We start from the raw sequence: 136,031 nt of genomic DNA on the forward strand, positions 1-136,031 counted from the left end.
GCACCATACAGTATACAGCTAGTAATCCAATACAATAGCATTTTGATAAAAAAAAACTTTGTTAGCTAGATATGTATATTTATATAAGAAATAAATTAGCAATACTTTGAAGATGCCAACAGCGCTATGGATAGCGAAGAAAGTTTATCCTACACTAAACAGAAATTTTAAGCTGAATAGGGTATCTGTGCATCAGAAATATTGTAGAAGGTGCAAAGTATTGCATTCACATATTAATTTAAAATGAATAAAAAATGTGCTGATGTCATGACAATGCTTCTAATTTTTGACAATTAGATACATAGTCCTGATGATAATAATGCAAATTTAATTTTTAAACTCAATTTTTAAATTTTGTATTTAATTTTTGACAATATCAATTATTATGTAATTCTTATTTTGACAGAACATTTGAAAATGAAACGGAAGTTCCTATAGTAGTTACATGTAAAAGTATCAATGTATTTTTAAGTAAATAAAACTCTATAAGTAATTCACTATTAGACAGTGTATAAGAAGTGGCTGGCAATGGCAATGAGGACATTTTTTAACTGTTTCTAAAATGTGTATATAATTGTTCATTTGTTTGTTTATCCTAAGAATAAAACCATAATATGAGAAGAACAAATTTCCATCAGTTATTGAAATATTTTATTTAATTTTTTGTATAAAACACAGTTTACATTAGAAAGGCAAACAGTGACAATTTGTTTCAACTAAAACCACATATCACAGTTGAGAAATCAGTTTCTAAGAAAGAGTTGAACAACTAAAATACTTTAGTAATATTACTTAGACGTGACAAAAAAAGGAGAGATGACTTGTAATAGTGATTAACATAATTCTAACTTACTTTTCGAAATATTAATGCATTTCCAGTAGAGTCTAAACAAAAAAAAAAGAAAACGTTTCAATGCCACAGACACACGTCTTAAACAAGGGCATGTTTAGTTTTACTTGTAATCTTGTTCATATAAAGAAAAAAAACTAATTTAACAGCTATACCTTTCAATGCTATTTTAAACAACAAATTCTAAAGCCTTACTAAAGCCTAACTTAACAGTTTTATGTCCAAGAAGTAAAAATTGGAATTTTAGTTTCAATAAAACCATAGTTGCAAGAAAAGAGCATAATATACACATTAATTTATCAGCTCTTTAGTCAAAAGATTTTAAAATTATGCAGCGATTGTTTTTAATTTTTATTTGAAATAAAAGTATAAATTTTTTATTAATTACTCCATAAGGAGGAAAAAAAACTTAAATACTGGAGATATAAAAAAATATATAAAAATTATTAAAATGTTTAAAAAGAAAAATTGTCATTTAAAAAGCTATGTAAATGATTAGAAAACTAAGAAATGTATTTTTCTTGATGTAATCTTCAATGAGATTATTAGCCTTCATTTCTGGCTCTGCCACTCAATCGCTTTGTATCCAAGTTGCACAGCAACTTTCCAATTTATTAAGCACATCATTACTTTATTTAGTAAATCTCACACATTCGATAATTCTCAAAGATTATTTTCAGAGTTTAACTGAACATCTTCCTTAGGAAACATGCACATTTCCTCTGACTGGCCCTTCTCGCAACTTCCCAAGTTTCCAAATTCAACATTTTGTGGAAACCGACTCTTTACAATGCTAAGACTTTTCTTGTAAGAAATTCTATTTTCTTCTAAAGCAGGACCCCAATCATAAGTTGGTTGTAAGCAGGATATCACTCTCTGAAAGAAAAAGACAGAGTGGTTAACAACTATTTTTCCCTAAATAAATGGCAGATTTTTCTATCAAACTATAACAAAAAATATTCTGATGATTTCCAATAACAAAATATTTCTTTAATGGTTCTTTAATTTCAAAAGTTACAGAAACTGCTAAAAAAAAGCAGTAATGTAGGTGTTACATCTATGATATAGCAAGTGGTGCACATGATTTATTTTAAAATCAAATTAGTTTAGTACCTCCCCCATTCTCATGCATTATATGGGGGAAATTGCTCGCTTTAATTTAGAGTTGCAAATGTTTGGTATCATCCCTTAATTTTTGCCCACGAGTTTCAAAGCACTCTGCATAAAGCATTTTTGCTTATTCAATAGCCACAATGAGAATTTTTCATTTTTTTCTTATTTATATTTGGTAGATAGTTTTATTGAAAGCATGAATAAGAGCAATTACTTATATTCACTATCTTTATTTTATCAAAAATAATTTTTTAAAATTTTCAGCATTTTGTAATACCAAAGAAGCTTATGAACACTGTATCCCTTTTAGCTATCCTATTGCACTGATTTAACACCCAGCAAACATTTATATAGGACATGTTAGAGTGTTTCAAAGAAAATCTGAGATAAGTGCTTAAAATAATTCAACTCTTTGTTGGAGATCACACAATATTAAACAAAGTAAACTCTTTCTATGAAACACATAGATAGGTCAATCATTGTGGGGTAGTGTATTTACAAGCAATCATATTATAGGTTATTGAACACATAAAAAAGTTTTCCCCTTCCTTGAAGAACAAACTCTTAAGTATTCAGGCAATTTGATTTTCGTAATTTGATTATTATAAGAGAAGAATGGTTGACTAGAAAAAATTTACACTAAAAACAAAAATTTTCGTGCAAGTTTGTGAGTGTAGTGAACCTCTATTATTCTTCATCAGGCTTTATTTAATAAAATGGGATGTCTTCATCACATAAATGCAATAGTTTCTAGTAAATATAACTTCTGATTAAAGGAAATAATGAATTTATTACAGTGTTTTTTAATATTACTTACTTGTTTAAAAGTTCCTTTTGCCTTTAATACTTGTACAACTGCAATAACTGGAATAGGAAGGATAGAGCACAATGCAATCATCCATCCTAAAGCAATTGACCATCCTGGATACTCATAGGTACCATAAGTAACTGGTTTATGATTTATGACAATGAACAATAGGAGACAAATAATAGTTCCAGGTGTTATATAACACCAGCATAATTTAAACCAAGTAGGTGGAGGTCTTTTAATCATTAAGGAAATGTCTTGCATAAATCGATCCACACCTAGAATCAAGATTATATATATAAACTTATACAATTAGCAATGATGTGTTTATATACTAGATAATTCAATTTTAATAAAAAGGGAAGGAAATTCGAAGTCACAATTGTAAGTAAACATTTTAAATTTATTATTATACCTTTAATTAATTATTTAATAAGCAGTTCTTGTTATTAATTTTATTTGATGGTTTTACTGGTTAGATAAACTATTTTAGTACCCCAAAACTTTAAAGTTTATTAACACATAACAATTATGCTATACTTAAAAAGCTCTTATCATGCTTAGAAATAAATTTTATGTTTATATTTATATTTAAGCTGGTTAAGACAACAAAGAGTAATTTTTTATAAAAATATATCAATTGGATCATTGAAGTTCGAACCCAGTTCAGTTGTATTTAATTATAAAAAGCAGAACAGTAATTTAAATAAATAAACTTTAAAGAATCTGGCAATTAAAAAAATTTTTTTGTTGCAAAAACTAACTATTTCATTCAACTAACAGCTATTTTCCTGACCATAGTTTATTTAAAGGAGGAAAAAACAAGAGTTTTTTTTAAAACTCATTTAAAAGCGAAGCATAATCAGGTTTGATGCTGAGAAAATAAGATGGCTTTAGACAAATCATTTTAAAGTTTTTTTTAAATATAAAATGTGTAATTTTTGTAAATTTGAGTAGATTTAAATTTTTTACAAACTTTTTGACTGGTTATAAAGATCACTGGTGTTTAAACTAGCTGAAACCAAATTCAAACATATCTCTTTACTATTAGTTTCCCTCAGATCATAATATACTATTCCAAAATAAATGAGCAAAACTTCAGTACTTGTATAGGTATCAAATATTGATATTCTACTATTAAGTGTAGCTAATTTTAAGTACAATGAGTATTTTTAAGAGAAAAAACATTAACTTGATTTCAGTTGGAAGAATAAAAAGTATTACTATTTACAAGTTTATTTTTACATTATGCAACAGTATAAACATAATAATCTGTTTAAACTTATGCAAAGCGTTTCTTAATGAATATTTAATTAATAAAAACATTTATGAATATTTGAAAAGTTCTTTAAAAAATGGAATAAAATAACTATGCACATTAGGGGTCAAAATTTAATAGTAAGTGAAAAATAATAGAAATAATAAATAATTTCAAACTGTGATCATTCACTATCGAGGTCAAGAGCAAATTAGGTACATAAATAATCAAAAACTATTTTATTTGAAATTGAAGCTACAGTTCTTCACTTGATAAATTGGTCTTAGATGAGAACTTATATAACTATTTCAAACATTAATAATAATTGATCTATGTTTGAATATTTTTTTCTTTGTATTTTATTAAAATACAAATTAGGAAATTCTAATGTGCATGGTTTACTTCATGTTTTGTAAGGATTCTAAAATTATAAATCACCCTGCTTATTTGCATTTTCCAGTTTTAATTTATTTTTCATGTGATAAGCAACTGATTCATTTCATATTACTTTCAATTGCTAGAGCCTCCTATTCTCTTAATCTTACGATCTGTTTGAACTGAATATTTGAATAATTTTTTAAAGCTATTATAAAGGTTTTGTAAGTGAAGTATGCTAAGAATTCAAGCTTTAATGTTAAAGAATAGGATACTCTTAACCAATAGTTTAAATTCTTAAGTTTAACTTTTCTGAAATATTTTATTCATAAATTATAAAAAATTTTCCCTTTATTATTTTGTTCCTTTTAAGCCTTAAAGTGGGGCTGCATTTCTTCGAACGAAAAATCTATTCTGTCATGTCAGTTTATCAGTAGAAGAAACTGAGAAGAATCAGGAAAAAAAAGAGGATATAATGTAGAATAAAAAATCTGTACAAAAGTAATAATATCCGCAATTTGAATGGTTTTAACTGAATTTTAAAATAAATTTTACTTTATAAAACTTGATTAAAAAAATGTTTTACATTTAATTTTATATTTTTCTGATATAATTTACTTTTGGTTTAGATTACATATCGAACTAATTTTGACACCACAAATTTTTTGTTCTTGAATGTTTTTTTAATATTTCCTCAATATTAGTTCTAAACTTTGTTTAAAGTATAACTTGTCCCCCTATCACTTAAAATAGATATATTATAGAAATAATCTATCAATTCATTAATTTTTTTTCAGTTTATGTGGATGAATTAGAAATAGATGATTTGAGACACATATTACCGTATTTTTCGGCGAAAGCGCCGCTTCGTCGCAAGCGCCGCACATCGATAAAATTGAAATTTTTAAAAAAAAAGTTATTGTAAGCGCCGCAATGGCGCTAAACCGGGCATATCAGCATCCTTTTAGAAGAGACCTTTAAAATACCATTTAGAATATCTGTATAATAAAAAATTAAATTTTTTTATGCATTTCATAAAGTAAAGTTTTAATTTCTAAATTATAATAAAAAATTTCTTTTTCAGCAAAAAAAAAAAAAAAAAAACGAAAACAACAAAACGATATAAAATAAAGTTGTTCTTACCAGTTGGCACCGCGCCAAAGAACAGAAGAACAGCAAAAAAATTATTTATATGTGCAGTAGCTACGCTGAACTGATTACAGAAATCAGTAAAACAATGTAATAAGAAAAGTAAAATAAAAATTCATTATATGAAAAATTTTAAAATAAAAAGATTTTAAAATTTATTACCGTTAACAATTCGAGGAAAAACTAATACATAATAACGAAACAGCTAATAATAACGAAATAACTAACAATAACAAGAATAATAAATAACTAAACAAGCCCCAAAAAAATTCTGAAGGAATGAGAGAAGAGGAAATAAGTTTCACTTTCACAATCTTAGGGGGTGGAATTTTAGTGGGTAGAATGCCCTCTCCTTCAATGGAAATAACCCAATGTGACTCAACTAGAAAGAGAAGAAAATGTTTAAAAGAGGGGTGTACCCCACCTCCTCCACGTGTCATTTCTACTGGAGCTGATTAGGAGAAATCAATCAGTTATATTTTAAAGGGGTTGGGGAAAAGAAAAGGGTATGGGACCCCTAATCCAGCATTCCAAAATTCAGCACTTAATCTGATCTAAATTTTTTTTCTTTTTTTTTTAAGAAATTTATATTGATAAGATAAAAAAAAAAATCAGCTATATTCTTTTTATTTGGAATTTTATTCTGTTGAAGTAACTTACTTTATTTTATCTTTTAAAAATAAAAAAGAAGCTTGAAAAAAAAAAAATCTGTGTCAAAGGAAACATCTGTTTCTTAAGCAGTTTAAAATAAATTGAGAAGTAAAAACATCTGCATTTCCAATGAACAAAATAAAGAAATGCAAGTTGGAAAAAACTGATCAATCAATCTTGACAGCTAGGCTTGCACTTTACTGATTCGCCCCCAATTCTCCCTCCTCTGTTTGACCATAAATTGGCCACACCCAGTTGACATTGAAACTACCATGTAGACAACAAAATGAATTCTATCCCTTTTGCGGTTTTTTATTCGATTTATTAATTTTTTATTTTGCCGCTTTTTATTAGTTATTAACTGCTAATTTGTTGTTTTTTTTTCTTTGTAAATAGTGAGCTTGTTTTTTTTCTTGCTAATAGTTGTTTGCTTGTTTCTTTTTTTTTAACGTTATTAGTTGTTTCGCTTGTTTTTTGTTGTTATTCATTGTTAGTTTCTTAGCAATAATTGTTAAATTTTTTTTCTTTTTTTGTAGTTCCTTGTTAGCTTTTTTTTATTTTTTTTTTCTTGCGAGGTAAGCGTCTTTTGTTAAAACAAAATGTTATCTAAAAGAAAAAACGAGAACTATGATCTCGCTCCAAAGAAGAAACGATTATTTCTTCTTCATAGGATTCGAAATATTTCTTCTTGATTATATTATATAGATTATTATTTTGATTAGTAAAATTTCTTTAGATGGGCCAGTTTTAAATTCACCCCATCATAATCTACGATCGAAACTTGACTAAATTTATCGGTTTTTCTGAAATTAACAATGGAATTGAATTATAGTAATATTAGGGGCCCATATTGGAATTTCCGAAAGAGATCCAAAAATCGGCATTTCGTCAGTCCCGTGAGTGTCGGATTTAGGGTCCTATTACTTCCTTTTCTGTTCGCTCAAATTACAATTGCCGATGTTCTGCAGCAGATCGCGATACGGGCGAATATTTCGTCGACTTCGTTATTAATTTTTTTTTTAATAGTCTTTCTCTCAGAAAATTATTTCATCTTAAATAACTTTCCTTGAAAAATTTTTTTGCTACTAAAAAATATTTCGTCGGAAGCGCCGCTGCATCGGAAGCGCCGCATGTAGGAAAAAAACAACTTTTTTTTCGAAAGCGCCGCGGCGCTTCCGCCGAAAAATACGGTAGGGGAAAAAAATTTTCATTTCTTCTAAAAATTTTTTCAATACAATGCAAAAATCAGAGATACTGCATTTTTTCTCCATTGTTAGCTAATTAAACAAACAATTTTAAATTATAAAAAAAAAATATTAATTGTTGAAAGTGGTATTTTAAAAGTATAAAACTATAAAATTTTTTAGTTTCTTTTAAAATACAAAAGTATATTTTTAATACTTAATTTCTTTGACAAGCTGTAAGCTGATTCCTGTAACATTAAAATCAGATTAAAAAAATTGCAGTTTTTAATTGTTTTACTCATTATGAAGTTCGGAATAGGGTGATTATTTTTATCAATATTGATTTTCTCTTAAAAGACAATATCAAACAAAGATGTGGACAAGCAATCAAAGAATAGTAAGTAATGAGGATGATCGGATATTAGTTGCAAAAAGAGTTTCAGTTTTTCTTATTCATCTCACTACCATATTATAATAAAATGTTGCACTGATAAATTGCCTTCTAGAACAAAAATAAATTCTATTTATTTCTCATTGGTCAAGGATGAATCGCTGAATTGCTGACTTCAGAACAAAATTTTACATTTAATCATTGTGCATTTACTTTGAAAAAAAAAATCAAGACTTAAAACTTTTTACTGACTGCAAACATTCTAAGAAAAGGACAGAAGTTAACAGTCATACCAAAATGGAAATGAAACTGTGCTAGTCTAATTTGAGTTTACGAACATGTTTTGATGAGAAAAAGGATATATGAATCACATAGTTTTTAAAATAGATTAAAAAAGATTTTAATTTTCTTTTTTGCTTTGATAATTTTATAAAAAAATAAATAAACTTAATAAAAGCCGACTGACTTAGTGCCAGCCACAACACACCACTGAACCTATTAAAAATTGGAATAATCTATTTTTCAACATGACCAATACCAAGATGTAGATTAATATGAAAGTAAATTAGTAATAATAATTCGTATTTATACCATAAATCCATGAAATGCATATTAATTCCAACAATGATATTATCATGAGAGAAAACGCAGCACTATACCAATCCATTAATTGAAGGACATACATTCCACCCTAAAAGAAAAATGTTGTTACAAATAATTATATTTTCAAAACTATAAATATAAATAACTCAAAAAATTTTAAGAAGTGACTCAGATTTTGCATATAAATCATATGCTTTATGATATTTTATAAAATTACATATTAAATAAAAACAAAATAGTAAAGTTTTTAGTTATAATCCTCAACATAAGTATATGGAAAATGATTAAATTGGAATAAATGTAAAATTTGAAAGCACAAGAGGAAAGAACTGCTAACAATTCTCAACTCAAACATCATTATACATTCAAGGCAATTAAATCTAATGATGCTGTAAATTTAATCTAAACACAAGAGCTGAAGAGGGAAAAGGAGCATTAAAAATCTTAAAAATGAGAAATATAGAGTAATGCAAAGATGTGTTCTAATACTAGGATAGCAGGACCATAAGAATTAATGCTTGCTATTTATAAAGGATGGAGTAGACAGCCTGATCTACAGAATGTGTAACCAACAAGTAAGTCTTGAGTGGTCTTGGAAAAGATATTACAGCTCATGACTTCTCTCCTAGCAGAGAAAAACTTCCTGGGCTAAAAGCTGATTTGTTCTAAAACATTTGCCAAATTCATAAACACAATTAGAATTTAATGAGAGATCTGCAATGCCCTCAGATGGATTTAAACCAAACAATATAACCTAGATCCGTCGTTTCTGTATTTTTCATATTTTATTTTAATGGTCCTATCCTTAAATGCTATTCTTTTAATGTTAATATCAGTTTAATATCATAATGTTAATAATTTTTGAAACTATCAGATTCCTGCAACTATTGTTCCAAAATTCTACAGGCATCGAAATTTCTTTAATTATTCCATGTAGAAAAGAATAACGGTTACACCGATATAATGATAATGGTGAAGAAAAAGTTAAGATTTTTTAAAATTATGGGAAAACGTCTCAAGCATCATGTTTTATGTTTAAGCATCAGTTGATGGAAATGTTAAAATTTGTCATGCTGTTGGTTAAAAAAATGCTTGCAAAAGCTAAAGAAGTGCAAAATGATTCCAATGAATACAAAAAAAAGGAATTTCAACCAGAGCAAACATTGGAAGGCCTCAAAGTTTTTGAAATGACAAGGAACTTTCTGTAATCACACCAATTTATAATTAATGTCCAAAGATACAATATTTTGAATTAATAAATGCTAATTCATCTTTCATTTGCATTGAAAATATTTTTGCATTAAGTACATAATTTTTTCAGTTAAACGTTTTTGATACTTGTTGTAAATTTATTACCAAATTTTTAAATCCATTACTTCTTTATTACTTTAATGCATTTTCAAACTAATTGATATTTTATGTTGACCTGCATTGATCATTTTTTAAAATCTATCCTTTGCAATGAATGGTTTTAAGAGGAACGATCCATCAAGGGTCTACTGTATTAAAACTTTTACAAGTTCCATTTTGCTACATCATTTTGGACTATCTTGCTGTGATACCAATTAACTCATGATCTTTAGCTCATGCCATGAACTTTTTAATCATTGTTTTTGACTTTGATGTATTTTCATGTAAAATTTTACTGGATTTGGTTCACCAATTTTTTAAGTTGTTCACAAAAATTTGTATCAGAACTTCTGCACATGAAACTAAAAATACAATTGAAGAATATTATCTCATATGATTATGTTGTTCATATTATCTCTTTCACTGTAAAACTATCTCTTGCAATGGATCTACAATTCAGTCAAAAATGTCCTGTATGGTTATCTTAAACATCACTTAAGATGAATCATTGACACATTTTTATTGAAAACATCCTTTACAAAATGACGTCCATAATTTTTCATGTTCTACACGTAAATAACTTTTTTCTTCTCTGGTTAAATCATTTATTAATTATTTTGCTCTATTCTAATATTAAGTTTAAAATTTGCTTTATAAATATGTTGGTTTAAAAAATTAGAAAATAAAACCTCAGAAAGCAAAACCTTCAATAACTTATGATGAACATTACCATTTTAGACCATTACATGTTTCCAGTAATTTAACACGTTAAATTTTTTATCATGCTCCTCGAACATGCAACTACAAATGCAAATTTGCACGTCAATGTCAGTTATACTATCAGGGCTACTATTATGCCATCATCTGCACGTAACTGCTAATTGTTTCATTAAATTTTGCAAAAAACTATTTTAAATGTTTTATGAAGTATTCTTACCTATTTGAAACTCTTATGATATTGTTTATTATTTTTTAAAATAAATAAAAATGTGTCATAAAATAGATAAAAAAATATTTTGAAAACATAATAAAGTCACCATTTAATCTTTTGCTTAATAATAAACAACTTTACCTGTGTAACACATGGCAAACCCAGCAGAAACATCACAAAACATAATGCAGCAGTAAAGAGGGCCTTCCGTTTTTGCAGAATAGGAAATTTATCCACAAATGCACTAACCATAGTTTCAAACATTCCAAACTGGAAAGATAATAGCATTGTATGTATTTTCATTTAAACAAATAATGGCTAAGACTACTAAGAAGATTTGAAACATGTCATATGCTGTGGTCCGCAGGCTAAAGCATTATTAAAATTTTATGTTAAAGCAATCTAGAGTTAAAAACGCTATAAAGTTTGCAATTAGAAAATTGAAAGCTACTATCAGCAAAAAGTAAATGGGTTTAAAATTTGTATCAAATGACTGCGAGAAGCTAAAAATTAATGCTGACCACAGATATGACTAACATGCAAGCACACATCAAGCCACAAGAACTATGAACGATATTGATTACTGAATTAATATCATTAAGTAAAAATACAAATAGTAATATGATAAAATGACTCATATTTAATATCAAAATAATTGAGTATTAAATGCATGAGTTCTATTTACTTAATTTAGACATTCAGTAATCATTTGCAGTTTTCTTGTTTATTTGATGATGCAAAAATTAACAGAATGCTCAGTGGTCAGTTAAAATATGATTGTTAAAAATTATACTTTGTTGCAAGCAGCAAATAAAAAAACTGTTGCTGTATATTCTTTCTTTATAAATAATGTATCTTAAGTATTTTCCAAAATAATAAATCACAAAAAAGTCATTAGCTCCAATTTGAGTTACAAGTTGAAAAGTTAAAAAACTAAATAAAATTTCAAAAATCCTTTTAACGTTGACGCTTAGGAGAAGAGTCTGTTGCTTCCCTCAGCAAAAGACCAGTTATCTATTTGGTTAAGAAGCGATGCTCATTTATAGGAAACAAGTAAAGAATCAAGGCTTAGGAGAAATAAATTTTTTTAAACAAAAATTGTCCAAAGAGCAGAAAATTTAAGTCTCAAAAAAAAAAAAAAAAAAAAAAAAAAAATTCAAAATTTTCTAACTATTAAGCTGTACAAGGTCAAAAAACAGCTGTGATTTATATTGTATAGAACTTGATATGTTACAAATTTTATGTTAAAGCCTTATTCTTTATTATTAAGCTAACTTTAAAACAGGTAATTTTGGCTAAACTTTTTGTGAGTATTCAAAGAGTAATTGTTATTGAAACAACAAAAAATGAAAACCTTGTTTATTTTACAAGAAACATAAAATTACTTTAAATACAACAAACAAGGTTTTTAAAAGAACTAAAAAGAGAATTGAAGTCACAAAAACTTAATTTTAGTTTTTTTGTTGATATTTGTTGGAATAAAAACAATAAATGAATACAAATTTGTACTTGGTGTTTATGAAAAATTTAATAAAATAAAGTTTTAAGAATTAAAATAGTGTTATGTATAATTTGAAATAAATTAAACAAATCAACTGACCACTCTTAAAAGTAAGCAATTCATGTACATAATAGCTTATACAAAAATAAAAAAAAAGTGATAAATAGTGCACAAAAAGTTACACTGTCACAATGATGTGATGACTTGCAGTTCATGATGACGTCCCCTCCAAAAGGCGCACAGAAACCTAATACTATTATTATAAAAATACACATATAAAGGCATTTAAAGAATCACCTAATGCACACTAATTTGTGCTGCTATACAATTAAATGTTTTCCACCAAAGTAATGCAGCAAATAAAACTATTTTCCTAATAACTTAATGACACTAATCAACAAAAGATAGAAGCTTCCAAATCTATGTTTCAGAAATTAAGAATTTATAGCTTCTGAAAAATCAAAAATTGGTAATTTTTTTTAGTTTATATTATCTATTGTAATGAGGAAAGGCAAAAATGTATGAAACTTTAATAATATTAACTGAGTATTTCAATAAAGTGTCCATTTGTACTAATATTTCAGATGAACAAATTTATTGCTTACAAAATAGTTTTTTTTGACAAATGTGTTGATTAATTACATGTATTACATGCAAGGTATTTATCATTAAAATGAAGTAGAACTTTTTAAAAGCTAAATTGGGAGGTTGGTTTAGATTGAGAAAGGAATCCACGAAAATAACCCTTAAAAGCCGAAATATAAATCAGTAATGATATATTATTATAATAATTTGTACTTAAAAATAACATAATAAAGTGAAATATTTCAGTTATTTCAGAAGAATGTTGTCTTTGATGTCAGAATCTGAGTGTTAAAATACATAATTCAAAAAATAAAATTTTTTGTTGTTTGCCTTAAAAAAACTCTGAACAAAAAGTAAGTCTTCTTCATGTCCTTTTCCATTATTTGAGGTTTAAACACAAACATTTCCCCCAGTGGTAGCAAACAAAAGCAAAAATTTTTACAAAAAATTTAATTTGTATAGATGTTTTTCATAACTTAACTTAATCAACACTATTCAATCCTTAACTCACTGACTCAAGTTATCTGGGCGTATTGGGGGACAAAGTACTTTAAACTCTAATAATTATAAATTATAACACATTATTTTAGCTACCACCTTGAACAATAATTTTTTAAACTATGGCAATTCAATAGTTGTTGGAGGGTATTTTTCTTGATATACAAATCTTACTCACTACCAAACATGCAGTTATTTTTCACTTCTACTTTCATACAAGTTTTAAATTAAGCAAAACTTTTACTCTCAGTCAAATAATTTAAAAGTTCTTTTCTGAGTTTCAATTAAAAACAATATACAGTACCATGATTAAGAAAATTTTGAAAAAGAAAAATTAAAACAACAATTAAATATATTTCCAATTGTTTAAAATTCTCAAACATTAAAATTAGTATTAAAAAAACGTAACAGTAGAAAAACAGTTGCATTTTTATTTTGAAATTCCTATACCTTAGACAGTTTCCCTATCTTCTATGCAGAACTTCTTTAGAACATAACACTAATTTAGTGGTTTTGGGGAAGTGGCTAGTTTTTTTGTAACTGATATAATACATTAAATGTTAGAAAAACTTAATTTATAATTAATAACCTTAAAGAAATAACTGAAAAATTTAAATTTATATTTTCACTTTTTGTCATTTAAAAAATTCTTTTTATAAAATATTAAAACACATTCTTGCCAACTTATCCACATTACAATATTTTGAATTGTGATAAATAATAACTGTACGAATTTATAACTATATAAATTTGTAATTTTAAAATAAAAGTTAAGCAAAATTAGAATTTTACATGCTGCATATATAATACATAAATAAAACAAAAATAACAGATACTATTATTTTCATAATACAAAAAATAAAACCATGATATTGAAATAAAAAATTTTATTATTTGTCCTCCAGTAATGAAAGCTAAATTTCAAGAATTAATAATAATTGCGATAAATCCTCTAAAACTATAATAGTTCTAGTATCTTGCTCAGGCTGTTTTTAACAGTTTTAAATGCTCAATATAAATATATGTTTAATAGAGAATTTTTTATATTCATGACATAAATAAGTTTTTATTTTTAATGTTTATACATATTCCTTAACATTATCAAGCTAATAAATTAAATACAGAAAAGTTATGAAATGAAATACTTAATGACATGCAATGAAGTTGCAGAGTAACAAAAAAAAATATGCTTAAATTTTTTGATATTTAGTTTTGAAAATATTTATGAAATAATTTTAAATTTTCTATCTGCCATAGCTACCAATAACTTTTTTTTGACGAAAAATGTAGTGAATTTTTTATGTGTTTGCAAATGTTTCTGTTAGAGGACAAATAAAATATTATACGAAGATAAATAGGTATTATAATTTTAAATTAAAATGTTATTGTATTTTAAACATGTTAACTTTTCATTTCAAAATATTAACAATAAATAAATCATGCATGTTGAAAAAAAAAGTTTAAATAAGTGAAAAAGTGAGCATAAATTATTTTATCAGCATAAAAATATCTTAAAATGAATATACTTTATTATAAATAAAACAAAACTTGAGACATCTTTACTGACTTTTACTAAAGACCTGTTTAAAAACTATCACAAAATCTCTGATAAAATAGCAATCAAATAAATTTTCTATCTAAAACTTTAAATTAAAAAGAAATAAATTAAATTTTGCAAACTTAATAAAATCAAGGTAAATGTGCAAATTAATGGCGGAAAGATAGATTTTTATTCACTAACAAATGTTTTATGTTGATATTAGTAGCAATCAAATGCCCTACATAATTTAACTGGCCAATTTAATTTAAGAAATATTATCAAGTAACTGACTTTTAGGTAAAGACAAAAAAAAATTCTCTCTTAGAAGTCTTATTTTATTAGGTAATAAGATTGGTTATAAAAATAAAACTTATTTCATATAAATCTTTTACTATTGTCTGATAGCTTAAAATAAACAAACAAAATATAAATAATAAGCTAAAAGCAAATAATAAAAACATCACATAAAGTAACATAAAAAAAAATTACTTCTTGTAGATATTGCTTATATGTTTCAATTAAGTTAGAGTTTAACACTTACGTTTCAAGTACAACATTAGTTTACTATAAAACACTAATTTATATTTTTTTTCTAATTCAGCAAAAACATTTGTTTATATTAGCAATATTTAAAATTTTTAATTAAGATAGAAAATAAATAGAAATCAAAATTTAAATGCTTTGAAAAAGAACAAAAACCATGGGAATAGAAAAGAACAATGTAGTTGTTATCAAAGCCAAAACTAAACTAGATTTTTACATGCTAACAAATATCATTACGGCCAGACAAGCCTGTTTAAATACATCAGGAACACTATGTCAAAAGTAATGTCTGGTAATGAGAGTATTCAACTTAACTGATGAATATAAAATTTAAAAAGAAAAAAATTTATAGAAATTATTTCCCTTATGAAAATTCAAACTACTTATAATTGATTTTATGATACCTTTTAAATATAGGGTATTTCATGAAGAATACAGATTTTTAAGGAGTAATAAATTAGCCAAAATTGAAGTAAAATTTAAAATGCATTTAATTTGATTCAACATATACTTTGAATTAATAATATTAAAATGTTATCAAGCCTGTATTATGATAACAGGAAAACTCAATCACAAGAAGCTCATTCCCATATCGTGACACATCAATATCATATTTTGGACCATCTGAACATAATGATATTAAATGAGCAATTTTTGTAACAAAGGCAAGATCACACCCACAGATTAAACAAAGTTTAGAAGCAATGTCTGTGTTGTATTCCTTATTTTTAAAAAAGAAATTTAGTAATAAGAACAGGCTCATAATTGAATTAATCCATGACAACAAAAGAGGTTGAAATGTAGACTTAAAGCAGCTTTACCTAGCCAAACAAAACAGTTATGTACGTAGAGCAAATAAGTAAAACATTTTGCTACAAACTGAGTCTGATGCAAAAATAAAATATGAGATCACTAGGGTTCCCTAAGGTAGTGAAATTTTGCTTAGTTGAAAAAAAGCAAAGAGTCAAAGGGGCTTCCTTGATTATAAGTTATCTTCTCCATGACTCTATATGATCTTCTAATCAGATGTTCTTTTAAGAGATAGTGAAAAAAATAAGTACAGTACACTTTTAAAACAAATAATTATGTGCAATTAAAATACTTTATGAAACACCCTATATAAAAATGAAAGAATTATTATATTTCTAATCCCAACATTGCAATAAAAAAGAAAAAAAATCAACACATTGAATATTTATATTGTAGAAATATATCTCTGTGTTTTGAAACTTCATAAGACCTACTTTCAAACACTTTATTTTTCTAAATGAAAACTATTGTGTAACAAAATTTAGAATTTACTAAAGAAATTGATTGAAATCAGTGTTCCTTCCTCAATAGTTTTAGTTTTTACCAAAATGTAAGGAAAATATATGAACAAATTTGATTAAAGCTTTAATATTCATGTTAAGAGTAAATTTAGATTAAAAAAAACTGATTTTTAATTTAAATATGTTACCCATTTAATACAGACTTCTAAGCTTCATTTTATTCCATTATTCAACTTAGTAAATTTTGAGCAATTAAACATAGAATTCCTGTTGTATGAAAGAATAGGCATACATTTATATAAAGCAGAAAAATGTATGCGATTCCAATATCCACAATTTCCTTTTAGTTATTAATTCATTATTAATCAAAAAGTTTCAAAAATTAGAACTGATACAACATCACATGAAATAAATGCTATAATGAATTATAAATGGTAAGAAAGAAAATAAAGAAAAGCTTCAATGCAATCAGGATAGAAACTTTTTTGGCTATTTAAAAATTAGCAATTTTTAAAGTTCACTGACTAATAAAATTTACAAAATTTCATATATTTAAAAAAATAATATTAGGTAGTATGTAAGAAATTTGCATCCAAACTGTGTGTGTTTTAATAAGTTAATGTTTCTTTAAATATAATTAGTTTAAATTTTTGATTAAACTAAGAATTGTTCTAGTTAATAATTTCAAAAGAAAAACATGTTTAATTGTGTTAGTTACTAATATTATGAGGTACTTTTGAATTTTTCTGTGATGTAGTTAAAATGAAACAGAAAGCTGAAAGCTTTAAATAAATGGATTGTGTTAAATAATGTCTTCTAGACAAGTTTGTCGATTTTAAAAGTAGATATTTAGTTTGATAATTTTTGTTCTGTTTTCCCTGATTTATATTTACCATAGCTAAAAAGTACCTCCTTAGCTGCTGCAGAAGAATCGGCAGTGAGACCGCTGGAACCTTTTTGGCCCCGTCAACAAAAACTGACTGTGTTCTCCAGTTAAGAAACAATAAAATAAAGCTATATTATGTTTCTTTACTTAAACAAAATTATATAATACAGTAACAAGATTGATGAACCCTGGAAATCACAGTCAGTTTCTCTCTCCAAAGGTAGGAAAAAATCTGCTGAAAAGCAAAAACCAAATCATTGATTTCAACAGAATGCTTTTGAACCATGGCATGGTAAATTTTTGTTTCGATATAAAAATAATTTCATGAGACAATGTATAAAAAGTACAGTAGAAGTCTCCATAAACCTATTTCATTAGTAAACTATATATTCACTGAAAATTAACTCTTAACAAAGAAAAGAAAATTAATAAATAAATGAAAAAATAATAAAAAAAGAAAATTGAAAATTACTTAAAATTTTTATAGAAACTAGACAACTGTAACAGCTCTCACAATCTCTTGATGATTCCGTAAACAACTTTAAATTTTTATAGAAAAAAATTAGACTGCTTGTAATAAGCAAAACAACTATTGACTATTTATCATAGTGAAAAAAAAACATTTTTTAGTTCAAAAGTTTAGAATGAATATTTATGCCCTCATTAGTACTCTACATATTTTCGATATAATTACTAACCTCTACTGTTTTAACTTAGTGATTAGAAATCAGCAGATAAAAAATTTTAACTGATTTATATTACAGATAAGGAAAATCTGGTTATGAAGTTATTCAATGACAACTTTCTTAAAATTATCATTTTGAAGTCGAAAAAGAAAATAGCTGTATTTCCGTAAAAACACATTTCTCAGACAGCCATATTATTTAAAAAGTTAAGTACTCACATAACAGCTGTCAACTAAGAGGGTAAAAGTTCAACAATTGCATGACATCACAGGGGTTCAATTTTTGAGGGGGATGAAATTAAATTTCAACTAACAGTCAATTAAATAACAGTCAACTAATTTCAATTATCAGTCATAATAGTTCCGTAATTCACTCAAACAGAAAAAAAAATCTTAAATAATTGCAAAAAGATTAATAACTTTTTCTCTCTTTCTTGTTCTTAACTTTAAGGAATTTAAATCCATGCTAATTCACGAAAATTTTCTTTATTGGTCTGAAATATTGAGATTTTTAGAGAACTCTAATTAGCGAGGGGAACATATACCCTACCTCCAACCAATGACAACAATGGATCTGAGTGAACTTCAAGGTGTTACCTGGGGTGGAACCCCAGCCTTTCACAATAACTTGTGACATAGTTTAAAGAGGAAAAAAAAATCAGAATTCTGATTATATACTTCCTAGTAGAATAAACAAGGTTTCTTCATCTCGTTTTATATATAAAAAAAGGTGATTAAAGAAGAAATTGTCTACTTGCACTAGTATCATAATGATAAGGTTGAACAATTAAAAAGCAGGAAAATAATCTTTTAAAACTTGAACTTTTGGTAAGAAAATATGTAAACAAAAAGATAGTTCAAAACTTTCAGAAAAAAAATTCTGAAGATACATCAATAATTTTAGTACTTTAATTTATTTATTAATTTTTTTAATTTTCAAACTGGATTCTAGAATGAACATAATAGCTAATTAATCATTAATAAATACTTATTTAAATTTAGATAAGTGATAAAATCGTTTTAATGAAATTTTATAATTTCTTTCACACTAAAAATTCATTTTTCAAAAATAATATTACTTATATAGGTACCCACAACTGACTGAAGAAATCTCATTTTAAAATTGGAGACATTAAAAGACACTGCTATTGTATCTATCAGCTTATCTCTTTAAAACTTTTTATATCAACTTTTTCATGTTAACAAAAGCGGCTCATTTTCTCACTTATCAGATTTTCTCAGAAATCAAAGGTATGTAAAATACCAAAATTAATATTTTCTTCAGTTAAGAAACACAGTTTTTTTTTTAGATATTACTCATTTTCAATGTATACAAAGAGTTTACTTAAAATCTGAATTTTAATATCAGATTGAATGTAATAAAGTATCTACTAGAGATGCAAATAATAAAGAACAGGACAAAAAATTTTCAGTGAATATATAGTAAGTAAATAAAGTAAATACTTTACCGCAATGACAAAATTAATATTTCAGAATTAATTTTTTTAAGTGTTCTTATATATTAGTTTAAAATTGTAAAATGATCCTTGAATGTTTCCTCATAAAAGTAAAAGGAAACAATAATCAGAAACAGTTAACTTGTATACAAGTAAATCAATTCATTTTTTCTCAAAAGAAAAAAAAATGAATTGAAATCACTTAATAAATAAAAATAATCAAACTCAAAGAACTATACATTTAAGCAAAAACATGTTGCAGCAAAAATAGGTCATCTGTCAGCTAGAAATAAATCAAAAAGATTAAAAAATTGTTAAATCAGAGACTGTTTTTATCATATTTAGTAAAAGATTTTGGAGAAATAGAAAACTGATACATAAAAAATGGAATTTTATAACAAATATTTTCCAAAAACTTTAATTAGAAAAATAAATACATTTTAAAAAAATTTATAAACATTTATTTATGCAGGTGTCTATTTTAAAAGCACAAGGCATGTTTTCAAAAAATTCTATTATGAAAATAATTCCAATTTTAAATTTTATTCTTTGTAGAATCATTGACTTTTAATCATACACCAAAATATGGCAAAAGAGGTGAATAAGGATTTATATCTGGCTTTTGTAACATAAGTGAATTACTAAGAAACAGATACTTCTCATTGTATTTTGAGAAATTCTTTCAACTTATATAGGATTTATTTCTATGAGACAGATAAGGACCTATACTGAAACAAATTAAAACTTGGATAGAAATATTTCTTTACCTGGCTATCCAAACCAATGGAAAAAAGCATAATGAAAAAAAGAAATGCCCACAAGGGCGAAAGAGGCAATCTGGATACAGCCTCTGGATATACAACAAATGCAAGACCTGGTCCTAAAAATAAAAGTCACTGCTGTTAAGTAGTAAAGATAAAATAGTATTTCATTTTCACTATTAAGATTTTAATATTCTTAAGCAATAAAAAGCTAACTTTTTAATACATTTTTCAGTCTAAAACAAAATTTATAATTTAAGTATTTTTAATTTCGGGCATATATATATATATATATATGTTTGAGATATAGCATATTCTATTTTTTTACTCTCATAAATATTTAACCACAAAGAAAAAAGCCTAACCTCAATATTTCCAGCTGATAAGTGATTCAGCTGATGAAGTCACAGTTAAAAATGCATGTGTCATTTAACGTTTACATCATTATTTTCTTTAAATACTTGAGCATATTTGTTTTCATAAAAGAAAAAGGCTTAACACATAAATGAAGCTAATATTACTAATATTAAATGATAAAAATCTTTTTTTTTATTTAAAAAAAAAAGATGCATAAGTTAATAAAAAAATGTTGGTAGTTACTTCTAGACAACTTTTTAATGACATATTTTTAGTTACCCATTATAAAGTTCAAAAACAAAATTTGTTAAAGAAAAGTATATTTATTCAAAGAAAAATATTTTTGCATCTTCTTGCACAGATAAAAAATCTGAACTAATTATATAACATATTTAATGTGTGCCCACTTAACTGTGAGGGTCAAACTTTATGTATTGCAATAATGGAAAAAAATTATCTCTATGAAAAAAAGAGAAAATAAACTTATCTCTGAATGTAATGAATATTTGCTACTAATAACTAACACTTTAATTAAGAATGTTACAGCTTCAGAATTTCAGATTTAAATCACGAGTTTTGTAAAACATAGCATATTTCAGTGAATAATTCAGTCTCTCTTCAAGAGAGTTGCTATTAACAAGTTATTCAAATTCAACATAAACACCTCAAGAGGATGGGGGTTTATGATTTGTTTACTTTTGCTAAGGGAAATGGGAAGTTAAAAATAGCAAAAAACATGCTTTTACTATATTTGAACAGCCATTTATAAAGATGATTAAGTTAATATTTTGGAAAAAAGACTTATACTTAAAAAGACAAGTAATGTAGGGCTTAAAACGTTAAAATTGCATCTTTTAGTACATAAAAATCAAATAATTAAAAAAAAATTATTCAAGGCAATTTTTGGCTCACTTCGTACTTAATACTGCTTTACAGAACTTAATAATAAAACGTCATTAAAAAAAGTTTTTTTTTAAAGCATTCTTATTCAATAAGTAGTTACACTAGAAACTTTTTAAATATAGTTTCTGAAATTTTTATTTAAAGAATACTTATGTCTCAACCAATACTGAGTAAACAGTTTTCTTTACTTTGTTAGAGAAGATAATAATTTAAAAATAAATTATTAAGTAGGAAATTTACATTCTGAAATAAAAAATTTGAAGTTTTGGCAGTTATTTAATACCTTGTGAAACAACTTCTTCAATTGATTTGCCAGTTTCATATGCCATGAATCCAATTATTGAAAATACAACAAATCCAGCAAAAATACTTGTACCACAGTTTATAATTGGAATAAGTATAGAATCTCTGGAAATTAAAAACAATAAAATATAAGAATATTTAAATTACATAAGATACAACTATTTTTCAAGTAGAAGTAAGTATCAATAAATACTCACCTATAAACATTATTTGAAAATTTATTGTAGCTTGACATAGTAATCACAGCACCCCATGCACCTCCAACAGAGTAGAATATTTGAGTTGCTGCATCACCCCATACCTGAAATAAAGTTTGAACTATCAATTAAAGGTCATCTAAATAGTATAAAAGGATTCATGCACAAAATTTTTTGGGCTAATATAGTGATAGTGTATATTATTTAAAATTTATCTATGAGAATCCTACACACATAAAATTACGCATTTTTAAGGTACACATTAATGTAAAATTTAGGTCCTATTAACACATGCATGCTATTTTTATAAATATTTTTTAAGCTTGGAATATCAGGGTCTATTATGTCTTAACTTCTGAAAAATCCATTAACATATCTTAAAAATGATGAAGTGTATTAGTGAACAATTTTAAAATTTAATATCAAACAATATAACACTTAAAAGGAAATTAAGGTACTGTAGCAAAATTAATTCATTCCAAAGAACTTCCAAGAACAGCACTCTCATAAATTTACTTTTACATGTGAATATCTTAAAATCATGTATTCAAAATTTGCCAAGACAAGATATAACATACTAGGGAAAAAGTTTATATGAAATTACACTAAGTTGTTGAATTTTAAAAACTATAACACTGGTAAATAAAACAAAAAATAATAAATAAGTAAAGCAATTTTTTCCCAACAGCACAATCTATAGTTGAAAATAATAAGCATATTCTAGCCCCTCCAATAAAAAATATTGCACTTTATACATAAAAATAAATTTATTAGATCAAGCAAAACTTAAGTTGTTTTGAGTTTTGCCAACTAACTTAAAAATGGATAAGTTATTTAAAAAAAAAATAAAGGCATTTAAATTGCACTTTAAGGTTTTGTATGCAAATTGCCTTACTTAATTTACTTTACTCAATGATAATTTCTGTTTGTAATTTGCCTCTTCATCCTAAGAATAGCTCATTGAAAGCACACATTTTTAAATAAACACAAAGGCTGTATTTACTTTCAGTGGACAGCACGTAGAATACTTATTTTTAGTTTGTAAGAATAAAAATGTATCAAATTTAATCAAAGTTATCAAATCAAGTAAAAATTATCAAAACTTGCTGAGACACTATTTTATAACATTATCATAAACTTACAAAGGAAGTCTAATTATTAAATTTTTAAACAATGAAAGTCATCTAAGATTCTTGATTTTATTTATCCACTTTGTGGCAATATACCAAGTGTATAAATGAAACATTAACTTAAGTTTTTTAATTACTATATTTATTTCACTTTCTCTTTCACTATATGAAAATATTTATGCTATAAAGTAACTATTCATGAAGTATAAAAATTTAAAATATTAACTTACAGATAGAAATTTGAATAATCAGCAACACAAAATTATTACTATAGTAAGGAGTTTAAGTAATTTTACAGAGTGATAAGCTTAATTTTTTGACTGGTGAAATTACACTAAATGTAAATAATTGAACAACTTGGCAAGTTGCAGTTCTGAAATTTTTTTTGTAGAAAAAATATGGAAGGATAATATTTTTATGGAACAAGGCCTCTTTTTTTGGTTCTCTAAAATTTCTTCCTAACAAAGTACAAACATTAAAATTTTTGAAATAGTATGAGTGTTGACCCATGTCTTTTTATCATTGCTCCCATACACATACAATAGTCGGGTAAAATTACAGGAAATGTTTAGAAGACAAATTTGGTATATTTATAAGGTATTCTCTCAAAACAAATCTTTCCCTCGTGAAATTCATATTTTTTTAAAATTATATCTATTAAAATTTTTAAATTAAAAAATTAATAATTAGAAATTGTGAATTCTGTGAATGAAAGATTTGTTTTGAAAGAAATTCACAATTTCTACAAATTTTCACCCAAACTATTTAGAAATTTTAAAACCATTGCATGTAATGTTAATTCAGTTTGCATTTAATTTAGGAGTTTTCTTTTTATCTGTAATTTTTATTAATTAAATGAAAAACTTTTAACTTTCAAGGCATTCTTTATTCAATACTAAACTAAACTCAGTGGCGCGACAGTCCATAGAGGGTCAAGGCCTACTGTGCCCATCTCAGTTTTCTTGACCTTGGGCTCTGGGGTGCAGAAGCAGATGTTCCGGTTAGGTGGTCAGTCGAATGCGAAACTCCCAGTGTTTAGTTCCCAAGCATGCTTGGTACTCATTTATTGACCCACTGAAGGGATGAAAGGCTGAGTCAACCTTGCCCCGGCCAGAGGATCAAACCAGGGACCTGTGGCATGACAGAGCGAAGCGCTACCGCTCAGCCACCGGGCGTCATTCTTTATTCAATATACCACTATTTTATATAATTTTAAAAAAAAACCGAATGTAATGCAGGTTGTAAAATGTTTAAGTAAATTGGATAAAGATTAAGAAGTTACAGAGTTATCGGACTGTTTTGTAATCAGTCTGTGTTATGCTAAGTGGTTAGTGATTACAGGAGTAAGGCTTGCTATGATCACTTTGTTTAGGGACACATTTTGCAAGCTTTATTAAAAAGACAAATACTTATTTTTCAATTTAATGTTTAATAATATTTAGGAACAATATTAAATAAGTCATATAATTTAATCATCACATTCTTGCTTTTTCCATGTATTCTAAATAAAAATAATTATTATTCATTATTTAAATCTTTTAAATAAAGCATAATCATATTAAATATTAGAGCAAAAATAAAATAAAAACTCAAATTGAAAAACAATTATAGTACAGGGGAAGTTTTTTGGCACAAATTTTTTAGATCAAAAGATATTTATATCATTTCATAGATATCTGACCATTACAAGTCTCTGTTTCAAAAAAAATTTCAATAGATGTTACAATTATGAATACATATAAAGTAGTCATACTTTAAATGATAATAAAAGCTCCCAACGTGGTGATAGATAAAAAAGAATTCCATTCATTGCTCCAGGTAATGTAATACCTCTGATTAGCAAACACACAAGAACTACATATGGAAAAGTTGCAGTAACATAAACGACCTAAATAAAAGAACGTTCTTCAGAAATGAATATTATACATGCATAAAAATAAATAATTGAGTAACTAAAATAGGAATAATAATACTAATAGAAGATTTAATAAAAGGTTTTAAATTTTGTCATTTCAGTCTCAATTAAAGCTAAAATTTTATTTTATAATAACTCTCTTACAGTAATTATTTTTATATTGTACAAAAGCTACAATAATGGACTACAGGATACAACCCCATTAAATGTTAGGAAGTTTCCTATGAGAACAAAGTGTTTTTAATGGGACAAACCAAATCAGGGTAACCATCACATCACGTTAAATATTTTTCTTCAGTTGACCTTCACATTTTATCTATTGTTTTCATCATTTTGTGAAGCAGATTATAGTCATAGAAGTTATACTTTAAAAGTCAGCATCATAGAATTTTAATAACGTAATTTTAATATAAATATTTTGTATTTATCATATGTAAGCTTAACCAAAATATTTGCTGATAGAATGCGGGAGTGATCTAAAAACATTTAAGTTCTAAATCCATCATTACAAAGGTGGCAGATAAACTGAAAATATAAACTAATTTTAATTAAAAAATGGTCTACTTATTTTTAGTAAGCAATCTATGTTAAAAGCATTTTAAAATGGTATTTTTTTAAAATTTTAATCAAATTCTTCCCCACAGACTTTCCAAATGATAGCAATTGATCTTTTAATTTATGATGATTAATCTCACATTTACAACTTGTTTAAAACTTTAACAATATTATACTCAGTGCATTAAAATCAGACAAGCAGATTGAAGATTACTTTTTTTTTGTTTTAGTCTAGAGACTATGCTTACAAAATATATAAATATTACAGAAAGTTAGTGATTTTTTTTTGATGCTCTCTACTGATTGTTTGAGCATTTTGAAGATCCATTGTCAAGAAAGTTTAGCCTCATGTGACCCAATAAAGAAAGAATTACACTATTTGTACTAACAATAATGACAATGCTTGTAAATAGTACATTCTAAGAGCTTAGATAAGGATCCTTCAAATTGTGCTAGAAGTTTTGACAGAAAGAGTTCAATGATATAAAAACAAGAATCAGCCAAACTATGAAAAAACTTAATGATATCAAATACTCTAGATAAACTGAGCAAACAGTTTTAAACTATACCTAACATAATGAAAAACTGAACACAAAGAAATATCACAAGCATCTCTTGATGCAGAGTGACTGAACTGACAAGGATTGAAATTTGTTAGACTGTACCAAACTTCAATAGTCAAAGAAGCAGGTTAAACATTTAATATCTGTAGGATAAAATGAAAGTTTTTACGCAGCCTTCAAAAGTTACAGAATTAACGTATTTAAATGAATGTATTTAACATGATTTTTTATTATTATAACCTTTGGAAACTAAGAAGAGAGTTCTAATTATTTATTTATAGGAATATAAATAATTATAGATTACCTTTCCAGACGACTTAACTCCTTTCAAAAGACACAAAAACACCACAAGCCATGCTATGAATAATGTCAAAACAAGAGGCCAAAGTATTCCTCCCAAGTCATCAATACCTGAACTTTGTTGAAGCACATTAAATCTGCAATGAAAAATAGTAATATCATTAGCTTTTTTTACTGCTAATAGAATAGTTCTGAGCAAAAAAGTAAGAAATAAATTAATGGATGTAATTTATAAGAATCAGTTAAGTTTCAGTTAATTAATGCTAGGAGTACGGTAAAGTCTCCCAATAATCTCCTTTTCCTGAATATAGTTGCTTTTTTAGCCTTTTCAACCAAAAAATTTGCCATCGCCTCAGGCTGAAAATAGTTGCCTTTTAGTTGCATGTGGCAACTAAAAGGCGACTATTTGCTGCAGACGTTTCCATACCCGTAAACTGAAACATACATTTTTAGTTATAAGGAAATTTGAAAAAAATAAAAAAATTAATAAAAACTAAATCTACTTACAACCAAAATTCTTCACTAGATGTAGTTTTTGTAGAATTTGTAGTTATTGAACTAAGTGTTATGGGTTCATAATTTAATGTTGAGTTGCTATCAATGACAGTATTATTTTTATAGCGTGCTGTGCCTTCCACACAGTTAGGAGTATTCCACCAATTACCACAAGTTGACCATTGTACACTATAGGAGTGATACATGTAATACAATGTCCAAGCAATTATGACATTATAGTAAATGCAAACAATTCCAGAAATAAGCACCATCCCATAACCTAGACCTTAAAAAAAAAAAAAAAAAGATTATTACACACATTTTTTTAACATAGAACTTATTACACATTAGTTTGTGTCATTATATTCCAACCTTGAAATAATGGTGAAATTTTCCATACAGCTAAAGGTCCAAGGCTGCAAAATTGGCCAAAACTCATTTCTAAGAAGAATAATGGCATACCACAGATAATCAGGAAAATAATGTAAGGGACTAGAAAAGCTCCTGTAAAAAAAGATAACATGAATTTATATGAACTGAATTACTTTCTGAATGGAAACCTTCATTACAAGAAAGAAACAAATATATCATAATCAAAAGTTATATTGTTAATTGAAGATGCTCTGACACTCTGTCAGCTATAAAGACAGTTTCTAAAAAAAAAAAAAAAAAACATTGACACTTTACTATAAAAAAAAACTAACTTTGAAAGTGGCATAGATAATGAATTTTTAGCCTCATTTAGATATGTTAAGGTCACTTAAAAAAATAGTCTACCTTCTTTAAAAAATAAAAAAATTAACAATTGACAACCATTAACATTAAATTATTGGTAGATAGTTATACACCATTATGCCATAGATAAAGAGAATTTTGGGGACTGGGAGCCACACAACCTTTCAATGAAAAACTTTTTTTTATTCCTATAAAGAAAAATTAAGGTAGTTTTTCAAATAAATATCAATTGAAATAAAATTGATTTGAAATGTTGTATGAGTTAAATTTACTTGGAAAATTTCAACAGCGAAGAAGGCACAATTGCCTGGGATGGGAAGGAAATTACAGTTACATCAAGGACACTTTTAAAGAGTTTACAATTTCGTAGAGAAGAAAAATTCAAAAAGGTGTTAATTTCAAAGAGGAAGCATTCATTTAAAAATAAGAAAAAATGCAGACAAATTCTAAAAAAAGAATGGGGTCAGAAAGAGCAGATATTGTTTTTTCAAAATTGACAATTGTTTTAAAACCCTAGTATGCATAGTTCTTTAATGATTTTAAAAATGTACACCAAGGGCAGTTGCATAATACCCAGGATATCTATTGGTTTGGGAATTACAAGAAATAAGTATTAAAGATAATTAGACATTAAGAATTGTGGTTGCAACCGTTTTCAGTGATCACAAGGCAGGTCATTAAAGAAAATACATATTTTCTACATAAAACTGAACAAAAAAGGACTATGTGTTTAGCAAAAAAGCAGAATAGTATATGCCAAAATCATATGTTTTAATGTTCTTTTCAATTTCTTAATTCCATTAAAAAGTATTGTGTTTATGAAAATACTTTACATATAGTGTTTTTTGGACTTTCCAAACTTTACGGTTTATGATTTGCTTATTTTTGCAAATTTGGTTAGCATAAATAAGCAAATTATAAACCTCTTCCCATGCTTAAGTAAGAAAGTTGCAACTTGGTTTTCGCCTTAACTTTGGCTCTCAATTAAGTGAAAAAATTCTCGGATTAAATTTAAATAAAAGATGTAACTTTGCATAAAACAAAATTTATTTTTAAATTCATTTTATAAAATTTTAAGTAGAATATTCTTTAAGTATATTTTGTGCTTCTATTCCTTGTTCAAAACTGTTGATCTTTAAAACTCTTTGAAGAAATTTTTTTTAAACTTTTTCTTCAAATTTAATTTTTAGTCTAACTTTGAATAAAAAAAATTCATGCAATTTTATTGTTAATTATGTTCAAATAAAATTTTGAAAATAAGGGGATTTTATAGTTTAACAAAAGCATTGCAACTATTTCCCCTTTGTTAGCAAACAAAAAAAGTAATGCCACCTCCCATTAGATGCTTAGGTAATATTTCAACACCGCCTATGGCACATTTTTATACACACATGTGAATTTTTTTTAGACATACTTCCCGTTTTTGATAATGAACTTTCCATGAGGTTGTATGATTTTCATTTTCTTTTACTCCAGAAAAATATTTAGAACTTACCACCACCACTTTGGTAGCACAAATACGGAAACCTCCATATATTTCCAAGTCCAACTGCATACCCAACACATGATAGGAAAAAGTCCAGCTGTCTTCCCCATGTTCCGCGGTTGTTTTCAAGATCACTTACGGTACTAACAGTAGATGAAGTATCTTCTGGTAAAGGTAAAGGTACACTAACACTTGGCAGTTGAGAAGTTTTTGAAGAAATACAACCTTTTAAAGAATTGGATAAAAGAGTTCTTTTGACATCTTTCTCTTCTGCCTCAGGAGTTTTCTGGAAGAAAAAAAATTATGGTTGAAAAGAAGCATGTCAGTTTAATGATGAAAAAAAAAATGATAATGATAATAAATAAAATAAAATAAAATGAAAGATTTTTAATTTTGACAGATTTGTGATTTTTGAACCATTTTTACAGCTCAACATAAATATAATGCATTAATTATGGTAACTAAGTAGTAAAACCTTTGATTTACATTCAAAAGTAAATTTAAAACAGTATGTATAAGATAAACTGTGCTGCATATTACATAAAACAAAATTTTCCCAACTTAATATGTTAGAAATATTTTCAATGAACATTTGGTTTAATTGCAGTTAAATAAGAAAAAAGAAGGTGGGCCCTAAGCAATGAAGCTGTACCTAACACATTAAAAATATATTGCAAAGGTATTATTTAAAAATACTAAATTCTATGTACACACATTTACTAAAGACAAATAGAAAATTAATTTGGATGCTTAAAAATATTATTTAGAATTTTATTTCAGAAATTAAAGTTACACAAAGAAATAAAAATTAAATAACGCATTTTTTTTTTAAATGATCCATGTATTATATTAAAAATATATAAATAATATTTTTTGAAATTTGGATTAATTTTAACTTGAATTTTTTAAATTTTTTTTTTACTGTCTTAAATAAAATGAACTATGGCACTATTGCTGAGAAGCATGGGTATTGCAGGCACAGGACTGGTGGGTATACGTTGGCTTCAATAATTAGAAATCTCAATTTCTTTTTTCTTCCAAATGTGAAATTTTAAGAACATTTAGAATTATGCATTTTAATCTTTTGCACTCAGTATATTAAAATGTTATTTAAACTAATGTAAGCACAAAAATGCATAACACAATATTTTTATATAATGACTAACAAATGATAATATAGTTAAGATATAAAAATTTTAAATGTCAGAGTGGAGATATTTGATGTCCTATAAGAAAGGACATTATAGTGCAAAGAGTAAATCTTGTATCCCTCAAAATTTAGGCATCTGAGAAAAGATCCATGCTGAATAGTATAACTGGACCAGAAATTTGTTCCAAAGATAAAACAGCAAAAAGGAATTTTATTTTGAAATCATGATTTTAAAGCTTTCAATTATTTTTAATTGTCCCTTACATAATTAAAAGAATATATGTAAGAATGAAGTTAATTTTTTCTAACATTTGAACATCAAGAAATATTAAAAAATCCTCATTGTTCAAAATATAGTAAAAATATCATAGACTAAATATTTTTAGTTCATTCCTCGAACTGTTACAAGAGATTTTAGAAATGTATCATTCATATTCTTACCTTTTTTCACTGAATTCTACAAATAGGCTTCATTAGAAAATTGTAGTTTTTTTTTTAAATTGAAAAATATTTCAAGAAAATCATGAACAGAAAAACTTTTATAGGTTCCCATTTATTTCTAACAATTATAATTCAATAGAAGTGTGTTTGCAGTGTTTATATTTTGCAGGAAAGTTTATTTAGTTTTTTCTGTATATTTTTTTTTATTTATTGAAACCTCAGTTTTTTGCTTCTTTTTATAAGTCTGTCTCAAAAATTTATCCTTCTTAATCAATTAAAATCCTAGAGTATGTTTATTTAGAATGCTTTTCTCTATAACTCTGTCAAATTTCAAAACTTAAAGATTATTATTTTTTCTAATTATGGTTTCTTGGCTGGACAATTAGCACAGTTTTGGCTTTTAAAACAGATAATCCAATATAAAAAAATCTCTTGCGAGACTTAATTAACGCATTATAAAGAGAAAAAAAAATTAAAATTCAAATTTTTAATAACAATAGTAGTTTAAATTAATAATTTCTTTGCAAATTCGTGTTTTATGCGTAAATAAAAATATTCAAAAAAAAAATATACTCACTAAGTTGTGTCTTGCGTATTTTTAATCAGATTATGATAAATAATTAAATATAACCTAAATATTTGTGAGTGAGCAAACATCTGTAACATTTGAAAGATACATGGCGCTAGGTATCTTTAAAATGTAAAATTAAAATACGGAGCATAATAGTTAAGAAAAAGTTCGATAGATGGCATTTCAATACTTGGCTCTATGGAAAAATTTTGGAAAAGAGGAGGAGATACGAGACTGCTTTTTATCTACGCTTTAAACCTTCCAAAAATGAACTGATTGTACTCATCTCGCCATCTAGTGACGCTTTAAAAAGTAAAATTTTTTCATCTCAATTTCCCCCATTCCTTGAAAGTCGTATAGAGCGGATTTACTAGGTAATTTGGAGAAAAAATATTGTTACTTTTATTTGGTCAGAGGCTTCCTTTTATTTATTATTATTATTACCTTTATGAATTATAAATGAAGAGAAAACTAATATGTAATAGTCAAATATAGAATTTTTAATTTTAAAGAATTAAAATAATTAAATGACAAAGGCTGGCTTTTTAACCGAAATTTTTCTCATGATTAATTGAAATTTATTATTTGTATTTTAATAAAAGCAACGGACAGTATAACAGTAAATTTTTAAATCTAAAATACTAAATTTATTAAAAATTTTCGGTCGTTTTTAATTTAATTTTGTACATTTACAAATTTAAAATAGATTAGGCTAAGAAAAGGACAGAAAGACTTTCTTCTTCTTAACAAAGTGGAAAAAAAATGCAAACAGATTATTTATTTAGAATTAGATCAAAATTAAATATATATATATATTCAAACAGGTATTAAAATCTACTACTGAATAAGTTTATATTAAAAAATAATTTGATTTTTTAAAAAAAAAAATATTTGTAACTTTGCAAAGATAAAAAAAATCGTGTTTCAATTCATTTTATAGAATATTGATTAGAATATTCTTTAAGAATTGTTTCTGTTTTTCTTCAGAGGTTGAAACTGTTAAACTCTGAAACTTCTCACAGAAATTTTTGTCCTTCTTAAATTGAAAGTTTTTCTACGTGATCCCCCCCCCCTAAATGTTTTAAAATACTTTTGCGTTTTAGGAAAAATTTTGAAAATAATGTTAAAAAAAATATCTTACTTAAAAATTGCTCATACCATTCAACCCCTTCCCTTGTCTGCAAAATGAAGCAAATCACAGACACCCTTCCCTACTGTTTGGTGCTTACGTATTATTTGATCGGTCCAATAAGTTAAATGTATATATATTCAAATACATAAATGTAGAATTCCAAATAAATGTTCGCGTGACACCAATTGGGAAACCTCCTGGCGAGTTGTTTTGAATTTAATTTACTTCGTTGAGTAGACACGTGTCGATCAATGGCACAATGGATTCTGGATCTATTTCGGTTACTAATTTATGTTTAATGTATTATTATCTCTTTCTCAATCCATCAATCATAAAATTTTCCAGTATTACGCCGAAATTTTATGTAATTCTGACTACATTCCATTTCAAACTGAAAGTTTTAAACATATAGTTTAATAATAATAGTTATTTCAATTTAAAATTATTTTAAATGTTACATATTATTGATTACACTTAAGAAAACCATGCATAACGAATACACTTTTCTTAATTATGAATATATTTTTTAATTCTGATTAAGAGTTGAACTTGAATGGCTTGGCAAAAACGATAATTTCGAAATAAAAACAGCAACAAATGCTGGATGAATTTCAGTTTTATCTTTTCTTCCGACCTTATTTGAAAAGTAAAATCATAGATATTTATGTAGAATAGAGGTAGATGTGTATAAATTAGGGGAAAAAAAAATCGCTTTGATAAGTTCCTTTTTTCAGAATCTAGATGGCAGCACTACAACATTTTAAGAGGTGAAAATAAAATTTAAGACGCCGCAAACATTAAAAATTGCATTTGGTCACTCTTATTTTTCCTTAAAATGTGGTACGTGGTCGTCTACACACATACAAAATACAGCGAGAAAGAGAGATAGAGAGAGTAAATTGTAATTTACATTAATATTTGATACATATCCAAAATGACATTTAACTAAGTTTGATAAAACAAATATATTAAATTTCATAGCACTACCCATAATAATTCCAAATCTCTCTGTGTGTGTGTGTGTATATATATATATATATATATATATATATATATATATATATATACAGGAATAATTCTAACTATAACGAGTTTTTATTAGATACTGATATATATAAAAACGATTTAATTAATAGCCATTTTCCTAGTTCATTTCTTAATTTCTATTTTAAATTTAATTTCTATTTTAATTTCTATTTTAATTCTAATTTCTATTCTTAATTTCTATTTTAATTTTAATTGTCCAGTATAATAAACAGTTTATTTATTTATTTATTTATTTAATTATTTTTTATTTTTGTATAAGTGGAATGGGCTCTGGTTCGTAAAGAACCACCCCAGATAAATGCAGGTGATACGTGTATACTTTAAAATTATGTAAGGTTGTATGAATGAAGAATAAAACCTATAAACGGTTTTCTATTCCTGTATGCAGGCTCTGATTTTTAAATAAGTCACCCTATGAAAGATGGATATGTGTATTCTGTAAAATTATGAATGAAGGATGGGTCTATAAACGGCTTTCTATCCTGACAGACTGACTTTTAAATTAATTTCCCTATTAATGATTTTTTTAATTTTTTTATTTTTATTTTTTTATTTATTTATTTATATTTTTTTTATTTATTTATTTTTTGTTTTTTTAAGACTGCTAATTTATTCAATCCGTTAAACATTTTTATTATTATTTCAATTTTATTACCTTTTTACTAATTGTTTCTCCTAGATGGCAGCACTAATATTTTACCTAAACATTTTTTTCTTCTTCTTCGATCAAATGTTTTTTTAAATTTTATTATATTCGATTCAAGCTATAAGCAATATTTTACATCTTCGCGATTTTTGTTAACTGTTTTATTATTGTACTTTTAAACCTAAACCGCGTTTTAATTCACGCCGGTAAGTTTGATTTCCTATTACATTTTTCTTTTATTTCATGATTTTTTTCAAAATAAGGTTTTTTGCGATATCGACACATATAAAGAATAATTTTTATCTTAGGATAATTATTCTTTATTCAGAAATATCGCATTATTTATGGCAATTAGATGTGTCTTGACAACGACTATTTGCTTATACCATTCTTGTTTCTCTACCATTTAGTTTTTTATTTTTATTTTATTCATGTTTTTCATGTTAATTTGTGTTTATATATATATATATATATATATATATATATATATATATATATATATATATATATATATATATATATACTTAAAACTAATAATTTGTAGTAATAATTCTTAATTTTAAATAATATTTACTGTATTACATAAAATTAAATTTGAGTAAACTTTCATCGAAATTTTATTTAAATTTAATTAATTATGCCTGAAAAAAAATATTTACAAACTATATTGTAAACAAAAGGTAAAACTTATCATTTAAGATAAATATGTGTTTTTCAAACATATTTATCATAAGGGAAATAAATCACGATTTATTATTTTCTAATGGTAAAAATATGCCGATTCACGACAAAATGTCGTTCTAGTGAAAGATTCGAGGCGGATTAACGTTTTAGTTTAAAATCCTCAGTTAAAAGAGAGTAGATAAAAATTTTAAATCCTTAGATCTGCTTAATATTGGTTAGATGTCTCTGACGTACTAGCATTATATAACTTATTCAAAAATATTATTACGCCTTTCAAAAGGAAGCTTTTTTCTGATTTTTTCCTTAAGCAACTATTTAAATAAATTCTTTGTTCACTGATTGAATTTAATTGTTCATAAAATAAAAATGTAATTTCGACTGTTTCTTTTCTTCCGGAGGAGGGGGGGGGGGAGAAAGCAATATTTTGGGACGAAATGTTTTCAACTTTAAATTCCGCCTATGTTTTAACATAGGTTCACACCACAATGTCCCTTTTTAAAATCAGCCAAAGTATTCCATGTGGTAAACTGTAAGTAAAAAAATACTAAAACAATATTCTAAAGAATATTATTTTAGTAAATAGTTAAATTTTTAATATTTTTACACATAAATAATGTACTTCAATAATTTTTTTTAGCACTTTATTTAAAAACGGGGAGAAAACTAAAAATTGCCGGAGGTATTTTTCCAACTACATACTACATAGACCTATTTTGTATAAACTTATAACTTCTTGGCTATAAATATTCATAATTAGTATCTATGAATGAAAATATGAAGCTAAAATAATTTAAACCTTCCTTTATGGAGTTATTCGTCTTAATGTGTACTTAAATTTACTGGACCCTATTTTCCACTACAGACGGGTTGCAAAATAAGGGAAGCACAGTATTTTTTTTAATCTCAGTACCAATTTTCATTTATATAAACACCACGGATGTAATTCATATCGAGTTGCGAGCTTTTTCTTTCTTTATTTCTTTATTTTATTTATTTATGTATTTTTTTTTTGTTAGTTAGCTTTAAAAGTTAGAAATAAGAGCACGCATTTCTTCTGATTGAAAGTTAAGAAGAAATGTGACGAAGACGCGATCACTATGCAGAGTATACAATTCTTATTTACGAACCAGATTAACGTTAAAAATATATATAGAGATGGAATCATTAATAAATCATGTTTGATGAAATTGTTATAGATCAAAATAAAGTTAGCTCTTTGCAAAAAATCTTTCCGTGTAATACATGGAAAAAAAAGTTTATTTATTTTTTGACTTATTGACGAAAAAATTTACTGTAAAAATCTGCCGACATCTTTCACTATTTATTTCTAATTGACGAATTTTCCATGAACAAAAAGCGCTATGACAAAAGTAGGTAAATTTTATTTCCATTAGTTTCTTTTCCATTTCAATAAATGTTCATTTTTTTCGTATTCATTTCTTAAATGTATAATTTGTGTTTTAACGTATGAAATCGTTGTTTCATTCGAAGAAAAGTAATAATTGGATTCATTCATCAAATTTTTGAATGCATATATATATACTAAAATATTCTGATAAAATAGACTTATTTTATTTCTTAAGATTTTTGATGAGAATAAAAATAGGAAACATTACATTTGTAGATCTTTTTTGGGTGAAATCTAAATTATGTAAAGGTACTTTACTTAGATTTAAATTTTTGTTTTTCAAATGAAAATACAAATTAAGTAAAAAATATATACGAAATAAAACATTTCAAGCAAAAAACTGAAAACACAGAGCGAAACATACTTTAAAAAAAAATATATATTTTAATAATTTCTCTTCTTCTACTTTCATTAATCTTTATTTTGCCAGATTTTCTCTATATTTTTAACTTATTTTATGAGTTCTATATACTTGTAGCTTATGCGCAATAAATAAAACTTAATAATTTTCTTCAATTTCTCCCGTTTGAACAGAAAAAACCATGTAAAGTGGTAACAAATTTTGAGAATTACAATTTTATATTTGATTTAATAAATTTGATTAACAATGATCTTGACCATCACTATGTGCAATCCATTTAAACTAATAGATGAGATTATCGAATCAGGCTCTGAAATTTTTAAATATTAGAAAAATTACCCTACTTAACACTATTTTAATTGTTATCTTGTTACATATTATTGTATTGTTGCCTTTCTACCTATATAAACAAAGTAGGAATGCGAGGACTTCCGTGGTGTCATCTATACGTATACGCTAACTGTGTATAATACATCTAATTATGTAATATGTATATGTAATATGTATATGTAATATGTATATGTAATATGTATATGTAATATGTATATGTAATATGTATATGTAATATGTATATGTAATATGTATATGTAATATGTATATGTAATATGTATATGTAATATGTATATGTAATATGTATATGTAATATGTATATGTAATATGTATATGTAATATGTATATGTAATATGTATATGTAATATGTATATGTAATATGTATATGTAATATGTATATGTAATATGTATATAAAGTTTAAAAAGTTCAATTAGTGCATAAGAAGTTATTTGTGTAGTTAGTAATATTTTTCGTTCGCTTTGTTTAAGCATATTTTAATAAAATTGGGATCTTGACGACATAAACAATAGTTCTCAATTGCAACTGAGAAACAAACATTTTTAGTTGCGTTTGAAAACAACTTAAGACTATGATAGTTTAAAGAAAGCGTCAAAATACAGTCATCGACAAAAGGCATTTTAATTTTTCTTAAAGGAATAAACTGGCGCAATACAAAAATAATATTTCATTAGACCTTTTAAGATACAGCATAATTAAAAACGCAAAAGATGAAAGACAATCAAGTACACGTGATCAGCTCTCCCTTCTTTGAAGTTATTTAATCTGGTTCTAGAAAACTAAGTCTTCAAAAGCTCTCAACTTTTCTCAATTAATTTTTACTTATTTTAGGCTGAGTGATATAATATCATCAGTTTAGTTTCATATGAATAAGAAGAAAATTTTAATAGCTTGGAACTGGGCTTCGTTACTTTGGAAGAAGAAACAAAAGGTACTGATTTGCAGTTGAATTGCATTTCGTCAGGAAAACACAAATAAGGAAATGTTTTTAATAAGTCAAATATTTTTAATTTTTGCGCTTGAAATAATATAAAAAAGGTTAAACGATGGATTTCTTAATGAGGGTAAAAAACGAGAAAACCGTTTTCGGAAATATCACATAATAAATATGTAGCTTAAAATAAAAAATGGCTCGTACTTCTTTTTATAAAAGAAGTTTTTGTGTTGATCCATACTTAAAACTCGTATAATCTGAAACATAACTACAAAGCTTGGTTTTATTTTCCATAATTAGGGGGCTACATCCCCTGCACGCTGACGCACCAAACCCGTCAATATAAGCTTGCATTTAATTATTGCAAATCTAATTCGAAATTAAAACTGAAACGTTTTCCGTCAATATAAGCTTGCTTTTAATTATTGCAAATCTAATTCGAAATTTAAACTGAAACGTTTTCCGTCAATATAAGCTTGCATTTAATTATTGCAAATCTAATTCGAAATTAAAACTGAAACGTTTTCCGTCAATATAAGCTTGCATTTAATTATTGCAAATCTAATTCGAAATTAAAACTGAAACGTTTTCCGTCAATATAAGCTTGCATTTAATTATTGCAAATCTATTTCGAAATTTAAACTAAAATGTTTTACACATTACAAACATATAAGAACAAATCTGTAAAAAAAATTAATAATATAAATAAAAATAAAAATTATGATTCTCTTGTTTTTTTTTTTTTTTTTTTCGTTTTTGTTTTCCCCCCCCCCCCTCGCTAAACTCAAATTACACACGCTGAATAATAATCTTTAAATTTGACTTAACACAATTCAAAAGCTAATGACCGTATGCATATAATTTCAACACCAGAATCACATAACTACTATATCAGACTGTATGCATAGAATTTTGTCTCTAGAAATGTGCTAACTATAATATTGTTTCGTGAAATAGTTTGAGTTATTACAGTGAGAAGCACGCTCCGCGAAAATTTTCTGAAACAGCGGTGATGGTAGCAGAAGCTTTTCTTAATTATTTAAAAATTAAAAAATAATATCACCATGTTTTAGAGACTCATAAGCTGAGTAAATATTTAAATATTTTCAAAAATTATTAATGTCTGTGAATTTTAGTTTTGACGAAGATACTCTTTTTACAATACATTTAATCAGCGTAATCATTAGAGTTCGAAGAATAAATTACTCTGGATGAATATTTCTTTGTTTCCAAATTACAAAATCATCTGAAAGAAGTATTTTTGATCAAATTACAGATTTAAATTTGTTTCTTTCTCTGGTAGACATCGAAGGTAGAAAAACAGAAGACAGAAAGGCTACGGCTCTATAAAAATCAATAAACCTGCGACCCTGGAAATACTTTTTAAGTCGGTCAAGAACAACTTACTAAATTTGATATTTATAAAATTGAGTACAAACATCAAATATCTTTAAATGATCAATAATTTGAATGAGATAATTTCTTAAATAATTATTTCCGAGATCTCGATTATTGATCGTATCTATATGCCGAATAGACGAAGAGATTGAAGGTGAAAGAGTCCATTCTAGGGAAGGGGGAGGGAGAGGAGTTTCAAAGATTGAAAAGAAAGGTATGCAATTAAAATGAATCAAAATTAAATTTAGAAAAAAATTGCTGAATCAATAAGCGAATTTCATAGAAATGCAAACAATTTGCTTGATTTCGAGCTTAATTCAGAGGGAAGTATTTTATAAATCAACGCACAAAATATATAAGAAGTAATTTTTAGAGAGAGAAATAAATCAGATAAATTATATTTAACAATTAATTATGTTAAAGTTAAATATTATCCATTTATTAGCACAGAATATCACGCAATTTAATCCTCAAATGCATTTTTTGAGATGGGAAAGACACTTTTAATTGCACCGTTTTGTTTAGGTTAATATAGCATGAAATACGTTTTATTTAGTTTTAAGATTTTTTTAAATTTTATTTATTCCTTTTGTTTCAGCAACCATTCGATTTGTTATTCAATTTTTTTTTCTCGATCCACTCCAGTTTTTATCTCATTTTACCCTATATCATTCAATGTTTTTACAAATAAACAAATTCTACAATCAGCTAAAGTTTTTCTTTATTTTTTTATTTTATTTTATTTTTTTTAAATTTCGCTTTACGAATGCGAACAAAAATTAAAAAGTCACAAATTACTAATGATAAATTTTTTTCTACGTCAATAACAAACAATTTATAAAAGAAGAGATAACAATTTAGTGCTAATACCACAATAAAAAAGGTAGTGAAGTTCATAGAATACCAGCGTTACTATGTAGGTTAAAAAAAATGAAGTAAACATAAATAAATTATGAAAATATGTCTATGAAAAATATGTTTATAAATAACATCGGAGATGTGAACTTTTTCTTTTATGTAATTTACTTTTGTAAGCGTTAAAAAATTATTTGATGAAATTTTTTTTACTCCTATTTGATTACTATAATAATTTAAGACATGGTAGGCATGAAATACGTTTTATTTAGTTTTGAGATTTTTTTTAAATTTTATTAACTTTTTTTGTTTTAACCACCATTCGATTTGTTATTCAATTCTTTTTCTTCTCGATCCACTCCAGTTTTTATCCCATTTTACTCTATGTCATTCAATGTTTTTACAAATAAACGAATTCTACACTCAGCTGAAGTTCCTTTTTTTAAAATTTTGTCTTACGAATAACAACAAAAATTAAAAAGTCACAAATTACTAACTACAATAACAAACAATTTATAAAAGAAGAGATAACAATTTAGTGCTAATACCACAATAAGAAAGGTAGTGAAGTTCACAGAAAACCAGCGTTATTATGTAGGTTAAAAAAAAGTAAACATAAATAAATTATGAAAATATGTCTATGAAAAATATGTTTATAAATAACATCGGAGATGTGAACTTTTTTTTTTTATGTAATTTACTTTTGTAAGCGTTTAAAAATTATTTGATGAATTTTTTTTTACTCCTGTTTGATTACTAGAATAATTTAAGACATTGAATATGAATTTTTTTTCCTTGAGGCTCTAAATTTGATAGGGATAAAAGGACTGTTACGGAAAGAAGAAATTAATTAAATTTTATGCTATTTCCGGCAAGCGTATTTAACGGTATTTTGAACTTATAAAATTTTGTTACTTGTTGAATTGTGAAGAAGATTTTCACGCTTAAATAAATAGAATATAATATAAAAATGACCTCGCTTCTTATGTGCGGGTTATTGCTTAATAATAGGGATTTCAATTATTTTATATAATTTTTATAAATGTTAAATAAATTTTGTTGTGTAAACATGATGCATCCATTAAATAAATAAATAAATTCAAGAAAACAGACCACATTTGAAAATAGTTTCCATCTCCTTGACCCTTGAATAAATTGAAACTCTTCTCTAGGGTATTTATACACCTCGAATTTTAAATTACTTTATCTTAGCAAGATGAAAACTTCTAAATACGTGCTTGGTTTTCTTATTTACCGAGTTTAAGGAACTCAAGTTGTTTAGGATGAAAAATATTTCGGTGTGAGTGATCATATTATATAACTTGTAAGATAGTTTTCTGTAATGAAATAATTACAATGTATGAATTTTAGTACATAAGTAGTTAAAAAAAAATGATCAAATGTGAAATTTTTTTTTCTCTTTCTAACTTTTGGAAATAAATATTTACAAACACGGAAATTTTAAAAATTGGCAATGCTGTTTAGTGGCATAACATTCGGAAGCGGTTAAGCTGTATTATTCTCAAATGTTGCTGGTTCAAAATAATAAAATCAAATATTCATCAACTAAATCTGACGAAAAATCAAAACGTAAATAAATAAAAAAAAGCAAGAAAGAGCACTAGAGGGTTGTGGAATTCGTATTTGCCTAGTGAAGAAAAGTACCACGAGAATGGAGATTTTAAGACAATTACTTTAAATATACTGTTGAATATTTAGAAACAATAATAATTGCTGCTCTCTCATATATTAGTGTGAGTAGGCAAAGCCAAAAATATATATATATATATATATATGTTAATAAGCTTGCGTATTTGTCAAATATATGTGAAACTAACAAAAAAATTTTTAATAGTAAAAAAAAAAAAACATTGAAGTTGTTTATAATTTAAAATAAATAAATTCTTTTTCTTTATTTTTTTTTTCAAATTGGATTGCTCAATTAACTCGATTTGCAAGTTGGATTCCTTAAATGTCAGTGTAATAAAAATATTTTCGTTAAAGGATAAATTAGAGAGATGCTTAAAAATGAAAATATTTGTGTAATCAATTTTTTTAAAATGTTTTCTCCTACTAGAACAACCTTAATTGCATATTTTTATTTATACTTTCTTTTCCATATTTCACCCAATGGTATTTATTAATTTCGACTGCAGTTATTAGCATAATATTTGTAGAACCTCGAAACCAAATATATATATATTTAACTATTGAAGTTGAAGAAATAAGTTTTAGAAGAAATAGTATACATCTAGTTCAATAGACCAATGCTTCACTAGTTAAATAATTTGTTCGAAAATATTTTTCACAATAATATGTACTTTTATTTTTTACAGTTAATACAGTTACTCAACATTTACCGTATTAGAAGTTATTAAAGCATTGAAATCAATTTATTAAAAAAAAAGAAAGAAAGAAAGGAACATAAATTTAAAGAAATATTTTTTCAAGTTACTGATTTAATTTCCTTAAGTTATTTTCGAAAATACCCAGCTAAATAATTTGTTGTTGTTGTTGTTAATTTACGTCGCACTAGAGCTGCACAATGGGCTATTGGCGACGGTCTGGGAAACATCCCGGAGGATGATCCGAAGACATGCCATCACAATTTTGATCCTCTGCGGAGGGGATGACACCCCGCTTCCGTAGCCCGACGACCTGCGCGCGAAGTCGAGCACTTTACGGTAGCACAGTTTAACGAGGACCAATACCGCACACCCTCGGTCCCTACGCAGATTGATCCAAGTTGTCACCCACCCGCACACTGACCGTAGCCAAGCTAAATAATTTTTAACCGATCCAAATCAAATGATTAACTAAATTTAACAACCTAATCGCACCACAATCGTAGTTTATTGTTCTGGGAGTATTTTATTTCCTGAGAAGGGGAAAGAATTCATGCGAATTTTAAACAAATAATTGTTACACTTACTTCGAAACAAAATAACTCTCAATGATAAGTCACAAAAATGATTCAAATAACGGTAAAAAATAATCAATATTTTTCTCAGGAAATTCAATCAAAATCGGAAGAACTGGTGGCATCAAATCGATAATCTAGACACTTTACTCTTCTAAAAATAGGTACAACCTTTTTGAATTATCAATCGAGTTGCTTATAATATTATAATACCTCTCCCTGAAACAATTTAGATTTTTGATTTATCCAAGACTAAAATTTATTTTTAAGGAAAGATGCGGCAAAACTTTCAATAATGTGGGTTCATTTTAAGCTGTTTTGAAAATTCTATTTCAAATTCTATTTCTATTGCAGAGTATTGGGTAGTTTTTATTTTTCTTATACCACCGTCCCGTGCTTAAAAATAATATAAGACATCGTTATTGAAAAATAAGGCAAATTATAAAGATCATTATAGTTGAATATCAATCTTAAATAGAAATTTCAATACAGTTGTCGTAATTAATTGGACAACCAAATTTTTATTTTTATTTTTTAAATGTGGTTAAAAGGATAACAGTACTAAAAAAAAATATAATAATAACCTCTACAATTTTTCTTCTTCCCTTTCTAACAAAGAAAACAACAAATTTACATACCATTATACAATTTAACAGTTATACACAACTGAAAAATATGAAACAGTTTACACTCTTGAAAATGTGGAGTGTGTATGGTTCTAATTAACTGCATCTTTAATATGGTATTAATTTGAACCATGCTTTTAAAGCTCTTTATTTGTGTCCAGTTTACAGATAATCTCAGTTACTTTTTGATCGTGTTTTTGGAGGCTATTATAGGATTTCCGCGTGTTTTTTAAAATCCCGATCTTTTTAATATATACATTATAATCACTCGCTAGTTTGAAATAGTAATAACTTTTGACGTGTTTTATTTGTGTCAATATTGTATTTTCTAAGTACTCTCTCTCACTAGGTACTATTTCTGTATCATTCCTCCAAGTACGTATAAATAAGCTTAACTCATAACTAAGTTTTGACTTATATTCGTTTTTCTAAGGATCGTTTCTCGGAGCATTTTTTCCAGCACCTATTACTAAGCATTTCTACAAAATTTTGCAAATCCCGATATCTTTCATACGCATTAATATGACACCTGAATAGCGTATTTAAATGTGCCCTTTATTGGGCCGCAAATAAAAGGCACACAAATCTAAAGAGTCTTTTTTAATCGTTTTTCCAGCAGTTACTGCTACGCCTTTTCACGGGATTTCGAAAATCTTGATATTTTTAATCTGCTATTATAATGACTTGCGATTTTCGAATCAGGCATTTTAAGCATCCCTTTTGACGCTCTTTATTTAAGCCGATTTTATCGTCAATCCAAGTTAATTTTCAATCGTTGTTTTCTTTTAGTTGCTGTTTGATATTTTCAAACTTTTTTTAATATTAATACTTTTAATACAATATTGTAATAACACGCGAAATTAGAAAGTGGGTTTCTAAATTGTTTACTGTTTTTGAAATTTGTTTCTAATTTTTTGTAACTTAAAAAAAGAGGTTAAAGCACTATTTTAAGATTTAACATTCATAAAATCTCTAATTCACGAAATATAAATGTCCTAAAGCTAAAAATATACTGAACTGAATGTCATCTTAACCTTATTTAGAGCTATAATGCGATGATTTTATTTCAAAAAATTCTAGAGCCCATGCAATTTCTTTAATTAAAATATAATTTGCATTTATGTTGCACAGCAAAATATTTATCTATTTTTCGTTTTTTACTTTCATTTAAGAATATTGAGTTGATTTGTTTTCAAGTATTTTAAGTTTTGAAATAGTGAATTAAAGAAGTTAACTTTGTTCTCAAAAAGACAAGTTTTGTGAAAATTTCATTTTTGGGATAAAATATTTTTATCACAAAAACTAACCCTTCGCAAAACAAAAGTCCATTTTTGAATTCCTCAAAAGGAAAAAAAAAAAAAAAAAACTGTCCGTTTTAACTATATACTATTTTGGCAAAGGTCCGTTTTAACCATAAAAACTTTTCTGCAGGGTTCATTAACGGAAGATATAATTTCTCCTAAGAAAATCCAGAAAATATTTGAAGAAAAATTATAGACAAGTATTTTGATATCTCTGATAAAAGGGAAGCAGCGCAGGCAACATATCCAATATACTCCTATATGTTTATAAACGCGCGTGATAAGTTTATATCAAGGATAAGTTCTATGATAGGATATCAAAAAACTTATTTATATCAGAATTTTTGGTAATCCTAACTTTGGTTGAAACAAACAGACAATGGTTACAATTTTTTCGGATTAACGGGGAATTAATATAATTCATAGTCCTACCTGAGTCTGATAACTTTCAGATAACCATCAAATCTATACAGAATGAATCAAAATTGTCTTCCCATTTGATGTGCAATAACAAATTAAGTATAAGTCGTAGCTAATTTTTGTTACTTGTTTTAAGAGCTGGGGAAAAACACAACTTCGATTAGTGCAAGAACGATCGATATTAGTTATTGTGCGCCTAAGTGAGATAGATGTGAATAAGAATTCATTCGGTATTTATAGCATTCTCTCTTACAGAAATGGATTAAATATTTTTTTGAAACACGTAGGGATAGTTTTTATTATTAGTACAAGCCTGGTGCAAAATAAGAAATCAAACTAATGTAATCTCATGATTATTTTTCTCTTTAATAAAAGCAGTACTTTATTAAAAAATAAAATCTACCCTATCTCACGAAACGTCATTTCTGTTTAGACCTCCAAATGCTTTAAAAAAATTAAAAATTCCCAAATAAAAAGATTTATGTTATAGAGAACCTTTTAACCTTTTGACGCAGAAATTTTATTAAACATATTTTTCATACATTTTTCATAATTTTGTATTAATCTTGGTCAAAATAAGTGAAAAATATTATATTTAGTATTTTAACAATTTATAGTTATGAAATACAACATGAAACATTGGCGTCTATTTCGGTGTTAAAGGTAAAATCTTCCAAACACGGCTCACTTCTAAACAATATTTTTTCAAATTTGCACTTATTTACATCAAGAGAAACAGTTATTCATCATTAATTTTTGTTTAATTTACAAAATTATTTATTGATAAATTTTTGAATAGGGATGGAAAAAGAATTCAAAATTTGTTTTAGATTTTATATTTTAGTACAAATATAATTCTGATAATGTAACAGAATTCTTTTCTAACTATTAGATTAATTATAATTAAAAAATACCAAAATATATTTTTTGTTGTAATTAGAGAGTCAGAAAAAATATATAAATAAATATGCCCCATCTGTGTCAAAGAGTAAAAGGCTTGAAGGAAACTAACTATTTTCAGGATACAACGGAATTTTTTACATGGAATAGGGGGCAAGTAACAAAGCAATATGCTTAAAAAAGTTATCAAACATTCTTCAAACCTTTCTTATCATGTCTTAATCTTTTCATTGTAATGCATCATTGGTAAAAAAAAAAACATTCTGTGCACTCATGAAATGGACCACTGTATCCACCTCCAGGGTACAGTGGACTAACCTTAGTGGTTTGTATTGAAGAAACATAAATTACTTTATTTTACTATTCTAGTGAAATGAGTATTTCTAGTGGGTATTTTATGCAATTAAATTACCAAAAAGTAAAATTAATCAGAATATTCAATTCAAAAATGAAATGAAACTAAGAAATTCTATTAAGCGAAAATAAAGCAAAATCATCGAATATTAAAATTTGTTAATGAAAAATTCAAAGACTAACAGGAAAATGACGATCTCGAATTTTCTGAGGACACGCATAGATCAGGAAGAACCATAATATAATTATTACATAACAATATAATAATAAATTGTAATTATTTATATATATATATTAATTTATTATATTGTTTTTATTTCTTTGTAAATATATAATTCTAATATTTATTATTTTTAGAAATTCATTATTTTATGTTGTTGTTTCTAATGCCACCTGCCACACGGGCAAGCCTGCTTGGTGAAACCGAGCAAATTTAAGGCAGACTGTGCGTTTCTTGTTTTTCAGTGGAGCCATCTATGGCCAAGAAGTCGACTTCTGCCACCGTTTGTAGGGCGGACCCATTCATACATCCACAAATTGTAATTTTGACCTGAATCAGAGAACGATCGATCTCTAATCCAGTACCCCCAGAGGTTTTGATTTGTTATGGGAGCGTGGAGGACTTTTGCGACTCGACAGATTTAGCGTGCATCAGTCACTTTACTACACGGGGAGTCTTCAGCCGGTGGGGTTCGAACCCACGAACTCTCGGACATGGGCCCAGCGCCCTACCGACAAGACTATCCCGGCCTCTTATTATTTTATTAAAATATTAAGCTATTTATTATTTTTATGAATTATTTTTTAAAATTTTTGTACATGTAAATTTAATTAAAATAAATACGATATTAAATTTGTACTTTTAGGCACATTGAATGGTGGCTGCGTACCACGTGTAAGCAAAAGAAATAATACTGAAATTTTACATGAACTACAAATGTTCAAATAATTTTTAAAAATATGGAAACAACAATACTTTACTTTTCTAGAAATACTATTCAGTAATTATAGGGAGTAGTTCAATCTCTACAAAATTAAAAAAACTTCAAGGTGAAATAATTACCTAAAGTAGCGCAAAACATAAAATCTGCTCAAAATGGCTTCTGTGGCTATGCAATTTTTTTTTACTTATATAACTAGTACCATGTTATCCCTTACGAAACTTCATAGGAGCAAAAAGAGTTGGATAGAAATAGATTTAAAAGAGGGTGGTCCACTGTGCCTCCGTCCTCCCCTATTCATTACAATGGAATAACACTATGTATGCATGTTAACAAACATACACGTGCCCATTTCAAAAGAACTATAATAACAAAGCTGTAACTTTATTTTAAACAATGTAAATGAGACTTTGAATAGGTGGAGTGTGTAACTATTGCTTACTCAGAATCACAAAGAAAAAGTTTTGAATAGATTCAGTAAAAGTTCGTAAATCATATAGACAGGTATATACAACTTGTCAAATTTTTGGAAATTTAGAGAAGTATTTATAAAAGATGGCTGACACTAACATGATAAACTATAAATAAGTTTGCATTGTTCTCTTTTCTTATTGAGGTATCTGTACGAGAGTGCAGAAAATGTCAATTTTTTTTTTTTTAAACAAAAAATTGGTTTGCAGTTTTTCCTCTCCTTTTTGTCAAAAGATCACTCCAGATATTCGGTATTTTAAAAGGATTGTTTTTTCAAATTTTAGCCGGATTCTCCTAAGGCTATTAAAAATATTAAAGATCGTAGCAGGCTAATTTTTGAAGTACATGTAATTGAACTTCATGAGGTGGGATCACTTTTATGTCCTCATATTATTAGAAGACTTTGTCGCCATGGATGCCACTCTAAAAGATTTTCAAGACTGAACTTATTTTTTTACTAATTAACACAGTCTAGCGTTGTTCAATAGAATTTTCAGAAGTATATTTCTCAATGACCACGAAAAGCATCTTTCCTTGAGAATGGCCCATATATTCTATCAATGACTATTTCTATCAATATTCTATCAATGACTCGTTTATTTTTTCCTTAAAAAACTGTATTATTTTTTACAGCAAACAAAACGAAACCTGGTATCTCTTTTTACACCATTTGCTGAAAATTAAACTACCAATTTTTTCTTGAAGCCATCCTCATGGGCATGGATTTTCCTCTCTGCATATTTTTCACTTCAACATAAATTTTTAGTCCTAGCTCTACAAATTTTATTATTATTATATTTTTTTTAAAAATAATCTAAATTTGAGTGTTTTATTTTGATTCTCTCAACAATTCTAAAAATCAGGGAAAAAAAAAACTTAAGCAGATTCAACACTGAAGACGTCGAAGTTTTATTATTCCAATTCTTTTATTGACATCATTATCTGATTATTTCGCAATAATTTCAAAAAATGTTTCCGATAAAAAATATTTTTAACCAAAAATATTTGAAAAATTTTTAGGGAAATTTTTTTTGAAGAATTTGGAAAACATATTTGAAAGAGATTTTTTTTTTATAACCGTAGTTGAACAGCAGACCCAATTCTTGGATTTACGACTACTAAGGTTCAACCCCGTAGCCTTGTAATTTTGAAGCCAATCCCGAAGATAAGAAAATTCCTGGATCAAGTATTGGGAGAAATTTGCCTACATGGTGGACTTTTTGATGGTACTAACCAGAATTTGCGTTATATGGATAAGGAAACCACGAAAACCTCCCAAGGTTAGTCAGATGGCAAGGGGAATCTAACCCATGATCCTCCTACCACTAAGGATATTTTACTTCAGCACTGTAGTCGATGCGAGTCAGGTTCGGAATTCGTATCGACTAGCTATCACTGGGATTCGATTCTGGTTCACCTCATTGGGAATCCAATGCTCTATCCCCTAAGCCAAAACGGCTCTTGGGAAGATATTTCATTTTATAACCGTCGTTGAACAGCCGACCCAATTTTGGGGTTTACGACTACTAGTGTTCAAATCCGTAGCCTTGTAATTTTGAACCAATCCAGAAGACAAGGAAACTCCTGGATCAGTACCCCCAGAGGTATTGATTTCTTGTGGGAACATGGAGGACTTTGAGACTCGACAGATTTAACGTGCATCAGCCACCATTTACTACACGGGGAGTCTTCGGCCGGCGAGGATCGAACCCACGACCTCTTGGATATGGGCCCAGCGCCCTACCGACCAGGCTATCCCGGCCCCTTGGGAAGTGATTAATTTTAGTGTGGAATTCGGCTCACTGGCGTTTTCTCAAGACTGATTTCAGTCCTCAGGATTGAAAAGTGGCACCCATGATTGTCGCCATAAACTTCTTCATAGTAGGGGGAGGGAGGACAGAAAACTTAATTAGAAGCTTCACTAGTGAATATGATTAAATATCGTAAAACAATAAGTAATAATTTTTGATTAAAAGCAACATTCGGTGAACATAGACATGGCCGGTTTTGCAACTCACCGTCTACAGGACTTGGCCTGTTTTGAAGTAAAACGTGATTTTCAAACGCATATAAAACGTTGATTTGATCAAATCTACCAAGGTTTCATGTATTCAGATGATGAACCACAGGTACATTTAAAACTTAAAAACCTTAACAGAAATGCAATTCCAAAATTGAAGATGACTAGTAAGGCAATTGGATGACAAAAATATGTGAATCAGATACATTGGGAGCACATACTCAAAACAATCTATACATTTTAAAACAAGTGTATTGAAAATAGCTAGTATCAATTTTCATAAGCTTCAATATTTTTCACTGACAAAGTTTTTAAGAAAATATTGTCCTTCTCGATTGATTTATCGATTGGTAATGAAAAAAAAAGGTCAGAATTTTGATTGACATCCTAAAGTAATTCGTTATCTCATCATAATTGAAAAGCGGGATTTAGCCGTAATCTGAAAAATAAGCCCCCGATAGTTGAAACGGGAGGGCAGAAAAAAACTTTAATGCTATTTTTACTGTGTGCGTTATTTCTTTTAATTTTGTCATATTTCTGGACGACTTATAGTACTAACAAAAAATATTTTACAAGAGATTTTAAATCTACCTAATTCCACGTAAAGAATAATTTTTAATATACAATTTTATCACTGATATTAATTTTTTTAATCATAAAGGCAATCATATTTTTAAACCATGCGGTATTAAATCCTCGGGCCGGGCAAGATCGACTCAGCCTTTCATCCCTTCAGTGGGTCGATAAGCTTGGGAGCTAAACACTGGGTGTTCCGCGCGTTCGGCTGACCACCTGACCGGAACATCTGCTCCTGCACCCTAGAGCCCAAGGTCAAGAAAACTAAGATGAGCACAGTAGGCCTCAGCCCTCGATGGGCTGTCGCGCCATCGAGGGCTGTTGAGTTTAGTTTAGTTTTAGTACTAAAATCCAAAAAGCATCAGTTTAATCTTCTTTTCCTTTTCTAGATCTACAGCCCCTGGTGGGCTTTAGATTTCTCTAAAATAGAGTACCACTTAAGTCTTTCCTTATATTTCTTTTTCCAGTTTAGTTTAACAAGTCTTTGAAAGTTTGTAATTTAAGAAAACTCTTAATTAATAAAGGAACAACATTTTAACTGAATTTCAAAATTTTTCTCTTTCCTCACATTTTCATTCTGGCTGACTTGTGTACTTTTTCACACAACGGAACGTCTTTCATAATTATTAAAAAAATAAACATATTTAGATCGCTCTATAACTATAATAACATAAAATTTTTGATGGAGAGAAATAACACAAAATTTTAAATTGAGAGAAATAACACTGTCGTCAAGAAATACAAAAAATCATCTTATATTTTAAAAATAAATTAAAACCTTCAAAATGACTATGAAATATCTACGAAAAATCTGAAGATATTTTAAAGAAAAAGCGAAATCTTCAAAATTTCTGAAGATTTCCGAAGAAAATGACTTTTTCTGAAAAGCAATTCAGAAGTTATTTTTAGTGTGGTTGATTTAGTAGTTTCTTTGTTTTCTGAAGTTACTGAGCTGAATATCGTTCAAACATCTTTTTCGCTTTGTTCCTCTTGTTCTGGTACGCATTTTTTTAAAAATATTTATTTACGTTGTCAGAAAAGTTTTAATAAATCATTTTTTCTGAACTTTAAATTAAAAGCTTAAATTGTATGACTTAAAAAAAGGAAGAAAATGAAAACCATTGTTCTACCAGAAAAACGACCTTAAACCTTTGACGCGGATGGAACACCGGTGTCCCTTTATGTAAATAAAAATTTTCTCTGACGCTCTAATTACAAGTAGGTATTTTCTAATTATAAAAAGCAGTCTAATAGTCACTAAAAATATGTTAGATTATCGGAATTGCACTTGTACTAAAATATAAAATCCAAAAAAATTTTTGAAATTTTTTTCATTCATATTCAAAAATTTATCAATAATTGATTTATTAAATTAAAGAAATCTTAACGATGAATAACTGTTTCTCTTAGATCTAAATAAGTGCAAATTTGAAAAAATATTGTTTAGAAGTGAGCCGTATTGGGAAGATTTTACCTCTAATGCCGAAAATGACGCTAATTTTTCATGCTGTATTATAAATCGCTAAAATGCTAAATATAATATTTTCCATTTATTTTGATCTAGATTAATACAAAATAATGAGAAAAGTATAAAAATTATATTTAATAAAAATTTCGTGTCAAAGGGTTACAGGTGGTGGATAGAGAAAGCAACATCTCCTTTACTACTCTGAAAATAAGAAACTGCAATTTTTAAATGTAAGAACTTGCAGCATCTTTACACGTAAGCGGCTTAGCAACCTCCACTTTCTCTTCAAATCAGGTTTTGGCAACTATGTCAGAATAGAAATATGCGTGAGGGTGGCTAGTCAGTATTCTTTGTAAGACTAACTGACAATAGGGGACAGTACAACGCAATTTCCCCCCTCAAGGAGTTAAAAGAAGTGAATATCTTACATAGTTTCAATATCGTGATTGCTCTTTAGCCCAATTGTGCCAACGAATACTGCTTAGTTCTTAACCTTGTTCTCTGTTGATTTGCAATTTCTTACAATACAATTCATAGTAGAAAAAGATAAGGACTGATGAAGGTGTGTTAATTTACTAAGAATTTATTTTTTGTTGTTCACTTTTTTATTCAGAGAGCCCTATAAGAAAAGGGATATTCAGAAGGCCGAAAAGATCAATAATTCTTATCTCTATTGTTTTCGTTTTACCGGAGTTGCAAATTTAAGTAAAATCGGGATTTTTAATTTATTTTCTTTTTACTGTAAAAATGTATAAAGAAGCATTCATTTAAAAATATAGAAATATTTTAGCTGCAAAAATTAAAGTTTGGAAGAAAATTGCTCACAATTTTCTCTGGAAAAAAAGCAGCAAGAAAATTTCACTCGTTTCTTTTAGAAAGAAAGCAAGAAAATTTTACTCGTGCAGATAACAAAGAAAATGTTCAAAAAACTGAGAGATTTATTTCAAAAGCAAGATTCTATGAAACATGTGTTCTTCATAGAATGCGTGAGTCAGGTTAAAGTCAGCTCATCACAGATTTATTGCTTTATTTTTTTGGAATTCTCAAAACTATCTAAACATGGTTACTGCGAAGCAGCCTCTTTGAAAAATAAATGAATAAGATTTTTCTTTTTTTTCTTTCAACTTAGGCTTCCACTTATATCTCGAATTTAATGGACTTTACTGATTTAGGAAAAATTAACAAGTATATGTTCTTATAATGGCACCAGTGAATAATATATTTTATTGCTATTAAATTATTTAATTAATCATGTAATGTAAATAATAATAACATAATAGACACTAGTAAAGGATTTATTTAATATCTGATGGCATGTATAATCTCAAAGAAAAAAGTTCGAATTAAACAAAATATTTTTGCTTACTTACACTGTTTTATAGCGGCACTTGACAATGTTCTCAAAAAGAAAATGCGACTAAATAAAGTGTTAAAAACAATATATTTAAATTCCTATTATTATTAATGATGAAATTTTGGCTTTATTTCTTGCACAATTATTTCAAGTTCACGATATGCACATCTTTTTTTAGGATTTATTTCGCATTTTTAAGGTTAAATAAAAAGATTCAATTGTGCTATCAAAATAATTATACCTGATATTAGAATATTTTTAAAAACGTATAATAATGTAAATTAAAATAATGATAAAAAAAGTAATTGCTCCAAAATATGTTGTGAACTTAGCGACATTTAAATCAGAAATTATCACCGCTAGTTCGAAAATTAATCACATAATATATTTCTTGTAAAAAGTTAGCTGATTTCACAAAATATGCATTTTTTATGTATCAATATGAAAAAAATATCACTAAAAATATAATTTTCTGAAATAAGGAAAAAAGAATTAAAAATAAATCGATTATAACCAATAGTAGTTTCCTGTTTAAATGCTTAGGCTATTTTGCATGAATGCACCACCTTTTTTTTCTATCTTTTCATGTCCCATCTAAGCTGTTTTAAAATCATGCTGCCTTTTATGTAATGTATACTTAATACTCAAAAACTGAATTATTCATATGTCTAAATTTGGAATAGATTATAACTCATGTATATCGATTGTGTATAACAAACATAAATAATGAGCTGAATTAACAAATTTTAAAATTTTTGGAATAAATAATTTTTTATAATTTTTTTGTCTATTTAAATAAGTTTATATTGATAAGCAGAAAAATTGCTTTGAATCTACATATTTAGGAGTCAATTGAGTGCTTTAAAATTAAAAAAAACTTCAGCGCGTGGAGTTAATCGATTAGTCAACGGAAACTTTCATTTAATACTAACACAAATTTAACTCACGTTAAACTTGTCTTTTAAAGCTCAAAGACGATGAGCAAATTAGATCTAAATAAAACACACAATCTTAAAGGTTTATGGAGATTAAAATTATTCACTATTGCATCGAATATTTTAATTATTGATTATTATATTTACTAAAATCCACTTGAATTTATTGATAGCAACACTCGATTGAAAATGCTTTTCCCAATAAATTATTCTATTGAAATTTTAGTTATATTCATAAATAGATCAACAAAAACATTGCAATTTTAAATAAATTACGGAAAATATTAATGAGCCATGCAGTGAAGGAGCGTGTTATGTAAAATGATTCACAAGCTTTATAAAGGCTATTTTTATTAAAAATAATGCTAGATTATTCAATAATTGATATATATTGCAATTACAAAATTTTATAACTCTATATGGTAACTTAAATATTTAGTTATTCCCAATTATCTATCATGATTTACAAAAATACTTACATGCGATATATTTATTACAATAATTTAATATAAAATACACAAAAATCGAATTATTTTCATTGCATATATTTAATTCAGATTTTATTGAACTAAAAAAATTAATGATTTTAAAAATTCAGTGTTAACGATTTTCATTGTTGATTAATCTTTCTAAACAAACGTCATGAACTTGAAAAATTAGACAAACACGTGTTTAGGTTTATTTGTGTGCATTTAAAATTAGGGAAATATTTGTATTTATTCAAAAATCAAACATAGGAATAATTTCAATATAATTTTAAAGTATAATATCTTATATAGCAAGGAACAAATTTAATTTTATTAGATGTCATCGGAGAGCACGCTTAAGAAACAGTAAATATTGATTGAAGTGTGCAATAAATTATTGATTATATTTAAAATAAAAGTGTTAATTAGAACTGATTAAACTAATTTTGAAAACAGAAACTCACCTCTGAGATTTTTTTCCGAGTCATAACGATCGATGAATTAAGCCAAGTAGAGAGCACGTTAAAGTTACTTCCGAATTTAGGAGGAACAAGGCAAAAAGTGACAAATGATTGGGAAGTGAAGGGGGAAAAGCCGGCTTTGGCGACTGTCTCTGAGATATAATCGCGCCAAATAAAGCCAAAGACCAGGAGAGCTTCTTTTTACGTGAATCTGGGCGAAATATTTCAATATTTTTTCATCGAAATATAACATTTAAAAAAAATTATGGAATCAAAAACAGTCCATAACATGAATTTTAAATAGAAATTCAAAACAGTTGTAAAATAAAATACTAAGATCAATTTTTGTAAAACCCGGTAAACTATGTTTCCTCCGAGTAAATGAAGATCGAATAAAACTATGGAATTAATGTAAAATCTCGTATCATAGAGGTGTACTATACATTTAAGTTGTATCATAGAGATGTACTATACATTTAAGTTGTTTTAAACTATGTGAGGCTTTAAATAAGTTGTTTCAAATGTATGAGAGGCTTTAATTTTTTTTTAAAAATCTGCTTTTCTTTCATTGCAAAATCTGATTATATTAGAGATATAGAATTTAAGTAATAATTTTAAGATTAAAAAAAATATACAAAATAAAACATAAAAATAAAATAAAAAAGAACTACGTGGAAGTTGATGGGTGCTCGGCCGTGTGGTAGTGGCGATTTTTTCCGTGGAGGAATGCCAAAAGTTTAAATATGCGACTTTTTTTTAAATACTTTATAACTCAGGAACTGATTGACCGATTTCGTTGAAATTTGTATTTTACCATATAATGTAACATTCTTCAAAATGATGTAAAAATCTGTATACCGCACAGTTCGAAATTTTTTTTGGCCTTTATTAAATAAAAATAATAAGTAAATTTAAAAATGATTTTTTGCAGAAAAAGTAATTTTTAATAATTATTTGAGGATAAACCCATCCAGTTCAAACTCATCCAAAGAAAGGTACGTTTATTCAGAAAACAAAATACATTTTTGTATCTGATTTCGTAACTTAAAATATCATCTTATTTAATTAATTACCATATTTTAGATTAGGCCTTTGAATTATAAAGAAAGACCGAACGAGAAAATCACATCATTATATGAACAGTTTGTAATGTGTTGCTTTTTTTCCCCTCTTCTCACATTGTTCATTGATTGTGTAAAGTCTGTCCAACGTCGGTGATTAAAAAAAAAAAAATAATAAGGTGCAAAAAAAGCTTGTTCTAACTGATTATAGTTTTGAAATAGTTTGCTTAGTTTATTATAGTTTAGAAAACCATTTAAATATTCATTATTTGCTTCAAAATATTGCACTGCATTGAAAGCTTTCATTGTAATTATTAAGGATAAATGGCAACGACACGGAATATTCACATTAGAATTTAAAGCCGTGTCAACACAGTACAGTGGACAAGCTGCGCTCAAGCGTTTATGTTTAAAAAGTTTTCTTCCAGAAACACACCAAAGAAGAATTTAAATTTTTTTTTTTAACCAAATTTTCTCAAAATAGTGTTTTTCAAGCTCCTATTTTATCTCATAGCATGTTATTTAATTTTCATTTGTAATTTCACAGCTGTGCACTGAAAATTTCCTCAGAGATATAACGAGTAGTCAACCATTCTCAAAAAGTAAATAAATAAAAATAATTAAAAAAATAAAATAAGAATGCTACATGCTTGATGATTGGTCGGCCTCAGATCCTCGAACCATTAACCGAGTCGCAGACTAAATAACATCGGATAATGTTAGATATAATTACATAAATTATTATATTGTTTAATTTAAATTTTCTGATAGAGTTAACAATATTAGAAATTATGTAAAATTGACAACATGTGTATAATCCGTGTACATCCCTTAAAATAATAGCTTTATTTTTAAGTACTCTTTCAGTTAAATCGGATCGACTCTGAATCATCATATCGGTACCTTAAATTATACCTTAAATAACATCGGATAATGTTAGATATAATTATATAAATTATTATATTGTTTAATTTAAATTTTCTGATAGAGTTAACAATATCAGAAATTATATAAAATTGACAACATATTTATAATCCGTGTACATCCCTTAAAATAATAGCTTTATTTTTAAGTACTCTTTCAGTTAAATCACATCGACTTTGACTCATCATATCGGTACCTTAAATTGTAATAAGGTTCAAATTTGTTGTAATCTTAATAAGGAGATAAATTGAACCATGTTTCAGTTTAAGATGGACCAAACTAAAAAATCAGTCAAGCTTAAGAAGTATGATGCCGTTCAACTTAATACCATATTAAGGCTGCGGCAAATTTGAACCATATTATGCTTCAAAGCGTTATAAAATGCGTAGATCAGTTTGTAAAATTTCTTAAATTTTAAATAAATAAAATCAGATAAGTGTTTAGATTGCATATCGCTCAATTTATTATACTAAACAAATTCAAAATTTGAAAATAAGAAAAAAGTTATACTTTGAATAATATTATTTTTTTACAGGAAACATTTTGTTCGAATTCAAAACTTTTGCTGTAAAATACTTAAATATAAACTTACATAAATGATAATTAAAGTAAATTATTCAGAATTATACATTTTTTACCAATAAAATTTGGAAAATGTTAAATTAAGCTTAAATTATAGTCTGAAGATCACTGACTTAAATACAGGTGCAAAATCTTGTAGCATAAATTATGGTCTAATTCGAGGACAGTGTTTGGGCCTAGTATTAATATCTAATATTTATTTTCATAATTTTATTTTGGTAGTTAGTTTTAGTCACTTTTTAATTATAAATAGATAGACAAAAGAAATACTAGATAATATGGATAAAATATAAATGGGAAAGTTTCGATTTTTGTCTCATATCATAATCGATGTAAAAAAGAAAAAAAAAAAATCCGTTAAAAACAGGCACCAAAATTAGAAGCTTCCGTGAACTTCGTTACTCGTGTTCGAACTTCCGTTAACTCGTGAGTCCACTGTTCAAGGTTCCTTAAAAAATTAAAAATTAATGTTAAAAAAATTTCCAACGAAGCAGTTAAAAAAATCCTTAATGATGAGAAGCATGCAAGTTGTCTTGTAGAAAAAAATTCAAACTGTACGCTGAATTTTTAAATGAGGTAGAAAATATATACACAGTAAAAACCCAGAAATTCAGAGTTGTAAACGAATTAGTTGTTCGAAAAAAAAAATACAAACTACATCAAACAACAAAAATGTAAAAAAAAGTACGTAGTTACAAACTAGAAGACTCAAATGAATAGTTAACTTACTTGCTATTTATTATTATTGCAATAATTTATTAAAACATCACTTTAAAAAAAATTATAATTGTTTGCGTTTTACCACATTGTTGCGAAGCTAATTTTCGAAATTTAATTTCCTTTTATTATACTAAATAATTTTTATTTCATTCTTCAATGTAGGAATGTAAGGATTTTCGCTTGCTATAATCACTCATATTTTGATAATTTATTTACTTAAGTTCCTATTCAGATATCAGCTCTTCTAGCGTCTTCTAGAACATGAAGCAAAAAAATGAAAAATACATAAATTAAAAAAATGAGAAAAAATCGTTTAACTAATTCTGTTCAAGCGAACGCACACAATTTTTCGCGCAAGAGATGACAGTTTTCCCGAACTATTGAAACTGAAAGCTGACCTATGTGTCAAGAATTACCGTTTATTATGCATGTTAGTACAAGAATCCTATCATTCCTGCAGACCACCCATGAAAGATGCACCTTTTTTTTTTCTGTAGAAGGCAAAATCGAACTGTTCAAATTATGACTCACTTTTGTATGAATGTTTAAAAATTTCAATCAAACAAGATTCCTGCAATTCCTGCAGACCACCCATGAAAGATGCAGCTTATCTGTAGTAGGCGCAACTGCACTGGCTACTCTATCACTGACTATTGAATGAAGGCTTAAAAGTTAACAATGACTTGAATGCGATGACCGATGGGCGAATATATGTTTACGAAGGATCAGTTAAAATTATTGCAGAAAGGAGATGAAAAATTGAAAGAAAAAGAAAAAAAAAAAAAAAAAAGACTAAGATACACCCTGATACGAAATTCATGCAAGCAACGAGTGACGGTTGTTCAGATATCAGTGTTCAGAGGTATCCAGTAATGTGAATCCCATGGAAGATGCTTTAAATTTCTCCAAAAATTTTGTGTAATTGCATTGAATAATTTGAAAATTATAGCAAAATAGCGTAACACAAAAAAATTGATGCTTCATAAAAATGTCTGTATCTCCAAAAATATTTAAGCTAAGTTTACGAAATTTTGTGCTGCTATTGCAAATAACAATCAAAGTGATTGATACAAGTTACAAGCTTATTGCTTGATTAGCTGGCATAAGGTGATTAGAAATACATGATTTTCTTCGTAATTTATCGTAGGTCCCTCAAATCTCTGAAAGCTTTAAACTTTATTGCTAAACGAGAAAATTCACATAAGCTAAACACCTCTTAAGTTACAAAATAATCCCCTTAGTATTTATTGAGAAATTTTAAAAAAAAGTCAAAAACTTAAACTGTCTTTTCCATTATGTAGGGGTAGAGTACATGTATATTAGAGGGACCGGAAAGTAATGTCGTTTCTGCTCATCAAATATTCGTTAGTAGTCCTAAAACACGATTCATTTTTTTCGATCTATTTCGATTCTTCATTGAAGGGTCGAGGGTGAATATATTATTGATTAAAAATAAAATCTTGATAACAAATATCAAATGCACCGAAACGATATTACTTTCCGGTCCCCCTAATATATATATACGGGCAAATCTCAAATATATACGAATTTCAGAAGTCTAAGAAATGGAGTAAGAAAAATAATAATAAAAATTACTACACTGCTTTTAATTATCAGGCAATAAATAAAATAAAAATGCTTCTTTTCTTTGGTTGATGGCTTTTCTTGTGAGTATGTCGTCTATCTCTAAAAATAATTTCTTCTGTTGTTTCAGGATAGGGTTACTTCTTTATTCAAAAGGATATTTCGCTTGTGACCGCAGTTTTTTTAGTTTCAAGGTCATTATAGGACTCAAAATTAGAATCTATAGGGGATCCGGTGAAACCATAGAAATCCCTCAGTCTTTTATAATTCTTCCGTGACATCTGTTCTCAGTAAAAATTTTATTTTTTTATTGGACGTGTCAGCAACAATATGTTTTGTGTCAGAAAACGTGACCTTTACAGAGACTCTACAAAAATTAATTAATTTGCTTAGAAAACTTCTGGAGTTCCAAAAACTCTTAACAAGATGTTTTTTTTTTGTTTTCATCTGTATGAAATAGATGCTGCTTCTTTAGGAGAATTATTTTCTTGGTTTCAGACCCATCATAAGAGTTAACTCTCTCACTGTATTGTTCCAAACAAGATTTCTTATTGAAACTAAATAAAATTCTTTAACTCGATTAGGAGAAAATTTTAAACTTCTCTCATTAAATGATTTTTTTAAGTACTTTAATTCTTAGCAACTTTCATATGAATTTAATCTTGCCCTCTTTGTGTGTCTCTCTCTCTCTCTTTACATATATATATATATATATATATATATATATATATATATATATATATATATATATATATATATATATATATATATATATATATATATATATATATATATATATATATATATATATATATATATATATATATATATATTCCCTTATTAATTATTTTAAGACGTAGAAATCGTTTTTTAACTATAACCATAAAAAGTAAAGATGCCAATTAAAAGATTATCTTCTGAAGTTAATGGGTAATAATTCTTGCAAATATACTCATTAAGAAAATCCCAAAACTTCCCTGTAGTATGAATGGTGTAATGTTTTTGAATAAATCAAGATCTCTAAATTTTCCCTTTTGGATGACATTTGATTACGTAAATGATTTTCTTGCAACACTTTTATAATACCAGAATAAAAATGGGAACAGACCAACTTTGCATGGATTCTTCATATTTTCATGGCGAGATAAATCTGTGCCAAATCCCAATATTTATGGTAATAAGTTTGACTTAAATTAATAAATGCTTATTTATTTGAATTAGCCAAATTCTCTTTAAAAAAATCTGATATAACTATTTACTATTTAATGAATATTGCAAATACCTTAGTAGGATGTGTGATGTGAAATCACCCCTTTTTGGATTTTATCTGTTTGGTTTACTATTTTATTTTATAATCATCGTTGTGTGAGCAACAGACACAATTTTGGGTTTACGACTACTAATGTTCAACTCCGCTGCCTTGTAATTTTAAAATCAATCTAGAAAACAAGGGGACTCCAGGATCGAATATTGGGAGAAATTTGGCTACGTGGAGGACTTTTTGATGGAACTAACCCTCATTTGCGTTACACGGAGAGGAAAACCACAAAACCTCCCACGTTTCAGTCTGACGGCAAAGCAGCTCTAACCCATGCTCCGTCTATCACTGAAAATATTTTACGTCAGCACTGTGGTCCATGCGAGAATTCGTACCGACATACCATCGTTGCGATTCGAACCCGGTTCACTTCTTTGGAAGTCGAACGCTCTATCACCTGAGCCCTCACGGTTTTTAGTTTAGTTTACTATTGACATAATTGGTGTACCTCAGAATTAAATTCCTCATACATGCAAAATACAAATTAATACTTAAAAAAACATTTCGTGACGCTTCTTTCCAGTTTAATACAGTAGGGAACCGATTATCCGGAACGATCGGGACCATCGCTATTCCGGATAACTGATTTTTCCGGTTTTCTGAATCGCTACAAAAAGCCGTTTTTTTATTGTTAAACCCAACTAAAAAAAAAAAAAACTATTTAGGAATAATCTTAAAAAGAAGAAAGAACGATGAAGTAATACACCAATGATTATTTTCAAAATGATGGTAAGGTAAACATCTTTCAAAATAGAAAGAAAAATCCTAAAATCTTATGAAGAGAAAAATTTTTTTTTAAAAAATGGCAGGTAAATTTATCGAATTTCGTTCCGGTTTTTTGATTTTCCGGTTTTCTGATTTCCGGATAACGGGTTCTGTACTGTAATTATAGGTCCAAAAAAAGAATAATTTTAAATCATTTATATTCCTAGAAATACAATTGTGATTCCTTAAATGATTTTTTTTCTAGAAACATTTTAGTATTCTGTAAAATTATTTCTCCTCTTATTAAGTGATCAAGCTGGAAAACAACTTTCAAGCATCAATTCTGCGTTTGTGAACTCTCTGTCAGCGATAATCGTTATAAATGAGTCAAAATAAATTTGGTTATTTGATGTGAACTGCTATTGTTCTCAAAGTTCAGACATATGATAGAATATTCATGTTCCTTTTTTTTGTATTGTTAGTAGATATTTATATTATTTCTTCGTTTAGTTTCAAAAGGATGTTTGAATTTTTCTGAGTTCTCCAAAAGATTGTAAGGTAAAAACATGACTTTACTGTTTTATAGATTGAGGATTGTTTAATTATATTTGAAGATAATTTGATATAGGATTTAACCTCTTCGCTCCTAATGTTGCTTTTCAGCAACAAATCTTTTATGAATTTTCGTATATCCCTATTTTGGTTTTATGGGTTATTTTTTATTGTTTTTAAATAACATAGCAATGCTGCTTTTTTGTTTTTCCTTGGGTTTCGGCCTCGTTTGTAGATAAACAAGTCTTTTCTGAGGAAATTTATGTTTAGGTATTGGTCAATGGTGCAAGAATGTGTAGTTTATTTTTCTATTTTTTTACTTTTCTATTTTCTATAAGGGAAATATTTTGCGAACATGAACTGAGTTAATAAGGGTTCTTTATTATTATTAAAAGTTAATAAAGTAAATAAGTTCCTTTAGAGTTAAGTGTTAATAAAGTCTTTAATCTGAATTAATAAAGTTTTTTATTATTATGTTTTAAAAAATGAAATGGAATGAAAAAGTGAAGAGGAGAATAAAATGTGATTGAGAAGGTAACAAAAAAAAAAGGAAAATTAAAGAAAAAATGAACATGCTAAGAAAAACGGAAAAATATTCATGTTTTTTCAGCTAGACAATTCAAGTGTGAAAAGATTAACGTGTTATTTCGCCCTTCTCCATGTATAAACATGTATATTATTATCCATCTATCTATCTATCTATCTATCTATCTATCTATCTATATCTATATATATATATATATATATATATATATATATATATATATATATATATATATATATATATATATATATATATATATATATATATATATATATATATATATATATATATATATATATATATATATATACTGTTTTTAGAAAATTCACTTCATTTTCTGGTGGCATATGTAGTTTTTCTGTATAAAATATGTTTCAGCTTTTTTAAAAATATTTAATCATTGTAATTTTTTCAAAAAAGAAAAGCTTTATAAAATTAACATTTGATTGAGCATTACATAACTGTAGCACTTTAATTAAGAATCTGTATACTATTTAGAAATATTAAATCACATTATTGGTGTATCATTACAGTTTCAATAATATCCTTGGTATTGGTGCGATTAATTTTTTCGTGAAACCAAATCTATTGTTGGTACTTCGGGTTCCTCTAACACTGCAATTTTTTTCGAGATCATGAAACACTAAAAAACCATTTACCACGAAATAAAAAAAAACTTCTTTAACTTAAAAGTGAAATATTACTTCCTTAATTTCATATTAATGCAATGAAATTTTCATCGCTACTTATTATTCATTCAAACTCTTTAAGAAAAAGGCAAACTTTATTTCGTAACGACTCTGCGTTCAGTAAAATAATTATGCAAAGCATTTTTAACGAATAATTTGCAGGTATTTTTGCTTACTTCAGTTCCTTAATGGGATATAAGTATACTCATAAATATTTATTATGCAGAACTAGATTGGTTCAAATATATTCAGTAATAATTATCAATAATTTGAGGGATAATTTGATTATTCATTTGCAATTTTTATTTCTTTAGAAAAAGGAAAACTCCGATTCTTATATTTTATCCATACGAAAGGAAATAAATATAATTGAAGATAGGATGATATGATGACCTTGAACAACAGGTTGCTACAAAGAAATTTTCGAGTTTGAACAAAGTAATACTTATCAGCTTAAATACTTCACTAGAAATTTCTTGGCATTGTAAAATAATGCAAAACATTGAGGTTTTTTACCAATATATTTATAGAATATTTTGGCATTGTAAAATAATTTTTGTCCTTCACCATACTTTAATTATTTTGTATTTAAGGCTAGGAACAAGTATTAAATGCGTACAGTGCGCAAAAAAAATAAGAGTAAAGAATGTAATTTTACAAAAATTATGTTCTATTCTGACATTTTCTTTACTTACTTACATATTAAAATTTTTTAAAAATTATGGCGAAATACAAAATTTGAGCGAAATCAATCGAATAGCTCCTGAGAAATTAAATTAGAAAAGAAAAAAAATGCAATTTTGTTCTTCAAAATTCGATTTCTTAGAAACTATTCGACTGATTTAACTGAAATTTTGCATTTTGCCATGTCAAATGACATATTTAAAAAGATGCAAAACTTACGTTCTTTAAAATGATGTAAAACTTGTAGAACTTACAATTCATATTTTTTTTTACTATTATTAAATAAAATAATAAAAAATAACAAATATTTTCTAAATTTTTGCATGGAATTAATTATTTTTGAATAAATGAATTTTATAATTGTGTTCAAAAAATTTTCAAATCGTTTAAAAAGTTCTCGAGATTCTAGCGAGATACGCACAAAGTGAAACTAACATTAATAGGGGTCCAAACTTTCTATCGCTCTCCTGACTAAGCTATTTCACAAATTACGGATTCTTCCTATATTTTTGGGGTCAAAAATTCAAGCCCATCGAAAAGAAAGGTGTGTTTATTCAGTGAAAGTAAATTTTGTGTTTGATTTTGTAACTTAATTTATAGTTTACACTAATTAATTAGCATATTTGAGGTCACATTTTCGTATCATTAAGATTGAGCCCTAGAACGCGAAGATCCGATCATTAGATCAAAAGTTATTCAGGATAGTCCGTTTTGATATTTGCTTGCTGTACAACCAAAAAGTATCTGGAAATAAATTTTATAAAAATATGTTTAAAGCTCTAAAATAATATATTAATTATTTATTAGTTTTTTAGTGCTAAGTACCTTAAGTGTAAAGTAAATATTTTCAAACATTATCTACCATTACACATATGATTTAATACTACATACAACTGGTATCTGGTTCTCATAAGAATTCCTTTGATAATGCATGCCTACTCCTTAGGTGTGATGACTGTTCATTTTCTTATATTTCTGAGCAAAATGCCGTTGCAAATTTTCGTTTAATTAATTTGTTTTCTTTATGTTAAAAAAACTTACTGCCATCGTCACCGTCCTCACCATTGTGTCATAAAACTTTCGCTACATGCGCATGCGCGTCTCATTAACAACTAGTGGGTGATTCATATACCTATTAACACTAACTGAATCTAACAACTATTGGATAGAACACAATAACTATCAGAGGAAAAAATAAGAAATTTGGCAAATTTTTAGAGAAAGGATTGAGAAACATTTTATTATTGATGCTATCATTAGTTTTTGACTTATGTCATGTCATGTCATGTCATAGTCCCATAATTCAGTTTTGCATAAACAGTTAGAGGGAGAATAATGATTTTTTACTGTCACACTAATATGAGTGAATATCTCATAATCTTTGGAATAAGTTTTGCAAAATTATTTATTTTAATGGTGTTTTGGATTTATTGATATAAAGGAAATTATTATAATTTTTTGAAGCCACGTACTCTTATGAATAAAGATATTTTTTGGACCTTTACTTAAATTTTGAATTAGTTTGTGAAACATTAAATTTTCAATTTTATGCGTTTCGAAGAAATTCATTTATATAATCTCGAAGATCAGCAAATCGTAATTTAAATATTTAAATAAAGTATAAAAGCTTGAGTAAGAAATAAGAGAACAAAAGGAGGGGGAAATATATATATATATATATATATATATATATATATATATATATATATATATATATATATATATATATATATATATATATATATATATATATATATATATATATATATATATATATATATATATATATATATATATATATATATATATATATATATATAAATATGATTAGAAAATCAAAGATTATAGTTTTTCTTTCATTTTCTAATCATTTACTTACATCAAAGTAGTCATTACGTATGTAAAATTTCGTTTCATTTTGGCGACTCCTTCTTGGTGCGCTAATTGTTTTGTCCATGAGTGTATATAGAAATTTATTATGTGTGTATAGGTTTTGTCATAGACTTAGTGTAAGTTTTTTAATTTTATTTTATTAAAAGATGTGCGAAAAACACTTGATTCTGATTATTGACTGAAGGTCAGAATTGATCTTTAATTATTTGTTTATTTTTTTGTGCAGCGTAATTTGTTTCTATAAAAACTATCAGTAGGTCAGTTGGAGAATTATGATTTTTTGCAGCCACGTTCTCTTACGCCTAACGATGAACAATACGCCTTACAATGTTTAAATTTTTAAATAGCTTGGATTAATCCAGTTGGAGACTTGTTTTTTTAGAAAAGATATGAATTCTCTGTAATATCTTGATTTTTTTTTCTCCGTTTAATCAGTTTGCCGTCCTACTGTTGGTTGAATAATCGAAACGAGATAGTGAAATTAGCGAGCAGAGGATGTAGCCGCCTTTAAAATGAAAACAAGGAATAAAAGATATTAATGAATAAAATAGTGGGCATTAAACAACTAAGGCGAAAAGAGTGAACAAAACAAGACTAATGGCGAAGCTATAGGAAATATACCCTATTTCTATTAAGTACTATATTTCGAGTATACTTTATTACTCTTTTTTGGATCAAAAAGGAATACCGACGATAAATTATTCAATTCCATAAATTAAAAAATACTCAAATGAAAGACTTTGAGTTGAAAAGTATTTTAACAATCTTTTATTTATTCTAAATACACAGTTTTTCCGAAGCAGATTAAATCTTTTGTTTCATAGTATTTGCACGTAGAGAGGTAGTTTCCCTATTGTTGCAATTGCCACATAACTTCTCTAAGCAAAAAACTCATACCTCTATTCTTTTTTTTCAGAGATCGCGTAAAAAATAAGTATCATTTTGAAACATGAAAAATTTGATTGGGTAAAATAGGATAGCTTGGGAATTCTCTAGAAAAATCGTAAAATGTTTCTGTTTGCTATTTGGATTAAATTGCAAAATAGTATATTTGATCCGATGAACTACTCTATTTAAATTAAAATGCACGTGCTCATACTTTTCTTTGAATAATAACAGAGTAAATGTTTTTCTACGGAACAATTTTTTTGACACAACAACATTTTAGTTTTGCGCTTCTTCAATGTTGAATTGCGATTCAGTGAATCCAATAAATGGTAGGTACAGTTTATTTACTTTGAATTAAAGATAAAATTTAAGTTAATTAAAAATAAAACATAAAGATAAAGGTAAATAAAAAGATAAATTAAAGATAAAATTTAAGTTGGCGAAGAGAAGACATATTTTATTAAGAAAAAGTAACAGAAATGTCGGCAAAAAAAGCAGAGAAAGTCAAATAAAATTTGCATAATATTTTGAGAACTTTAAGTTTTTTATGAAATATAAAAGTGATTAGTAAATTGAAACTGGCAAATTGATTAAAACTGGGCAAAATTCTCAAAAAATAAAAAATTAATAGGGTAATTTTTGATTTTTTACTTAGTTATCCATTTCAAAAGCTTCAAAAACAAATCCTAAAATACAGTAAAAAACAAAAGTAAAAATTACTGAATATAATCATTTTGAAAATAGAAAAGGGAAAGTTTTCACTATATTTATTTAAGTTTCCAAAAAGCAAGCCTCAAGAGTTGTTCCCTATGTAGTTTGCTTGAAAAATGCACTATGAATTGGAGCAATATCATGTTGTATTAATGAGTATCAGACATTGTAGTTTTCTATTCAGCATACGATTTTTTTAAAAAAATAAATAGGACTAAAAACATTTTGATGTATTCATAGTGGTACGAATATATTACAGGCATAGATACATGTTTCAATTTTTTTTTACTGAAACATTAATTAATTGCCCTTTGTCACATGTGGGAGTTATGCTGGAATAACCAACTGGCATAGCCTTATTTAGCTTAGCACAATCAATTGATGACTAGTGATAAATACGAAATAAATGGCTCAGGGGAGTGTTCGCATTCTAATGAGAGGAAAAGGATTCGAATCCCAGCTTTGGCTGGTCGATACGAATTCCGCACAAGGCTCGCACCAACCACAGTGCTAACATGAAATATCCTGAGTGGTAGATGGATCATGGGTTAGAGTCCCTTTCCCGTAAGGCTAACCATGGGAGGTTTTCGTGGTTTTCCTCTCCTTGTAACGCAAATGCGGGTAAGTTCCATGCTTTAAATCCTCCACGAACGCAAATTTTTTCCAGTGCTTGAACCAGGAGTTCCCTTGCCTTCTGAAATTGGGTTCAAAATTACAAGACTACGGAGTTGAGCATTGTAGTTGAAAACTGAAAATTGGGTCGGCTGTTCAACAACAGTTGCAAAATAAAATAAAAATAAATCAAGAGTTGAAAATATAGATTTTCACAGCGAAAACGAGAGCTAAAATTCTAGAATCTACGACATTGAAGCTAAGGCAAATGGGGTTAGTTCCATCAAAAAGTCCTCCATGAAGGTAATTTTCTCCCAGCACTTGATCCAGGAGTTCCCTTGTCTTCTGAATTGGGTTCAAAATTACAAAGCTACGGAGTTGAACATTAGTAGCCGGATCGACTGTTCAACGACAGTTATAATTATAATAATTATAATTATAATAAATACAATATAATGAAGGATAGATTAGAAATTTGCAGCCATGATAGATCAAAGTGTGAGAGCAACTAATCAAGCAATTTTATACTTATAAGGCGGCAATGATCTACTTTGAAATTGATATTTGTTAAATTCGACATTTTGGTCATAGTCAAAAATTAATAGTGTGTATAGGACCTCACTAAACTATTTAAATTGAATCAAATGCTTTGAGAAGTCTGAGGGACTATTCAATTATTCATAATTCATAAGAATTATATATTCATAAGAATTATATAAATTCTGAATTGCGAATAATTTTTTTAAAATTTTCATTTTTCGTTCAGAGTTATAGTTTAACAATATTATCAACAATAATGTAATTTTTTAAAAGAAATTGTTTCCCCATGGTTACGAAGTTTATTTCAAATTTATTGAAATTCCATTTTTAAAGCTTTAATGTTCTAAACTTCAAAATAAATAAATGCCCTCTTAAAAGAAAATATCACAATTCACTTCTTCAAGAAAGAAAATTTAAATAAGAAAGTAAAAATAACTTTACCCTCCATAATAAATATAACTTTTGATCGATGTTCAGGGTGATGGCTACAATTTTAAATCTGATTTCAAGCAATCAATTTTTCTGAAAATCAATATATGAATATTACAAAAAGTTCAGAAGCTCACATGTTTGATTTCTCACGCAAGATTAAGATTAATTTCGGATGTTAAAATGTAATGTTTCTAAAACTTCTTTATCTTAATGATTTAATCTCACGAAATACTAAAATGTTCACTTCCTATATTTCTAAAAATTGAGTTTTATATTCAGGTAACTTGCATATTTAATTCTATGTTGCACTGTAGTTTAGACTTTTGGAGAGTTTATACAAAAATAGATGTTGGATCTCTCAGTTTTATTATCAATATATTAAGCATCATTTGAAAAACTAGATTTAGAACTCATCATATTTAGGGAAATTATTGGTGATTTAACCAATACTGTGTTTATTATATTTAAACATTTAATAAATTATTGAGCAACATATTGCTGTAGGGTGTCCAACAAGATCACATGCTTCTTCTGTTTAACTATTTGCAAAAAAAATTTAAGAACAAATAATTAAGAGTTTGTGGAGCATAAGAGGAAATAACGACGATAATTTAGAAATCAAACTTAACATTTAATAGAAAAAAAGGAAATAAGTTTGACAGTGACATGATTGATGAGAGCTGCCTTCGCGCAGTGTTGCAAAATCGAATGTGAATGTGAAATTAGATTGTTCTATGGAAAAAGTTAAGACTTAATTATAAATTCGTGAGTTTTCATGTCTGGATTAGCTGGCGCCTTTCAACGACGAAAAGGATGATGAAATTCTCTGAAGTATTACATGATGACGACTGACGCAATCTGCCGAGATATTACACCATGGCACTGAAACTCCTGAAACTCTACATACATTATCATTTTCATCTGGAAAAAATATTTTTAATGCTGTTTTTTCCTCTCTTGAACCATCTTCCTTAACGTGCATAGAAAAAAAAATGAACTTCATGATTTTAGATTAATATACTAAAACACTGAGGAAAAAGTATGTTCAAAACTACCTGAATATGATGGTTGGTAGGGCACTGGGCCCATGTCCAAGAGTTCGTGGGTTCGATCCCCGCCGGCTGAAGATTCCCCTTGTAGCAAATGGTGACTGATGCACGTTAAATCTGTCAAGTCGCAAAGTCCTTCATGTTCCCATAACAAATCAATACCTCTGGGGGTACTGATACAGAAGTTCCCTTGTCTTCTGGATTGGCTCGAAATTACAAGGCTGCGTTGGTAGTCTTAAACCCAAAATTGGGTCTGCTGTTCAATAGATATAAAATATAAAATAAAACCTTTACCGTATTTCTGGCCCTATGATTGGTACATCAAAAAGCTCGATAAGTTTTACCAAATCACTTTGGCAATGAAAATTAACAAAATATATATATTTATTAAGTGATAAAAATTGGTATTTTTATCATGATACCAACAACATGGCATAAAAACTATTTATCCTGTTAAATATACTCTTCAGTTTTGTATTTTTTACTAAATGGAGGAATTAAGAAATAAAATTTTGAAAACCAGAATTTTCGATAAACCGTTACCATATGAACGGAAAAATTACCAAATGAATGGTTTAAATACTGCATATATATTGGTTTTCAATATCAGAATTATGTTTTTTTTAACCAGAAATATCATTACAGTAATTTTAGCAGAATTTATTTTCTTCCCGAAGCATTTTATTTAATTTTTACTTTTTCTTTAATATTTTAACGTATTTTGTAAAAGATTTTTTAACATCGACCGTCTTACCAAATCAAGGTTCTTAGAAAACATCCCTGTTTATGAGGAAATTAAAAAAAGGCTTCCTATGAGAAAAAAAAATCATAAAATATCAAGAAGAAGATATCATTACAGTAATTTTAGCTGAATTTTTCTTTTCCTCGAAGCATTTTATTTAATTTTTACTTTTATTTAATTTGTACTTTTATTTAAATTGTACTTTTACTTAATATTTTAATGCATTTTGTAAAATATTTTTTAATATCGACCCATCTAACCAAATCAAGGTTTTTAGAAAACATCCCTGTTTATGAGGAAATTAAAAAAAGGCTCACTATGAGGAAAAAAATCATAAAATATCAAGAAGAAGATATCATTACAGTAATTTTAGCTGAATTTATTTTCTTCGCGAAGCATTTTATTTAATTTTTACTTTTATTTAATTTTTACTTTTACTTAATATTTTAAAGTATTTTGTAAAATATTTTTTAACATCGACCCATCTTACCAAATCAAGGTTCTTAGAAAACATCCCTGTTTATGAGGAAATTAAAAAAAGGCTCAATATGAGAAAAAAAATCATAAAATATCAAGAAGAAGATATCATTACAGTAATTTTAGCTGAATTTATTTTCTTCGCGAAGCATTTTATTTAATTTTTACTTTTATTTAATTCTTACTTTTACTTAATATTTTAAAGTATTTTGTAAAATATTTTTTAACATCGACCCATCTTACCAAATCAAGGTTCTTAGAAAACATCCCTGTTTATGAGGAAATTGAAAAAAGGCTGACTATGAGAGGAAAAAAATCATAAAATATCAAGAAGAAGACCTAGAAAACAAACAAAAATGTGATTGATTCACTTTTTAAATTGCAGATAAACATTTCACCGAAAGACTGGAGAATGTAAATGTCTGTAACCTTAAATATTTAATTAAGAAACTAAGTTGATAAAATTGAGCTGTAGAAATTTTGACGCGAGTGTGATGTAGTAACATCATAGCTATTTATTGACATGAAACTACTTTATTTCAGAATAATGTTCCGTGGAATGTTGATCTGTAAATCACATATGTTATAAAACAAAATCATATCAATAAACACATTTTTTTCCCTCTATTAATCATAATTGTAACTTATTTCGTTAAAATTAGCCGATAAGAGAGATTTAATATTAAGAAAAATTTAATTTTTTAAATCACAGCTTTTCTGTATATACTAACAAACTTTGAATTAAATTTGATTCAACGTTTTAAATTTCCGGTTTTTAAGTTAATTAGTTTTAGATTAAGCTTTTGCTTCGTCTACGCAATTATGATCTTGTAATCTTATCTTAATAAAGGCGTTTAACAGAAATATTTGCCATCCTTATGAAAATATTTCAAATTGTTTTTGTTGCAAGATTTTTCCAAAAAATTTCAGAGAACAGGTAAATACCGCCATAAAAGTCTCTTGCTTTCCAATCTTCCTCCAGCCACATCATGATTCTTTTTTCTAACCCAAACACATTTTGATCAACAAAACTTTTACTAACTTCAATTATATCCGCCTAAGCTCTTCTTTTCGAAGTAATAAAAACTATTGGTTCTTGCTATTTCTACTTCTTTTTTTTTAACATTAGGTGTTCTTAACCATTGACTCGTGAACTAAACGTGGGGAGTTTACTTTTCAACATAAATAACCAAAGAGTTTATTTTTATTTTTTAAATAGAGTTTTCGAGATTGATTACAGTTGGTTGTGTTTTTATTGTAATGGATGACAACACGCAGCCATACAGTGCTCCTTTGATCGGTAATTTTCTTAACATTAAAGATATCATAAGCGGTCAAATGACCGTTTAAGAACTTTAGCATCGAAAATGCGCTTATCATCTTATCGTTTTTGCACGTTTGACTTCATGACTTTTTCTAACAATTATATACAGTTATCATTCTATAATTATTATTTGTTTGCATTTTGTTTGTTTCGAATGATATTTGTCGTATACCTATTTCTACCACAGCCGGTCATTTGACCGGGAAAACAATTTATTGCTTTATAAGGTTATCGGATCAGAAATTACAATGTTGTTGTTGTTGTTACATATGGCTTTATTGGAAATATTAATCCATATACAATGTTCAACTTTAAGTGGACTTAAACAAGGAGTAAAAAGGAACAAAATTGCAATAACAAGCAAAGAAAACACATGACAAACACATATTAATACAAAAAGAACACATGAAAAAATTAAAGTGAGAAAAAAAAATATATATACAGTGAAGAATGAGGAGTAGTCTTTACAGAGAGTTCATGTGATCTCTGGCATCCCAGTAAAGTTTACACAGATCACCCAGCTCTTGGGATTGTTTGTCCAGTAAAGGGCATACAAGCAAGTGGTCTGAGTTCATGGTTCCCGAATTGCAGATTTGGCACTCGCTAGATGGAAGGATACCTATTCTGTTGAGGTGCTCTGCCAAGCAGTCATGGCCTGTTGAGAGTCTGAAGTTTGCCACAGCCTTCTTACGAGGACTGTGACAAAATTTCTTCCAACTGTTTTGGATGTTAGCCCAGAAATTACAATGTAATGCGTGTTCAACGTATTGCATTCGATTATAGTTGCACATTTCTGCAAAGACTGCTGCGTAGTTAGTTCAATCAGAATAACTGTGAATTCAAATTTCAAGAAAGTACCTAAATTTTAGATTGACATTTTCGTGTAAGAAAAAGAGAAAAAAATTACATGTTTTGGTAAGTAACTTATATTTTATTTTGATATTTTTACTTCATTTCTAACTAACTGTTAGTTTTCACCCAGAAAAATGTCGAAACAATCGCAAGTTCTTAGAAGAAATAATATTAATTATGAGAATAATTACAAGAATTATAATTCTTATATATTCTTATAATTATAAGAATTATTGTAATAATAATAATTAGAAGAAATATGTTAGCAGAAAATGTACAATGGAAACACCTTGTATATGTAAAAAATGCGCAGAGCAATGAATTAAAAATTCTTATTCTGTGTGTTTGTAATACATAAAAATTGGCAATATACAATTTTGTTTATTATAATAAAGTTTTTTTAGTTTATTTCCTTCCTATCATCCATATTTCACACATTCATACAAGAAACATCACCGGCTATGGTAGAAATAAGTATAGATTAAGTGTTGGTATGCTTAGTGTTAAAGAAAAATATTCAGTGAATGGATCGGATATAGTTGGGCAACTCTATGGAGCATGTCTGGAACGCTTTGGATAGTGCAATTGCAACTCGAAGTCTTTCGACAAATATCCAGGGTTTAAAAACAGCGGTGCTAAGGATTGAGATTAATTGCCACAGGAACACCCAAACAGGAACACATATCCTGTTATTTTCTGCATGAATCACTGTCTGAACCTCTAGAGCATTGAAAATAAAGAGTGGGAGGTGATTACAACCCTATCTCTCACGTTGTGCGATTCTGTACTGCAAGTACTTATTTTCCGATTCCAATGAGTGTTATGCACGATCATCCATGTATATTACAACCGTTGACCGTAGGCACTTTTATAGTGGTTCAGATCGTATTTTTATCGTAAATAAGTAAGTTATTCAAACAAAAAATAAAAGATGTCTACAGATACAAATACCATTCACACAGGCATGAAACATAGGCTTCTACAGATAGAAATCTGTAGAATTACAAGTTATTGTCCATATAACCATTTATTGATTCAGAAAACATAATTTGCAAAAAATATTTATATAATTACCCATTGTTTTTAGAACTGACTAAGAAATTTATTGCTGGGAATTTTTAATTTTCAACTGAACAAAATAATTGAGAATAAAATTAAATGACATTTTAAAAACTGCTTTTAAGTGGATTACGGAGCAAAAATAATTTATTCTTTTGTTTTTCCTAAGACAAGAAACGTAAAACGATAACTGTCGGGAGGCGTGTGTTAGGATTTTTAGCATTGATGTAAGTGCATTTCGAAAGTGATGAGTCCAGTTTTTTTAGTTATGTGTGTGACAAAAATAGAATTGTTTTCTTATTTTTCACTTTCTTGAATTACGTAGTATTTTAATTTTACTTATTTAATTATTTTTTTATTTTTATTTTGTGTCTTTCAATTTATTTATGTCAGAAAATGGTCAATACGATGATCAGCAATAAAATGTGGCTCAATTTTACTTCTAATATTTCGGAAACAATTGTAGCATGAAGTGAGTCACCAAGCACCCGAAATCTAGTTGGAATTTTAAGCACTCTAGCTAGTCGAAAAAAATTGGAAATTTAGGTTGATGATCAATTCTCTATAAAGATAAATTCTGCTTGCAGCGGTTGCGAAGCTATTGAAACTTGCAGTGTGCGCAGGAACAGAGCTCTATTTGAGATTTCATTACTATTAATAATCAGAAAATAGTTGAGATTTCAAAGGAAGATAAATTTTATTTAGCAAAAAGATAGCTATTAAATCTGCTTGTAGAAAATAATTAAAACTTTTAATGCCATTCACTCCATAGCTAGAGTTGAAGTTTGAGTACTCCAGCTAGTCAGAAAAGGAAAACAAAATCACGTATGTGGATTGTGCGCATTGATGTGACGAAAGCCTGATTTTCCATACTTCACTGATGCATTTAAGAATGAACTCTGAAAATTGCTAAACAGATGTTGATTGTTGTAGTTCATTTACGTTGCACTAGAGCTGCACAACGGGCTATTGGCGACGGTCTGGGAAACATCTCTGAGGATGACCTCTGCAGAGGGGATGGCACCCTCGCTTCGGTAGCCTGACGACCTGCACGCTAAGTCGAGCACTTTACGGTAGAATAGTTTAACGAGGATCAATACCGCACACCCTCGGTCCCTACGCAGACTAATCCAAGCGGTCACCCACCCGCACACTGACCACAGCCAGTGATGCTTGACTTCGGTGATCTGCTGGGAACCGCGTCTTAACGATCAGTTCATTGCGGTACAAACAGATGTTGAATACTTGAAACCATACATCTACTGATATTTACCTTATAACACGAATTCTATAATATCCACAAGCATGACTTATTGATATCTAACCATAGCGAAAATTAGCCAAAGGCTTCAAAATAAATGTAGTGGAACACAAAGCATACACTTTGTTCCTCTTAGCAAAAGACGTAAAAAAGACTCTTACAAAGATGTAAAAAAGATTGAAGCAATAAAAGTTTTTTTTTTTAGTTTTTTTTACCAATTCCTGAATTGTAAAAAAAATTGGTGTACAGTTGCCCCAACTTTCGGTGTTGAGGTAAAATAAATACATTTTAAGGTAAAGTGCATTGTTAAGTGCTAGACATTGTCAAGTGCTAGTACAGTATACTAGATACAGTACAGTACTAGTCAACAGTACTAGATACAATACAGTACAGTAAAGTACTCGATACATTTTTAAGGTAAAGTATAGGTATGGTTGGGGAAAACTAGATTTATCCATTGAATATAAAATTGACAAAATAACAATTGTTTGAAAGAATTCGTGCAAATAAATTGCTAAGAATATGATTGTTTTTTAAACGAAAATGTTTTTGCAATGAAGCCCTTAAATTGATTCTAATGAGCATGAAAATATGTCTCGTCATTAAACAAATAAGCAAAAATTAATCAATAAATAAATACATCTATTACAGTGAGAAGTAAATTAAAAAATGTGATACATGTGGTGCAGAAAATTTTGGTTCATTTCAACACTAAAAATAGTGACAACTGTACACCAAAACTTTTTACAGTGTATCAAACAAAAAATGTTCGAAAATTAAAGGAAGTTATTTTAGAAATTAGAATTGTCAAATTGCATTCTTAAAATTAAAGTGAAATTAAAACCTACAAGTTTTCAGCAACTTTATTTGGCATTTGTTTCTTATTTTAAAAATTTTCAAGAATGTGACTAACACGGTGAGCAACTCTCTACTAGGAAGTAGTATCACATGATTTTTTCTCAGTATTACATGATAAAGAATGATGCAATCGGCTGAGATATTACTCCATGTCTCTGAAATTCTACATATATATATATATATATATATATATATATATATATATATATATATATATATATATATATATATATATATATACTCATTTATATATCAGTTGACAAGTAAAAAAGCATTTGGAATGTCTGATGTTTTTGTTCGTCCTATCAGAAAACAGAAAATTTTTTTTAAAGCTTTACATTTTAGAAAAGTTATAATTTACATGCTGTACAAAAAATGTAAAGAGCAGGTGTTTTTGGATCGTAGTTGTGCCAAAACACGGAATTTTAGTTTGAAAGGTAGTAATTTTTATTTTTCTATGCTACTTGAATAGAGCTTATTAGTTTTTTTTTATTACGTAGCTAAATTTCAAAATGTCATAGCCGTAGTGATTGTATATTTATGCTTTCTTTAGAAAAGAGAGAAAATAAATAGGTACATATATATTAAAATAATAAATATCAATTTCTTGTTTTCCAGTCTTTCTCCAACAAAAGTTTTCGAAAATACTTGTTGTTATTTATTATTTTATAATACACTTTAATATTAACGGTGCTTTTCGTATTTCTTTTGAATTTAAAGATTTATTCTGCTAGAGTTAAAATATGCATTTGAGACCAATCATAAAAAGATGAACAACAAATATCGTGTTTCAATACAAACTTTCGCAACCGAGAAAATTATAGGGTACAGAAACATTCATACCACGATTCAACAAATAATATGAAATGGTATTCAAGGTAAGTTTATTTTTTATTCATTTATATTTTAAAATTTGCATCACTCGCATGTTATAGGTGTCTATTTTATACCGCTCTATGATCTTTAGAAAGTGAAACGAAATTATTTTTAGGTTAAACTAAATATGTGGTAGATAAGAAAAAAAAACTTAAATGTAGAAACACATTCTTCTTTGTTAGCATTTAACAGCTAAAACAAATAAAATCTTTCACATTATTCTTTATATTTATGAAATATTAAGGGGAAGAACTCAGTTCACAATTTTAGATTTATTTATGATAATAACAATCTAGTAAATGCAATAAATAAGAAGAAAAATAATAATTGGTACTTTTTAAATATTAGGAAGAAATAAGTTTACACTTTCCAAATTTGAAAAAAATATAATAATTATTTTTTTTCAAAAATTTAATTATTTCTTTGCCCTTATTTTCTAGTATTGAAGTGCTTGGTTTAAGGTGGGAGGTGGGATATTCTTGTTTAAGTATAATCTCGGCTAATATAAAATCAAGAATTTTAACTTTTTCTGAATCGTTGAATCCGAGCTTAAATTAAAAATACTTAAGTCGATGTTTTTGTTTGCCCATCTGTTTATGCGCAAAAAATATTTAAGTTCGTAAAAATAAAAGTTAAAACCACGTTTCTTACATATTAGCATCAGCGAATGGGGATATAGTATGAAGCGTGTTCGAAGCTTATGTCTTATAAATGATTTAAAGCAATATAACTTTTGAAACAGTTCTCAAATATACTCTAAGCTTAATGCTTTATTCCCTATCCACTGGTATGCAACTATTACGTTCTTCGCCATGGCAGATGCTGGAAGTGTTGTCCATTCAACGTAAACCGGTGGTTAACATCATCTACAGTTGCCACAGATATAAAGAGGAACACATTCACACATCACAAGACAAACAAAGAGAGAGAAGCATTCATGTCCTCAGCGAGGTTTGAACCTCCGACAATCGCCTTCGCAGTCAGGCACGCTGACTGTTCGGTCACATGTCTCGCAGCTTCAATGTCTTAGCTTCAAAAGTACAGAATTTTAGCACTTGTTTTCGCTGTAAAAATCTATGTTGTTACTGACGTATGCCTGTTAAGGCAGAAGAATGCGATTGTTCTTGTTTTCCAGAGGCGTCATCTATGGCCAAGAATTCGACTTCTGCCACACCCATATGTCACATCCGTATAGAGCGGACCCATTCATTCAGCCACTCATTTATCCACAGATCGTGATTTTGACCTGAATCAGAGAGCGATCAATCTCCAATCCAGTACCCCCCAGAGGTACTGATTTGTTATGGGAACATGGAGGACTGTGCGATTCGACAGATTTAACGTGCATCAGTCACCATTTACTACATGGGGAGTCTTCGGCCGGCGGTACTCGAACCCACGAACTCTCGGACATGGGCCCAGCGCCCTACCGACCACGATATCCCGGCGCTGTAAAAATCTATGTTTTCAACTATTGATTTATTTTTATTGATTTTTATTGATTTATTTCAGTTTTCGACTACAATGCTCAACTCCGTAGTCTTGTTATTTTGAACCCGATTTTAGAAAGCAAGGGAAGTCCTGGATCAAGCACTGGAAAAAATTTGCCTTCGTGGAGGACTTAAAGCATGGAACTAACCCGCATTTGAGTTACAAGGAGAGGAAAACCTACCACGGTTAGCCTGATAGCAAGGGAACTCTAACCCATGATCCCCTTATCACTGAGGACAGTTCACGTCAACACTGTGTCGGTGCAAGCAGGATTTGTATCGACCAGCTAAAGCTGGGTTCGAACCTGAGTGCTCTATCCTCAAATTTTACAGAGAAGTTAAGAAAACTCACTATGATAAATGTACAGTCGGCAAAAAAGGGGGAAATATATATAAATCACCCTGAATAACTTTCGATGTAATGATCGGAATTTCGCGAACTAAGTGTCATTCTTAATGGTTCCTGGTGGTGACCTCAAATATGCTAATTAATTAGTGCTAACCATTAATTAAGTTCTGAAATCAGACACAAAATCGTACTTTCTCAGAATAAAAATATATTTTTTTACATATTTGGAATCCTGACCCTTTAATTAGGGGGGGGGGGTAGACGAAATTTCGAAAAATTTAGGTCGTAAATTGGGTCGCAAATAGGATTTATATATTTGGCGATAGTCCCTGAAAACAGCCAAGTAAAGTCGCCACCGCAAATGAATATTTTAAGATAACCCATAGACTGATTCAAGAGAGGAACACTTAATTTTACTCGGTAGCAAAGCAACCAATTTTAGACAATAAAAAAGATTGAAATAATGTTCTGTGATTGCTCGGTGAGGTTTAATTATGAATAGTTAATAGGAAATATCTCGAAGTTTCTAGGCAATGGAAAATATTTAAGCTGATTTCTGTCCAAAAAGCAAAATTTTTTTTCATTTTTATCTCTTTTGAAAAGAAAATTTGAATCGATTTATGAATTATTTATGATTTTCTAAGCTTTTAGAATTTGAATACATGAACTTTTTATCTGAAATTATTTGGGGCTTTTTATGCTGTTTTTACTTTATTTATACGAGGATTTCACACTAAAATCAAATTTACATAACTTATTATTACTATATACAAAATTTTAGGGATGCTCATTTTTACAGCTTAAATCGAGTCTTCTAGACAAGAATGTTTAAAGAAACGAAAAAAAAAAAAAATTCCCTGAAAAATAAAATGTAGATTGTATAGTAATTCTAATGCACATTCATCAGGTTTTATATAATTTACGATATTTCTCTTTTCTATAACTGAAGGAATTGCTGAATGTTAAGTGGCATTTTAAAAGCAGCGAAATATGCTATGTTTACGAATAACATATTGGAATAATATGTTGCATATTCTATGATTGATTGTTAACAAAATCGCTTCATTCTGCCTGATATTTAGGTTACACTGTTTTCTTTGGATAAAGATGATTTTCAAATAGCATCCTGATATTTCGATACATTTTGAAACTTATTTTCGCAAATTCACCATAAAATGTCGCACAACATGTTCTTCAATTACGATAAGTTACATTAATCATCAAATACCGCTACTATGATTTCTTTGTTTTCTTGCATATATATGATACTATACTCTCTTTTTAAACAGAATTTGTAAGGTTCTTAAGATACTGAAATGGAGACACACAAAAACTTAAAAGAAAATATTCAATTTCCTTAACTCAAAATATCTGATTTTTAAAAATTTCAATTTTAAACTCAGATATTTCGAGTTAAAGATTTAATTTTAAAGTTAAAAATTTTGATTTCTAAGTTAAAGATAACTTTTATAGTTACAACATTGATGCTACGGTTTTCTTACGTTTTCAAAGACCACATGAATCCTGTTAAAATATTAAAATGCGTATGCTTATGTTTATGAGCATAAAATCCTTATCAAAATAATGATCAATTCCAAATGTGAAACAGTATAATTGATGAAAAAAACTTCACTAGTTTCAAAAAATATGAAGAGGGAAATAAAAGCTGATATGTTTCAAGCGTTCAAATATAATCGCCCATTCTCAAGAATCGTCAGGTGTGAATGACTTGTGACTTTAATTATTGGACTTTCAAAGCATGTCTGTTTTTATTGTCATCAATTATTTTTTAAATCAAGGATTTTTTCATCTTTTCGATTCAGTTTCTTGGGATTATTAATTTAGTAACACAGTATATTAAATTACTTCACTCGATTTTAACATAAGTTTTATGTAAGATATAGGTATAGGTTCTTAGATTGAAAAAATAATAATTGATCACTACTTTCTGAAAAAATAAATGGAGAAATTTTTTTTTTTTACTGCAAGCCTTAATAACATTTAAAAAAAGAAAAAAAAATCTTTTTACAATTGAAATTTTAAAAGTCGAATGTGAAAACGGAATGTCCCCCTAGCACCAGGAATCAGTTACAAGGACAGCTATTTCAAACAAGTTAGCTTTTCCGTCCTACTCGAAGTTGATTGAAAAGGTATTCTTTACTTATCGAGTCCAAAGTTTATTCTACATTTATTTTAGGGATACTTCAGGCATATTTCGAACGAGTTTATTTTTACACCCTTATTTGATTAAAAGTATTAAATAATTTGCTTAAAATAAATTATTCAAGCTATATGATTTAATGCATTTATAGTACAATAGTAAACGGGACCTCCATCGCATATCCTAACCATGTTACCGATATCATTAAATAAGTGGAATATGCTTGGATAAATAATAATAGTTAAATTTTTTCTCGTTTTAGCTTACAGGAATAATATATTTCGTCCAAACAGATTTCAATTCTGGAAAAGACGAAATTTATTGAGTAGGTTTCTTGGCACAATGTCATTCTTATCCTCTTATGACAAAATATGCAGGAAAAATTGGTTTTCCCAGTTTCTGTAAAAAGTATGTTAACCTTCTCTCCGCTTATATTTTTTTTTTATCAAATTAAGTATCGCGTATTTTTTATTTCATTTTTTTAAAATCAGATGAGGATTCTAAAATTGGCATGCCTTCGAAATCTTTTTACAAATTTCAATTTTTAGTATTCTCTGTTTAACAAAATAAGGCATTTTCCTAATAACAAATTATGCTATAATAATGATAATAATGTCTTGAGAATTGTGCTAAAGTTGAAAAATAATTTTAACGAAAGTAAATTTTTTCAACATCTTTTTTTAAAAGAGCAACTTTCTTAAAAAATTTACTGTGCAATATGTAAGTTTAAACGTCAAAAAAGTATTGCGGTCCAAATTTGTTTATTTAAAAAACAAAACAAGCAGTTGTGGTTTTTTCAGTTGTACAAATATGTATTTACTTTTCACAAACCAAACAAGTAAGAAACAATAAAGTAAATAAATAAATTATTTGTTTGCTCAAATCAATAATTTGCTTGATGTAGAAAGTTAATATAGTAGTAGTTAATATAGTAGTAGTTAATATAACTTTACTTACCAAAACATTTCATAATTTTTTTAATAAGTTTAATAGTGAATAATTAATGTTCAAGCAAAAATTTAAGAATGAGAAAGAGAATAAATAATTTAAATAATCTTGAGATTAAAAATTTAACATAAATTACTTTTAATACTCTCTTTTTTTAAAAAGAAACATATAGTAAAATGAACTGAAAGAAAACTTAACTTGCTCACAGTTGATTGCTTCATTTTAAAGACTCTAGCATTACTGAAACATAATAGTTTGGGATTTATTTTCATGATAAGCTATCGTTAGTAAGTTTAAAAATAAACTTTTAGAGAGACATTCTATTTCGGTTAAATATAATTTTATATAACGTTTTCTTTTATGAGCAACTAATTGGCCTGTTAGGACGTCTCTTCTTTCTCTATTTTGGATTTCAGATTTACATTTTGTTTTTTGTTTTCTCGATGTTAAAAAACTTTCATTGATAGACTTTTAAAAGCTTAAAAAGCTTTTGTTGATAGAGTTTTGTAATTTCACTGCACGATCTTCTTTTTTTTTTTTAAAGAAGATGAAAAATAAAGGTGTTGCTTTATTGGATTAGGAGAAATAGTGCTTTTTAATTTTTAGAACTTCTAAGAACTTTTTTTATCTAACACGAATAGCAATAAAATTATATAGTTAGTAAATCTGAACAAGTAATTTAAAAATGTAGATGTGCCTGTTTTTTATATTTTTTTAAAATTTTACTCTTATTATTGTTTAGATTAATCAAAATTGATTTGGAAGATAATAAAAGATTCTCTTAACAAAAATTACGTAGAAATGAAGAAATATATCAAAATTCTAAAAGCCTACAAATGTACTATGCTAAAAAAAAAGAAATAACAGAACACTCTGAATAACTTTTGATCCTAATGTTCGGATCTTCACGTTTTAGGACTCAATCTTAATGCTTCGAGGGGGTGATCTCAAATATGCTAATTAGTGAAAGCAGACTATATTTTAAGTTACGAAATCAGACATAAAACGTACTTTCTTTGAATACCTTTTTATTCCAACGGATTTGGATTTCTGACCCCTAAAATGTAGGGGGTAAACGCAATGTGGGAAATATGGTCCCCATAGTTTGGTCAAGAGAACGATCCTGCGTTTGGACCCCTGATGTTAATTTTACTTCTGCTTATTTCATCGTATCTTGAGAACTTTTTCAGCGACTTGAAGAATAATAAAGTTATTAAAAAATTTAAATTATAATTGTAAAAATTATAATTATTTTTAATTTGTTATATATTTATAATATGTAATATATTTTTATTATATATTCATAATTATATTACAGTTATAGCTGTTATTATAATTTCATAGAAATTATAAAAATTATAATTGTAACGTTCCTTTATCCAAAGGTAATTCCATTCAAAAAATATATTTTAGTAAAATTTCTTAGTTTTTATTATCTTATTTAATAATAGTCGAAGAAATTTTGAATAGTAAGGTATACAATTTTTTACATTATTTATTAAAGTATGTAATTTTACATTGCAAAATACAAAATTTGAGCGAAATTAGTAGAATTGTTCCTAAGAAATCGAATTTTAAAGAAGTCGTATTTTTAAAATTCGATTTACATCTCCTGATCCTAATTTCTCAGCTTGCTGTTAACCCCAATATTTTGGGGGTCAGGAATTCGAATCCGTTGAAAAAAATATATTTTGTATGAAGTACGTTTTTGTGTCTGATTTCGTAGCTTAAAATATCATCTGCACTAATTAATTAGCATATTTGAGGTCATCCCCTCGAACGATGAAGATTGAGACCCTGAACGTGAAGATCCCATCATTTAAACAAAAGTTATTTAGGGTGGTCCGTTTTGTTTTTGGCGCACTGTACAATTTTAATCAACTTTTCGTGCATTGGTATAATTTTGCTAGAAAAATTCTGGAACAAAGTCATCTATATTTTTCCCCATTCTACTTGGGAGACGACCTATCATTTTACTTGTTTTGAAATTGTTAAGTTGATACCCATTATCAGTTTATTTATAAAAATTGAATAAAGATGATTAAAATCACGCATAGAATTACTCCCTTCATCTTTTCCTTTATTTCGGCGAGTTCAGTATGAAAATATGTCTCTTAAATTTTATAATAAGTTTAAGGGAATTCATAATCTTCTCACACGCATAACACAGCATGAAACTCGCAACCTTACTAAGTATAATTAACTGCACTAATACTCGAACTAAAAGACATCGGATAATTAGACATCGGATAGTTAGAATAGAAGTATGTTACTGTAATATTTAGAAAATTTTTAAAAAATTTACTGACAGCATACCGTTTCTTAATTTTTGAGGGAAACTTTAGATCAAGATTTGGGCTCTCAAGTTGACAGCTGTGGTCTAAATCTAAAATATTCTTATATAGAAATATAAAATTTAAGGATTTTGCAATGAGAGTTTTAAGTTCATTCTTAACTTTCTGATGCTTATTGAATTCTCCTCTGTTCTTATTAAAGCTAAATTTGTTTTAAATATAAACTCTTAATAATAAATAATATAAAAGAACTATTTTTAACAATCAGTTTGGATTAAATGTTAAAGGCTAAATCACTGAGCTGCCTTTTAAGTAATATTCAGTTTATAACACAATTTATTTTCGTTACTTTCAGTATTAGATAATATTTGAGTTTAACGCAGTGTAACCGATTCTGGTTTATATAAAAATGATATATTTTTAAAATTTGTTTTTATTCCATAAACGGTTATTTACTATTATTTTGTGCCATTAAACTTGAAATTCCACTCACACCACATGTAAATTTCTGTATACCTTAAAATAATTTGTTTTTTATAATTATATACCTATATTTTTATAATTATATATCATTTTAGGTTAGAAATCATAACCAAAAAGGGATTTATTATATTTTTGCGACTAGTATCCTTTAAATCGAAATAGAATCATAACAATGTAAGCATCTGGTACATAATATACTAACTTGAGCAGTTTTTCATCATTTATATAAAAACTACTAATTGATAATTCAAAAGGTGTCTCAAGTTCTGCGATGTTATTTCTTCTACTGCACTTAGCTTAATGAATATATCAATCTTGCTATTTTTGACATTTCTTAGACATTAATTCTGCGTCGTATAACAGTAAAGAAGTTTGGTTAATAGCTTTTAGAGAGTATCTCGAAATAGTAGAATAATAAAATGGTTCTTTTTAAAACGTGATGTTTAAGTTTAGGAATTGGTCTAACATTCTGTACATAATACTTTATAAGAAACTTCAAAAAGTCATTTCGGGAAAAACTGTAAATTGCCATTTCGTCGGAAATTGTAAACTTATGGTAAAAGGATTTCGAATCTTTGATTGTCATTTACAAATATTCCCAGATTTTCAACTAATGATAGCAAACAAATTAATAGTCCACTATTTTGCACGAAATTAAATTTTATACATTTGTTGGCCAGCATTAAAATAATATCACTTGTTTCTTTTTAAATCAGGGAAAATTACAGCACGCAAAAAATTTCCTAATTTTCTGTTGGTTTGTACATATGAGCTTGAAAATTATATATCGGCGCACAGATCAGATTGACTACATTGAGAATATTTACCTATCACAGATCAAATGTTGTTGACGCATGCCTGTTTAGGCAGAAGGAGCGCGATTGTTCTTGTTTTCCAGTGGCGCCATCTATGCCCAAGAATTCGACTTCTGCCACACCATACGTCACACCCGTTTATAAGGTGGACCCATTTATACATCCATTCATTCATCCACAGATCGTAATTTTGACCTGAATTAGAGAACGATTGATCTCCAATCCAGTACACCCAGAGGTATTGATTTGCTATGGGAACATGGCGGACTTTTGCGACTCGACAGATCTAACGTGCATCAGTCACTTTACTACACGGGGAGTCTTCGACCGGCGGGGTTCGATCCCACGAACTCTCGGACATGGGCATCACAGATCAAATTTTACAAGTATTTACAAATAATAGTCTTCGTAGTACTTGTTTTCGAATTATTCCCAATAATTTTAATACTGTCTACGTGTGAGAACCATTTACTAAATATTGGATCAGTTCCCGGTCTCAAAACTGTTCAGACGATGCCGTTCGGAAACAAACTGAAAAGTTTAATCTGTTTTAATTTTAAAAGAGGATTGGAGATATTTTTTCATTCTCTTTTTGAGACAAATAAACTATTTCGTGAAGAGTTTTGAACACAAACTTTTCATTTCAAAATATTTTCCAATGCTGCATCAAAAATATTTTTTTGTCACTTTTAAGTAAAGAGAAAAAAAAAAAAAAAAAAAAGAAAAACAAAATTCATATAAAATAGACATTTAGAAATTGACAATTCGATTGGTGCATTTAAAGTAGAACGATCAAACCATGTTCAGTAGGAATGCTCCGTAAATTAGTAAATATTGTGAATCATATTTCATTATTTTATAAGACTTTAGCTTTTTTTGTGAAGTTTAATTTTCTGAAAGAAATATTTAAAATATTTATAAAGGCTTTGTAACTTAATAAGGAATAATGACGTTGAGTAAAAATTATGAATGGAATGAATACTGAAAATCAACAGTTGAGCGTTTAACAACCATTAACCGCTAGAAATAAACTTTTCAAAAGTTGAAAAAATTTGGAGTGGGTTCCAAAAACTTCGCGTCGCAAAAACAGACTCAATGTCTTACAATCTCTAGATATTCAAACAAACTACGGAAATAATACTTGACAGACACTGTTATAAATTTTCCACCTTTTTTACGTCTCAAGCTCGATCACACTGATGATGAGCAAATGAAACAATTTTGCAATCATAGTATTTTTAAACTGGGCCTTCTGGAAATGTGTTTAACGTATTTTGAGCTGATTTTTATTTTCTAATCAGAAGGAATACGATACGGTTTACTGGGTGTTTTATAAAATCCTACCTAACCAGGAAACATTCAAAACCAGATAGTTGAAATAAATGTATTATCAGAAATGCCAACTGCTCCGGATGTGACAAAATATTTTAAAAAATGATAGAGAATTACAAACTAAAATTTGAAGATTTTGGGCTATTTTTGCAAACTTTTTAAAAGGCTCAACACAGCTTTAGCAAATCACTAAGTGTACAGTTAGATTTTAAATGGGCCGGGATAGCCTGGTCGGTAGGGCGGTGGACTCATGTCCGAGAGTTCGTGGGTTCGAACCCCGCCGGCCGAAGACTCCCCGTGTAGTAAAGTGACTGATGCACGTTAAATCTGTCGAGTCACAAAAGTCCTTCATGCTCTCATAACAAATCAACATCTCTGGGGGTACTGGATTGGAGATCGATCGCTCTCTGATTCAGGTCAAAATTATGATCTGTGGATGATTGAATGGATGTATGAATGGGTCCGCCCTATAAACGGCTGCGACGTATGGTGTGGCAGAAGTCGAATTCTTGGCCATAGATGGCGCCACTGAAAAACAAGAAACTCACACTCTGCTTTAAATTTACTTGGTTTCACCAAGCAGGCTTGCTAGTATGGCAAGTGGCATTAGAAATAACAACAACATAGATTTTAAATTAAACTTTTGAAATAGATTATGTGAATTTTATTTCCGAATTTCAGACCATTGATTGATTTTTATCAATCATCAGGTACGGAACTAGAAGTAAGAAAGTGTTCCTTTAAGAGTCGCTGTTATGTCCATTTTATTTTTCTAATTTTATGATATTGATTTCTAAGAAAAAACGTTTATGACCAGTTTTCCTAGAAATATGGTATATACATATCGTCTATCAAATTAAAACAAATCGCATCTATTTTTTTTTATTTGAAATAAATAAATAACATTTAAATGCTTGGAGTTTTGTCAATTTTGTGTTCTAATCAGTTCAAAGATGACTGACACATTTTCAAGTATAAATTAAAAACGTATGAAATCAAAACCCCATTCGAACTTATCGAAAATTCTTTGACATAATCGTCTCTTATTGATGCATACTCTTATCTCAAACAATATTCCAACACTATATTTATCGTAAAATATCTCTAATAATTGCAGAAGAAATTAATGAGAATCTATTATTATCTGTCATATCTATATTTCCAATTCAAAATTTTTCGACCATTAATAAATTAACTAATAAAATGTAATTCCAGTATTGAATTATTTTTGTTTGAAAAATTAAACACCAAGTCCATAAAACTAGGGTATTTTTTTCTTGAGACATAAATATTGATCAGTAGTATTTGTTTATTTGCAGTATTTTGTCTTAATATATTGTTTATTTTATCTGAAGAAGAAATTGATGAGGATGTATAATTATTTGTCAGATTTATATTGTTAATTCAAAATTATTTCGACCATTAATAAATTAAATAATAGAAAGTAATTCTTGTATGGGATTAATTTTGATAGAAATATCGAACGCAAAGTTCATAAAGCCAGAGTAGTTTTTTCTTTGCGCTGCCTTTTTGTGTCATAAATATTGATCAGCAGTATTTTGAAAAAAAAATATTGTTTATTTTGCCATCTCATACTGGAGATAAGAGAACTTATGTATGTGTAAGTTGGAGCCTTTCATGGATATGCAGGAGTCGAAGGCGCAGGAAAGTAAATATTTAAGAAAGAAATAAAGAAGCATAACGACTAATGGTGGCCAAGTTTTTTTTTTCGAGAAAAATAATTCTCTAAAAACAGCATTTATAGAGAACATGAGTAGTCCATTTATAAAGCCAGTAATTGTTTTCTAGACGAAACATTAGTAATATAGAAAATAGAATTTCTTCATTTGTAACTTTTTCTCTTATGAAATTAAAAGGATAACAATAAAGAGAAAATATTTGAAACTTAATAAAGGATATGTTCACATTGAAACTGATGAAAAATCTTATACAATAATCCATTTAGCTTATTCTTTCTTTTTTTAAAAGAAATATAATTACACTTAGGCTTTGCAAATAGGTTATTGGCCCTACTTTTTTGTACGGAATTGTAGTAGTTTAGTATTATCTTTGAGGATTTTTTTTAATAGGGAACATCCTTGAATATTTAAATGAGTTAATTATGTGTATAAGGAGAGACATTTTCCAAAAGCAAGAAGGTGGAACTCATTCAAATAACTAAGATGTACCGTTTTTGAGTTGAATCACAGATAAACGGATGTATGAAATATGAGACAAACCTTCCTAGATTTTTATCACCTTTTTCTTTTCTTCAAAACTATGTTTTTTATACTTGGCGATAATTATAGATCTTTATTTCTCGTTAAATATCAATGCGACACCTGATTTACTTAAAATTTTATTAAGTGTATATCGCTATCGTAATTTCTTCTGCTCTTAGAGTTGTTAACCTTACGTTTTTCGTTTAAAATAAATTGAAAAATGAACCCTAAATTTAAAACTTTTTTTACTATGTTACTATTTAGTTAAAAGCAATTAAAAATTAAAGTTTACTTACATTCCACAGACGAGATATATTTAGTTTCGCAGAATTTCATTACTTTAAATAAATTTTGCAATTGTGTAAACTATTTTAAAAATAAACATATGAATTTCTATTATAATATGTAAACAATAAACTAACTTAGATAAAAATATTTTTTTTAAATAATTCATAATAGGCTCAAACTAAAGTTTATATAATATGTATTGAATGGTTTGTGCATCTTTGCATTAGCTATAGCAGCTCTATTGATTATCTTATAAGGGAAAAATATTATGTAGTGTTAATATTATATTAATAATAATAAAATACTAATACCCTTATATCTATCACATATTGTATTATAATTTCGTTCAGTCTAACTAATTAAAATGTTTATAAATAACATGAACTTCAAAGAACTCAGATTTATATACCATAAAAAATAAGATAGTTTCATGAAAAAGACGGGTAATTTGAACTTTTCTTAATTTAAAAATGACAAAAACTGTACAGTTCGCAAAAAATACAGTGTGCACCCAGAATAACTTTTCATCTACTGATCGGATCTTCACACTCTTGGACTCAATCTTAATGGTTCGAATGGTTGACCTCAAAATGCTAATTAAGAATTTCAGACTATATCTTAAGTAACGAAATCAGACACAAAAACGTACTTTCGTTAAACGAACATAGCATATTTTCGACGGATTTGGGTTTTTGACCACCAAAACATGGAAGGTAGCCACAGTCTCGAAAATATGGTCCCCACAGTTTGGTCAGGAAAGTTTGTTTGGTCCCTCTTCAATCCCCGATCCAAAGTTTGGTCCCTCTAATGCTAATTTTACTTATTGCGCATTTAGCTACATCTCGAGTACTTTTCCAGTAAATTAAAATTTTTTTGCACACAATTATAAAATTCGTTGGTCCGAAAATAAATCCACGCAAAAATAATTTCTAACAGTTATTTATTATTTTTTATTACTGTATTTAATAATAGTAGAAAAGTTTTTTAAATCAATTTAAAGAATGCAATTTTACATGGCAAAATACAAAATTTGAGCGAAATCGTTCATATAATTCCTGAGAAATTGACTTTTAAATATGTCGTATTTTTAAAATTCGATTTTAAAAAAAATCAAAATTTTTTTCGACTGTTATTAAATAAAAAAAAGAAATATTTACTAAAAGTTAGTTTTTGTATAGAATTATCTTTGGGCAAACGAATTTTATAATTGTGGGAAAAATTTTTAAAATTTTTAATTCGCTTAAAAAATTCTCGAGTTATGACGAAATTAGACTTATTACGACGAGTTATTACGACTTTGGACCGCTCTCCAAGCCAAACTATTAGAAGAATGTTTCCCAGATAGTGGCAACCTCCTATATTTTGGGGGTCAGAAATCCGAAGTCATCGGGAAAAAGTCATGTTTATTTAGAGAAAGTACGTTTTTGTGTCTGATTTCGTAACCTAAAATATCGTCTGCACTTGTTAATTGGCATATTTATAGTTACCCCTTTAGACCATTAAGATTCTGTCCTAGAAAGCGAATAACTGATAATTAGATCAGAAGTTATTCAGGATATTTCGTTTATTTTCTTGCACTTCGTAAGTTGTTTAAGACGTCTTTTCAGATACAGTAAAATAGATGCGGGGTCTCCCTGTCAGAACGGTCCTGCCATTTCGTCAAAAGCTCTATAGAGTGGTGGTAGTAGGTTCGAATCCTACCGTATCCCTGGATGTATCTTTCTGATGTCTTTCTCTAACTTGTGCTATATGTTCTTCAATTTGACAAGGACTTATAAGTCTAACTTTGTAATGGACTCACAAGCCTACATATGTATGGTTAACAATAAATAAATAAAATTAAAGTACGTAGTATGAGCTACCGATTAGACTACTTTAGAGTGATATTTAGTAGTCACTGAAAATACACAAGTAGGGATATGAAGTTGCAAATGGAACGAGATAATAAATAAGCCATAACTTTAGTAAAATTTAGAAAATAGTCAAAGAATCTCAATTGCTTACATCCTTTTTTAAAAGATGTGCGAATTTCAGTTTATCAAAAACTTATTTCAGTCAATTTAAAGCAAATAAGTGAACTATACGAAGAACCATAAATAATACTAACACAACGGAACAATGGAGCTAGATTCCTCCAAAATAGTGAACGAGTCAGTCTGTATATCATATTTAAAAGCTCTAAGCCTATTATGCCTTTTAAAATAATGCCTTTTTACCATTCTTAAGTAGTTTAAAAAATTTTAAGACGAAAGTAGTATGACTCCATATTTATTTATCCAATTTACAACTTAGTAGTTTTAAAAGAGACTGAGAAAATAAAAATTCAAGGATGATCTAGAATTTAGTTCGTATTAAATTTAATAAAAACTGCTCTCGCTTTTAACTTCAACTCATTTCAGGTGAAATATATATTTTTAGCAACGAAGCTGCAAGCTATTTAAAAGTTTTGAAATATCAAATTGATGTGACACGAATTTCATATTTTTAGTTTTATCTCTTAGTCAAAGTGGGGGAATCGGCGAAAGTCTTTAGGCATTTTTAATAATACTTCTTTTTAGAATTTCAATATTAAATATTTCCTAGTTTTACTGTTATTAATAGAATATTTTATAATGTATTCTTGAAGAAATTTAAAAGTTTTCTTAAGCTCTATATTATAAAAAAAAACGTATTTTTCATATATATTAATAAATCGGGAATTTCTAAGGTTTCAAATTTAAAATCTTTAATAATTGTATTAAATTTAAGGATAAAATATGAAACGATAAATATTATATTTTAAAAATAATAGTATAATTAATTTTATAAACTTTGCTTTCAGTCTTCAGTTTCTTCAGTTATTATTATTATTTTTTAATTACTAGTTGTATCATATCATCTAACAGCGAAAAATGTTAGACTGAGCAAGGCAGAATAATATTAAAAAAGATGGTACTATTACAATAATGGCTCTCAAATGAAGCTAAAATTTATACAAAATATATTTCAAGATTTAAGAAGTATTAAGTCAAAATAATTTCGTTTATTTCGAAATAAGTAAAAACTTTAAAGTCACTTAAAATTTCGAATTTTACACTAAATATGACGCCAGTTTCTTCTAGCCAACAAGAGAAAACCAGTGTTGACTAGTAAAAGGCTACTTTAAAGTACATTTTTCATTTAGGTCACTTTGATAAAAAATATACACATATTACTGAAAGTAGTGTAAAGTCGATCATCTTTTATGGAACTAAGCGAAGTCTTTCTGAATCAGTTTAAGTTTTATTAATTTGCTGTATCATTATAATTCTTATTAATTCCTTAGTAAATGGAACGATCACTAAGCCAAGTCTTGCTGAGTCAGTATAATTTTTATTGATATCCTGTATCGTTATAATTTTTATTAATTCCCTGTAAATAGAGCGATCGCTAAGTAAAGTCTTTCTCAATCAGTATAATTTTTATTAATTTCCTGTATAGTTATAATTTTTATTGATTCTCTGGTAAATGGAACGATCTAAGCAAAGTCTTTCTCAATCAGTATAATTTTTATTAATTTTTTATATCGTCTTCATTTCATATTTTCGTAAACTCATCTACTTTCTCTGAATAAACATAGCATCCTTTTGACGAATTCGAATTTCTGGTCCCCAAACTATAGGAGGCAGCCGCAATCAGGATAATATGGTCCCAATAGTATGGTCAGGAGAACACTTCAAAGTATGGACACCTTCATGTTAATTTGACTTTTGGCTCATTTCTCTATAACTCGAGAACTTCTTAAGCAAATTAAATTTTTACACACAATTATAAAATTAATTTATTGAAAGATAATTCCATGCAAAATATAACTTTTAGTAAATATTTATTACTTTATTTAAGAATGGTCAAAACAAAATTTGAATTGTAAGATATAAATTTTTTTGCATTATTTTAAAGATTGTAATTTTATATGGCAAAATGCAAATTCTGAGTCAAATCGGTCGAATAGTTCCTGAGAAATTGAATTTAAAGTATCTGACTTTTTTGAAATTCAATTTCTCAGGAGCTATTCGACCCATTTCGCACAAATTTTGTATTTTGCTATATAAAATTACATTCTTTAAAATGATACAAAAAATTGCGTGTTTTATAATTCAAAATGTGTTTGAGCATTCTTAAATAAAATAATAAAGAACAAAAAATATTTATTAAAATTTATTATTTTTTTAACGGAATTATGTTTGGATAAACGAATTTTATAATTGTGTGCAAAACTTTTTCAATTTGGTTTAAAAGTTCTGGAGATATAGCGAAATGCGCAAAAAGTAAAGTAATTAAGGGGTCCAAAATTTCTTATCACTTTCCTGACCAAAATATTGGGACTACCCTTGGGATTAACCCAAAATATTGGGATTAACCCAAAATTACCCCAAAATATTGGGATAATTGCGTCTACCCCCTATATTTTGGAGGTCAAAAATCCGAATCCGTCGAAAAACGGTATGTTTATTCCTCCACCCCCTCGAGTCATTACATGAAAATGGGATCATTAGATCGAAAGTTATTTAGGGTGGTCTGTTTTATTTGGCGCAGTATACAATGTGTGCGTTGGGTCACTGATTCCTAAAAATAAAAATCATAATTCACATCAACCTTCTGGGTACGTGCACGGAGTTCTTTTTTTTTTTTAATAATAATATTTTCAAGTAATTGAACTAAACTCAGTGGCACGACATCCCAAAGAGGGCCAAGGCCTACTGTGCCCATCTCAGTTTTCTTGACCTTGGGCTCTGGGGTGCAGGAGCAGATGTTCCGGTTAGGTGGTCAGCCGAACGCGGAACCCCCAGTGTTTAGTTCCCAAGCATGCTTGGTACTCATTTATCACCAATATTACCCACTGAAGGGATGAAAGGCAGAGTCAACCTTTCTCGGCCAGCGGATCGAACCCAGGACCTGCGGTACCGAAAGCGCGAAGCGCTACCACTCATCCACCGGACGTCATTTTTTTTAAAGTAATTAATTTTGTTATATTTTTGAGCCAATTAACTCCATATTACCTTTTCTACTTCTTTCAATGCACTCTCAGATTCCAACGTTATCATATTCATACTGGATAGTCAGAAAAAGCTTGTCTATGAAGGGTAGCTACAGACTGAAAAAATTTAAAAAGTAATGATAAATATTTAATAGGGTTTTTCAAAATTTTACAAGCTTTAATTTCACGTCAACCTTAGAAATTCAGTTAGTAATTTGCATCAAAGATATTTATTTTTCAAAGATTTTAATCAATACTTATTGCTAGAACCATTTTATCTTCTCGATCTTTATCTACCAGTTTTAGCTCCCTATAGAGTTTTTTGCAGACAGATTTCCATTTTTTGATGCAAAAAGCCCAAAATTTACGTTAATTCTAAAACATTAAATATTTTCAAAAATCAGACGTTTCAGTTAAACGATCTTTGGCTCTTAACTCTGTTCACAAGAGAGACGAACTCGGTTTTTTTTCGTGTAACCTAGACATGTAAATTGTTTTGTCTATTCTTTTAGATTTTTTGTTAAATTAACATTTTCTTGGAATTTCTAAGCAACACTTTTTCCTAAATCATATCTTTTTTTTTGTAAGGGCACAATGACTTTTGGTAGAGGTGATTGGTGATTGTTTCGCAGTGTAACAGCGTTTTTCTAAGTTCTTTCACCAAGGAAAATAAAAAAAGTCACAGTTTAAGTGACTTACACTTGATGTAAAGCTGTAATTTTTAACTATTTATACCATCTTGCCACAATTAATTATCTAGGCTTTAGAACATTAGGTAAGTATGGCAATAATAATATTAAATAATAATAACATTATCATATTATACAATGATAATATTATAGAATAATAATATTATATAATAATAATATTATATAATAATAATATTATATAATAATAATATTATATAATAATAATATTATATAATAATAATATTATATAATAATAATAAAATTACATAATAATTAAATTATATAATAATAATATTAATATTACATTATAAGATACTAATATCCATAATAATATTATCAGCACATTTTGATTTTGAATAAACTTTGCGTTTATAATATTCAATGTTCAGTACATAATTTACTGACATTCAGTACATAATAAATGACACAAATGCCATTTACGGTTGCTGTTGAAAATTTCCTGAAAACTTAAAATGCTTAAAAAAATTATAACTTTATAACAAAAGAGAAGTAAGCAAATTTCTTACTTCAAAATATCTTTGTATAAAGAAATTTAGTTTAAATGGAGTGTGTCTTTGGGGGCATCTTGCTTGTTAGATTTATGTAATAAACAGTAATGCTCCAGCGATTTATGCAATCAATGTGAAGAAACATCATTAAACTCACATTATTTAAAAATTTCTAAGAAGTAGTACATCATCACATTTCATTAACCTTTAGATATGTATGGTCACTGTAAGTAATCGATTAATATTAATTACCGCCGGAAATTATTAATAATAGCCAAGTTAGTTAGTTAAAATAAATTATAATCTATCAGTATTTAATTCAGTTATATCGGTAATTATTAATAATTACTAATGAAGTTTGCTAAATGTAATATTTTACAATTATTACATTGGTGATTATTAATAATCACTGGTTATTATTAATTATCACTGGTTATTATTAATAATCACCGGTTATTGTTAATAATAGTCAGATTTATTTTAACCGTAACACATGCATGGTGTAAAATAAATTGAGCTTTTAAAGCTATTATTTTATTAAATTTATATACCTAATTAATTTTATATAACTAAAACATAAGTAAAATGTCATATTTCACGCAATGCTTTATTTTTTTAACTCTACTAATCTCTCCAACGACAGATTTATTATCGCAGCACATAGACGTATAAATATAACGTATAATAGACATATAATATAATTTATGCCTAATTGATCAAATTGACCAAACTTCATTGGTAATTATTAATAATTACCGGTTAATCTGATTAATGTGTATAATTTTACACATTTACCAAAAAAATTTGGTTATTATTAATAATCGCCAATTATTATAAAAAGAGGCCAGCGAAAATAATTAGCGAAGTATATATACATATCTATAGTCATTTAAAGTCTCTAAAATATTTAATTTTACCGCATTGGCTTTTTAGTTTATCGCTTCTGGTCATGCAAGTAACGGTTTCTCTTTGTTTCCTATAAAGGAAACATTTTTTCTTATGTTCGAAAAATGACTTAAATATTAAAAGCAATTTAATCATAATATAAAAACACGTGTTTTAGAATTTCCATAAAGCAATATTTTTTTCCAATTCTCAACATTTAAATGAATTTGTTTACGTTAGACATAACCAGGTAAAAAGAAAATAAGAATATCTCTTATATTCGCCAATTAATTGTTCTGAAAACATCCTTTTCTCAGAAATGGTTAAATAACACAGAGAACCTCATACTTTAGTTCTGGGAAAACTATTATTTAAAAATAAATCTTTCCCCGTTATTAGATCATTCGAGAACGTTTCTCCTTCAAAAGGATTGAGCATCTTGGTTGTTGAACTCTTTGACACTGACCTTGAAAGTTAAGAGGCTTAAATTTGATGAATACTTCATAAAAAAAAATTCTATGTTTCATTACGATATTCGTGCTTTTGAAATTGATGGATTATGTTGTTTTATTTTTCATGCTGTTAATTGCAAATATATATTTAAATTTTATTCAGATCAATTCATAGAGAAAATAAAAGAGTTTTTAATTGGATTTTATTGTTCTGTAAGTAATGTGTTTTGTCTTTTATGAAGTCTATTGTTGAATAAAGAATTTTTCTTCTTTAAATTTGAGTCTCAAACTAAGGTTTCTGTAGTTAGTGGCAAGAGAGCAAAATATTTCGATTGTATTAGTTTAAAAATATTTCAAGGCAGTTTTTTTTTTTTTAAAGTTTTTAATAAAAAGTTAATTATAGCCGGAGTTCACATTTATATTCGCCATAATTTTATTTCACATTGAAGAGCGGAGAGAAAGAATAAATAAAGTTTTAAAATGCTTTATAAAGAATAAACGGTTACTTGAATCATATCTTTATGGTTCTTTAAATTAATTTGGAAAAACCAGGAAGCTTTTTGCAGAATATTATTTTCTTTTAAATCGGTTTACATAAAAACTAGCCAGATTAAATGAATGGGCAGAAATAATTCCTGGTGTCAATTCAAGTTTTAATTGTTTTCATAAGTTAAATTTTTTTCTTAAAAATTAAGAATTGTAGTAGTAGTAATACTTTATTTACGTCACTCTAGAGCTACACAATGGGCTAATGGCGACTGTCTGGGAAACATCCCTGAGGATGATCGGAAGAAATGCCATCAATTTTGATTCTCTGTAGAAAGGATGGTTCTCCTATTTTGGTAGCCCGAAGAGCTACACGTGAAGTCTAGCACTTTACGGTAGAAAAGTTTAACGAGAACCGATACCGTGCACCCTCGATCCCTTCGCAGCCTGATCAAATTTGTTCAGTGATCGCTACCGTTGTTGCTTGTATTCGGGGATTTAGTAGAAAGATTGTCTTGGCAATCAGTCCACTGTAGGAGTGAAAAATTAAGAACATTGCTGTCGCGGCCATAAACTTGCATCAATAATAGTTAGTTTTTAATTTTTTAAGAAAAATTCGAATTTTTGAAAGTTAATAAATTGGAGTAAGTGTAAATGGCATCAAGAGTTGTTTCAATGAAATTTTTTTAAATAACTCAAGTACAGAAATTAGAAGATCTCTTGAGCTATCACAAATTGAAAAAATATTGTTTTTTTCCAAAATTGATAATTTAATTTTAAACATTTCCCGATACATATGCAAATAAAATATGCATAATGTTAACATTGATTTTAAAATATTCTTATTATCTAGGCCATTTTTTGGAATTCTTGTTTCAGAAAAAAAAATTTAATTTTTAAATTTCTACCTCTAAGTATAGTTAGTACAACTTTTGTACTATATTTATTGTTGTTAAAGAAAAATGTATCTTAAAAAAGTGCTAAAACTTTAGATTCTTTAGACTTTCCCTGACTTTCACACAGTGAAAGAAATTCTGTACCTATAAATTTGACACAGCAGTTTTCTCGTTATTTTCTCAACCACATATACTTACTTAAAATTTTTGGATTTGTATGTTATTCTTCTTAATTATTGCTGTGCAGTGCCCCCCAAAAAAATAAATAAATGAACCACCCTGAATAACTTTTGATCTAATGATCAGATCTTCACTTTCTCGGAGTCAGTCTTAATGGTTCGAGGGGGTGACGTCAAATATGCTAATCACAGTACAGATGATATTTTAAGTTACGAAATCCGACACAAAAGCATAATTTCTCTAATATGTTTATACATACCACTTTTTCGTTAGAATTGGAAATTTGATCCTTAAAATATAAGGGGTAAGCCTAATCTGGAAATTATGGTCCCCATAGTTTGGTCAGGAGTGCGGTCCAAAGTTTGAACTCCTTAAGGTTAATTTTACTTTTTGCATATTTCGTCATATCTCGAGAAATTTTTTACATTGCACACAATTAAAAAATTTATTTATCCAAAAATAATTTTACGTAAAAAATTAACTTTTAGCCAATATTTAGCTTTTATTAGTTCATTTAATAATAGTCGAAACAATTTTGAATTGCAAAGTATAAATTTTTTTACATTATGCTAAAGAATGTAACTTAGCATGGGAAAATTTGAGCGAAAATGGTCGAATAGTTCTTGAGAAATTGAATTTTGGAAAAAATATCATATTAAAAATTCGATTTCTCAGGAACTATTCGATCTATTTTGTTCCAATTTTTTATTTTACCATGAAAAATAATATACTTTAAAATGATGTCAAAAATTTTATACAATTCAAAACGTTTTCGACTATTATTAAATAAATTAATAAAAAGTATATATTGACTAAACATATGACATATTGACTAAAAACTAATTTTTACGCGAAATTAATTTTGGACAAGTCAATTTTATAACTGTACGCAAAAAGTTTACAATTCGCGTAAAAATTTCTCGAGTTATGGCGAAATATGCAAGAAGTAAAATGTACACTGAGGGGTCCAAAATTTGGATAGCTTTTCTGATCAAACTATGGGGACCGGAATTTCGAGGCTGCGGCTCTCCTCTTTTCGGGGATCAGAAATCCGAATCCATTGAAAAACGGTATGTTTATAAAGAGAAAGTATGTTTTTGTTTCTGATTTCGTAACTTAAAAAATTCTCTGAAATGATTAATAAGCATATTTGAAGTCATCCCCTCAAACTATTACGATTGAGTCCTAGAACGTGAAGATCCAATCATTAGATCAATAGTTATTCGGGGGGAGGGGTCCGCTTTTTTTTTGCGCACTGTAATAGATTGATAAAAAAGTTCCCCTCGATCGCGACTTTTTGACTTTTAACTCATATAATTTTTTATGGCTGTTGCATTGAGAAAATAGTTGCCTTGGCTCACGTTGCCTTCGGTGTGCAATGATGACCGCTTTGCTACCATTAAGTCTTTGGACACAAATTTGTGGAACCATAAGTCTATGAAAAATCCTGGTCCTTAAAGGCCTGTATGTATATATATATATATATATATATATATATATATATATATATATATATATATATATATATATATATATATATATATATATATATATATATATATATATATATATATATATATATATATATATTCTTTTTTATTGTGGCTTAAAAGAAACTTAAAGCTTTTGCATTGCCTCATAATTCAACATTTAAATGTGCTCCAAAGTGTTTTCGATGTTTTTACTTTATTTTTCAATCCAAAAATCATTCAAAGAAAATAAAAAGTGAATCTCATGTTCACTTAACCGTGTTAGATATATTTGTAGTTGCAATCATTCCCCGAATTATAGGTAGACTTCATTTTCGTCTTGCGTGACGAGTTGAGCTGAAAATCAAGGTCACTCAGCTTTCAGACGATCATTTTATGAAAAACGATGTTCAATCAATTTTTTTTTATTCATTTATTTTACTAGTTATATATGCAGTGGACTGAAATTAACTCAATGCAAATACTGAGTTAGAAGCAAGTTTTTTTCTTTACTTAAAAACGTTACAAGGGGGGCAAAAATTTAACCAAACTTGTTGCTAATGATTCATGGAATATTCTCTATCTTTACATGTTATGGAACCATGGAATTTAAAAAAATGCTTCGAAATATATTTCTACAAATGGGTAGATTTTCTTAATATGAGATAGCTTTAATTTCACAGACATAAAATTTAGTTTTACAAACTACAATTTTTACAGCTATGAAACTTATATGCTGGGTAATAGTTGCAAATTCCAATTTATTACTTAAATAATCATCTATTGATTTGGAAAATATGAATGTATATATATATATATATATATATATATATATATATATATATATATATATATATATATATATATATATATATATATATATATATATATATATATATATTAGCTTAATAACACATTAATATTTAAATTAAAACAGAAAATCATTGTTGATTTTTAAAATTATTCAGCAAGAGAAAATAATTGAAAGTGAAATAAGGTTTACAAACTACAATTTTCATAGAAATGAAATTATGCAGCGTGATAGAAGAAAATTCCGATTTATTACCTAAATAATCATTTATTGGTTTGGAAAAGATAAATGTAAAAAAAAAAAAAAGATTCGCATAGTAACATATTATTAAAACAGAAAATTATTGTTGAATTTCACAGGTATTCAACAGACGGAAATAATTGATAGTGAAATAAAACAATTTTGAAAACTATATTTTTAAGTAGACTTAAAGAGTAGGAAAAAAAAAGCCATTTTTGACATTTTTTAATAAATATTCGGTAACAGAAATTCTTCACTTTTTCTGGGAATGACTCTTTGAACAGTGCGCATGTTGAAAAATTATATTCTTCCACGAAATTTCGATCAGAAGAATAAATAAAATTCAAAAGAAAAATGTTGAAGGGTTTGAAATCTATTTTAAACTACAATAGAATGTATTTTAGTTTCAAAAGAAGAATATTCGATAAGTGGGAATAAAAAGTTTTTATTTATTTATTATAAGTTACACAATAAGCTGAAATATGGTTTCCACTCAAACAAAAACGGAAAAGAAAGGAAATAAACGTTAAGAATAGTTATCAGAGAAATAAACTTCTTCGTTGTTGAATTTGGTTATTTTCATTCGAGGCGAAATATACTAATGGAATTCTTCATAAAATAAATAATCGTATATTAACTGGATATATAAATACAAATTTAATTGCGGGTTTCAAAAAATTCCTTTAGAAAATAACAGATTAAAAAAAATTCCTGACTTTCGGAACCCCCGTGATGCTTTTACGGAACCTTAAGGTTTAGCGGAACACCATTTGGGTACCACTGATTTAGATAATTGTATGCAGAGAGGTGTGAATTCGGTAGTTAAAATGATAGACTCCGCTTCCGACTCCGGCTCCGGAGTTTTTTGAGTGCTCGCGACTCCAATTTATACTTTATCAAAATTTCTTCCGAATCCTAGGAAAGTTTCATTACTTAACAAAGTTATATGTTTCGAATTAGTATATTTTTAATTTTGCACATGATTAGAGTTAAATTTTTCGAATTATATTTTACATCGTAACATAAGAATTGAAAAAAAAGTTTCAAAATTTATTTGTACTAAATAATGATTTTATTTAAAACTGTTTTAAAAAAAGAGTATACTCATACATAAATAAATATTTGATTATAAAAAGAGTGCTTAGTGAACATTCGTGAACTAGGAAACTATTACAAATTATACAATTCATTCATTTGAGCATCTTCTTAATTAACTTTTCACCTTAACTAAACAAATTTAGCTTTATAATTTATGAATCAAAAGAATACTTTTTTATTATTATCGATTTTTTAATAGTTTCAATATTCAATCAAACATATAGGCTCGAAAACATTCAAATATAAAAACTTTAGTATGTGATAAGTTATAATTGAAATGATTGCCATAGTATTCATTTGATTAATATTTTTGCCCACCTAATTATAAATATTTATACAAATAATTTTCCTAAGAACCTCTTCTTCTCTTAACACTAAGATCTAGATCCGTGATGGCTCAGGGGATAGAGCATTCGCCTTCCAATGAGGTGAACCGGGTTCGAATCCCAACGATGGCTGGTCGATACGAACTCCGCATCCGGCTTGCACGGACCACAGCGCTGACGTAAAAATATCCTCAGCGGTAGACGGATCATGGGTTAGAGTCCCCTTGCCGTCAGGCTAACCGTGGGAAGTTCTCGTTGTCCTCCTCTCCATGTAACGCAAATGTGGGTTGGTTCCATCTAAAAGTCTTCCACAAAGGCAAATTTCTACCAATACTTGATCCAGGAGTTCTTTTGTCTTCTGGATTGGGTTCAAAATTACAAGGCTATGGAGTTGAACATTAGAAGTCGTAAACCCAATTAATTGGGTCGGCTGTTCAACGACGGTTATAAAATTAAATAAAAACCATAAGATCTGAACCGCGAGGGCTTAGAGGATAGAGCGTTCGCCTTCCAATGACGTGAACTGGATTCGAATCCCAGTGATGGCTGGTCGATACGAATGCCATATCTGGCCTACAATGACCACAGTGCTGACGTGAAATATCCTCAGCTGTAGACAGATCATGGGTTAGAGTCCCCTTGCCGTCAGGCTAACCATGGAAGGCTCTCGTGGTCTTCCTCTCCATGTAACGCAATTGTAGGTTAGTTCCATCCACAAATCCTCCATGAATTTCTCCCAATACTTGATCCAGGAGCTCCCTTGTCTTCTGGAGAGGGCTCAAAATTACAAGGCCACGGAGTTGAAAATTAGTCGTCGTAAACCCAAAAAATTGAGTCGGCTGTTCAACGACGGTTATAAAATAAAACAAAACAGTAAGATCTAACAACTTTAAACTAGCCGGAGTCAGAGTTGAGTCAATTCTTTCGACTCCAAATCCGACTCTTACAAAAATTTCTTCTACTTCAACTCCAGATTTTAAATGGATCAAGTTGTTAAAATACATCTTTTTTTTTAGCTGCCTATAAAATTAGACACTTTAAAAAAAATTATAAAAAGTGATTCATACATTGTTATTCGCAATTAACATGATTCATTGCATTCTTTTAATTATTGTACAAAGTATATTTCTCAAATAAAATGAAATGGGAAATAATTTAAATAAATAATCTCTGGAAACCTACAATCCCAATAAAACAGTTCTTACTTTCTAGAACTACATTCGTATCAAATTTATAATCATTCAATTCTTATTCAAAGCTATTTAATTGCCTTTTAAACCAATTCGAAATTAACGGAAATATAACTTGAACTAGGAATAGAATTTCAAAATGAGGCTATAAATCGTTCAGGAAAAACAAGCTCTTCGCTTCTCTTACACGTTTGTAATTGTTAGAACATTTTAAAAAAGATAAAAAAAACACATTTCTGTTGAAATATGTAACTAATGCGAACGATATTTATTCCGTGTGCTAATTTTCTTACAACTCACGCGTAAAACTTGTTTTAAGCACGTGTTCAGTTATATATATATTTCAGTTGAATTTTGGGAAAATGATTTGGAGTGTAGGATTACACGATGCTTACAGTAAAATTAAAAATATCAAAACTACTGACAGATAAATATATTTCAACCTGATTCCATTAGTTTTGAATAAGAGATCGTAGAATTATTTATGTAAATAAATATATACAGTTGCATATTAATTATTTTAAAACATAAATATAGGTTCAGGCCCGGAAATTGTCTCCCGGTAACTCAGTCAGATAATAATTGTCTGTGGCATTATAGTTATTATATCGATATAATGTATCTTTCATATTTCGTAACACACAAGAAGTAAGTGGTGAGAATATAAACTTAGTTAATATAACTGATGCGTAAAATATGCTCAACTACATTTAATTAATAATTATACAGGTTTTTATAATCATTAATAAAGGTGGCAGAGTGGTTAGCGTGCCTGACTGCGGAGCCGATGGTCGCGGGTTCGAATCCTGCTGAGCATGACGTTTCTTTCTCTCTCTCTGTGTTCTATGTCCTTTATCCTTTGTGTGCATGATTGTGTGAATGTGACCCGCCCTATAAACGGGTTTGTGGTTGCGTGACGTGGGCGACGCTGCTCCACCGCCGTGGCTTCGCCGCAGTTGCCCAATGGGTAACGAGAAGAGAGTAGCAGTTCTGGCATTCCTGAGGTCAATGGGTCTACGTCCCAAGTGCCCGCCATTAAAAAAAATTATCATTAATAATAAAATAGAAAATATCAATAAAAAGAAAATATTAATAATGGAAACTACCATCTGCAGTCGAAAGTATTGACAATTCGTTTAGTGCTATGAGTGAGCTACCTGCTTATTACACAACTTATCAATTCGTGGAATAAATTGTAATATCTTTATAACCTTAATATCTACTCGTATTTTTTTTCGATATTAATTTTAGAACGAGATTCGCCTGGGCCGACCCAACCGTCTTTGTCGCCCACAGGTATATACATATATATATATAAAATTCCAATTTCAATGCTTATAAATAAAGTTTTTGTGTATTTTATGCATTTTAAGTAGTTCACAATCAACAAAAATTCACCGATAAGGACCCATGATTTGTAAATGAATCCACACAAAGTCACCATTTTTGTTTGTAAACTAAATAAGTGTGCATGATTAAAATTATAAAATTATGCCTTTATAAAATTATGGTTTCGAAAACTTGTCATTAATAGTTGTTACAAATTTTAAAATATTTTTAAATTTCAAATTAATTTATAAATTTTTTGCAGCTCTATCCTTTCAAATCAACTTCTAGAACAAACATGAATTAAATTAATTTAAAGAAGATTTTGATAAAGGATAAACACTCATACTTATTAAATTGGGCTTTAAAATTAGTAATTGGGGGAAATTTAAAACTTGCTTCATGTTGTTTATGAATTATATAATATGTTAAATTCCAATTTTAAACTTCTAATTCGTTGACATAACACATTATGCATTATAATAACATGTTCAGGATTTTCTATTTAAAAATTTTGCATATTTTACTCATTACTTTTTAAAGTCTATCTCCCGGTATGGGATGTGTATCAATAATGATTCAGAAATGAAGTATATTTACCTTAAGTTTGGAATAAAAAGAAGATAAACATACATGCTTGTTAATTTTATTAGTTATATTAAATCATACATCTTCTTCTAGAACCAAAACATCTATGTACAAAACAAAAGAGTTGTAAAAGTAGCTAAATGATGAGTAAGCACTTTCTAAGAAAAATAATGCTACATTGATGGAAGCATTTTTTATCATATAAAAGAAATAGTTTGCTTTGTCATTTCAATATTGTTGTTGAAAAGATAAATGAAGCATTATTTAGAATTTTTTGGAAAATCAAAAAAAAAAAAAAAAAAAAGAAAAAAAAAAAAAGAATTTTTACGTTAATTATTTTTGTTGAAAATGTATAAAGTGGTTTTCCGAAATATTAAGAAAAATATTCTATGAGCTTTGATTTCCGAAATTTTATTTTTAATTTATATTAAACTGGAAAAATATTTAATATAATTTATGTTTCATGTTTTAATTATTATCTGCCTCGTTTCAAAATAAACATTAAATTCTATTAACTTAGTTCTTTACCGTCATTAGGATTATATGTGTATTTCTCAGTTATTGATGTATTACCGTCAGCTAATATTACTTGAGCATCTTTTTATTTTCTTAGAAATACGCAGGTAGGCAAAATGTGCACTTCAGATTTAATTATTTGTAATAAATTGCTTTTTTTCCTTCAACCCTTTGCTCCAGAAGCCATTTTTCATACTTTTTCATATTTTTACATTAATTTTAGTCAAAATAAGTGAAAAATATAATTAACATTTTAATAATTTTTAGTTATGAATTGCAGCATCGGACATTGGTGTCTCTTTTTGCGTAAAGGTAAAACTTTCCTAACATGGCTCACTTCCAAATAATAATCTTTCAGATTTTCACTTGTTTAGATCTAAGATAAACACAAATTTTTCATTGAAATTTTTTTAAATTACAAAATCAATTATCGATAAATTTTTGAATATGAATGAAAAAAAATTCCTAACTACTTTTTTTGGATTTTATATTTTAGAACAAATATAATTCCGAGAATCTATCAGTTATTTTTTAGTTACTATAAGACTGTATTTTATAATTTAAAGATACCAAAATATATTTACATTTGCAATTAGAGCACCAGAAAAAAATATATAAAAGGGACACAGGTGTTCCATCTGTGCCAAAGTGTTACTTTCAAGTTCAGAATGTTTAGTGTTAGGAAATAATACTTATAGAATTCATGAATCACTCTTAAAGCGTTCTGGTATATGTTTAGAGAATGTATGTAAATATTTTAACAGAATCAGAAAGTTTATACCATAACTTTATAACAGCGATTTTACATTAAAAGATTTAAACAACACTTCTGGTCTTATTGGTAGTGTACTAATAAACTGTTAAGAAATTAGAGTAAAATTAGAGTAAAATTAGAAAAATTAGAGTAAATAATAATAAAAAGATTTTTCCTTCCCATTGATTTTCGTTATAAACGAAAAAATTAGGGCTGTATAAATATACATGACTCATTGGTGAATAGAATCAAAGCCTTAGTCCATACAACTGGGGGAGGGGGGGTCTACAAAATGCTAAAATGGTCATATTATAGATAAATGTTTAGAAATATGATTTCCTGTGCTTTGTCTACATCGTTAAATTGTTTTGAAAACTCAAATCATTATAAAAACTTGATCGTTTGTATGTATGTATGTATGTATGTATGTATATATATATATATATATATATATATATATATATATATATATATATATATATATATATATATATATATATATATATATATATATATATATATATATATATATATATATATATATATATATATATATATATATATATATATATATATATATATATACATTATAAAAATCTATTTTGGCCCATATTATGATAGATTTTTCTATGAGTTGTTATAGTATTATTAAGGAAAGAAATTAGCATTGTTTATTTTTTTCTTCAGATGACGTATTATAAATTTTTAAACATAGGTACAATGTTAAGTAACAGGTAATCGGGCAAATGTCGTTTCCATGGCAACAGTTACCATGGTAACAAGCTCCGTCTCTGAGACAGACTACCGTCTGTGAATCTATCGGCTCGAATTTACTAAATTTAGAACTTTTCCTAACGATGTGTGGAGATGCTCTTGACACATATGGAGAAAAACTGGGCGAACGAGATCAAAACGTAATATAAACAATTAGAAGAAGAAAAAAACAATCACGTATAGTTGCTTTTATATGCCTTCTTTGAAAGTTTATTTGAAACTATCTAACTTCTGAAAAAAAATATTTTTTGCATTTTTTAATGCAATTTGGAAAGCGTTACAGATATTTTTTATATATACGGGCCATAAGGTTTGCAAATGTATATTTCAAGCATATGATACCATTTTATGGGTGACATAGAAGGTTGCACAACAACTTTTTGGACAGAAAAATGTCCTCATATTATGTGAAAGAATGAAAATCTATAGTCATTCTTAAAATATTTACTCTGTACAAAAATGATTACATGATTTGAAATTGTATCTTAAATTATTGCAGTTAAAACAGATAAAAATTGAAGCGTAAACTTTTAAAACTAATGTTAGTTGCACTTCTGCACATAGTTTTTACTCACCACATTGCAAACATAAATTGCTTAAAAAAAATAAAAAACGCTATTTTTCACATTCTGTTGAAAATTGCTCACTGCTGTCAATTTTGAACACATTTAATCATACTTAGAATTAAGTACTGCATTAGTCAAGATTAACTAAAATGAGTAGTTTAAAAGGACTTTGTAGTTATTATTCTTTGTTTATTTCCTTTCTTAATGTTCAATATTTCGGTGAAATGTTGCCGTTAAACTCGGTTCGTAATGTGCATATTACCTAGATAATCCTCTGATTAACTAGGGTGGTATGTTAAATGGCGGAATCAAGAGTTTTCCCGATTTTACCTACTTCGCGCTCATTTTAACGATCTCTGTATCGTTCAAGTTTAAAATTTTCTCTCATTCTATTGAATTTGTTGATTATTTATTTATATCGACTTAATTGTTTTAGTATCGAAAAATCTATGCCACTGTGTTAAATTTCTTATTTATAATATTTTATAAAATCGTTCGATTTACAGCTTTTCCTTTGATATTTCTGTATTCAATTACTCAGGTACGGGTCTCAAAGTTTAGGACCTTAAAGCAAAGTTGAATAAATGACCATAAATCTGTGAATTGATTTTGTTTCTGCTATACTTAAGGCTTCTTTTTCAGCAAATTTCATACTAGTCTAGTTTTGGTAAAAGCAGTTAATGACCTTGAAAGTGACCTTGACCAAAACTTCAGTTTCTTGCTATTTTAATGTTAGACACTGAAATATATACCTTTATGGTTCACTATTGGCACAAGTAGATCTTGGTGGTCAAAGACTAATGAAATAGTCTTTTTCCAAATATTTTTGAATAACATTTAAACTTCGATGCAAAAGTCTACTGAAAGTGCTTGTCTTAATAGTTAGTGTCTCAGAAGTTGAACAAAATAATGTTTAAGTACTACCGCAGTCAAATAGACGTATTTTTCTCAGTTCCAGGGTATCTGTGAATTTGACCATCATAATTTCGAGATATTTCTTTTTGTAAAAATAAACACGTGTTTAATAGTCGTACATATAGAACGAACGTATCCTGAAAACTTCAACAAAATCAAAAATGTTAAGTATCCAACCATGACTGATTCTTAAAAGTGACTTATAAGCATGCATTTCTCGATGTGTTTGTCTTCTTAAACACTCATTTTCGGCTGTGTCCATTTATAAACGCACATTTCTCGATGTGCCTATTTTTTTAAGCACTCATTTTGGACTATGTGTGTTTTCTTTAACTCGCATTTCAAAATGTATCCAAAATAAAAAGCTCACCGATGAGATATTGCATATATTTCTCTGAATATTATTGTGAATACACATGAATTGTTGCTTTGCCAATATGCTTATCTCTAACTATGCACTCGGATCTTCATGTAGCACTGAAATTGGTTTACATAAACTATTATGTTGTATCATTACCTATAGTCTTTATGGTTATTGCATCTAAATTCATCACTCTTTTTTAAAAATTTAAAAAATAAGTCATTTTTTTTAAAGATGTTATTGTAATTTTTAAAGATAGCCAACTAGCTTAAATTGGTTTTTAAAATAAAGTAATCGCTAAAAAATGTAAATGAATTGCTAATAACACTCTAAAAAGAAAAGAGAACGCTATGAAGTTGACATCAGATATTACTTTTTTGATATTATGCTTTTTGTCATAAAATATAGGGATTTGGTTTCTCTTGTTTCGACACTTTATGGCAAATAAATTGCAATAACTATGACGCAACAATCCCAATCTTTTTAATGATTTGAGAACATAGAAAGTATCTGAGGTTAAGAGTTCGCGTGTGAAAAAATCTTGCTTTTCATATAATCAAAGTATGAATGGAAAAAAGAAATTTATGCATTTCATCTCCAATAAAAATTTTATCTCATAAGTAAATGCATCATGTTGCTGTATCAACTTTCCCTTAAGGTCAGAATATTTTTCAAGTTCAGATTTCGAAAAATTTTGACATTTATTCCCTTTCAATAAAGAAATTACAATTTTAAGTGTACCGCTGCAAATTAGAAAAACTTTAAAATTTAAACTTCTCCGTGTATTTTTAATGACACATAAAAATGAGATGAAAACAGATGCATCATAAAATGGTAAATTTAGCTGTCATTTACCTGTCACTAGCAAACATCATTTACATCTTGTAGTATTCTAGTTTTTTATTTACATTTTTAAATAACAACCCATTTTTTTACGAATTACTTCTTTTTCATTCGATAAAAAGCATTGATTACGAAAGGAGTGGTATAATTTGACTGAACGAACTTAGTTCTTCACCTGTAAGCATATTATTTTACCATCAAATTACTTGTAAATATTCCATCATTATGGTTGAGGTATCATTATTGTACCTAATGTAGTCTACCAGACAATAGCCTCATTTTTTGTTCTGAGAAGAATTTCTGATTTGAAACAAAACAAAAAAAATTACATTTATACAACGACACCAAGAGCATAAATTTTTCTGAGGGGAGAACTCTAAATTTACCAAGTGGATTCCAAAATATATACCAAAATGAGAATATATTTCTGCATGAAAAAAAAGCAGTAAGCTTTTTGGTGTTTCATTTCTATAATTTAATGAATATTGTTTTACACAATTATAAATTTGTTAAAACAATGATTATCTTTGCCAGTAGTGTCAGGAACAGTTTTTAATACGAGAGTGTATTTTTAAAAGTAAACTTTCATAATTTGTTGATGTAAATCAAATTTTATTAGATCTCCTTCTTATAACTTAAATCACAAAGGCTTTCTAGATTCATTTAGTAGACATTCGAAAAATTAAACAATTGTATAAATTTTAAGGAATTTCAAACAAAATATCCATCTAAAGTCTTGATGAAAATATTTGTGAGGTCATAGTTGTTTCAAGTGACCTCCCATTTCGAGGTCTCTGTGTACAAGAAAAGGTAAAATGTTCCTATTGTATGAAGAAAAGAAAAATATTATTTTATTTGCGTGACAAATTACAGAAATGAAATCTAATTTTGAAATCCAATACAGTGACTGCCAATGTAAAATTCACTGGCTTATAAAATTAGTTGCTTTTTAAACTCACATTTGCATAAATAGAATCAAAACATGCTAAAACCATTCTTTTATAAAATTATAATAGTCGTTTTGCAAAATAATATTTTTGGAAGACATATGTTTAAAATAATTAAAAATTACCCATCTTCTTGCCTGAATAATTGAAATTTTTTATTTTTTCAGGATCTGAAAGCATATAAATTAAAAATTTTATAGTGCCTCTACGAATAAAAAGAATAGAGCAAGCTCGTTTCTTAGGGAAATTAAAGTGTTTGAGTTGAAATAATTATGAAACAGAGTGTAAAGAAATCCAAATGAAACCGTTTAGGAATATTAAGAAAAGTTATAGAATGCCAAGCATATTTCAATAAGGTAAATTTATCTTCCATAGAGATGTAGAAAAGGAGCTTGATATTTCAAAATTTTTACATCAAGGAAAATTAAATATTGAAAGCTATAAATATTTTATAAACTTTTAAACCATGTTGAGTCAACCTCAAATTTCCCTAATTAAGCAAATATGCTGATATTCAAAAACCTTCTGTAAAAAATGTATCTCTTGTTTAATTAAAATGTCAAATCTAGATTCAGTAAAAATAAAATATAAATGTAGTAATAAATTTAGCTTTTAGTGTATTTGTAAAGTTTAACTTTGAAATTGCTTTCCTATGGGTAAACATTTTAGTTTCATGTGAGACCTGGACAATGACCCATGGAAATGAAAATTTGATTGCTAGATTTGAGAGAAAAATACTGCGAAGCATTTTTGGTGGAATAAGCGAAAACGTTACCTGGTTTAGAAGATCAACATTACAAAGCATATAAAGAACCTAATGTCATTAAATTTATCAAAATTCAAAGGATTAAATGGGCAGGCCACATTATAAGAATGGAGGATAGCAGGACAACCAAAAAAGTTTTTTGTGCCAGGCCAACTGGTACAAGAAAAAGAGGACGCTCAAACCTAAGATTTTTAGACTGCCTTGAAAAGGACCTACAAGTTTTAAAGATAATAAACTGGAGAACCTTGGCTAAGGGAAGAATATCTTGGCATAGGCTTGTTGAGAAGGCCAAGGCCTATTCTGGGCTGTCGTGCCAATGAGGAGAAGAAACATTTCAGTTTATAAAATAAACCGCGTCATAAAATCAAGTGAACCTAGAGTGAAAGTTATTTTAACATCTTAGTCAATAAGGCACTGTAAGGTGGGCACTGTAAAGTTTTTGTTTAATTGTACCGAAAAATATGTGGGTTGAAATTCAGTGTAAGATAATCCTATGTAATTTATTTGTAATGTAGTACAATTAAGTCTACTATATGTAAACGTTGTAAAGTAAAGCAAAATGCCTCTAATATTATCTAAAAAAGATGCTGATAAATATGAGGAAAATACAGTGAGAAAATTGATTGAAATGGGTTTAAAATAAGTACAAATCAACAATAGACGTAAAACTAACACTTTTAATCTAAAAAACTAGGGATTTTGAAATGCTTTTAAGGGTGTACTCAATTTATTTAAAATATATGCATTCGGTTGTATAAATATTAATGTTGATTAAAATAAAGCTGAAAAAAAAGTGAATGCAGTAAAATTTTTTTAAAAAATGCATGGCTCATTTAAACATTTTGAATTCCCCTCTGCAATATTGTTCCTAAGCTTTGAAAATTGTATTGAATAGAAACTTGCATAGTTTGAACTTTTTCTATAGAAAAGCAAATTAAAATAGCTCAATATCGATTTTAACTTTTTTGTTTAATGTTTTATCGTACTGTAATTGTTTCCGTGATCCAAATTCTCATTCAAACTTCAATTTATCTTCCTTCAGAAAAAGAAAGTAATAATTTTCTTCTAAATTCTTTGGAACAAGGCTTTTACGACATTAATTTTTTATTGCTACTAAACTATTAAGATGAAAATGACTATTAAACTGTCACACAATGCAGCATGTCATAATTTTTTTCCGCAACAACAAAAAAAAAAGATAGTTTCCTAATTTTAATCATACCAAAATACTTTATGAATAATAAATGATTAAAAAATTGATTCGGAAAAAAGTGTGAACCTTAGAAGCTTCATTAAAATTGCTACGTTTTAACTGCTCTAGTAAAAATTAATAAAATAAATTAGATACATTTTATCAAAAGTATTTTTATTTATTCATAATTTTCTCTCGATGAATATTAAAATTATAATATATACATATGTATTTAAAATAAAACTGCACGTTGCAGTCTTGCAGGTTTGGATAATGAGAAGTATCAGAAAATTGGAGTATTTTGGAAAATTTATCGTTGTTTAAAATGTTCAGTCGCTTTAAAGAATGTTTAAAAGCAATGTATGACAAATATATTTTTCCTTACGTATGAAGTTTTTATGATTCTGTTCTGTCTATTTTATTCTATGATTCAGAGTATTTCTGAGATTCATGATTTCTATGGTTTTGATTTGTTGAGTTTATCAGAAATAGGAAGTTCAATAAAGTAATTTTTCCAGAGCCTATTTAATTTAATTGATATTTTTTTAAAGTCGAATGAATTTATTTAATCGAATTTTAAAAGCATTTTTAACCAATGCTTTCTTAGATTGGTAAAGGAAATTAGAAATCTAATTCGAATATTAACATGTTTATAATATTAATATGCAAAATAAACTTAGCTTATTTTGCATATTTTATTAATTCACTCAAGCCTTTAATTTTTGGTAAAGGGATTATTTCATTTTTTAAAAATATAAATTTGGTCAACATAATTGGATTGATTTTGTGATTTTAACAAATCATATTAAATTTATCATTCTTTTATTCAAAATAAAGCGTACTCAAAAGTTGATGTCACAAGGAATCTTATTGTCTTTCAAAATTAACCGAGATATAACAAACAGATAATGTATTATGGAAATTTAGTTTTGCACACATTTTACAGAACTTATTTCATTTAAAGATCAAGTCTTAAAATCGTCTGTTAGTTTAATCCGCTCAAAACGGAAATTAAAGAAACCTAATTTGTACTGCTGAGAAAACGAATAAAAAGCTTGTATTGACGAAAATAAGTTATTATATTTGGAGGCAACATAAAATGTTACTATCAAACAGAAAAATAAAATGTTGGCATTAAAGACGAACTTTTAAATGATAATACCCGAACTCTAAACTGAATTTTCAATTTTTCAAACTGAAATATTTGTGTATCTTAATTCAGAAAAAAATTTAAGTAAGGCATGTAAGCTTATTCAAAAGTAGACTATTTCAAAAATATAGAAACACATCGAAAAATAGTCATTATCGATTCAAAAGTTAACTATAAAAATAACAGATATAATAATTTTAGACAAAATATGACAAGAATTATATCTAAAGTGTTAATTGAGCTGATTTGTCTTATAAAAAAGGAGACTCATGCATTAGGAATTAAAATTTTAAACGTTTATTTCGTTTAGGTTTTTAAAAACATAAATTTTCAAAACTTAAATTATTTTAAATTTTTTTTCTTAAATATCTGAGATCGACTAACGAACAATAAAGAAACCATATTACAGTCACTTTAAAATGATATTTAAAAAAAATGAAGGAATGAAAATTGTTTATTTGAACAATCAGTGTCAGTCTTCTCTCTATTAATTAAAAGAACAATTTGTTAAGTAAATATGCATTAACTAATCTTTGAAATGTAATTTTTTTAAATCAAATCTGAAAAATCTTATCTTCTGAATTGAATCTAATCCTATTTTTAACTAAGAATTTAGAAATCAGCTGCAAAATTGTTTTCTAAACAATTTCTTAAAATTTTTATTAATCATTATTTTAAAAAATCAAGGAATAAAATGGAGCCAAATAAATAAGACATCACATTCACTATAGTATCATTATTGATAATAATCAAGATATTGTCTAATTCATTAAGTATTATGTTAATAGTCAACAAAATATTATAGTTTGCGATAATTATTGTTGACAATAATTACGATATTACTGCATTCGATCGTAATTGTTGTCGATCATACTGGCGATATCATTGTTGTTAAAGATCTAACTCTATAGTTATCATAACATATGGTATTCTCAATGTATAGTGAGTATGTTATAAAATATCCTTACTGAAATATTTATAAAATACAATAATCTTACGATGTATCGATACCTTTATTAACTCCTGAAAATCTTCAGGATTTCATATCGATATTTAATTTTTGACGTTCAACTTGAATCGCTTCTTGAACATGCTTTTTCATAAAGCTGTTTTCAGTTTGTCTGTCTGAATGAGTACCTGTCAAACGAGCATTAAATGTCACTGACCTAACGATATTTCATTTTGAAAGCACGTGTTATGTGTCATAATAAAAAAAAAACATTTCCCTACTACAAGTTTATGCACATTTTTCAAATTTTTTTCTTAAACAACTCTTTATGTTCGAACTCAAATCAATTTCAAATCAAGAACTTTTCATTTTAGCTTTCTAGTTAAAAAAAATCCTTTTTTGCAGTCTCATTCACATTATATTTAAAATGATGAATGTAACCAATCAAAATTAATGATTCTTCTGCATAGTTTATATCTAATTTTAGTTTAAAGCTTCTACTAAATGTCCCTCAATTCTTAAATAAGTTTTATTTAGAGTAGTTACTTAGCTCGATTGAACTATGAATAGTGAAAAAAAAATTAGGACATTAAAAACAAGTACAGTTATGGTATTTCATCACTTTTGTTAAACATTTTTGTGATGACAATTCAGATTAATTTTCGATTTTTGTCTTATAAAATCCCCATGATAGTTTCTTGTTTAGACTTTCAGGATATTTTTGAAAAATTAAAAAAATTTTATTATATAGTATAAACACATTTGTAATAGTTTATAAATTTTAATCCGTTGTTGATTTTTACAGAATTTATAAGAAATAGTAAATGTTAAATAAAGGTAGAATTTATAGTTTAATAGTTGGCACTTAAACTTGTGTGTTCTTGAAAAAAAGTATATCTGATTTCCTAAAATAAAGATTGAAATCTAAAGATCTAAATTTCAAAATTTTTTTTCTCAAAGTTTTTCTTTCTTTCTTTTCTTAATGAACATACTTTTTTCTGAAATTTTCTGAATTTTCTTCTTTTTTTAAAATTTATTTATCTTTTTGCTTTGATTCTTGACTTAAACTATTTATAGATCTACCTAAATAAATATAAACTTAAATTCCTTATCCCTTTGTCGCAGAATTTTTATTAAACATATTTTCTTACTTTTTTCATTTTGTAGATCAACTTAGGTAAAAAAAAGTGAAAAATATTATATTTAGTATTTAAATAATTCGTGGTTTTCGTGGTTATGAATTACAGCGATGAAAACGCTAGTGTCTTTTTTTGCGTTAAATATAAAAGCTTCCAAATAATAATTTTTCAAGTTTGTACTTGCAGTTATTTAGATCTAAGAGAAACAGTTATTCCTTATTGAAATTTCTTTAATTTACAAAATCAATTATTGATAAATTTTTGAGTATGAACGAAAAAAAAATTCACACAATTTTTTTTTGATTTTATAATTTAATACAAATATAATTCCGATTATCTAACAGATTTTTTAATAACTATTAGACTGTTTTTTATAATTAAAAAGCAACAAAATATATTTTTACTTGTAATTAAAACCTCAAAAAAGTAGATAAAAGGGACACCGGTGTGCCATCTTCGTCAAAGGGTTTCCCCTAAATTTTTTTACGTTCTTAGATATTGATTATTACGTTCTTAGATAATGAGATATTGATTAAAAAAAGAACATATTACCGTTATAATCCTTTTTTATTTTCTTGACTTATCATTTTTTTTTGTAATAACCCTTCGAATATTCCTTAGATATGAAAGGAATTGTGGGAGATCACTTAAAAATATATTAAATGTATTAAACATAAAAGATTATATGACGGTGATTACATAAATATATTAGTCATAATTACATAAAGTTAGAAAATTATGTTTTTTAACAAATAATTTATTATAATTGACTAGCAATACTATTACAAATAACGTGTTTTATATTCTCACCACATTAGTGAAAGTATACTTTTTATGTGACACTGCTTTAAGCGTAAACGCAATTATTTTCTAATTATTATCGTCTAGAATATTCTTGAATCCTGTTCGACATATGCTTGCTTTGACGACTAGAATATTAATCGCGCAACAACAGGTTGGCGACCCTCGTCTTTATAATTCAATCAGGTGTAGATGAAATGAGTATAATATATATATTTTTTTACTTAAAGTTTTTCTTTTCTCAGGTAAAAAATCTGTTGCTGCTACCGTTATTCAAAGAAAGCAATGCATTATGCCTTTTATTATAAATTTGTATCTGCTTTTCTTTATTTTAATTTCACAATATATATATATATATATATATATATATATATATATATATATATATATATATATATATATATATATATATATATATATATATATATATATATATATATATATATATATATATATATATATATATATATATATATATATATATATATATTTATATGACCTCTAATATTTAGATACAAATAAGACAATTGCGAATACTAAAAATATTTGCAGTACTTTCGTAATGGAGAGGCTTAGTAACAAAAAAAATGTTACATTATATATATTTAAAATTGCTCAATTTTCACAAATATTATTGCTCAATAATCACATATATTTAAAATTGCTCAATTTTCTAGGTGAATGATGGGAATTATAGCTACAACATAAAGACATGTAATTTAGAGATATTTTTTTATTCGTTGAATTCGTAATTTAAAAGAAAATCAGAAGTGTATCTTAGAGTCTTCTTGCAGTTGTTAGACATATCGTGCATATTGCGTACACATCTTACATAATTGTTACATTGTGCTTTAGAGGTCATAACGCAAAATAAAAAACACGAAGTATTATAGAAATTTTTAATATATAGTAGGTTATATATTATATATATATACGGAATATTATAGTAGGTTTATAGAAGTATCTGTGAAAGAAAGAGTAAAAAAAAAGGTAGAAGATTGTTCCTTACCGTTTGGCTCAGATAGAACACCAGTGTCCCTTATTATATATTTTTTCTGATGCTCTAGTTACAAGTAAAAATATATTTTAGAGTATCTTTTAATTATAAAAACAGTCAAATAGTTACTTAAGAACATCTGTTAAATACTTGGAATTATATTAGTTCTAATATATGAAATCCAAAAACATGTAGTTTGAACATTTGTTTTTCATTCATATTCAAAAATTTATCAAGAATTTATTTAGAAGATGTTACCTTTAACAAAAATTGACACCAGTGCCCGATGCTGTATTTCATAACTCTAAAAATTATTAAATTGCTAAACATGATATTTTTCACTCATTTTGACCTAAATTAATTAAAAATAATGAAAAATATGTATGATGAAATTTCTGCGTCAAAGCGTTAGACATGGCCGCCACAAAAAGTAGTTTTTGAAACTTCACCTTTATAAGACTAAAGAAAATAAAAATGTCTTCTTATTTTTTAAAAACTTCTTAGAATAATAGTTTCGCTTTTAAACCTACAATTAACTAAACAAATAAAAGAAAGAAATCATTTTTTGAAGAATCACATTTGCGAACAAAGGTTTAGAATAAACATTTTGTTTGATTTTAAACTACATAAAAGTTTTTAAGTTCTATTCATTTAAATATAAAAAATAAAACTTCGAATCGAATAACAACTAAAAAAATTTTAACTTTTCAAAGAATTCGACCACTGAAAAGAAAGCTGTCATTGTGTATTCATTTTATTTAGTAAAAATAAAGAGTCGTATATTTAGATCTATTCAAGCACTTGACGTTGTTCATCTGTAAACAGTCAATTCTTTCAGTTCGACGCTTTTATACTATTGAATACCTAAAGCCGAAATATTTTAAGGAAAAAAACTTTTATTTCCTTTTTGTTTGCTGAAGTCAAATACTTTTTAAGAATTCATCTTAAGCAAACAAAACCATTATTTTTACAGAAATAAAAAAAAATTGTTTCAGAAGGACTAGTAAAGGTTAGAATTTGTTATCGAGTTTTGGTGAGTGAATAAAATAAAACCTGTTGAATAAAAGTAAAAATTAAACTCGTTTCGTTATAAAAAAAAGTTATCATAAAATAACGTAATTTTCGAGTAGAAAAGTACTTTTATAATAGCTAGAACTGGGTGTTATATTGCTAAATAATACAAAATCAACATCTTTTAAATATCTTACTAACAGAATTTTAAGAAGTATTATCACAATATATCGTAAACACAATGCTTTACGATAAATATTGAATGTATGATTATTATCGGCATTGTTAAATTTTAAATATGATAATACCGCAGATATTATCGAATAGTACTGATAAATTTCATTTGGATAACAAAAACATTAACCATGGTAAAACTTATGAAAATTAGTGGAATTAGAAAAGTATTGTGGAATATTGATATTTAACTTTTGACTTATAAGATTTTTGTAGTAAACACTGAAATTTTTGTAACAATTAAATTCTACTGTATTTTGTTAAAATATTTATGTAATAAGGTTATTAGGCTAGGTTATAACTCAATCTTTTGTTCTCATTTATTACGAAATCTATCACATTCTTAATTTTTTTTCTTTGCGACAAAAACAAAATATAGGTGATGTTTAAGAAATTAAAATTCTAAAGTTATATAAAAAATTTTAAATTTTTTATTATCTTGACGAAATATATTTTACATGCTATATATATTTACACTTGATATTTACACGAATATATATATTTACACGAAATATATTTACACTATATATATTTACACGAAATATATTTTACACTTGTTTCTATAAAAATAACAAAAACTTGTATCAAAACAAATTCTTTTTTTTTTAACGCGAAATATATTTGATATTTTTGAAAAAAATTTTTTTTTCCTTCAATTGAAATTGTAATTTAAAGAAAGCTGAAATATTTTTAATTCATACTATATCAAATAACTTTAGTGATGAATAATTGTATTTTCAACTGTTGAGTAATTGTGAAAATCAAATCTTGATTTACAATTACAAAAATATTTTTCGTCTGTGTTAGAATGCAAGATTAAAATAAAATGTAAAAACTGATTTGTTAGTAATACAGAATTATTTTACTTGGTATTCAATTTATATTTATTATTATCATTTTGAATTCTGCCCAAAAATGCAGTTATCTGATGCATAATCAAAGCAAGTAACAGATTTAAAAAAAATATTTTGACCTTCAAAAATATCTTCCAAAGTTAACTTTCTATTCACAGGTTTTTAAATAGAGTAATTAATGTTTTTTCAAATGCATGCCAAGTTTCAAACAGATGGCTTCAATTCTAAGATGTAGTCTTGATTATAATTTTATTCAGTAAAGTCGTATTTTAAACTATGTTGTCAGGTTGTCAAATGAAAATGCGCCAAATGATTCTCGTGTTAATAAAAACCTTGGCAATCAATGGAAGATCATGCGTACTATTTTAGGCTCTTGGCGATAAATCGATTAATTCCTTTCGAACAATATGTTTGATCCAATATTTAAGAAAACAAATACTCAGGCAAGTGTTCGAATGTAGAAAACACCTGCGATGTTTAGTATCAGTTTTTTTTATCATGATTATTACTATTTTTTTCTTCAAAATCGATAAAGTTGTGGTAATATATTGTTATAATAATAATTATGTATTATTTTTTTACCTCTGTTTTTTCCGTTTAATGAAATTTACATATTCTATAAAAATATTTAAAAATTCACAATAAATAGTTTAAAAATATTTCTAGTTGTGTGTCTATGCTATTATTAGCTTACTCTCATGAAAATCATTCGAATTTATTAAATTTGGAGTTAACTAAATTAAACTAAAATTTTATTGATTGATACTTTTAGTTAGATTTTTAAATTAACTTTTTTTAAATTCAAGCTCATTAAATTAAATGTGAGATTGGAATCTTAACTTTGAATCGATTAATTAAATTTGAATTTAATTTTATAATGTTGAAATGCGTAATTTGAATAAAGAAAAATCGAAAAATTTAATTCTTTAGAATAAATGCAATTTTAAATTCTTCTTCATTTTTAAAATTAAGAATTCATATGAAGTTAAGTGGAATCATTCTTTGTTACATTTTTAGAAATCAGTATAATCTGTAGTGTAGTAATTCCATTATTTTGTCCCGTACTTGAGGAAAGCAAATAATTAATATTTTAGTCAAACTATCATTTTGTAAATATACCAGAAATATCATTGTACCAAATGCGACTACATAAAAATATTTTTATTCATATATTCATAAGAACCCGCGTAAAAAAAATAATAATTTCTAACTGCCCACTGAACTGAAATCGCCCAGTGACATATTATCGAAAGAAATATCGATACTTAGTTTTGAATTACTATCAAAAAGAAAGTATCAACACCACAGCTACTATTTGAAACAAAGTATTCACTTTTTTTGATATTATCGAAGCAAGGAATTGATACTAGTTGATGCTTTATAGTATTATTATTAAATTTCGATTTATATTTTAGCTCATTAATAATAATACTTATTTGAGTATTAGTTTATAGCCATTCGGCTGTTTTGGTAATTATAACTGCGATAGCCAGAGGCAATAGAATAAACAAAGCATCTTCTATAAAAGTTGATTTTAGCTTATGGTTTGAAAAAGGCAGAATTTAAATGTTTAGTTAATTTACGATGAATTCGCGTAGAAAACTATTGTTAATTCCACAATGAGAAAAATGATAAATGAAAAACATTATTTCCTAATAGCTGAAATGGTTAAGTTTCCTTTTTTTTTCCTTCAAATTTATCAAAGCTTTTGCGGACTACATTCATTTAGTCGTAGTCGGCGACCTGTTTCCATCTAAGAACTGCATGTTTGACATGACGTATAAATTGCTGTCGAATAGAATTTTTTTAATGTAATAGTAATATGTCTCGTTGGAATATGTCTAGTGTATAGTAATAGTGTATAGTCTAGGGTATAGTGAATAGTAATATGTCTCGTTGGTTCTATAATTGCTTTACGAAAAAATCATAAATTTTTTATGCCCTCAAAATATTATCGAACGAAAGTAACAATATTATCATGAAGAAACATCGATTCGTTTAAAATATTATTAATAATCATTAATAATAATAAGTTCTTTTATTAATTTATAGTAACAAGTGCAAATAATATGTAGTGTTTTCTGAAAATAACGTTTTAGGGTTTCATATAAAAACGTTTTAAATAGTTTTCATCACAGGACAAATCAAACATAATTCTGTTTGACCAAAACTATGCTGAGGACAAATAACAATAAAAAAGCTGATCTCTTTGGGTGTCTTAACCATTATTACCTTTCAAGAACGGCTTGTGCTTGATCTGTGAACCAACACAAATACGTAAACAGAAGTATGTTAAAGTATTTTACATCATTTATATAAAAAATTTAATTTTAAATCATATATTAAAAATTTATTTAATCCAGATATTCAAAATAATTTTGCTAGTATCTAATCATGAATCCTCATAGTTATGATTACGTTATTGCATCTTAAAAAAGGAAATAATTTCTTAAAAGCGAAGAGCATTATGCAACTAATAAGTGTGAAGGATGTGAAAAAATCCAACCAAGAGTAACCAACACGTTTAAATTATTTAGTTATTTTTTTTCTGACTAGAAAACACTTAAGAAACTAGAAATTGCAATTTACCAACATTACTTTAACAATTTGTGTACTTTTACTTGTAAAATTATTATACTAATTTAAAAGAGTTGGAAATAATTCGATTTCGTAAATTAGGCATTGACTTTTCAACAATTTAATTTTTTATTTATTTATTTACTTATTTATTGCTCATTTTTTAAATATTCATATGAAAATTGCTTTAAGTATAAGCAAATATTCTCATTCAAGTCAGCAAGAATACACACTGTTAGAAATAAAAAGAACCTCACGAAATAAAAAGAACTTTCTTATGCTCTTTTCATTGCTATCATCATGTCATTGGTCATGAAATTGTGAAGTTTTAACCTCCATGACCTCCTGGACCACAATAATATGAATGATTGTTTTCATTATCTTTTTCTCAAAACGTCAATATTTTAAAAGCTGTTTGATGACCCAACAAAACATATTAAAATAGATCACTCAGTCAAAAAATTTAATATTCCATTTGATTCGCTAGATTCTGTCAAGGAAAATTGATTTACAGTAAGAGCTCGAAGTAAAAAGTGTACGGCATATTATCTAGTCCGCTTTCACGACAGGTCACCACCAAAATGATATTTTTAAAGATACTAAAAACTGTAATTTAGCAACGTATTAAAAATGATCCACTGAAAAGCATGCGATTTTGAAATGTGTTTATTGATTTTTCTGCTACTTAAATGAGCAATAATAACTAACAAAATGGAAGGAATTTTTATTTATTTTTGGATTTCTGGTAAAGTGAAAAGCGAACATCATTTCACCTTTTTAAAATCTTAAACCTTCCTGCTTATAGAACAAAAATGCGTGGGCGACTTTCGGATAAGCTATCTTCCTCTTTACAAATGAATAAATCATCGGTTACTCGTAACAAACCTGCCTCACGCTTCAAAATAATGTTTTTCAAAATAATGCTATGAATGAATTAAGTAACCCATTTTTGTTTCTTTTTTAAATAATTTTTATTGATTTTAAACAATAAAGCTCAATTATCCAATATAAGTTTATGTGGTAAGGGAAAAGTATGTAGAATCTATTATTTTGTTTAATCAATCTTATAAGATTTTCATCTAAAAAATATTTTAGGCAATTATCTAATATGTTATGATGAACATCTATTTTACTCGTTGAAGTCAATACTTGATTATTTGAAGGAAGATTTGACTTACTGATGAAAAGCAATGAATTTTGTTCACAAGTAATTAAAAAATGTAAACATTCAATGTAATTAAAAAGCATTTTATTTTAATTATGATTGGAAAAATCCATAATTTTTGAAATTCCAGTTCATTCTCAAGATTAAGCACTTGTAAATTAGTTTTCCTTTATTGTAGCTCAGAAATTTTGATTTTGTATTTACCATTTTGTTAAATCAGTCATATTAGATAGTCATCTAAGACATTTTTCACGGCAACTATCTAATGTGTGATGATGAACATATATTTTATTCGTTGAAGCCAATACTTGATTATATGAAGGAAGATAATGACTTACTGATGAAAAGCAATGAATTTTGTTCACAAGTAATTAAAAAATAAAATTATTCAACGCAATTAAAAAAACACCTTGTTTTCATTATGATTGGAAAAATTCATAATTTTAAAATATCCATTTGATGATGGTACTGGTAAATTAAATTTCCTTTTTTGCAGCATCAGGAATTTTAATTTTGTATTCAATCTAGTAAATTTGATCTTTTTCAAATTTGATCTTTTTTTAGTCGAACTTCCCTTTGAATCAAAATCTATGTCCGTTATATATACGCTAAAATTCCGATGGCTGGTTAACTCTTGGATTTACCGATAAAACCTAAGAGTTGCCAAGCCACTTTAGTTAATCCTAGTTTTTGCTAGTATTGCCTAGGATTTACCAGACTTCAGGCTTTTAGAGTAACATATACTTACAAAAAATAGTAATACATTATGGAGTATTATGATAGATTAAGGAAATAGCTCAAAATTCAAAACAATTTTGATTCAATCCCATGTTAATTTTTTACCATATTTATGAAACAAAATTAGTATTATATAAAGTTTTGAAAAACACTTATTTTCAGTAGATTTTTCCTTTCTGCGGTTACAGAGCAGTCGCCATTATAAGTTTCAAGTTTCTCTCAAAATATAAATTATTGTTTTTTTTCTTCTCTTAATTACGCGAATTTTTGAAATGTTATAATTTGAGTGAAAATAGTTTAAATTGTGAATTTTTTAAATTAAAAGCCCACATTTTAGCAGTGAGTGCTTTTCTGATGCTTGAAAATAGATAATGTATAATTGATAAAATATTTAGGAGTATAGATCAATAGCAAAATGACGAGTTAGTAATTCAGAGTTAATATAAATCCATGTTTGGTGAGATTTTCTTTGTACCCCAGGATAATAAATACCACCATACCTTTCTAAAGTGCAATAAGAATACAAAAGAAAGAAAACGTTCAATTAGCCCCCCCTCCCACCAAAATCAGAAATTTTTCAGAAATGAGGAGATAACGTCGGCTTATTACACTTGGTAATGGAATTTTTTAATTCTATTTGTTGAAAAACACGGAAATGCAGGCAAACGAATGTTGGATGAGCTACGAAATAGTCACGAGATTAATTAAACAACGTACATTATTTTGTAATAAAATTTTGCCCATTTAAATAAAGACAATTATATTCCAATGAATTAAAAGAAACATATTTTTTAGCTCTTTCAGAAGCTTTTAACTATTTTATAATTAGTACATTTCTGAAGTAAAGTGATTTTTCGTGTGTTTTAATGCAACAACATTCAACGTTGGGTTATCAAACAGTAGTTAGTTAATAGCAAAAAGAGACAAGAACCTCGCAAATGAAATGTATTATAACAGATTAATCATCCGGAAAAGTATGCTATCAACAAAGTCTCAAACTTAAACTAGCTTAATGATTATACAGGGTGTTCAATTATCACCTCCATTAATATGCATACGTTTAGAATCCTTATTAAAACTGATGTACAAATGTATTCACCTTGGGTTCTCAAATTTTGAGGAAAAACAAACATACAATTATTGAAGTCTATCGAATCACTAATGAGAAAGGCGGTTTGAAAAACATCTAAACCAGTTAGATTGCCCGATGAAACTTGGAAGTGTTTCCAATAATTGCTTCTTAATTCTCCTCTCTTTACTATAGTAATCAAACAAGTTTTGCTGTTTTCCGCTCCGCTATCTATTTAGTTACTTTTTAGACTTCAACGTTATTGCTTTTCCTGACTTAAATATGAATTTACGACCTCCAATGTCTAACGGTTTTTGACAATATTTGTTAAAAAGAATTAAAAAAATAGATAGTAAAGGTGGTGATTACGGAAATACATGTACAGATTTGTATAGAAAAAAAAATGAATGGTACAATCTTGCTTAAATAATTTAGTAAAGAGAGCATTTTTTAAAAAATATTTTATTGATTTATAATAATCCTTAGATAAATTTCATTATTTATAAAATTGTTTTGTGTTTAAGTATTAACGTAAAAGTGGGAGGTAATTAGAAGTCATGAATCATTCTTGCAAAGAAAAAAAAAAAGAAAAACTCGGGAGAAACGAATGTTACAATCGATCAAGTATTGCACGTTCCAAAGAAATTCGAAGCGAGTCATTTGAAGGTCTGCCTAGCGACATCTCGAGTAAGAAAGTATAACTATGTTTTAATTCTACGTAATAAATATAACTATCATAAAAATAATTTAAGACTCTCACTATATCAAAACTAATTCGCATAAAATAAAATCTGAATTTACTGGATGATTAAAATATTTTTTTTTAAAATAATACATTGATATTACGATTGCTTAGTAATTAAATTTCAAAATGTATATATATAAAACATTGCTCATGGAAATGTAAAGATTTTTTCAAGAATACTAGATTAAAATAATGCTGCAATATATTTTTCGTTGCAATATATTGCTGCAATATATCAGGGTAAGCTTTCAATTTGATTTTATTATTACTTTTAATGATAATACAATTAATTTTCTGAACAGAAAATTAATTGTAATATTTTTTTAAATTTAAAAACTCTCATTTATTGCGCATGATATAAAAAAGCAATGCTCATTAAATAATAAATATTTAAAGTTTATTAATAAATAAATTAAAAAAATCTTTCTCTTTTTAATTTTCTTGCTTCTATTTCTTATAAAATGGGTTGATTATGCTTGGGTTCATTGTTTTGAAAATTGGTTGACAAAGATAAAATGTTAGAAATAGTATTTTTTTTTTCTTTTAATTTTTAAAGTAGTAGAAAAATTTTAATTGGTTGAGGTGCAACTCTCCGCTTTTCGCTCATGAATGGAAGAAATAAATACTGCAAAATGCCGTTGACAAAGAAATAACCGCTATTTTTTTTTTTTTTTTTTTTTTTTTGGAGAATGTTCTTTTTGTAAATTTTATTTATTTTTTTTAGATGGTGAATAAAACAGCAAACAGTAAATTTTTTCTTAAAAACAAAACCTAGTTTAATTCTAGATTTTAAGATTGCGATGGCTTATAACAGCTAAGAATGCATAAATAAATTACGCACAGTATTTTATTGATTGTTTAATGAACATGTTTTTAGAAAAATATTCTCGGTTACAAAAATCCTAAAAAAATAAATAAAAAATGCTATTTTGTACTCTTAGTTTTATTCTGTCTGAATCATAAGAAACAATCTTTAAAAATCCCTACAATCTTAAAATATCCCTAAGCAGAAAAATTAGGTAGTTTCTTACTTAATGGAATTTGGCTCTCCTGTCATTAGACCTGCCAAACTCCTAAGTTACAGATCTAGAAATCTAATATTTATTAAGCATGAGGATCAAATGAAATAATATAATCCTCGAGAAAATTATAATAGAAAAATGCTAACCTCATTTCAAATTGAGAAGTTTAAAACAAAGATTTAGAGTAGGTTGCTGATTGGCAAATGTCATTGCATATGAAAATTTCCCAAATTTGTAATAAATATTTTTGGAATTAAGTTCGATTTTAATTAAGAATCGAAACAAAAGCGTTGCTTTTAAAACTTCCATCCCTTGAGTAGATTTTCATTTTGAAATTAAGTTGTAATTTAACAAATCACAAAATTTCAGTAACATGCTCTATTATTCTTTTGCTTCATTTTACACATATTAAATGTGAGAAACCAAGTAAAGCAAGAAAGGGCACATTTCAAAATATTTAGGATAAGCTAAAATACAAATAGCAGCTTCTAAAACTCTTTAATGTAGAAAACTAAAATTCGATCGCATTCAAAAGGCAGGCTTAATTCTAGAAGGTAAAATCAGCAGCTGGGTTCAGTAGATAAAAATTTTGGTCACAACTTTTGATTTCACAACTTTTTGATTTTTTGAACAAAATTAAAATAAATAAAAGATTTTTGTAGTTAACACTTAGCTATCGAATACTGACACAAAATTTTGAATTTTTATTCCCCAACTTAACACAAAATACTTAGCACAGCCTATACAAATGCCTAGCTGAAACAGAGTTTTTCTTTTCATGCTTTGATCACACATAAGGGACCATTAATGAATTCGATTTGGCCCCCTAGCTGCTGTAATTTTTAATGAATCGATTTAAAAATTTATAGAGTTTAAACAGATCTTGGCACCGGTGTATCAATTTTGATTAAATTGGAAATGTCTGGATTGATCTGAAAATTGGCCCACTTGACGACACGTTTAAATAAGTTTTTAAAAAAATTTTAGTCAAATTTCAAACAATGCTTAAATTATATTTTTGTAAGAAAATAAAAGTTAAAAAAAATTGTGTAGATAAATTTTGAAATAAAATTTTTTTTTTTTCTGAGACGGATGAAAGTACTAAATGATTAAGAGAATATTAATTGCATTTCAGTTTTAATTTGGAAAATTATGCTAAATTAAAAAGAAATCGCAGAAATTAAAAGTTTTCTGATCAGGAGAAGTTAGAGATAAAAATAGATAAGAGATAGAGATATTATATGTATATATATAATTAATAAATATAACTGATGTTTTAGTACCAAACCAAACCCTTTACTATAAATCCCTTTAGGAAGCTGTTTACATATCTGTTACTTGACTTGAAAACAATGCCAATGCTTGATGAAAGATCATATTATGCAAGCTACAAAGAAAACACACCATCTCAGAGTTATTGTAAATGCCATCGAAAGTTTTCAATCGAAGAAAGACATAACTTTCAGCTATACTTCAAAAGGAAATAAAAAAAAAAGTTTTAAAGCTTACTTAAGGGGAAAAAATATTTAGACTTGAATTCTAAAATAGTCTTTCCAAGAAACGATTGATTTTAAGTAAGGATTTAAAATATTCAGACATAATTTTTAAGCAAGTCTTTTCTAGAAACGATTGAAAAAGCTGATTTCCAAAAAACTGTTAAAAAAAATTGCACAATTGTTTACTTAAATTGAGTGGGTGATATTATTTTAAATTTGGCTTACTCTACATTTCCTTTGTTCATTATCCTCTCAAGAAAGTATTAAAAAAACGTTGAAAAGATAGCCATTTTAGTGAAATGATCGTTTCCGGCATCGCTATAAAATATGCTATCATAAGTTCCTTCAAGAGATTTATCACTCATGTCAAAAAATCATGTTTCATGATTGTACAAATTTTCTTTCAATAACATTACTAACTTTCATGTTATTTTTAAGTGCCACGATATTTTGCACTTTAATATAATATTTTACAAAGAATAACTTAATTTTGTTCTTTATTTAGTAATATTTAAATAGAAAGAACTTTTACGAGGTTGTTTAGTTAAGGACAGGTTAATAATGTTTAGCAGATTTTGTACCAGAATTTTTGGCTTGTGCAAATATACATCTTTAAAAAAACTTGGTCATAAGGTCCTAAGCATGCAGTTTTATTATTATTTAAATGTAAATAAAAGTATAACTCTAGCCCTAGTTTGTCCAAAGAATATATAATTAATATAATACTTCCCTGGTTTACATTTATAACAGTTTCTAAATCAGGCATCGGTTCAATATATGTTTTATATCATTATTAGATAGTTTTAGACTTAGGCGTGGAATGTGTCGCAGGTAGAATAAATGTTGAATTTTATTTCATAAGAACGAGATGCGAACATACTGCACGATCTGATAATCTTACGCTTTAGGGTATTACGTACTCAAGTAACGTATCACATACTCGAGTAACAAAAGTAAATTGATTTAGACACTGTACCTGACGCAAAAACCAAAGAAAGAAAATCTATAACATTTAACAAATTGTTACAAGGATACCATGGAATAAAACATGAAGAATTTATTCTTTAAAGAAAAAGCTCTATATTTTGAGGAGCCGAATTTGTAGAGATATCATTCATAGATGCCAATAATTGAAGATCACAAATCAAAGAATACTTTTTCTTCCATATTTATGTTACAAATATGAAAAAAGTTGCAGAATAGCTGAAGAGAGAGAAGATCATTATTTTGTAAGCATCTTCTTCACGGCTGAATTAAGGAGAATGCAACCTTAGTAAAGTAAAGCATTCCCGTAATAGCTCGTTGTGGGCCAGAGGTGTCATAAAGGTTAACACTCCACAATTTCGTGACCAACGGCTTGATTGTGGCAATGTGGACACCACTTCGCACAGGCCACTTTAACTTCCCAGACTAGCTGGTACCCATCTATCAGAAGCTGGGTGGACCAGCCAGGGGACATTATGAAATGCGACAACGGATGACAAGTGGCTAGTAACAAAATAAATATAGGAATTAAATTTTGAAATCTCTTTCTGGCTTTTTTAATGTACATTTTATGATAAAATTTTGTCCTTTCCAAGTTAGTATCACACCCAAATTTGAATCAAACGTACTTTGAATCTTTTGAGAGTTAGTCCCGTACTCTTTGGGAGAATATTATCGCACGTAAAATAATAAAGTGGAATTAATTTGGAGAGTGATAGGCCTCTCTTCTCATATTGCTTCTGCACCATGTCTGAACCTTCTTTGATTTGCGATTGTTGAAAGCAAAAAGACTGCCCTTCGTATACATCAGAATCAATCAAATACTTCAACACTAGCTCCAAACAGTACTTATAAGTACAGTTTGGAGAAAAATCAACACTATAGTGTTGATTTTTTTCACTTCTAGATCAATAAAAAAATGGAAGCTTTCCTTTTTGGAAAATCTAATTCAATACATCACTTTCGATGCATTCTGGTATCGTCCTACTGCCAACTTATCTGTAGAAAAGTCAAGTCGGCAAGACTTGCTACTTATACACTATCGTTTTGCTGATTGTGATTGTTTTGTTGGATGAAAGAAATCTCATCAGAAATGAAAATGTTCCAACCCGGGGCCGACGTAGCTTGCTTTTGTGCGCTAGTAAGATCGTTAATTCATTATTTTTTCTACCTTTCTCTTATATATATATATATATATATATATATATATATATATATATATATATATATATATATATATATATATATATATATATATATATATATATTTTAACAGTAAATCTTCTTTTGAGCATTCTGTTCACCATTGATGATGATCTTTACATGTTTTTTAAAGTACATCGAATAGACTGGCATGGATAGAGCCTAATCCGTTCTCAAACGACTTAGATCACTTTAGCTGTCTTAACCATTCTTTCGGCTACAACTCTGATTAATTGAACAATTACCAGTGTTTGTGATTTTTTTTAAGCGTACGAAAAACACCTTTAATCTCTTGAAATTTTCACAAGATTTCAACTTTTTTGTATAAAAATTTTGAATAGCTATCGAAAGGCACCATTTTTAGTTTTTCTTTCTTTTTTTAAGCTTAAAACAGCAGGAAAAAAAGGATGTATATAAAATCTCTTTAAAACTGCATGTTTATTATGAAAACTTCGATGAAAATTTAGAGTTAGAAACAGGTTAATTTTAATGATTTTGCTAAGCACATTCCAGAAGAAAATTGTCTAGAAAATTCCAAATACATGCTGGAAAATGATTTAATTGACGTATTCCATAATTTATTCACCATTTTGAAGATATATATTGTGATATCCATAACAAGTTTTAAATCCGAAAATTCGTTTAAAAAATTAAATTTGCCAAAAAAAAAAGCAATTAACCAGTTTTAAAGAAAGGCATTAAAAGGAGAAACAAATCTCTTTCTACTTATGATGTGATAGAAAATTCTGTTTATGTTAAATTATTCTAAAATGGTTAATTTTTCTTTGTAAAAGCTACTATCTCACTTCTTTTGATATTATGTAAATTTATTTAAAACTTCCCCTCTATTCTTTTTAGAAATTATCTTTATTGCTTTATGTATATTGTGCACAGATGAATAGTCAAGAGATTAATTGATCTTAAATTTAATTAGTAAAATATGGATAAAATTTATCAATGTTTTGTAACTAACTTAGCATTAATTTATTATCAGTATTAATTTATTGCTGCGATAATTACATTCCTTTCCTTATTACAATTCCTTTTAGTTCTTTTCTTAACCAAGTTGATTTTAAGAATAAATTTAATTAAAAAAATTCATAATTGACTTGATGTACAGAGGAAAAGTTCTCGATTTTAGTTCTAATAAATATAAAGAAATCAAAATCCAAAAAACTAGCAATAAGTTCTTTCAAATATTTTAATATCAGTACTTAAGAAATTTATCAAACACAGAAATGAACATACATAAATCAAAGCAAGCTTAAGTCTTTGGTGAAAACAAACAAGTGACTGAAACAAAAAAATGCACTATTTTATCACATACATATTGAAAGACAAAGTTCGCATGAATTAAAAAATATTCAAAAACATGCAATAAATAAATGTTTCATTCATGTTTAAAAGTAACAAATTTTACCTTAATATGGCAAGTAAATTATACAATGCAGTGTCCGTTGTTAATTAATATCATATTCGTTAGGAAGACGTTTGATCGTATAAAGCAGTATATTTCATAAACTTTACGTTTGATATTTTGATTAAATATTTTTTACTTTACAGAAGGGTCTTAAAATATTGGTGTATTGTTGATTTATTAACAGATTTTGAATTCAACAATTAGAAATTTGTATAAGTTTTTAATTTTGAATATTATCTCAAATGTCAAGCATTAATTCTAATACATTTCTTAATTATCCATGACACTTAAATCTTGCCTATTAGACACTTTACTTTACACATTAACAAAATCAACTTAAAATGAATGTTAAAATGTACCCTCAACCTTTATTGATAGCTGCATTGAAATACAACATAAACAGGAACTGGTTTAAAATTCTTCATAGACATAATGGCCAAACTTCTTTTATTTGACAAAATGACTAAGAGAAGGGATATCTTTTACTTACATGGTGTATCTCATTGAATAAAAAAACATTCTATCTATTCTTTAGTTTATTTCATTTGAATGCTGTTTCAACCCGCATTGAAATACAACATAAACAGGAACTGGTTTAAAATTCTTCATAGACATAATGGCCAGACTTCTTTTATTTGACAAAATGACTAACAGAAGGGATATCTTTTACTTACGTGGTGTATCTCATTGAATAAAAAAACATTCTATCTATTCTTTAGCTTATTTCATTTGAATGCTGTTTCAATACCGCTTTGCTTTATTTTTTCTTAACTGTGAGAGTTAATCAATGAGTGGTGATCATTAATATTAATGATTTTGGGCATTCAATAATTTTCAATTGTTTTTTGGTGCTGATACACCATTTTCTGTTTTATTTATTTCACTTTAACCTATTTCAAAATGCAAGCTTTACCTAGAGCATTGTTCTTTTTACTCTCAGGTGGCAGATTGAAATTTATTTGTATGCTATGTATGCATCTTTCAAAACTGAAACAAACAAACAAAAATCAGATAAGGAGGAAAGCATTTTTCTTAATCTCCAAAAGCTTGTTTTTAAAAGATAAGTTGATTTCATTAAATTATAATTTATCTAAAGGATGGTTTCAACAAATATTGTAATGATCCTGTTCTTGATGATTTGATTTTAAAAAGCTGCTATTTCTTAAACCAGGGATTTTATTAGTGGTGGTCACTATTAAAAAAACTAATTTCAAACAAAAGTATCAATAAAACAAAGAAAAGTATCAATATACAGAGAAAATAATTTGAGAAAAAATTAGAAGATATGTATATGTTTTAGAACTTTTTAATAAATTATTTTTTAACTGTGTAAAATTTCCAAACTACTATTTGACAATTACATTGGCTCCTACTCTAATATTTATAGACAACAGCGTTGAAAATATTTTTTTAATCAACTTTATCAGTAATTTAATTTTTACACACACATGGAAGGGGCGGCAAGTTAATATAATTAAATTTTAAAACTTATTCACAGTATAAATGTTTTTAAAATTGATTATTAATCACAGCAATTAAATATAAAGTTAAAAAAAATAACAAAATAAAATATCTAATAATGCATTTACATTTTAAATTCAAAATGAAATTTGTTTATCTTTATCTAGAATGAAAAATATTTATTTTTCAATAATAAAAAAAGGTTGGGTTTGACCATTTTAAAATATAAGAAGATTTGAAAGTTAGAATATATAAATAAAAGCATATTTTCATCACTAGAAATAAATAAAAGTTTAAAAAATTTTCTCGCATCTGGTATTTGTTACGATCCAACAAAATTGGTAGACTTACTCTAGTTATTTTACTTCTAGCTAGAATGCAACATTTACGTTTGTTGAAGAAT

At 27.5% G+C, this 136,031-nt stretch overlaps 1 protein-coding gene across 2 annotated transcripts; it reads right to left on the reverse strand.

Moving 5' to 3' along the window:
- Window positions 1–634: 634 nt before the first annotated feature.
- Window positions 635–55,672, reverse strand: LOC107450096 (sodium- and chloride-dependent glycine transporter 1). Of its 2 annotated transcripts, XM_016065820.4 has the most exons (13): window positions 55,523–55,672; window positions 29,339–29,615; window positions 27,481–27,612; window positions 27,121–27,394; window positions 26,618–26,750; window positions 25,034–25,168; window positions 22,151–22,254; window positions 21,934–22,058; window positions 20,397–20,509; window positions 10,805–10,933; window positions 8,371–8,470; window positions 2,781–3,049; window positions 635–1,726 (listed from the first exon to the last, which is right to left on the reverse strand). In XM_016065820.4, the coding sequence occupies exons 1-13, from the start codon at window positions 55,544–55,546 to the stop codon at window positions 1,514–1,516; spliced, it is 2,028 nt and encodes a 675-aa protein (XP_015921306.1). In that variant the 5' UTR covers window positions 55,547–55,672; the 3' UTR covers window positions 635–1,513. The 2 variants fall into 2 exon arrangements, with proteins under 2 accessions (XP_015921306.1, XP_042898063.1); XM_043042129.3 differs by lacking the exon at window positions 27,481–27,612.
- Between the last annotated feature and the right edge of the window lie 80,359 nt (window positions 55,673–136,031).

This window comes from Parasteatoda tepidariorum, chromosome 11 (genome assembly GCF_982258835.1).
Source record: "Parasteatoda tepidariorum strain Cologne lab strain chromosome 11, Ptep-v5.0, whole genome shotgun sequence".
NCBI lineage: Eukaryota > Metazoa > Arthropoda > Arachnida > Araneae > Theridiidae > Parasteatoda > Parasteatoda tepidariorum.

Bases quoted from the DNA above. Each gene is read 5' to 3' on its own strand.
- LOC107450096 (XM_016065820.4), bottom strand. From the start codon at position 55,546: ATGACTCGGAAAAAAATCTCAGAG. The intron at 29,616-55,522 runs GTGAGTTTCTGT...TTTTTCTTCCAG, and splicing joins CTCGGAAAAAAATCTCAGAG to AAAACTCCTGAGGCAGAAGA. The intron at 8,471-10,804 runs GTAAAGTTGTTT...TTTTTCTTTTAG, and splicing joins GTTTGCCATGTGTTACACAG to GGTGGAATGTATGTCCTTCA.